Raw genomic sequence first — 138,998 nt, forward strand, 5'->3', positions numbered from 1 at the left:
TGTTGGGATAACAGACACAAGGAAGATTACAAGCATTTTACTTGAATAGAGGTGAGCAAACTCAATTCAACCTAATCTAATTTTGACAGGTTGAGTGAAATTATTGTAGATTGATTAGGTCAATTTTTTTAACCCAATTAATAATTGGGTTGGGTTGGGTTAAGTATTATAAACCCATCTAACTCAACCTAACCCACGTAAATAATAATATTTATTTGTTTCCAATTGAGCTGTCGCTATTAATTGACATGGTAGCATATAATTGCTTGATAAATTTATTATCTTATAAGTTTAATTTTGAAAGTAAGTTGGTTACAATTTCTCTTTATTTTTTTATAAGCACTTGATAGTACATAATTGTAAATTACTTTCATTTCATTACAAGACATGATGCTAATTAATTATCTAAGAAGTCTAAATTTAGAATTTGAATAAGAAATGCCGGAAGTTAAGAATAAAATCTAGAAGCTCATTGTCAAAATTTTCTTAATTTTAAGATAGTTGGGTTTTTAGCTTTCTTCTTCAAATACTAAACTGTGAATGAAATTTTTATGTTGTAATATGTGTACATCTAATTTTAATAAGTTTCATATCATTTTCTTTATTTTAATTTCAATTTTAATTTGACCTTCAAGTTTTCAACCTGATCAACCCCAATCTAACTTTCAACCCGATCAACCTAACCCAACCCAACCCGATGATTAAATGTTGGGTTGGATTGGGTTAAACATGTTTATTAGGTTGGCAAGTTAATTTTATCTCAACCCATTTAATAGTGGTTTGGATTTAATTTTCACAAACCCTACCTAACCCAACTCATGCCCACTCTTACTTGAAAATCGTACCTTACCGGTCCTTCTTTTTTAATGTTCAAGTTTTTTTTCTTTTTTCTTTTAAACTAATTTTATTACGCATCCACTTGTTTCAACATTTATCACCATGCACCTGTTCTATTGAATTCTTATGGTTAGTTTAATGATTCTAACAGTTAAAATCATAATTACCTATATATTTTTATAATTTTAAAGAGTGTGTTAAGTAATTTTTTTTCAAATGCTATTTTTTAAAAAAAGTAATATCGCCATCACATTTTTGATTGAGTATATACCAAAAATATTTAAGGAGTAATTATATTTTCTATCTTAAGATTTGACCAAAAAATATTAATACTTTCAAGGTGAGATACAAATTCATAAAATTCTCATTCACTGTATATAAAAAAGAACCATAAAATAGGAGAAAATTTGCTCTGAGAACACACATAGAGTTCTTTAACCCCGCAACGTCAAGAATGAGACAAGAATTGTCAACCACTTGAACAAGAATTTGTACAACATCCATTGTTACTTTAATGTTAATCTCAGCGCCAAGAAGATCTATGGTCATGTTCGGTTGCAAGAAAGGAGAAGAGAGGAGAGGAAGGGAAAAAAAGGGAGCAGAAAATGATGAGGAGTTATTGTTCAGTTTGGCATAGAATTAATAAAGGAAAGGAATTTAATTTTTTTATTTGGACAAATTTACCCTTCTATTAGATTTTTAATATTTATTATTAAATTAATTAAAAAATACTGATATGTTTAACTATTTAAAAACTAGCCTCAACGTTAATATTTCATTCTCAATGTCATAACAATATTTATAGTGCTTTATTTAAAAGTACTTTTACCTATCATTATCAAAAGTGCTTTTATCAAAACCACTTTTTTCTTTTTTCTTTTTTTTTCAATAAGAAACATTAATATTATTTCACTGTTAAAGAAAAGTCTAACAAAAAAAATAATAACAAAAAAGTAGTCAAATTCCAAATTCTCAAATGAATTAAATTTCATAAGCTAGACATTAATAAATTATAATATCTTAGTATGAGTTAAATTTTACCATTAAGGAAAAGTCTAACTAGGCATGGCAAAATAACTCAAACCCGGTCCGGACCTGCATAAATCCGGATATTCTGGTTCGGGTTTGACCCGTACCACATTTAAAATAATATGCAGATCCAATATCACTTTTTTGAACCCGCATATATTCGGGTCCGGTTCGGGTTCAACTGAACCTATAAGTCCAAAACCTGGACTCGGATAAATTTATTTTTAATATAAATATAAAAATAAAAAATCAAAACAAAGAAAAAGAAAAGGCACACAAACCCTAGTTTGCTTTTAGCTCATGGCCGCCACCATTTCCTTTCATTTTCATCTCCTAAATTCATCAATTCACAGCTGCCACCATTTCCTCTCCTTTTCATCTCCCAAATTCATCAATTTAAATCATCATCATCATCAATTCCTCACCAATTATCATCATCAATCATCATCAAAGGCTTGAATTCTTAGTAACTCCTAAACTCATTCACGGTCACAGCTTTGCCGCAGACAATCGCGCACACAAAGTGACGATTTGGCATTCATGGACGTAGACAACACAAATTCGCTAGGTTTTCAATCACGTCGTCTTCTGTGTTGTATTTTGCTATCATTTTAGCTTTTGTTTGATGATGAAAAGCAAACAATCACAAAATTTGGGTTTTGTTTTGCACTTTTGCTTCACTGTTTTGTTATATTCTTTAATTAATTTTTTCCCATTGATTTAAATATTACTCTTGTTTTGATATTGAAGCAATCGTTAATGGAAAAAAGTTGCAGAGTTGAACATTGACAGGGCCCTACCTCTGGTTTTCTACTCGGGGAACAAGCCTAAAAATGGTGCCCGTCCGAGTTCAAAACTCGGATTTCAGAAACCCAGATTTTTACGTATTGAACCCGGTCCGCACCCGGAGTTTAAAAATCCAGGTTTATTTTCGGATCCGAAATAGCAAATTTTCATTCAGGTCCGGAACCAAAATGGACAAACCCGGACTCGAATTTTGTCATTCCTAAGTCTAACCCATGTTTCTCTATCCTCGTCATAAAGACTATAAAAACAAAAATATAACAAAAAAGCGGATCATGCTACGGTGCCACGGTTGCATCTAGCCGTTGGATGCAGTTAGATTGGTGGAATCCATTGACATCCAACGGCTAGATGCAACTGTGGCACGGTGCCACAGTTGCACCTAAGGTTTCCCCCAAAAAAGCTTAGTCAAATTTTAAATGCTCAAATGAGTTAAATTTCGTAAGCTGAGAACAAACTGGAAAATAATCAAGAGAATCATATCATCATCTATCATAAATGCAATCTTGTCTGTTTACCCTCTTAATTTTACCAAGCATCAGACATTGGTGTCATTATCAAGTCCAATAATAACACATATATCCATAAATTAAGACTTGACGACGTAACGAGTTATTTCTGTTTCTTTAATGCATGTAACAATGAAGTTGATGGAGTTAGTCTTTTCTTTGCCAATGTACTAGTTCTGCTTTCGAAATCTTCATCTTCATCATTGTCACCATGTCCATCTCTTGTAGAGGGGGACTCCTCAGCATTTTTGGCAACATTTCTTTTTCTGACATTCAACCTAACCTGCAACTTTCTTTCAACAGGATCATTTGAGGGTCCAATTTTTTATTGGCATGAAACTTTTGCACCAAGTCCAAGCCTGACAACATGAGGAAAGTTATTCCCAACATCCTATGATGAAAAAAAAAAAAAAAATCTATGGTTAGGTTAAGATGAATATGGCACTTCGATAGAAAAGGCCAGTACTCGGTTAAAAGTGGATATCAGATTGCTTTAAATCTGAAATTTCCAGCCAGGCCGACAAGTTCAGCAGCTGAGCAGAACCAATGGAATACAATATGGCTGCTCACCTTACCAGAGAAAATCCGGATTTTTGCTTGGAGGGCTGCAAAAAATCTTCTTCCTTCGGCTGAAAATCTTTGGAAAAGGAAGGTGATTCAGGAGCCTGTGTGTCAAATGTGTAACAATAAGCTGGAAACAGTCTTTCATGCTTTAGTGGGCTGTAAGGTGGTGCAGAAAATCTGGAAAATTACCAGATTTGAGGAAGATCTGAAGGATTGTGTTGATCAAGACATTTTAAGCTTGTTGATTGGTCTGAAGTTGAGAAGGAGTAATGATGATATTGAGATGCTGGTTTCGATATTTTGGATGATATGGAATGCCCGAAACAAACGGATTTTTAAAAGAGTAAAAGAAAGCCCCCAAGTGACAGTCTCTAAGGCTGAAGCTGTGCTGGAAGCTTTCCGAAGAACCCAGATTCCAGCAGCTACTCATATAGGCAAACAAAGTTCTCCGATGCTAAAGGCCTGGAATCCTCCCCAAAAAGGATTCTATAAGGTTAATGTTGATGCTGCCACCAATTCGGAGAAGCAAATTGCAGGGTTAGGGGCTGTGATTCGTGATGAAGATGGGAATGTGATTGCAGCTGCAGTCAAAGTTTCCAAGTTCTATGGTGATGTGTGTTTAGCAGAAGCAGAAGCAGTCGAATGGGGGCTGCAGGTTGCAAGGAATGCTATGATAGAGTCTTTGATTGTGGAATCAGATGCTCAAGAGATTGTTAAGTTAGTTAACAACAATCGGGGCTGCAGATCCGAGATTTTTTGGACCATTTCAGACGTACAGAACATGTTGAAGAGCTTTAGCTCAGTTTGTGTCCAATATGCTAATAGATCTTGTAATGCGATAGCCCACTCTTTAGCTAAGCTAGCTCTAGAGATGCTCGAAACTATTGTTTGGATGGGTTCATACCCTCCCTACTTGTTGTACTTATTTTCTTCTTTAAGTTGAAATGAAGGTATTTTCCATTAAAAAAAAAAAAAAAAAGATGAATATACTGACCTAGAAGGCCGAGCCTCTGATGCATATATATAGACAACTGATACACATTTAAACTCAAATTAAATTACAGGTGGTAGAAAAACAAAATGAGCATTACATCAATTATCCAGAAACTGAAATGATAATCCTCATGTTTTGTAAAGAATTTTCATGTCATTTATTTACTTCTTGTCTATTACTACTAAAAAATTAACCATGCACCTAATAATACTCATGGATGCCACTGCTGCAATAAATAATCCATTATATTACTATTGAAACATCAAACATATTAGAAAGAGGGAAAATAAAACAAAACAAACAAAAATAGTTTTCCAAATACACTGAGCAAGCAGATATATAATTGTGTTCATATTATTAATCTTTGGTGAAGTTTATGAGATATTCAAGTCTTCAACATGTGCAGAACATGACTACAAAGCTCATAATTCACAAACCTGATAGTTTACGAAAACATATAAAACATATAAGTAGATAATAAAATTAGAAGACAAGGAAGAATCGAGGTCTTTTAATTGCACCCAATTTTTCATTTCATCAAACACCTTTAGAAGCCAATTGGTTTTTTAACCCAAATAAAAAAAAACAAATAAATAAACAAGCAGATAGAATTAGAAAAATATAATCAATAACAAGTATATATAGAGAAGATAATTTATCAGAACATTAAATTCATGTTATTTTGAAACTTCAAACAATTTGCTAAATCTTCTTCATTAACTTCAGCATATACAAAAAAAAAAAAAAAAACCTACAAAATATTTTTGTAGCAATTAATTAAATAAATAACAACAGTAGCAAAGTAATAGCTCATAAAGGAGCAAATGTACTTGATGAAAATCAAAATTAACAACTTGGAAAGCTCTATAAAAAAAATTTGAACACAAACAAAAGAATTTTGAGCAACACAGAGGAAAAGAGAAAGTTGACAATTATGATAACATAAACACATCATGGAATAAACAATCTATAGCACATCGATTTCAAAATCACCGTAACCTTTACAAAAATTAATTTCAAAGTTCAAAGTTATACATGGATGCATACGTCTGACTGACAGGGCATGTACATTTTTCAGCGAATGACTTGTTTCACTTAACAAGATTTTCTGACCATTAAAAAAATCTATAATATAGCTCATGATTCCATTAACAAATGATTCTATAGCAGTGAAGACCATCACACATACAAAAGTGAAAGGACAATCGATTTCTCCAAACCAAACACACAAACAAAAGCAAAAGCAAGATGACATAAACACATCATGGAACAAAAAGCCTATAGCACATTGATTTCAAAATCACTATTAACCTTTACAAAATCCAATGCTATGAATTATAAGTTCATAAACACAATCAAACCAAAATATCAACATTAAATGCTATTTACACATGACCTTGAAAATTGAATCATCAATGAGAGAGTTTACCTTGCAAATTGAAAGATAGGTAGACAGATTGAAGCTGCGACTGCTACTGAGGAATTGAAGCCGAAAGTGAGAGATCAAAAGCTGAGACTGAGACTGTAAGCAAGGTGATGAGATGTTGCTGACACTGAATGGTCTCTAACACTCAAAAGTTGCACTGGCGCTCTTTATCACCGGTGAAAGCCATCGGAAGTTCAGAGAATCAAATTTTGAGTGAGATTTGATTAACATTTGAAGAAAGTGAATTAGGGCACTTTTATTTCATTTAGATTTGTTTAGGGATAAAATTAGAAAATCGAAATTAAATGTGGTTAAAATAAGAAAACATATTTTTTGAATGGTGTGGAATCTGAATTTCCCTACTCTTCAACAAAGAGATCGAATTCCTCAAATAACAGAAATTGGATACTGAACGGAATTTAATTCACAATTCACTTTTGCTAACTGAACAAAGGAAATTATAGAAAAAAGGGAAAATCTCTCTTTTCCTCCCTTAATTTCCTGGAATCGAACATGGCCTATAGATGTTGAAAGTGCATGATGAGAGATATTATTTGAAAAGCATGGGCAAATAAAAATCTTTACAGCATAAATTAATTAATCGAAAATAGGTAATGCTCCTTTAATCCCTACAATTTAAGCCAATTATCAGCAGCAAAAACTTCAGCAACTACCAAAAGGGACCTGGCTACATGATTATCATGGATCCATGAGATGGTGTTTTCACTGTCGATGGGACTTTGTGGAAAACACACAGGAAAATAATTCATTCATTGATGAAGCACAACTTCGAGTCTGCTTTAAAAAAGACTATTCATCAAAAGCTGGGAAAAGGTCTAATCCCAGTTCTTAATCATGCCTCAGAACTTGGGATCATGGTGGAGTCAACTTCTACAATATCTGCCTGTTGATTCTAAGTCAAACTGCCTCTCTGTTGAATTTTGCGAAGTTGCTTATGCAAATGCATTTACTGAAGCGGAGCAAATTGTACTCTATCAGCACATTGTGCTAAAGAGTTGGTGGAAGCTGCAAAAATAGCTTCAAATTGGAAAAGAGAAAAAGCTTAGTAGTGCCTTCAGATACGAGTGCATTTCATCAAAGCGTAGAAAAGCTCATGTGGAGGAGGAGGAAGAATTTGATTTGTTAAAAACTTTTATGGTAGAAGAAGATGATGTGAAAGCAGTGGCGGACCCATAAATTTAAATTAGGGGCTCAGTTCAAAAAATTTTATTTAATTTAGGTTGTTTTTTTTAATGTTCACTTAAATACGTTTTAAGTTTTATAAACTCAAATCTTATTATTATTTTTTTATTTTTAATAATAATAGTAATAAATTATTTATTTAAATGCGTAAAAATATTATTTTTTGAAGTAGTTTCTACAAAATATTTTTTTCAAAAGGTAATGTGGTTATTGGGATTTAAACTAAGACTTTAAAATCATCAAATAATACTCTTACCATTTAACAATAAGTCTTTTGATATATGAAAAATGTGTGTAAATTTTTTTATTTAACTCTTTTAAAAAGAGATTGGAATACATTTAAAAGAAAAATTAATGACGCAGAAGGAGCTGAAGTCCCTCATGGGCCTTAATTGAGTCCGCCCATGTATGAAAGAGTGTAAACAAATAGGTGGTTTGAGAAAGACTCACAAAGTTCTAAGAGACGTAGCGCTCAATCTTTTGGCAGCGAGAAAAGATACTTTAAGCTTAGGTCTTGCTTGGTTTTTCTGGCTCGTTGCTACACACCTTCAGTTGAAACCAAAATTCTTGAAGAGAAAAAGGCTAAATTGATTTTGCACAAGGAAAAAGAAGATGAGGAAAGGAGATTGCTTTTTAGTGCAAAACAAGTAAGCAGATAGGTTTATCTGCATGCAGCCTTTTGTGAAACATTGAGATTGTACCCACCAGTGCCATACCGTTACAAATTTACAACAGACGCAGACACTCTCTCAAATGGTCACGGCATCAATAAGAATTAAATGATATTGATTTCTTATTATGTAATGGGGAGTATGGAAGTTGGAAGAGATATGGGGCAAAGATTGTTTAGAATTCAAGCCAGAGAGGTGGATTTCAGAGAAAGGGTGTATTGTTTGTGCACGCACCATCTTACAAGTTTACTGCATTTCATACTGGACCTGGAACTTGTTTAGGTAAGCACCCATCTTTCATTCAAGCGAAAGATGGTTGCAGCTGCAGTACTAAGGAATTATCACGTCAAAGAAGCGGAAGGTCACCATGTGTCACCATTTGATTCTATAGTACTTCGTATGAAGTATAGTTTAACGTTTCGGGTATCCAATCTCCTTTGAACGACACAGTACATTGAGTCCATTTAGGTTCACTCTTTCAGCTCTCTGAGGTTGGGTACTTAAGTCCTTAATGAAAGTTATTTGAATGAGTACTCTGCAAGACAAAGTACAAAAAATATGTCAAAATGTCCCTGCTTTGGTCGCAATTGTTTCAAAATCTCCCTGCTTTGGTCGCAATTGTTTCTTTGTATGTAAATTAACAATTATTCACAAACATATATTCATAACGTATTGCTGAAAAATCTCCTTACAATTACGTTCAAAACTCTCCCTGCCAGATCATTTTGAATTGCTTTAGTTTAAGATGTGATCTCAGGTAACAGCATTTGTTAGTAAGGTACCATTAAGACATTTTCAGAATAAAATTTTGACACTATAATCGAAATGCACGCTCTTTAGTCTTCTAATCCAAGTATCAGATGGTATTTTCTGTCGGGTAGCTTCAGTAGGCTTTGCATTGAGTCATCCCTCGAAAGAGCCCCTCAATCAAAATCATTAAACTGTCTCCGCATAATGAAATAGAACTTCAATAAGGAACATACCCGTCCTCTCGCATGGTCAACTCCAGTGTTTTAACCACTTGCACTTCGAATGGAGTCTATCATCAGTAATAAATCTATGGACCTCGCCCTTAACTTCAATAACACTTTGTCCAGAAGTCTTCTTCAATCCCTTTTCCTTTACTAAGTCCTTAACCTTTGCTACATTTCCCCATTTCTCGTCAACAGCATACAAATTTCATAACGAGGTGTAATACGCATCGTTTTTAGGATCTAAATGGAAAGGATCCTTTGCCACCAACTCTCCAATCTTGACATTATGATGAATCCTACATGCACCAAGCAAAGCCCCCCAAACATAAGGCTCAGCTGGAATTGGCATATCATCAATAACGTCTGTGGCTATATTTAACTCTCCCCTGTGGCAAGAAGATCCACCGTTATCCCATAGTGCTCTAGATTAAGATCCAGCTGGAAATCATGCACCATAATATCAAATACCTTTATCCCCTCCTCAATCAAACCTGAATAGCTACAAGCAAATAAGATTGAGAGAAAGGTCACATTGTTAGGTTTACCATCAGAACAATGGATCACCAGATAAAAGGCTTCTAGCGCTTCTCTTTCCTGCCCATGAATTGCATGACTAGCAATCATACCACTCCAGATAACAACATTTTTATCAATAATACCTCCAAATATCCGTTCAGCATCATCCATGCTCCCAAATTTGAGTAAAACTCTATGAGAGAAGCCCCAATACGATTATGGTAAACTAATTTTAGATCAGCTAACTGTAATTTAGCAGCTGCTTATTTATATAAGGCTAATTGTCATTTGTATAGTGAAACCGAAAGCTCAATAGAAAGGTCTTAATATATTGAACCCGAAAGCTCAATACAGTTAATGTAACTTAACATCTGCCTCTTTATAAATAAGGCCAACTTTCGTTTGTATAGTGAACCCGAAAGCTCACTATCTTGTAAATTCTCAACTATTTCCCTTCAACTTAAATTCCCTTAACTAAAATCCTTTCGACTTTAATCCTATAGCCCACTTGCTTCCCCTGCTCCAACAGGTTATGCTGAGACAATGATAGCATTCGTCTCCTTTCTTGTTGTTTTACTTTGGATTTGGAATAGAAACTCTCCCAGTCCCACGCCCGGGGGGGGGGGGGGGGGGGGGGGCTCGGGATGCTGCCACGGCTTCTTCAGAATGCATGCCTTCTCTATGAATTTCTCACACATGCATGACAGCTTGAAAAAAATTGGGTACATTTGAGTTCAAAAGGCCCTGGTTTGCCAGACTGGACTTCATCATCACCAGTGATCTTATGAATGTCCATTACATCATACTTCTCCACACTTCCCATCGACATTGAAAAAACTGTCTCCAATAGCTTCCATTGGGTAGTTGCTGAGCACAACAAGAAGTATGATCTGCTTTAGAAAGAAATACTCGATAAAAGATGGAAAAAGTATATTCCCAGCTTTTGATCATGCCTCTGAACTAGGGATGATGGTGGACTTACAAGATGTGCTTCAACGATTTACCTTCAACAACCCCTGCACGCTGGTTTTAGGACTCGATACAAACTACCTTTCTGTTGAATTTCCTGAAGTTGCAAATGCATATGCCAGTGAGCTGGGGGAACCTGCAAAAATGACTTCAGATTGGAGAAGAGAAGAAGCTTAGTAGAGCTTGGAAAACTCTTGATAATTTTTTTGCTAATGCGTTTCGCTGAAGAGAGGAAGCTTAAGTAGAAGAAATAACTCAGTTCATCATATGGTGGAGGAGGAGGGCGAAGAATTTGATTTATCAACAAGGTTTATAGTAGAAAATGAGAAAGAAAAAGAAGTAAAAGATGTCGGAGGGAAAATAAGTGCTTTGGTAAAATCTGACAAGCTTCTAGGATACATGGCATTCGGTCACTTGGAAGCTGGAAAAGATGGTATGAGCTTAGGCCTTGTATGGATTTTCTGGCTTGTTGCTACACATACATCAGTTGAAAATAAAATCCTCCAAGAGATAGAACTAGAAGCCACATGATGGAGCACAAAGAAGAATAAGAAGAAGAAGATGGGGAAAGGAGATTAACTTTCAACGCAGAACAGGCAAGTAGATTGGTTTACCTGCACACAGCCTTGTATGAAACGCTAAGACTCTATAACCCAGCAAGTAACATACAATCACAAAGCCGCATCACAAGCAGACATTCTACCAAGTGGTCATCACATCAATCAAAATGGAAGGATATTGATTTCTTATTATGCAATGGGGAGGATTGAAGATATATGGAGCAAAGATTGCTTGGAGTTCAAGCCAGAGAGGTGGATTTCAAAGAAAGTGCGTCTTGTGCATGTACCATTCTGCTAGTTTGCTGCAATTCATGCCGGACCTAGAAATTGTTCAGGCAAGGACTCAGCTTTCATTCAAATGAAGACGATCGCAGTTGCTGTACTTTGGAATTAGCAGGTAAAATTAGTGCAAGGCCATCCTGTATCACCATGTTATTCTATGATACTTCATATGATGTATTGTTTAAAGATTCAGATTTCCTCGAGGAATTACCTCTTGTGCACCAAGTGACACTAAACCCCCCATCATCATCATCGTCATAATAATAATAATAATAATAATAATTTTTGTGATCTTGGTTGAACTGTTGTAAATCTTCAATTATTAATTTTTAGAATTTCGGTTTATGGATGTTGGAAATATCTAAGCATCCAGAAAAAGTCTACGATAATATATAGAGCTAAGTGTTAAATATTGAGGTAGTTAAAAAGCAGTTATAGTAAAAAATCTAAGAGTTAGTTAAAATGTGTAGTAAAAAGTAAGTTAGCTTAATTGAGTGGTCCGTCCGTTAAAATATGTTAATTGCATGCTTTTGTAATATTGGTGGCATGCTATATAAATTGAAGCATTTGCTTAACTGTAAAAGAGTGAAAGTGGAAAGTATTATGGGTAAGAATATATGGCTAAGTTGAAAGAAAGTAATTGAGAACTGATAGAGAGATGACTTATTTTAATTTTAGTTTATTTCATTAAAGCTTTCGGGTAAACCGACATTATTTTAATCTCTCCCGTAAAGAAGGTTTTAAGTGCTTGAGATTTTCAGAGTATTCTGTCGATGAGTGCATAAATTGACTAATTACACCAACTTTAAAAGCAATATAATACCTACAGTTTCTATTCAGAAAGTCTAACACATACTTCATTTGAGAAGCAAGTAATCCTTATCTTGGATCTAATAAACTCCATTCCTAAAAAGCATATTTAAATGCTCCAACATATTTTGTCTCAAATTCGTTTGCATGAAAAAACATTCCAATGCTCCAAAATTCTTTACTTCATCTTCTGTCAATATTATGCATGTCATTACTTGAGTGTTCGTACAAAAGAGTGTGATCTTTAGCCTGACTTCCATTGATAGATTAATTTCTAGCACCTTACATAATTAAACACCTTCAAACCCAGATTTGGATTCACAAATACTTCTTCTCTAGCTCACCATTTAAATAGACGTACGTTCTTTAAATCTAATTACCATATAATTGCAATGGCCAATTAAAAAATTACATTAATTAATAACCAAAAAAATAAATAAATAAAAGAGTTGAGCTTTATTTTATTATTAAGATATCACATCATATGTTATCCTTCACAAAAGGCTTCTCTTGGATATCTGAACCTTTAAACCGTACTTCATATTAAGTATAATAGAATTACATGGTGAAACAGGATGACCTTTAGCTAATTTTACATGATAATTCCCGATCACCGTCCTTGCAACCATCTTCATTTGAATCAAAGCTTTGTCCTTACCTAAACAATTTCTGGGACCAGCATGAAAGGCAATGAAATTGTATGACGGCACATGCACAGTACCCCCTTAATTTCTCTGAAATCCACCTCTCTAGCCTGAACTCTAAACAATCATCGCCCCATATCTCTTCCATCCTCCCCATTGCATAATAAGAGATTCACACCATTTGATTCTTTTTTATGAGATGGCCACTTGGAAGAATGTCTGCTTGTGCTGCGATTTCGTGACTGCATGGTATTTGTTAAAATATGCGTGTGTGAGTGTAATATACTCGGCCTAATGAGATATATATATATATATATATATATATTTGTTAACATATAGGAAAGCTTTAATTTGTACGTTAAAAAGTCTATTTTGATAAAATATGAAAATAAGGACCTTTTTTATGGATAAAAAGCCCTCAACCTTCAATGGCCTCTACTACTACTACTATCAATTATAACCAAAACCCTACTCCCATCTTTGTTGGGAGAATTATAAATACCGAAATATTAAAACAAAGATCCTTTTTATCTTTGAAGGCCTTTGAGGGGAGAAATTTTAGAATACATCTGTTATACTATGTCAGTTATACAATAAGTAAATAATGTCATGAAATGTGTGCATTAATTTATTTTGTAAACCATCATGTAAGTGGGGGTTGTATTAAACTCAATTACACGTGTCATGCATGCATTAATTGATTGTAATACAACAGATAAATTATAGAATTTCTCCTTTAGGGGATATTGTAAGAGGGATTTGATGAGTCGGACGCTCCAAAAGCTTTGTCCGCACGGACACAGCCACACAGGCGAAGCAGAAAGAATATAATAAGAATAAAAAGAAGGACGCTAAGGCATTACTCTTCCTGCAGCAAGGATAACCAAGACTATTTTTCCAAGAATCCTAGCAGCAAAGAAGCCAATGCAGGGAAAATTCTAAAGGAAGATTCTCAAGTATCTGAGAAGATAATCTTCATTAAACCTCAGTCTTTATGGAGAGAATTCAATAATCTCTTTATGAAAGATAACGAATCTGTCCAAGTATTTTTTTTTTTTTTCAAAGTTTGTGGCATAATAAATCAAATACGAAGTTATGAAGGTACCATTAGAGATAAAAGAATTTTTCAATAAATAGTAAGAAGTATTCATTTAAATGTTGTTGCTGCTATCGAAGAGGCCAAAGATTTATCTCAATTGTCCTTGCATGCACTAATGAGTTCTCTGGAAGCACATGAGACAAGAGTAAGTAGGGTTTTCCGGGGCAGTCAACTGAACAAGCTTTTCAGTCAAAGCCGAACATCAAGAACGAAAAGTTGGAAAAGTTTACTGAAAGTGCACCCCGTGTTGGGTGCAGCAAGTGGCAGCATTAAGGTGCATTATCTGCGGCCACTAGCTAAACCCGATCGGAAGTCAGGTTCAGCTAATGTGCTTGTTTTTTTTTTTAACTTAATAATAATAATAACAATAATAACAACTACTACTACTTTTTAATTTAATATAATATTGTATAATATTGATTTTTTTATTTTTACATTATAATTATTAATATAAATTAATAAATTTATTATTTAATAATATTGTATTATATTTTAATTTTTATTATATTAAAAATGTAACTAAATAATGTATTATGTAATTATATTATAATAATTAGTATATAAAATTGTTTAATATTTAATAAGTTAATATAACTAATAATGAATACTTACTAATATATAAAAATATAATACAATATTACATCATTTAGTTATATTACAATAATTAATATATATAAATTAATTTTTTAAATAATTTAATATAACTAATAATAAATATTTAAATATAAAAATTTAAATAATATTAATTGAAATTTAATAATAGTATAACTAATGATATAAAATATGACAACACATACTACAGAACTCTTACTTAAATATTTTAGTACAATTTATTTTGTTAGTGAATATGTTACAACAATTGTATCCCTTTATTATTTTGTGATAATCTTGTTGTGTTGTATATATAAGCTTTTATTCTGTCATCCTAAGATGATTTTTGAACTAATCTAATAGGTTTTAACAATTTATTTATATTGTTATATTATTTAGATATTATTTGATTAAATTATTTTCTTCAATCTTTATTTCACGGGTCATATATATTAGAAAATACTAAAAAATAAATGTTATGCTACCAAAAATGTAGGACTATAAGCTTTGATCGTTATGAAAAATTGTGATACCTTTTAACATTTATATTAAAAAAAGTTAAATTTCTAAAGTTTAATATTTCTATATTTAGTATTTTTGTAAGCACTAATAAATAGTATTTTTTAAATATATAATTTAAATTAATCACAAAAAATTAATAGAATACAATGCAACATCAAACATAGTATAATAAAAAATTAATACGATATAGTGTAGCGCCAAAAATTGTACAGCATTATCATAATAAAGTGTTAATGCAATACAATATAATATAATATAGTATATTAAATATACCCTTATGCCCTCTACGGTGCATTTGGAATGATGGCTTTAATTAGGATAAGGGACTGGAAATTTTCTTGTGTCTTTTATGAATGAAATGTTGTCGTTGACTATTTGGTAAACTGGGGTCTTAGTTATTTCGGCCACAATCGGTGGATTGTGACAGCTCATATGATTAAGATTTTACTATTTAAGATGCTAAAGGCCTTCTCAATTCCACAAATCTTGCTGGTGAATTCTTTTACTTTTCTTGTTGTCTTTAAGGGCCTTTTTTTCATATTTAATCTACTTTTGAGAAGGCTCACTATCTTTGCCATAACTAAGGTCATGTGGGGTATAAAAGTTGGATATCTATAGTTTTTCAGCTACAACATTATAGTATTTTATAAACATTAATTGTCGTGGTTTGAAAGGTAAGTTAATTTGATCGTAACTTGTATAATAAAAAACCTATATTATATTTATTATATACTATTAACTTTTATTTTATAATTATAATTTTTTATTTTTACAATAACTGTAATTTAAAAATTACAATACTTTACTACCAAAAAGAATCTAGTGTTGTTGAATCATCACACCTGATGATTTTATAGAAATCATATATTTGCACGTGATCTGAACCATTATACCCGATCAGCCACAAGTTATTTAGTTCATTAAAGTTCAATAATGATCATTGATTAACTATTTTGTGTTAGAGATGTTGGTAAAAATCAAATTTTAGAAAAAAAATTATATTTTATAAAAATAGTGAAAGCCAGGAACTTTTCTTGATTATACATACATGCATAGGGTTAGAGAAATACCTTCATTCCCTGATGAAGATCTAAAGAAGACGACTGCAATCTTTACCACCATCATTGTTGAGATCTGCAAAACATGGTTGTACTCTTCTCTGTTACCCTCAATGGTCTCCATCACGTGAGTGGACGTGTAGAGAACCATAATTTTGTGTAGGAGATGAAAGCCCTAGAACTATATTTTTCTTATTTAAGAAAATCCATCTGTTAAAGTCTATTATTCTATTCTAATTTCGGCACTTATTAGAGTTAGGTTTGACTAGGAATTAAGCTAGCAGAGGGGCTGCAGACTCATGGACTTTCTAGCATCAACTTAATAGCCAAAGCCCAATCATTTCATGACTAATAGACTTTAACCTAGGGTATTGCACTAAAAGCCCAAAGTTGCACTCTAATAACCCATGTAATTAAATAAAAGCCAAATTAATTAAAACTTCTTTTAATTAATTTTAGCCTTGGTCTTAGACCAATAATAACCACTTAATTAACCCTCTATTTGATGCTCATAATTAAACCTAGGCCTTTGATGAATGACGTGCCTCTATTAGTTATGTATTTACACCTAAGTCACTATTTGTTCTAATGATTATTTTTAATATATCTATATTTTTAGAAAAATTTACAAATAAATATCATTATTTAATAAACAATTTATTGAATAAACTACAACCACAAATTTAAATGATCAAGTACCACAAAATAGCTTAGGTAAGCATCAATAGTATAGATTCCATCTTGTAAGGATATGTTTCTACAATCCATGAAATTACATCTCCAAGCTATTGAGTTTTTGACCATTTATATAGGTCTCACTCCTTGATAACTCAAAAGATATAATAGATGAATGCAAGTTCATTACTCACTCACGAATAAGGTCAATTGAGCTTATTAAAGCTTATGTGAATTATGATCGATGACATTTGTTAAACTATATCATAATTCACTATAATCCAGTTCAATATGCAAATCACATAAATGTACATATTAACTATTCTACTCGAAGTCTCCTCTTTAGTGATCAAGATAAAATCACTCACGATAGAAGTAGAAAAATTACAACCTTACATAATGAAATGCCCATTTCATTAATAGTTGTGCACAATCTTTTATTTATAAAAAAAACCGGTGATTTATATCTTCTAGTATTAACATCATACACCCAATACATAAATCACATACTTTATAAGGGCTAATAATATATGCTCAAATAATAAATAAATAAATTTAAAAATTGTTATTTATCGCATGCATTTAATTAGGGTACAAAATAACAATAAGTCTAACAGGAGATTCATAAACAATCTCACTCCAGAACAATCATAATTATTATCGACTTATTAGTCTTGCCTTTGGTTATGTGTCAATCGTTGCAGGTAAGTTGTGATGCATATATATTCTTGAAATCCATGTGCTTAATTTAAGAGTTACCTATATTCTTGAAACGACTTGTGACAAATGCCGAGAGTAGACTTAAAAATTTAAAACAAATCTCAATAGATTTGGTTTCTAGTAATATCTAGCCATTTTGATTTTTCAACAATCTTAATGATTGTTGGTGGTCGTTATTACGTTAAATCCAGACCTGTATAACAGATTTTTTAAAACAATATCCATTAATATTATACAGCTTACGACCAAAACGTAGAACAAAAAACGATAGACATATATATATATATATAAACAAGTTCTTGTTACTTCAAAAATTTTGAAACAAAAAAAAAAAGTAAACATATATTTAATCAAGATTTTTTCTTTATATAAACTTCTTCCGATTAAAATTCACGAGTCTGATAGCGATAGGTCATTGGTAGATGAAAGGTATAAAAATAGTTAAATTTAAATTAATTTGCCATCACGATTAATAGACACAAGACATAAAATCTTTAAAATCCAGGATCTTCGTCTCTATTTTGTACGTGTTATTCCAGTTACTGCCAACAATTTTCTAAATTAAAGTGCTTCGCATTGGTCCCTACAAGAAATACGAATTTAAAAGACCATTTCTCTGGAACATTTCCGAATTTAGTCATGAAAGTCACCCTGGATACCACAAATACACTTTATTTATTACAATCACCATCATGTTGGCAATTAATTTTAATAAATGTGCATGTCGATAAGTCATTAAGATACAGTTAAGGGGTACATGATTCGGGTGACATGGTGTAAATGGGGAGAATGGCTGTTTCTGTTTGTTTTAATATCCAAAATTGGGAAAAAAAAAGTAAATTAAGCTAAAGTATGAATAAGTCATGACGAACATATTTGAACAATTATTTATTTTTGTCTTTCTAATATCTGATTATAAATATTAAGTTGTTTATTTTTTAAAATAAAAAATTTAAAAATTAATATTTTTATATTGATGTCCCTTAAAGGATTGCACATATTACTAAATTTTACAGGTCTAATTGTTTAAAGAAAATCTAATAAATATGTTTGATATTTCTAAAAAGGTATGAATACCAACCTATTTAAAGTTACATATTCAGAAAGTAATAATTAAAATAGGTTTATACGTAGTAATTATACAAAATAGATTTCAATATACACAGGAAATAAATAAATTGTATGGGATATATATGCTTGAGTACTTAACCTTAAATGACTCATTAAGACTTCAAATTTAAGACTTAAGAAAGAAATCTTGACTTTTTTATATTTAGGTAAAATGTCTTTAAAAAAATACAAAATGTAAATATCAAAAAATAATTCTTCAATCTTAATAACTTAAGATGAATAACAAACAACTCCTTAGGGTTTTAGTGTTTCTCCTCTTTATCACAAGTCTCTAATTTATCTTTAATCACTAATCGCGATCTATGTGTTAAAAAAAAAGAGAAAAATATACTTCCTTATATATATATTCATATTCTACAGTACGGGCACCCTTATTTATTTATTTTTTTATGTGGATACACTTTTAAGTCATACGATTTAATAGAGACAGATTTTAATACTAAACAACGCGTCCGCACTAAAAAAAAAAATTGAGGGTGCCCACACTTGAGAATGATTATATAGACATATATGCGCAAGTGTGTATAATATACTCAGCCTAATGAAATATATTTGTTAAAAAATAGGAAAGCTTTAATTTATACATTCAAAAGTCATATTTTGAATGTTAATGGATGTGATTGGTTGAATAAAGAGACCTAAAAATTACAAAAATTAAGTACTTAAGAGGCATATAACTTGGTAATTAAAGCGTGCAAAAAAAATTTAGGCCTACTAGAAAAATCTATACATATGTGGCAGTATTAGAACTATTATAAAAATATAATAGCTAATTAATAAGAACATTTCCAACATATAAGTTGACGGATCAAGATTTTCTCCTGATCTAATCATGTCCTGAGCAAATACTCAATTATGGATTGGTTGTTAAAAAATAAAAGTAAAAGAAGTTAAATATTACACATACACTACTACTAAAAGACACTTGGCAAAAGATCCTTAAAAGCCCAGTAGTGCTCAAATCAGGAGAGGATCTTGTTCCATAAGTTGACAAGTATATACATTAATTAAGTTGACAAGTACATACATTAATGGATTTCGAGAAACACGTTCAATCGTTATCAATAAATCGAAATGGGGACCCCCTAGGCTTGATTTTGTGAAAGTGACTAAAATTTTTGTAGTAATGTACCGGTTTTCTTGTAATGTCTATAAATGCTAAACGTTTGGAGTTAATTCTGAACAACATATACATTTTAAAATATATAGCTTGTTCAATGGCCATTACAATTAGTTATGTAGAGATGATCGTAGCATTTCTCTTCATACTTATTGGTTGTCTTTGGAGTTTCAAGAGAAGCTTCGCACAAGAATGCTGTCAACGCTTGTCCTCAACGCACATCAACTCCATGAATTGCCACCTGGGTTTTACAAAAGAGTCGGGGCACATTAGAGTTCAAAGGGCCTTGGTTTGCAAAAATGGACTTCATCATCACCAGTGATCCTATGAATGTGCACTACATCAGCAGCAAAAACTTCAGCAACTACCCAAAGGGACCTGACTTGAGGATGATCTTGGAACCATTCGGAGATGGCGTTTTTGCTGCCGATGGGAATTTGTGGAAAATGCAGAGGAAAATGATTCATTCAGTGATGAAGCACAACAAGTTCGAGTCCGCTCTAGAAAAAACTATTTATCAGAAGCTTGAAAATGGTCTGATCCCAGTTCTTGATCATGCCTCAGAAGTAGGGATCAAGGTGGACTTACAAGATGTGTTTCAGCGGTTCACCTTTGACAATATCTGCATGTCAGTTTTAGGAATCGATCCAAATTATCTCTCCTTTGAGTTCCCTCAAGTTGCTTATGCAAATGCATTTAACGCAACCGAGCAAGCTGTGTTTTATCGCCACATTGTGCCAAAGAGTTGGTGGAAGCTGCAAAAATGGCTTCACATTGGGAAAGAGAAAAAACTTAGTAAAGCCATGAAAACTTTTGATAGGTTCTTATATGAGTGCATTTCTTTAAAGCGGGAAAGATTACTGATCAGCAGAAAAGCAAGCACGGAGGAGGAGGAGGAATTTGACGTATTAACAGCTTTTATGGTGGAAGGAGAAGAGGAAGAAGAGATGAACGAGGATCGAAAAATAGGTGCTTTGAGAATGAATGAAAAATTTCAGCGCGTGCGGGCTGTTTAGGCTTTTTGTGGAGTGAAGGAGGATTGAGATGGCGGTGGATATGTCAGGGATCTGACTTCAGGTGCAGTGAGCTAGTGAAAATCGTCTTAAACCTGCGAAACAACCAAAAAGGAGGTCAGAGGTGGAGCCGGGGGTGGCTGGCGACCACACTCCGACGCTCAAGTCAGAGTTGGGTTATCTCAGGTTAGAGAGCTTGCAAGCTCTCGATAATGGAGGTTTTAAGGTTTAAAAAACCTTAGTTTTTCGTGTTGTGTGTGTTTACTTGATAAAAAATAAACCTGAGTATTTATATGGTGTACCTCGTCGCCGTGCCACCTGGCGTTATTTTAGTGGCTTTCGCTGCTGTCATGTCAGGAATATTCTTATTTTCATGCGTATAGCGGCTTAGGCGTTTTAAAAATATGCGTGGAGAGTAAGTTTGAGGCGTATTCATGTGCTAGGCGTAGTGGTGTGGTCCCGTGTACCTTTGCAATTCCATCGTAATTTTGCAGGCGTGGCAGGAAAAGTTGGTGGTTCCAATTGTCATAATATCAAACTTTTGGCTAATTCGTTGGTGTGGCAGGCAGCTGTCTCCTCTTTTGTAGCACAAGATTTCCTCACTGATTCCTTATTTTTTGACACGTATTTTATGAGATTCGAGGCCCATCTATCCCTTGACATTTTTATGAATCTTTTTCCTGACCTTTTTGCCCGTACTCGGTGTATCCCAGGTATCGAGTTTTGTGCAGTCGGGTACCGAGTTTCGTAGAGTAGGTCGGGTACACTGAGTTTCCTGAGTACCAAATTTATGGTGTAAGTTAAGTATCTTGAGTAACAAGTTTATAGTGTAAGTCGGGTAACCGAGCTTATAGTGAATGTCGGGTACTGAGTTTATTGTGTAGGTTGTGTATCTTGCGTGTCGAGCTAATGGTGTAGGTCGGGTACCTCGGGTACCGAGTTTATAGTGTAGGATGGGTATCTTGGGTACCGAGCTAATGGTATAGATCGGGTAACCGAGCTTATAGTGAATGTCAGGTACTGAGTTTATTGTGTAGACTGGGTATCTTGGGTACCGAGCTAATGGTGTAAGGCGAGTATCTCGGGTACTGAGTTTATAGTGTAGGTCGGGTACCCCCAGAGAATAACTAATAATTGTATAACCTTTGTATCAACATGTGACGCTTCATTTTCAACACTCTATTTATCCTCAAACAATATTTTTTGTATTCTGTTGATGAGGGCATAAATTGACTAATTACACCAACTTTAAAAGCAATATAATATCTACACTTTCTATTCAGAAAGTCCAACACATACCTCATTTGAGAAGGAAACAATCCTTTTCTTGGATCTTATAAACTCCATTCCTAAGAAGCATATTTAAGTGCTCCAAGAGATTTTGTCTCAAATTCTTTTGCATGAAAAAACCTTCCAATACTCTACAACTCTTTACTTCATCTTCAGTTAATATTATGTATGTCATTGCTTGAGTGTTTGTAGAAAAGAGTGTGATCATTGGCCTGATTTCCTTTGATACCTTAATTTCGAGCACCTTACATAATTAAACACTTTCATACCCAAATGTGGATTCACAAACACTTCTTCTCTATCTCACCAATTTAAAAAGACGTACGTTTCTATAAATCTAATTATCATATAGTTGTAATGGCCAATTAAAAAATTACACTAATTAACAACCACAAAAAAGAAAAAAATAGTTGAACTTTATTTCATTATTGAGATATTACATCATAGATTATCCTCTAGAGTTCACAAGAGGCTTCTCATGGATAACTGAACCTTTAAACCATACTTCATATTAAGTATAATAGAATTACGTGGTAAAACAGGATGATCTTTCACTACTTTCACATGATAATTCCCGATCACCGCACTCGCAACCATCTTCATTTGAATCAAGGCTTTGTCCTTCCCTAAACAATTTCTAGGACCAGCATGAAACGCAGTGAACTTGTATGACGGCACATGCACAATACACCCTTTCTCTGAAATCCATCTCTCGGGCTTGAACTCTAAACAATCATTGCCCCATATCTCTTCCATCCTCCCCATTGCATAATAAGAAATCCACACCATTTGATTCTTCTTGATGTGATGACCGCTTGGGAGAATGTCTGCTAGTGCTGCAATTTTGTTATTGTACGGTACTGGTGGGTATAGTCTTAATGTTTCACACAAGGCTGCATGAAGATAAACTAAATTATTTACCTGTTTTGTGTTGAAGAAAAATCTCCTTTCCCCGTCTTCTTCTTTTTTGTGCATGACTATAGTGGCCTTGATCTCTTTCAGAATTTTGTTTTCAACTGATGGGTGTGTAGCAACAAGCCAGAAAAACCAAACGAGGCCTGAACTTATAGTATCATTTCCAGCTCCCAGAAAGTTGAATGCTGTGTCTCTTAGAAACTTGTCAGTTTTTCTCAAAGCAGATATTTGTTCATTCTCTTTCACTTCCTCTTCTTCTTCTTCTGCCATATAAGCTGTTAATAAGTCAAATTCCTCCTCCTTCTTCTCCATATTAGCTTTTCTACTAGAAATACGCTGGTAGAGGAATCTATCGAATGCTTTCCATGCTCTACTAAGCTTCTTCTCTTCTCCAATCTGAAGCCATTTTTGCAGTTTCCAACAAATTTTTGGCACAATATGTCGATAAAGCAAAGCTTGCTCCATTGTGTTAAATGCATTTGCATAAACAGTTTGTGGGAACTCAACAGAGAGATAATTTGGATCAATTCCTAAAACCAACAAACAAATATTGTCGAAGGCAAATCGCTTAAGCACGTCTTGTAAGTCCACCACGGTCCCTAGTTCTGAGGCATGATCAAGAACTGGGATAAGACCTGTTTCCATCTTTTGATGAGCAACTTTTTCTAAAGCAGACTCGAACTTGTTGTGCTTCATCACTGAATGGATTATTTTCCTCTGTATTTTCCACAGGTCTCCGTCGGCATTGAGAACACCATCTCCCAGAGGCTCCATGATCATCCTGAAGTCAGGTCCCTTTGGGTAGTTGCTGAAGTTCTTGCTGCTGATGTAGTGAACATTCATAGGATCACTGGTGATGATGAGGTCCATTTGGGCAAACCAGGGCCCTGTGAACTCAAATGTGCCCCGATTCTTTTTCAAAACATCATGTGCGAGAAATTCATGGAAATACCATGTGTTTGCAAGTAATCCTGGCAGCATCCCAAGGACGGGCCAGTTTCTCATGGGAGAGTTTCTATCGCTCCAACTCCAATGTAAAACAATTACAAGAAAGGAAATAAGAAATATTGCTATGATCATCTCTCCATAAGCAAATGTAATGGCCATTGAAGAAGTTATCTTTTCAAAAATTCATATACATTGTTCAAGTTACATACGTTATGCATTTATAGTACTTTCAATATTAATGAATCGAGTCTAGGGTGACTAAGACGTGAACGTGTGACGTCTCCTCTCCAAAATCCAAATATTATATAGTTTTGCAAATTTTATATGGGAAAGATTCTTTTCATTTTGCATGTATAAATTGACATAAAGAAAATGCATTAATATCTTTATCACTCAGGTCATTGATAACCCACCAACAACTCTGCTGATAGTCGAATACTTTCAACCAACCAGGGGCGGCTTAATCATATTTTAGGCCTTTGGCAAATTATTTTAATTAGGCATTTCAAAAAATTTGAGGTAAAATGTATGTAATTTTATTAAAATTTTATTGATTTAAAATAAATTTTTTTAGCTTATGAGATGCAAAATTATTAATCAAAATTTTAAATTCTAATTTTCCTAATATATCTTTCTCAATAGATAATACCTATTTAATCTTTCCTATGACATAGTTAATCTTAAATAAGTTTTTATCAATGGCTCCTTTTTTAGATTAAACTAATTTTTCTATTCTTCTCTTGTTTTTGAAGTTTTTTTTGTATCCTAATGCATATTTTTTTAGTAGACATTTTTTTTCTAGTGAAACAAGAGTATTAAGCAAACAATTGTGCTAGATAATTACAAGAAAACAACTTATGAACACACAAAAATATTTTAAAAAGAAACAAAAACAACTGAATAACATAATTAATTAATAAAAGAATGGAAAGATAGAACCTGGAAATTTGAAAACTTTAACTTTGATGGATTGAGGCTTTGAGTAGCAATGATCAATAGAAAGTAAAACAATTGATTTTTTTTTCTTAAGTAAAAAGTAGGGTAGAGAAAGTAGTTTTTCACCAAAGTAATGAAGGTTTCATTTATTTTTTTTAATTGGAAAAAGATATTAATGGATAATAATTTAAAAAAATATGTGGCATTTATAGAGTTTTAGATTAAATATATGGAGGAAGTAAATGGGATTAAAATTGTTAATTATAATGTTAAAAGGGGACTTTGTAAGGATTTAGTAGTTTGTTTATGGAAAATATAATTATAAATTAATAATAAATATAATTTAATGATTAATAACTATAATTGAGGAATAAAATTAGAGGCCTTCATCTATAGTGAGGCTCTAGGCAATCGCCTAAGTTGCCTAGGAGAAGAGCCTCCTATGCAACCAACATAGTTTTAGTTCACTCCAATCATTGAGGGGACAAAATATTTTTTTTCAACTATAATTTAGGTGAGGTAGATATCTCATTAATATGATCAATAAATATATCTCATTAATATGATCAATAAATATATCGCATTAATATCTCATTAATATGATCAATAAATATATCGCATTAATATCTCATTAATATGATCAATAAATATATATTAGAATACAGATATGCCTTTATGGGAAGTTTTCTAACTACTTTCTCATTAAAAAAAAACATGACATTTATTAGAGCTAATAAAATTTAACATGACCCAAATATCCAACACAAACATGATAAGAATGAATAGATATGAGTCATAAAATTTGACACGATTATTAAATGGGCTGGGTTTGGGTTGACACAATTTTTTTCATGTCGGGTTATAGTAAAAGTTCTTGTCCCATTTACCCACTCAATGAAACGAGCATATTTTCTATTATAAATTAATTTATAGCGTCATCAAAACTCAAATATTGGACATGATTCTCTCTTTTTATTTTTTTACAGAACGATGAACATATACATAATATTTTATTTATAAATTTTATATAGATCAAGAACCTCAATAGTGTAAATATGTAAAATATTAGTAGTATATATATTTTATAATATTTATCTATAATTCAAAACTTTAATAGTGTGAATGCGTAATATATATATATATATAAAATCGACATTCGGAGAATGGTCGACCGAAGAAATTTTGCACAAGGTGAATTGTAAGCGGGTTTTTGGGTAACCCGTTTATTTGGTTTGGGTTTTAATATTTTAACAAAATTATTAAATAAGTCATGTTTGGGCCAACTTAAATTTGATGTGACGCAAAATTGACATGACACAAACATGACCCAATGACCTATTTTGCTAGCTCTAATATTTACCCTTTAAATAGTGCCACAAAGAATTAATGTGTGCGCGTCTTGTGCATGCACCAATCTGCAAGTTTGCTGCAATTCATGCCGGAAAAATTGTTTAGGCAAGGACTCACCTTTAATTCAAATGAAGACGATCGCAGTTGCGGTACTTTGGAATTAGCAGGTAAAATTAGTGCAAAGCCATCCTGTATTACCGTGTTATTCTATGATTCTTCATATGATGTATTGTTTAAAGATTCAGATTTCCTCGAGGAATCACCTCTTGTGCACCAAGTGACACTAAACCCATCATCATCATCATCGTCATAATAATAATAATAATAATAATTTTTGTGATCTTGGTTGAACTGTTGTAAATCTTCAATTATTAATTGGTAGAATCTCGGTTTATGGATGTTGGAAATATCTAAGCATCCAGAAAAAGTCTACGATAATATATAGAGCTAAGTGTTAAATATTGAGGTTGTTAAAAATCAGTTATAGTAAAAAATCTAAGTGTTAGTTAAAATGTGTGGTAAAAAGTAAGTTAGCTTAATTGAGTGGTCCGTCAGATAAAATATGTGAATTGTATGCTTTTGTAATATTGGTGGCATGCTATATAAATTGAAGCAATTGCTTAACTGTAAAAGAGTGAAAGTGGAAAGTATTATGGGTAAGAATATATGGCTGAAGTTGAAAGAAAGTAATTGAGAATTGACAAGAGAGAGGACTTATTTTAATTTTTGCTTATTTTATTAAAGCTTTCGGGTAAACCGACATTATTTTAATCTCTCCCGTAAAGAAGGTTTTAAGTGCTTGAGATTTTCAGAGTATTCTGTCGATGAGTGCATAAATTGACTAATTACACCAACTTTAAAAGCAATATAATACCTACAGTTTCTATTCAGAAAGTCTAACACATACTTCATTTGAGAAGCAAGTAATCCTTATCTTGGATCTAATAAACTTCATTCCTAAAAAGCATATTTAAATGCTCCAACATATTTTGTCTCAAATTCGTTTGCATGAAAAAACATTCCAATGCTCCAAAATTCTTTACTTCATCTTCTGTCAATATTATGCATGTCATTACTTGAGTGTTCGTACAAAAGAGTGTGATCTTTAGCCTGACTTCCATTGATAGATTAATTTCTAGCACCTTACATAATTAAACACCTTCAAACCCAGATTTGGATTCACAAATACTTCTTCTCTAGCTCACCATTTAAATAGACGTACGTTCTTTAAATCTAATTACCATATAATTGCAATGGCCAATTAAAAAATTACATTAATTAATAACCAAAAAAATAAATAAATAAAAGAATTGAGCTTTATTTTATTATTAAGATATCACATCATATGTTATCCTTCACAAAAGGCTTCTCTTGGATATCTGAACCTTTAAACCGTACTTCATATTAAGTATAATAGAATTACATGGTGAAAGGGGATGACCTTTAGCTATTTTTACATGATAATTCCCGATCACCGTCCTTGCAACCATCTTCATTTGAATCAAAGCTTTGTCCTTACCTAAACAATTTCTGGGACCAGCATGAAAGGCAATGAAATTGTATGCGGAACATGCACAGTACCCCCTTTCTGTGAAATCCACCTCTCTAGCTTGAACTCTAAACATTCATCGCCCCATATCTCTTCCATCCTCCCCATTGCATAATAAGAGATTCGCACCATTTGATTCTTTTTTATGAGATGGCCACTTGGAAGAATGTCTGCTTGTGCTGCGATTTCGTGACTGCATGGTATTTGTTAAAATATGCGTATGTGAGTGTAATATACTCGGCCTAATGAGATATATATATATATATATATATATATATATATATTTGTTAAAATATAGGAAAGATTTAATTTATACGTTGTAAAGTCTATTTTGATAAAATGTGAAAATAAGGACCTTTTTTATGGATAAAAAGCCCACAACCTTCAATGGCCTCTACTATTACTACTATCAATTATAACCAAAATCCGACTCCCATCTTTGTTGGGAGAATTATAAATACTGAAAGATTAAAACAAAGATCCTTCTTATGTGGGGTTGTATTAAACTCAATTACACGTGTTATGCATGCATTAATTGGTTGTAATACAACAGATGAATTATAGAATTTCTCCTTTAGGGGATATTGTAAGAGGGATTTGATGAGTCGGACGCTCCAAAAGCTCTGTCCACATGGACACAGCCACACAGGCGAAGCAGAAAGAATATAATAAGAATAAAAAGAAGGACGCTAAGGCATTACTCTTCCTGCAGCAAGGATAACCAAGACTATTTTTCCAAGAATCCTAGCAGCAAAGAAGCCAATGCAGGGAAAATTCTAAAGGAAGATTCTCAAGTATCTGAGAAGATAATCTTCATTAAACCTCAGTCTTTATGGAGAGAATTCAATAATCTCTTTATGAAAGATAACGAATCTGTCCAAGTATTTTTTTTTTTCAAAGTTTGTGGCATAATAAATCAAATACGAAGTTATGATGGTACCATTAGAGATAAAAGAATTTTTCAATAAATAGTAAGAAGTATTCCTTCCTCTAAGGGTCCTCCTACTATGCACCCGATGTATGCGTGGTTCATTTTGACATGACATGCAGCCAATTAAAATGCCACATGTGTGCAATAATAACAACTAGGTAACCTGTTATTCCGGTTGAAGTCACAAGATACCTTTTAATTGCGTTAGTATTCCAAGTTGGCTGCTCTTCGTCACAAGTTTCCCAATTGGTCTCCAATTATCACAAATTTTTTCATTAACATTCCTAATAAGATAACCCATGTCGCAAGTACTGTAGTTAGGCTTTTGTTGATTTCACTACACCTAAAGCAATTAATGTCTCTCACCAAAAGACGAAAATATTCCGATTTTCGAAGGGGCTATTACCATTATCAGGAGCTATATACACCGAGCAAGTACTCATCTTTTTGAACAAGAATGGATTTGGCTCTTTTCTAAAATTTCAGTCTCTCACCAAAGGACCATAATATTTCAAAATTTTCGAAGGGCCTCTCATCAAGAACGTCGTTCATACTCCATCTATCAGGACATTAGAGTATTAAAAAATCCTAGAGAACCAAAATCTCTTCGTCGTATTGCGGGTAAGCAGTGGCATCCTTTCAATTTTGTATGTTTTGAAATTAATTTAAAAAATAATAGTATCTCATGTTCGAAAATATTACCATTATTGATGAATATTGAATTTTCATTTGTTATAGAAGAGTGAAGGATAATCTAATAAGGAGAAGCCACCTAGGAAAAAGGGGGAAAAAAATATGGCAGTGATAATGGCTGAATTTCCTACAGATGAGTTGAGAAGTAGGGCCTAGCCTGGAGTGATGATGGCTCGGGCTGAAGATGAGGGAGAAGTCCTTTATTAATGGCGTACCACTAGGTAGAATTATAAGCTATGCATTATGTTATCAGTTTTCAAGAGTAGTGTGTTTTTTTGTTGTCTTTGCTGGATTTATTGGATTTCGGTGATGCAAGAATGCCTTTGATATAAGATCTTCGTTTAAGAAGAAATTTGATTTGAGTCTAAGATGATTTATTTGATGTACTTTGAATTTATTGGAAATGGAATTCCCCCAAATTTATCTATCAGTATAATTTTTTTGGGTTTAACGTCAGCAAACTCTCAGTAGCAAAAGGTGTCTGGGCATCGTTAGGAGAGGAAAATATATGATTGACAAGCGAGCAAGAGAAATAAAGTTTGTTTCTCAAATAATTTGCTTAGATGTTTGTATGAATATATTTAATAAGTTTCTTGCTAGTTAGAAATTTGATTTTGCGTTTTTTTTTATGGTGGACATGCCTTTCGAGTTCATTAGTGTACCTCATTTTACTAATGTCAGTGAGTAACATTTCTATGTTTTGACTGTATAACAGTAGGTTGAATGAACTGGATTTTGTTATCAATAGTTTAAGTTTTGAAGTATAACTGACACGGGTTTATATCAATGTTTTCCGTTTTTAAAATTGAGACGTTGAAGGAGGTGAAGGCTGCTTTTCATTTACTCTCTCGACTTGCAATTCCACCTGTGGACGCAGTAGTAAGAACCTGTTTTCGTTATTGCCTTATCTTTTATAGAATTATGGTATTAGGTTATTAAATATTTTAGTACCTTTTTCTTATGTAATTTTCTTATATTTCCCTAATTGTTGGTCAAACGAGATAACAAGCTTGAAGAAATGAGATACTGGATGGTCAGTGTAGAAATATAGATTCGTGATTTGGCTTGTATTAAAAACGTTTGTTTGTTTGCAAAATACTACAGTCAATTTTTTTTAGTTTTTTCAGTTCTTACTTTGCTTTTGCCCCTGGTTGTGTATAATTTTGTCTGTAGAACGAGAAATGCTTTCATGAAAAACTAGGCCGGACTTCTAGCTGGAAGTCTTTATTGAGTTCCATCTTATATATATCTATATGATGTATGTGTTAAAGTAAGCATGCATGTGCTCATCATCTCCGACAGAACTACTGTAGGCTTGCAATTTACCAAAGAAATGTTTATTTGCAGAACAAGGGAATAAAAAAAAGTCTGTAAATTTTTTCTCATTGTTAATGAAATTGAAATGAGCGTAAAGCTAACTTGAAATCTAGTGTCATTCATAATTTGTTGGACTGGCAAAATGGTCGAGTTGAGTTAGGTTATTGAATTTTGAGTTGGTGTTGTGATGAAAAATTTTTTGTAGCAGGTAGTAGTCCACTAAAGGTGATATTTAGGCTTCCAGTGTAGCAAAGAATGTTACTTTGTAGCACAAGGGAATAAAAAAAAAGTCTGTAATTTCTTTTTCTTATTGTTTATGAAAATGAAACAAGGCTAATTGTAGATTGAAGTTTGAAAGCATTTTTCGGTTTTGTGCATTGTTGTATGGTTCTTTTTCCTTGTTTTTTCACCCCCCAAAATGGATGTTAGAGTTGTTTCTCATGCATTTATAGATATCCTGTAATCGTAATAGAATATTCAGACTAATTGTCATGAATATCAATCTCCTTCGGTTAGCAGCTGATGGTTTAAAAGCTAGAACTTCTTTGATTCCACAATCCATGGACAATACATAAAGATAACATATAAGGTTTGGATTAATTGCATATATGAGATAATTTTTGTTGTTTCTGAAAGAAACTTATAAGTCTAATTTAATTGTTCTTCAAAATAAAATTCCGGCAATATAACCACTCCATGTCTAGATAATGGTCAATTTCTGGTGAAACAGCACATCACATTAACTTTCATAAAATTTTCAGGTCATGAAGTTTGGATTCTACCAACCACACAAAGTACGGGTCATAGAATATTTTACTCCAGAGTGTTCAACATAGTGATTTTTCTGTAGATATCATTTAGCCCACAACAATTTCCAGAGACAAAAAAAAATTCTTTTAATGACTTTGGCATTAACAATTAATCCATTCTTTCCGCTTGGGTTGCAGAGTCAACAATTCTTTATGCCATATTAAATTTTTCTTCATTTAACAAATAGAAAACAGAAACTGTGTATTAAGAGAAAGGAAGATAATGCATAAGCAGACCAAGTTCTCTGATGAAAAAAGGAAACGACCCAAAAATGGCGTATGTACAGTTGTACTAAAGTGCAGAAACAATTCATGAAAATAAATAAGATTAACAATGCACAACTGCACACAAATATTACATGATGTGTGGCATAGAAGATACATAAGACAACAAACTTACGACTGAGATAGAAGTCAAAATACACAAGCATGGCTGTAGAATAGAAAATCAAAATTATAACCCAATCGAACTACAGAGCCATAATTTTTGATAGTTTTATGGAGCATGTGCTGCCATCCAAATATCAACCCCAATCTTCCTCCGAATTAGGCTTGAATCCTCAGAGGTGAAATTGAAGGGCATGGCAAATATTAAGTACTCAATTATCTTCAACACATAGGGTCCACAATCTCCGGATCCACAACGTTGTTGTGGGACACCAAATGGAATCCGCACCAATCTGTAAGGATCAAGGTTTATGTTCACATCTCTCATACTAACATAGAAGCCAAGGCAGTACATTAAAAATCGGGGCATTAGCATACACAGTGGATGCACGGAAGCTAGAATTTCATCATCAGTAAATGACATTAAAGCTGGATCATAAATAGTAATAGTTCTGTCAAGCACATTTATCCTCTCAGCCACCCAATGTACTTCACGTATGTTTATTGGCAAATATACCTGCATAGAGGAAATTGAAGCTAATTAATCAAGACAAATGATTATAATGTTCTTAAAATAAACTTAAAACACATGCCTCATCGATATTTGCCCATTCTATTTTGCCCTCTACAAATCTTTTTATGATGGCCTCATCAAAGCAACCTTCATATGACATGAGTGCCAGTCTGTGATTATGTGTCCAATTTTCTTCCATCAAAGCCTGAAAAAAATAGAGTTATTATGCAAATTAGTGTGGTAGTTTATGCAAGTCCACGACACATTGAACAATTATTTGCTGGATTGTTATTGCCCATACCCAAAACTCATGGTCAATTACACTGCATCTATTTCCAACATTTTTAAGGTACCTCAACATCCGAAGGTGAATGATATTGATGTACACTGACATATGCTGCATGTGATAACAATCCAAAAATATAGTTAGTTTCATGAAACAAATATAAAATTATTAACCACGTTAAATTATTTATGACAATTAAGCAAAAAATACTTACCTCTCCTTCAAACCATTCATTCCCCACCACTGTCCTTAACCAGTTAGGAGACACCGTAATTTCAATATTCCAGAAATTTTTAACTTTTATGTTGGTAGGGGAACATTCAATCCACCTCCACATTCATTCTCTAATCTTTGTGTTAATTAGACTGTTTATACTTATTTCATCATTTAAGTCCATATGGTTCAATAATGACTCAACTGGACGTAGTTCATCTGTGTCAACCCTTTTCTCCCCTACAGTTTCCTCACCTACTGACTCGGTATTTATATTTGCACAAAGCATCCAAACTCCCTTTAATATAACCCTTTTAAACCTTGCCAAAGCATGAACATTCCCATCATTTGGAAAACTATTTTCGGGCGTTTGAAAAACTTCTTCATTTATGTCAATTTGGCAAGCATCACCCTTGGAGTACCCAACAATCTGCACACATGTTTTACAAATATGTCAACATATTCCCGATATTTAAAGTACAATTTTATATTAAGAACACTGCACGATAAATGTTTACAAATTTTCTATGAAAAAACTATAAATTCCAGACTCGTTCAAAAATGCTATAAAGTTTTTCATTGACCTCCATTTTATTTGGCCCATCATCATCTCCTTTGATAGATTCCAACTTCACTTTCCTTGGCTTCCTTATCTCATCCATAGCTATCATATGGCGCAACTTCATCTCTTCTCTCATCTCGACCTTGATTTGATTATTAAAGTTTTTTAACTCATTTCTTACAGTTGTGACCACCGTTTCGAGAATATTGGCGTACAAGTTATTATCAAGGCCGACATTTGGCATAACCACATCATTGTTTCCCTATTATACAACAATGCGTCCATTATCAAATCGTGTATAACAACGTAGTGCAGAAACTATTGAGTGTTAGAAAATGTATATTTATAAAAGAGAAGATCGTCATTTTACATTTCAAGTCTTATTAGCAACCCTTACTTTTATGTATTTAAGCTTCTTGTAATTCAATTATATGTGTTTGATTTTAATTAAGTATTTTATGTATTTTAGAGGCATCATAGTTATTTCACAATAAACGAGAGATGAAACGGCAAAACGGACATCACTTTTGAACTCAGGACGGTCGAAAACCTTAGGAAGAGTATAAAAGGAAAAATGGTATTGTTCACATGTACGGTACTGTTCACATGTACGGTACTATTCACATATATAGTATTGTCTATGTTACTGTTCACGACACTATTCACATAGACGGATCGATGACGTGGCATTGACCGATGATGTGGCATTGACTGATGAAGTGTCATGATCCTGTTGGACTAAAATTCTTATGTACTGTTGATGGTGACGTGGCAGTATATTAGTGGACCAAAAAATGCGCGTACGGTACATGCAATACATGGGATTATTTTCAACCAAACCGCGTACTGTTCAAACCGCGTGGTCAAACCGTGTCACTGTTCAAACCGTGTGGTCAAACCGCGTACTGTTGAAGCGTATTGTTGACTGATGATGTGGCGCAATCCTGAGCGTCTAAACTGTTTTTAATCCGATGGCCATGATTTACTCAATGTATCTATAAAAAAAGGGATCTCTCCCTTCTAATTTGGCATCTCTGAATCCATTTTTAGACTCTGTTTTCTGTAATTCCTTCTTCATCTTGTATTTTCTACGTATTCTAATAAATTTCTATTTTGCCCCTAGTTCAATTATGAGTAGCTAATTTTCTTTCAAGCTTGGGTTGAAGGTGAATTTATTTTCTCTTCCCCTCTAGTTTTTGTGGATGTTTTGACTTCTCATCGACAAATAATAATATTCTTGTCTAGATAACGCCCTGGTTTCACCAGCTCCCTAGTACAAGGTTATTATTATTTGGCACGATAAGCCCTTAGCACCTGTGGATTCCCCCCTCATGATTTAATTGGCATTAATAATGATTATTTAGCACATGATGCATGTTGATACGGATCCAAATACCCAAGTACGTCATTTCAATAGATTTCTCTTCAATTTATTCTCGCCATTTCAATTCCAATTTTAGAATTTATTCTCGTCATTTCAATTCCAATTTTAGGATAATCTAAGTCACTTTCACCACAAAATCCAACCACCTCATACAAAATTAATTCTACATATAACTAAAATCCACCTCCGCGTGGGATCGACACTCGTCACCATTAGTCTATTCTACAATAGATTCGTGCGCTTGCAAGTTCAATAAAATTTGCACAAAAGAAACAACTCATACAAACATTTTAAACCTTTGTGCATAATCACTTCTATTACAAAGGACATAAAGCGAGTATGTAAAATGTTATACATAAACTAGTATGAATTTTCTCACCTTTTGGATGTTTGCTGTGGTATTATAATTGAAGTCCAAGTTTGAAATTCTTCCACCTGACTTTATGGGTGCAACCTCCACAAATTGATAGAAATTTTTGTGGTAGTGATATTTCAGCATGCTTCGCCAATGTGCAGTCTCAACCTCTCTGTCCTCAGGCATTAACAACATCAAAGACTCGTCGTTGAATAGCTGAGATTGGAACAAATCATTCACTTGTCTATCTAAAGGAGGCCCCCGTGTTCTCCATCTAAGTATACGTGGAATTTCTTTTTCATTCTGACGAACTCCATAAAGGTTGCCAGCCAATGGGATGCTCTCAAACATCCATACCTATAAAAGCAACATATACAATGAGCATTTAATGATAAATGGTATGTTGTGCACCTTAGAAAATATGGAATTTTAAAAACGAATATCGGCATATGTTCTTACCATAAGACCAAAACAATTTTTCTGTGGATCGAATTTTGCGCCCTCAAAGACATTGCCTTGATAATGGAGTTATATGTTTCAGTCCATACAACAGACCCCCAAGGGTACTCATCGTACTCATCAAGACTGTCCGCAAGCTTGAGTAGGGTCTCATCAATTACACGTGAATCTGACCTTCCAAGAATAGTTTGGGGGGAAATTTGTGCTAATACTATTATTTATTAGTATTCAATATGTAAAAAAATTTCAATCATATTTTATTTAACACATATTTTTATATGTACGGTATGTGAATTGTCTCCTCCCTCTTTAATTTTTGTTTAAAAATAATGATAGCGTTCAATTCAAGCACCCAATTTCATTATATAGATCTTTGTTCTTTTTCCTATAAGTCGACCTTATATTCGTTGAGGTAATAAACTTAATTGCTAATATAATTTTCATGATCATAGTATAATTAAGTAAAGAGATATATTAGCATCTCTTTAGTTTAAAGAGATGTATTATCATCCATCTTGTTTATCCTCATTAGCTAAATTATGGTACTTATCATCGTAACTTAATTAGACTAAATTATATTATTTAATTATACCCCACATTGTAAATGAACATTAATTTAACCCATTCCTCACGCCACTATGTTCACAACCTTAATCATAGCAGAATTCATCTTCTTATCTTCTAAATTCTCCTCATTTTGTCATCTTCTCTCTTCAAAGCTAGCATATGTATTACGCTATAAAATTCCCTAGTTCGGTATGCTAATTTGTATATTTTAATATAAATGCCATTTGACTTAGATTACTGCAGCATATCATTAATGGGAAAACAAAATGCAAATATGAATTCGATATTTGCTGTGAAACGAATAAAGTCTATAATGGTTAGTTTATTTATCTTGTTTTATTTAATTGATGCACTGCCTTGTATCTTAATTTTATATATCGAATTTCATTTTATCTAAGGTCTATATATATTCGTATGCAAGGAATTAAGAGCTCTCAACAAATTTCCATTAAGAGCTCTCCACAATTCATGTACATGTTGAAATTATTAATAAAAGGTTGTTAGAAAATATTTTAGTACAATTTTATTCTTTAATTTTACTACTCTTATTTATTGCAGAACAATTCAATTACAAATATTTTATATTTATGCTAATATGTAGTATTTTCAATTGCAAAATCATTTGGATCAACATGTTTTTCCAACTATAGTTAAGTCTTTTTCGGCTATGTTTGCCCTCAAAATTAATGTATTTCAATAGTCTTTTAATTGAAATTGCTATTACAAAAGCTACTGCTAGACACATAAGTTCCGACTGAAAATTGTATGTTCTACTATTTATTTAAAAAATACGTTGAACATGTTACTTGCGACGACCATAACTCGAATGACGTGGTTTGTACATGGCCTTTGTAGTTGTTGCTCCATCTCGATGACATGAAAATTCGCAGTACTTAGCCTCCTTGCTATGATAGTGTGACCGAGCTCGATCCAACACTAAATCTCGAAGAATATTACATCTCGTAGATAGTAGTTCAAGGGCCACTGTCTTCCTTGCATCGTCTGAGTTGTGCTACAAAATATTCACATACATTTAGTAAAATATATTATAATTTGATCATATCTGCACAAAGCAATCAGGCTTTGTTACTATTGGAATATAAAGAATTATATTTCCTTATATGAAGGGTCAAAATTTTGTAGAGAACCTTCCATGTACATTATAATATACAGTCCACAGTCAAAACCGTTTGGTTGCTTGGGAATGTCATTGCAATGACAAATTTCAAATCTTGAAAATTTCTTCAATTCATATTGTAAACTTTTCATGTCTTCATTCAGAATGAAGTCTAAAGCTGCTAGCTGCAATGAAATTTTTTTTAATTATTAACATATTCAATCTTACATTCAAAGTAATCAAAACTACTCTTAATTTCAAAGAATACGATGTCTAACAATATTGTCGACATGTTCTACATAGGATTGGTTGCTCTTTATGTTGTATAAAGGATCCCAAATCTCAGCTCGCATCTCTGTAATATTAACAATACCAGTGACATTTCCCATCATGTATCGGGATATATATCTGTCATAATCCAATCAAGTGACTATTTAAATTTTTTTTCCGTCAAATTATACCGGACCTTCAAAATAATGAATATTTTTCCTTGAACAAATTTCTTAGTCATACAGTATACATACCTTAGAACAACAAGAAAACTCCGGCATGAATTTTTTCTTAAAATTACTGCCTTCCATGAAACGACGCAAGTTACTACCTCTCATCTTACACATTGTCTAAGTCATATATGAATATACTATTATTAACAAATAATTCAAAATTATCAAATGAAAATTACTATGTGAAATACTCACCGAAAATTGCAAGGGCAAGAACCAGCTCACTTTTGAATTTGGCAACTTGCATCTCTCTTCGTGTTGTGCAAATTTTATTGAACTCGCAAATGCACGAATTTATTGTAGTATAGATTAATGGTGACAAGTGTCGATCCCACGAGGAGGTGGATTTAATTGGGTGTAGAATTAATTTTATATGAAGGTGGTTGGATTTTTGGTGAAAGTGATTTAGATTATCCTAAAATTGAAATTGAAATGACAAGAATAAATTGAAGAGAATTCTATTAAAATGCAGCACTTGGGTATCTGGATCCGTATCAACATGCACTATGGGCTAAATATTCATTACTAATGCCAATTAAATCATGAGGGGGGAATCCACACCTCATGAACCAGACTCTAATCAATATAGTGCTAAGAGCTTATTGTGCTAAATAATAATAACCTTGTACTAGGGAGCCGGTGAAACCAGGGCGGTATCTAGACAATATTATTATTATTTGTCGACGAGAAGTCAAAATATCCACAAAAACTAGAGGGGAAAAGAAAATAAATTTACCAAATAAAGCCCATGACACATGTTGAGACTTCACCTTCAACCCAAGCTTAAAAGAAAATTAGCTACTCATAATTGAATTAGGGGCAAAATAGAAATTTATTAAAATACGTAGAAAATACAATATAGAGAAGGAATTACAGAAAATAGAGTCCAAAAATGGATTAAGAGATGCCAAATTAGGGGGGAGAGGTCCCTTTTTTATAGATACATTGAGTAAATCATGGCCATCAGATTAAAAACAGTTTGGACGCTCATGATTGCGTCACGTCATCAGTCAACAGTACATGGTTTGATCATGCGGTTTGAACAGTAACACGGTTTGAACAGTAACGCAGTTTTGTTGAAAATAATCCCATGTATTGCATGTACCGGACGCGCGTTTTTTGGTCCACTAATATGCTGCCACGTCACCATCAACAGTACATAAGAATTTTAGTCCAACATGATCTTGCCACATCATCAGTCAATGCCACATCATCGGTCAATGCCACGTCATTGATCCGTCTATGTGAACAGTGTCGTGAACAGTAACGTAGACAGTACCGTACATGTGAACAGTGTCATTTTTCCTTTTATGCTCTTCCTAAGGTTTTCAACTATCCTGAGTTTAAAAGTGATGTCCGTTTTACCGATTGATCTCTCATTTATTGTAAAATAACTATGATGCCCCTAAAATACATAAAATACTTAATTAAAATAAAATACACATAATTAAATTACAAGAAGCTTAAATACATAAATGTAAGGGTTGTTAGTAAGACTTAAAATGTAAAATGATGATTTTCTCCTTTATAAATATACATTTTCTAACACTCAACACTTTGCACGTTAACATTTCAGTAATAGTTGTAATAATCTGCAAAACCAAATTCGTAAATTATACTTAGGATACCATATGCAGAGTGAAAGGATAACAGATGCAACGCACCTCACTGTGAATCCACCTCATTGGGTTTAAAGATAACATTCCAACTCGATAAATAAAATTCATCTCTAATTCAACGAGCCTCTCCCTACATAGACAAAATGGACCACATTATTGACTCATCTTCTTAATAATAAAAGATATAAGACAAATATTTTTAGGTTTTCAACCCTTTGTCCAGATTGTCATCCAATGCATATGATAAAATACGCAAGTCGTCATCCGATATTGGCGTTGTCACCACAAATGGTCCAGCTCTATAAAGTGTAGACAGTGGAAAATTCACTTCAGAACTTCTACCAATTCTGTTTTTCGGTGAGTCTAGCAAATTAATGATGTGCGGAATATTATCTTCAACCTAATGATAAATTATAAAACAAACATTAACTTGCATATCTTAAATACAATAAATTAATGGTGACATAACAACAAAAGAGACACTAGCCTTTTTTTTTTACCTTACTTAAGTCTCGTTTCTTCTCTTCTGTGGGTGGATCATCGTGTAACTTCATACTCTGCTTTGAGACCACAAATGGACTTGTTCTAGAGCATGAGCTGTACTTTCTTTTACTTAGAAGTGATATTTTATCAGTCTCCCCAATGCTATACATGGACGAGTTCAACAGAGGAACTCATTTTGAAACATTATCTTTAACTTGAAAAAAACTTTTTAATCACATATAAAATTGACAGTTATATGTCACCATGTAACCAAAATTGATTAAATGCCACCTTAACGAACACGTCGTGCTTGAGATCCATATTTTTATATTTTAATTCACTTATTTTCTTCTCAATTCCAATCACCTCGCAATTCAAATCAACTGCCTGATATTTTTCTTCAGTCTTCTCTAAAGTTTGTCTGTTTCGTTGGCTCACCATACATTTCTCGTCTTTTTTCACAAATGTGTCCCAATCACAACGAGATTTGGACGGAACCCATGCCTTAATCATTGACATCATGTTATATAAAAACTTATTTTGAGATTCCACACAAGCGGTTAGTTCGATAATATTTGAAGACAACCCTTTAATATCCTCTGCCTGTGCATCAAGTTTCTTAATCACTAAATGTGGAGTTGACAAAATATGATTAACGTTATTGTCTCGATCACTCTGGACTTTCACTGCATTGGTGCAACTTATATCTCGGACTACTACCTGCAGATATCACTAAGTTTTAGATTGTCTTAAGCCTCTTAATAAACTCAAGCATGATGTTCTTTCGGCATAATTATTATATTTATATTCAATGATGCATTACTTTATAGAGAACATACCTCTTTGTTGTCGAAACCACCATGTTTATCCAACTACTTAATGAACCGTCTTATTTCTTTCTTGTTCCATAAGACAACAGGAACCTTCAAAACATCTCCTCCAATATTACCATAAACAACAGAGTTCAAATACAACACCTACATTTACAGTTGATCAAAATTAACATATTTTTATGGCACCTTTGAAATACAAGATAAAACTAAATATAAGGCATGTGTATCTACTTAAAAGAATAGAGGCAAACTAAGGGAAACTAACCTGCATAAATAGTAGACAACCATTAATATATGTAAGATGCTCCTCCTTATATTTAGTTATAGCTTGCACCAACTTGTAAAAACTGAAAGAAGCCCACTTTCTGCTTCCTATGTTTTTTACATCGACTATGGAAAACAAATAGGAAACACTAATATATGAACCACTTGGGGGACAAAGTAGAGTTGCAATAGTAAAAAGTGTGAACGCAACCTTGAAATATTTGTCGCAAACTTTCTGATTTAATAAAATTTCTTCTACCCTTTTTATGTGAATACCCCTATTTGGTGCATGAAATATTTCACATAACCCTTGTATGTCTAACCTCTCGCCTTCTAGCACTAGATTGAAATCCCCATCTTTTAACCCCATAATGCAACTAAGAACTTGAGGATTTCTATAGTATTTTTTTTCACATTGAAACTGTCAACCAATCTACCATAAAGTGTTCGTTTTAACCGCCCACATCTTATTTTTACAATGTTTGCAAATCCTATTTCCAAATCGTTCTGGGGTACATCGTGTATCGAATTTCATAATATCACTTGCTTCGGTCATTGCCTTTTCTATGTAATATATATCATTTTTGACATGGCGAGATTTCTTTGCTGATGTTCCAATTTCCTTCTTTCACCAAATCATTAATCATAACACAATACAATTAAATTTAGCATATAGTTTTTTTTTATATGTCAACCAAAAGAAAAATTCCACTCTCTCATGCCAATTTCCATAAAAATTAAATATTTACCTCTTTACCAGAGAATCTTTTGTCATCTCTTCGTTTATGTTCCCCTGCACGCTCGTTTCTATATCACCATTTGTATTGAAATTATAACATGACAAAAATTTTAACTACATTCGATCATTTAATTTATATATAAAAAAAATACATATTTTTTGGATCCCGCAACATCTCTGTCATTTTCGGTTCATCATTGCTGAATTCCGTCCACTTCCACATTGTATCCTACACATTCAACATATTCATATATGACAAATAATTCATCTCCCAATATCTATGTATCTCCTTTAGTAAATAAATAAACTTGAAAAGAACAATGAAAGAACTCTTACCATTTTTTAGCTAAATCACAGTCGAATTTTTTGATTCTTTCATTTCACTTCTGAACTAAAATATTTAAAAAAATTATGTCACACCCTTCGTTCTATGATAATTTCTGTTCATTTCATTTCCACACTTTCTCTTTGCTGCAATTTAGAATGTCGATGGGTTACATTTGCTACAATGTACATAACTATTGTATGCAAGAACAACGAAGTTCATGGCTTGTGTTTTTTTTCCTTTTTTCCGATTTCACATGTACTTTTTTTCATGTTTTCCCCGATTTCACTTAAGACATCACAAGTGAAATCTGACATGCATTTTCTTCTTTGTTCAATAAACATCAAATGGGCGACCACCTCCTCTTTCTCCCAGTTTCCCTTAATCTTCATACTCACTCGCAGCCGTTGGATGTACCACCCTTCAATATCCTACGGTTCTTAATTTTTTTGTATATTTAATTCCAAATGACCTATTAATGGAACTGATGCATAGTAGTGGCAGCCTTCCTGGGAATGTTGTTGCTGCTATGGAAGAGGCCAAAGATTTATCTCAATTGTCCTTGCATGCACTAATGAGTTCTCTGGAAGCACATGAGACAAGAGTAAGTAGGTTTTTACGGGGCAGTCAACTGAACAAGCTTTTCAGTCAAAGCCGAACATCAAGAACGAAAAGTTGGAAAGTTGGAAAAGTTTACTGAAAGTGCACCCCGTGTTGGGTGCAGCAAGTGGCTGCATTAAGGTGCATTATATGCGGCCACTAGCTAAACCCGATCGGAAGTCAGGTTCAGCTAATGCGCTTGTTTTTTTTTAACTTAATAATAATAATAACAATAATAACAACTACTACTACTTTTTAATTTAATATATTATTGTATAATATTATTTTTTTATTTTTACATTATATTTATTAATATAAATTAATAAATTTATTATTTAATAATATTGTATTATATTTTAATTTTTATTATATTAAAAATGTAATTAAATAATGTATTATGTAATTATCTTATAATAACTAGTATATAAAATTGTTTAATATTTAATAAGTTAATATAACTAATAATAAATACTTACTAATATATAAAAATATAATACAATATTACATCATTTAGTTATATTACAATAATTAATATATATAAATTAATTGTTTTTAAATAATTTAATATAACTAATAATAAATATTTAAATATAAAAAATTTGAATAGTATTAATTGAAATTTAATAATAGTATAACTAATGATATAAAATATTACAACACATACTACAGAACTCTTACTTAAATTTTTTAGTACAATTTATTTTGTTAGTGAATATGTTACAACAATTGTATCACTTTATTATTTTGAGATCATCCTGTTGTGTTGTCTATATAAGCTTTTATTCTGTCATCCTAAGATGACTTTTGAACTAATCTCATAGGTTTTAACAATTTATTTATATTGTTATATTATTTAGAGATTATTTGATTAAATTATTTTCTTCTATCTTTATTTCACGGGTCATATATATTAGAAAATACTAAAAAATAAATGTTATGCTACCAAAAATGTAGGACTATGAGCTTTGATCGTTATGAAAAATTGTGAATACCTTTTAACATTTATATTAAAAAAAGTTAAATTTCTAAAGTTTAATACTTCTATATTTAGTATTTTTGTAAGTACTAATAAATATTATTTTTTAAATATATAATTTAAATTAATCACAAAAAATTAATAGAATACAATGCAACATCAAACATAGTATAATTAAAAATTAATACGATATAGTGTAGCGTCAAACATTGTACAGCATTGTCATAATAAAGTGTTAATACAATACAATATAATATAATATAGTATGTTAAATGCACCCTTATGCCCTCTACGGTGCATTTGGAATCGTGGCTTTAATTAGGATAATGGACTAGAAATTTTCTTGTGTCTTTTATGAATGAAATGTTGTTGTTGACTATTTGGTAAACTGGGGTCTTAGTTATTTCAGCCGCAATCAATGGATTGTGACAGCTCATATGATTAAGATTTTACTATTCAAGATGCTAAAGGCCTTCTCAATTCCACAAATCTTGTTGGTGAATTCTTTTACTTTTCTTGTTGTCTTTAAGGGCATTTTTTTCATATTTAATCTACTTTTGAGAAGGCTCACTATATTTGCCATAACTAAGGTCATGTGGGGTATAAAAGTTGGATATCTATAGTTTTTCAGCTACAACATTATAGTACTTTATAAACATTAATTGTCGTGGTTTGAAAGGTAAGTTGATTTGATCGTAACTTGTATAATAAAAAACATATGTCATACTTATTACACACTATTAACTTTTATTTTATAATTATAATTTTTTATTTTTACAACAACTGTAATTTAAAAATTACAATACTTTAATACCAAAAAGGATATAGTGTTGTTGAATCATCACACCTGATGATTTTATAGAAATCATATATTTGCACGTGATCTGAACCATTGTACCCGATCAGCCACAAGTTATTTAGTTCATTAAAGTTCAATAATGATCATTGATTAACTATTTTGTGTTAGCGTTGTTAGTAAAAATCAGATTTTAGAAAAAAAAATATTTTTTTATAAAAATAGTGAAAGTCAGGAACTTTTCTTGATTATATATACATGCATAGGGTTAGAGAAATACCTTCATTCCCTGATGAAGATCTAAAGATGACTGCAATCTTTACCACCATCATTGTTGAGATCTACAAAACATGGTTGTACTCTTCTCTGTTACCCTCAATGGTCTCCATCACGTGAGTGAACGTGTAGAGAACCATAATTTTGTGTAGGAGATGGAAGCCCTAGAACTATATTTTTCTTATTTAAGAAAATCCATATGTTAAAGTCTATTATTCTATTCTAATTTCATCTCTTTTATATAGGCACTTATTAGAGTCAAGTTTGACTAGGAATTAAGCTAGTAGAGGGGCTGCAGACTCATGGACTTTCTAGCATCAACTTAATAGCCAAAGCCCAATCATTTCATGACTAATAGACTTTAGAGTGGGACTATTGGCACCCCTCTAAATACCTCTTAACACCCCCTCTAATTATTTTACAATTTTAACCTTTATTAAAATTACATAATAAGACAATTTCTAATTAAACCACCACTCAAAATCAAATAATTTTTTCCCCTTAAAAATTCCTTATTGCTATTGGATTTGTTAATAGAATCATTGCTATTATCATTGACATAAAATTATTCATTCCTCTTAAATTTGTTCCATTATCACGCTCTTCACGTGATAATGTAAGTGCTAATGTAAAATCGTTGCTAATGTAAGTGCTTTTAAGGATTTGGTGTTTGAAGTTACCACAAAAGAAACAATTGATCTAGCTAGTCGACCGCGGAGAAGACGGAAAACGAGAGAAAAAATGATGCTTGGTGCATTCGTCCCGTTTCGGACGTGTGTCATCGCAGCATTGGCCTTTGTATTCATCATCGTCTTCTCCAAGTCCGCCAGTGCCATCAACGATTCTCAAGTCAAATGCAGCATAACTTGTGTTGCAGAGAACTGTAATTCTGTTGGGATTCGGTACGGGAAGTATTGTGGAGTAGGGTGGTCCAGCTGTCTTGGGGAGAAACCATGTGACGATCTGGATGCTTGCTGCAAGATCCACGATGAATGCGTTGATAAGAAAGGGTTGACAAATATTAAATGCCACGAGAAGTTTAAGAGATGCATTAAGAAAGTACAGAAATCTGGGAACGTTGGATTTTCTCGGAAATGTCTCTATGACACAGTGGTGCCCACTATGGTACAAGGTATGGACATGGCAATCTTACTGAGCCAATTAGGCGACTCAAAGTTTGAACTATAACTTGTAGTTTTGGAAAGATTATTATAACTGGGAAAGAGGAATTCCCCTATTCTTCAGACACACGCATTCATTGTATGGAAATTGATTTTAGAAGACTTTATAGAGAAAAACAAATTGATCTAGCTAGTCAATACAATATTAGACAATTTTATATTAATAAATTAAACAAGGGATCAAAAATTAAATTTTATCCACAATCAATTCAAGGGATCAAAAATTAAACAATGGGGTTTATACTAATAAATTTAAATTAAGGGTATTTTTGTCATTAAATGGGTGTTAAAAGAATTTTATAATATTTTAATGGGGTTAATAAAAAAAAGAGGTGTTGAGAGATATTTAGAGGGGTGCCAATAGTCCCACTCTAGACTTTAACCTAGGGTATTGCACTAAAAGCCCAAAGTTGCACTCTAATAACCCATGTAATTAAATAAAAGCCAAATTAATTAAAACTTCTTTTAATTAATTTTAGCCTTGGTCTTAGAGTAATAATAACCACTTAATTAACCCTCTATCTGATGCTCATAATCAAACCTCGATGAATGTCGTGCCTCTATTAGTTACGTATTTACACCTAAGTCACTATTTGTTCTAATGATTATTTTTAATATATCTATATTTTTAGAAAAAATTACAAATAAATATCATTATTTAATAACACAATTTATTGAATAAACTACAACCACAAATTTAAATGATCAAGTACCAAAAAATAGCTTAGGTAAGCATCAATAGTATAGATTCCATCCTGTAAGGATATGTTTGTACGATCCATGAAATTACATCCCCAAGTTTTTGAGCTTTTGACCATTTATATAGGTCTCACTCGTTGATAACTCAAAAGATCTAATAGATGAATGCAAGTTCATTACTCACTCACGAATAAGGTCAATTGAGCTTATTAAAGCTTATGTGAATTATGATCAATGACATTTGTTAAACTATATCATAATTCACTATAATTCAGTTCAATATGCAAATCACATAAATGTACATATTAACTATTCTACTCGAAGTCTCCTCTTTAGTGATCAAGATAAAATCACTCACGATAGAAGTAGAAAAATTACAACCTTACATAATGAAATGCCCATTTCATTAATAGTTGTGCACAATCTTTTATTTATAAAAGAACCTGTGATTTATATTTTCTAGTATTAACATCATACACCCAATACATAAACCACATACTTTATAAGGGCTAATAATATATGCTCAAATAATAAATAAATAAATTTAAAAATTTAAAAATTATTATTTATCGCATGCTTTTAGGGTACAAAATAACAATAAGTCTAACAGGAGATTCATAAACAATCTCACTCCAGAACAATCATAATTATTATCGACTTATTAGGCTTGCCTTTGGTTATGTGTAATCGTTGCAGGTAAGTTGTGATGCATATATATTCTTGAAATCCATGTGCTTAATTTAAGAGTTACCTATATTCTTGAAACGACTTGCGACAAATGCCGAGAGTAGACTTAAAAATTTAAAACAAATCTCAATAGATTTGGTTTCTAGTAATATCTAGCCATTTTGATTTTTCAACAATCTTAATGATTGTTGGTGGTCGTTATTACGTTAAATCCAGACCTGTATAACAGATTTTTTAAAACAATATCCATTAATATTATACAGCTTACGACCAAAACGTAGAACAAAAAACGATAGACATATATATATATATATAAACAAGTTCTTGTTACTTCAAAAATTTTGAAACAAAAAAAAAAAGTAAACATATATTTAATCAAGATTTTTTCTTTATATAAACTTCTTCCGATTAAAATTCACGAGTCTGATAGCGATAGGTCATTGGTAGATGAAAGGTATAAAAATAGTTAAATTTAAATTAATTTGCCATCACGATTAATAGACACAAGACATAAAATCTTTAAAATCCAGGATCTTCGTCTCTATTTTGTACGTGTTATTCCAGTTACTGCCAACAATTTTCTAAATTAAAGTGCTTCGCATTGGTCCCTACAAGAAATACGAATTTAAAAGACCATTTCTCTGGAACATTTCCGAATTTAGTCATGAAAGTCACCCTGGATACCACAAATACACTTTATTTATTACAATCACCATCATGTTGGCAATTAATTTTAATAAATGTGCATGTCGATAAGTCATTAAGATACAGTTAAGGGGTACATGATTCGGGTGACATGGTGTAAATGGGGAGAATGGCTGTTTCTGTTTGTTTTAATATCCAAAATTGGGAAAAAAAAAGTAAATTAAGCTAAAGTATGAATAAGTCATGACGAACATATTTGAACAATTATTTATTTTTGTCTTTCTAATATCTGATTATAAATATTAAGTTGTTTATTTTTTAAAATAAAAAATTTAAAAATTAATATTTTTATATTGATGTCCCTTAAAGGATTGCACATATTACTAAATTTTACAGGTCTAATTGTTTAAAGAAAATCTAATAAATATGTTTGATATTTCTAAAAAGGTATGAATACCAACCTATTTAAAGTTACATATTCAGAAAGTAATAATTAAAATAGGTTTATACGTAGTAATTATACAAAATAGATTTCAATATACACAGGAAATAAATAAATTGTATGGGATATATATGCTTGAGTACTTAACCTTAAATGACTCATTAAGACTTCAAATTTAAGACTTAAGAAAGAAATCTTGACTTTTTTATATTTAGGTAAAATGTCTTAAAAAAACTACAAAATGTAAATATCAAAAAATAAGTCTTCAATCTCAATAACTTAAGATGAATAACAAACAACTCCTTAGGCTTTTAGTGTTTCTCATCTTTATCACAAGTCTCTAATTTATCTTTAATCACTAATCGCGATTTATGTGTTAAAAAAAACAGAGAAAATATACTTCCTTATATATATATATATATATATTCATATTCTCTAGTACGGGCGCTCTCATTTTTTTTTTAATGTGGACACACTTTTAAGTCATACGATTTAATAGAGATAAATTTTAATACTAAACAACGTGTGCGCACTAAAAAAAAATTGAGGGTGCCCACACTTGAGAATGATTATATAGACATATATATGCGCAAGTGTGTATAATAAACTCAGCCTAATGAAATATATTTGTTAAAAAATAGGAAAGCTTTAATTTATTCATTCAAAAGTCAAATTTTGAATGTTAATGGATGTGATTGGTTGAATAAAGAGACCTAAAAATTACAAAAATTAAGTACTTAAGAGGCATATAACTTGGTAATTAAAGCGTGCAAAAAAAGTTAGGCTTACCAGAAAAATCTATACATATGTGGTAGTATTAGAACTATTATAAAAATATAATAGCTAATTAATAAGAACCTTTCCAACATATAAGTTGACGGATCAGGATTTTCTCCCGATCTAATCATGTCTTGAGTAAATATTCAATTATGGATTGGCTGTTAAAAAATAAAAGTAAAAGAAGTTAAATATTACACATACACTACCACTAAAAGACACTGGATAAAAAAATTTTAAAAGTTCAATAGTGATCAAATCTGGATAGCATCTGTTCCATAAGTTGATAAGTATATACATATTAATGGATTTCGAGAAACACGTTCACATCGTTGTCAATAAATCGAAGTGGGGACCCCCTAGGCTTGATTTTGTGAAAGTGACTAAAATTTTTGTAGTAATGTACCAGTTTTCTTGTAATGTCTATAAATGCTAAACGTTTGGAGTTAATTCTGAACAACATATACATTTTAAAATATATAGCTTGTTCAATGGCCATTACAATTAGTTATGTAGAGATGATCGTAGCATTTCTCTTCATATTTATTGGTTGTCTTTGGAGTTTCAAGAGAAGCTCTCGCACAAGAATGCTGTCAACGCTTGTCCTCAACGCACATCAACTCCATGAATTTGCCACCCGGGTTTTGCAAAAGAGCCGGGGCACATTAGAGTTCAAAGGGCCTTGGTTTGCAAAAATGGACTTCATCATCACCAGTGATCCTATGAATGTGCAATACATCAGCAGCAAAAACTTCAGCAACTACCCAAAGGGACCTGACTTGAGGATGATCTTGGAACCATTCGGAGATGGCGTTTTTGCTGCCGATGGGAATTTGTGGAAAATGCAGAGGAAAATGATTCATTCAGTGATGAAGCACAACAAGTTCGAGTCCGCTCTAGAAAAAACTATTTATCAGAAGCTTGAAAATGGTCTGATCCCAGTTCTTGATCATGCCTCAGAAGTAGGGATCAAGGTGGACTTACAAGATGTGTTTCAGCGGTTCACCTTTGACAATATCTGCATGTCAGTTTTAGGAATCGATCCAAATTATCTCTCCTTTGAGTTCCCTCAAGTTGCTTATGCAAATGCATTTAACGCAACCGAGCAAGCTGTGTTTATCGCCACATTGTGCCAAAGAGTTGGTGGAAGCTGCAAAAATGGGTTCACATTGGGAAAGAGAAAGAACTTAGTAAAGCCATGAAAACTTTTGATAGATTCTTATATGAGTGCATTTCTTTGAAGCGGGAAAGATTACTGATCAGCAGAAAAGCAAGTACGGAGGAGGAATTTGACGTATTAACAGCTTTTATGGTGGAAGGAGAAGAGGAAGAAGAGATGAACGAGGATCGAGAAATAGGTGCTTTGAGAAGGAATGACACATTTCTGAGAGACACAGCATTCAATCTCTTGGCAGCGGGAAAAGAGACTGTAAGCTCAGGCCTCGTTTGGTTTTTCTGGCTCGTTGCTACACACCCTTCAGTCGAAAACAAAATTCTTGAAGAGATGAAGGCCAATATGGTTATGCAAAAGGAAGAAGAAGAAGAACATAGGGATAAGAGATTGCTTTTCGATGCAAAAGAGGTCAATAGGATGGTTTATCTGCATGCAGCCTTGTGTGAAACGTTGAGACTGTACCCACCAGTGCCGTACAATCACAAAATTGCAGCACAAGCAGACGTTCTCCCAAGTGGGCACCGCATCAATAAGAATCATTCAATATTGATATCTTATTATGCAATGGGGAGGATGGAAGAGATATGGGGCAAAGATTGTTTAGAATTTAAGCCACAGAGGTGGATTTCAGAGAGAGGTAGTATTGTGCACGTACCATCTTACAAGTTCACAGCATTTCATGCTGGACCGAGAAATTGTTTGGGAAAGGACACAGCTTTCATTCAAATGAAGATGGTTGCAGCTCTGATTCTCGGGAATTATCAGGTAAAAATAGTGCAAGGCCATCCTGTATCACCTTGCAATTCTATGGTACTTCATATGAAGTATGGTTTAAAGGTTCAGCTGTCCAAGAGAACCATCTGGTGAACTACTAGATACCAGGATATGTAATGCTGTAGGGCAATATCATGCATGCATGCATGCATATAATTCTTTACAGCGAGTCAAGGTTGTTACATTCTAAGCTTTGTTCCAGATACTATATATCAGATAATAATTAGCTCAGCTAGCCAGATGTAAATCTGAAGCAATCGACTGAGCCTTGGATAAATAGCAGCTTGTACTCAATATTTATTAAGTAATAAGACAAATCTTAGGAGTATGGAACTGTGGGTAGTTGATATGAACACAAAGGCAAGAGAGATAAAATTCTCCGACATTTTTATCCATGTTATTTTTCACAATAATTTACAATCACATAGATTAATACAACCGATCGATTCTAACCATGGCAGAAGCATTTATTACAGACAATAATCCCTGTACCACATCATTTCAATTAGCAAGATTATCAATTTCTTTCTTACTAAACTGAATATATACCACTTATTCTTTATTGTTCTCGTAGCACTCAATAATTCTTAGTACAATCATTTTACAATATTACTTTTATTTTCAAAAATATTTTTATTTATATTTATTAGAAAATAAATAAATCATATAAATTAGAATTAGAATAAAAAATTAAATACTAAAAATTAGAAATATTAATTTTCATTTAAATAAAAAATTGATTGTTAAGTCCATTATTTGTAGTGTTGGCATCTTATGGCAAGTCTAGTTAAATTGGAATATTATTTATTGCATATCTTGTAACATACATTAATTTATTAATTCTCTAATTTAGTGAGATTCCAATTTATTAGGAATATTTATTTTCTAATTTAATTAGATGTCTAATTTAGCAAGTCAATTAATGATGAGATTCTATAATTGGCGCATGAGATCTATTTAGAGCAAGAAGTTTGTTCAAATAGGAAGTTTATTGAATGTTCTAAATATTTTTTGGGAGACAAGTAAAGCAAGAAAATCGTATTTATTCCTCTTCAGATTCACATGAAGTATAAGAGGAAAAAAAGTCTTATTTGGAAAGAATCCAAGTCTTTTAAGACTTACCATTTTTGTGAAATTTTAGTGCTTATATAAAGGGAAGTGTTTTACAATTAAAAGGACGCAACATAGAGCATAAAGTAGAGAAGTAAAATTCGACCTCCTCCTTGGAGAATCTAGATTTGACATATAATGTTGTGTTGATTTGTTTTCTTCTTATCTTCTTTTTCATCTCTGTGGAGAGTTTTGTGGATCTTGGATCACTAGACATTGATGAATTGAAGAATTGTTATTGATCGATTTGCGAAGTACCTTGAGAATCGTGGATCAAGAGGGGTAGCAATTATTCAAGAGAAGCAGATTCAGTCTAAGGTTGAGTAAACTATATGGTGATAAACTATAAATGAAAATCTTAAGTTTGATAAATCCATAGGTTGTAATATCTCAACTTAGTGAATTGTTTTTCATCTAGACGTTGCCTCGTGGATGTAGGATTAATTAATCTAAACCACGTAAAAATCTTCGTGTCATTTAATTTCTGCAATTTATTGTTTTTTGAAAAATTAATATTTTTTATGCTAATGAACAGTAACCATAAACAGTGCCGGTGAACAGTATTTCTAAAAATTAATTAAATTGTTAATTTTACATTTTTAATTGCCTACATATATTTGTAATAGATCTAAATTCCTTTCATTAATGATAAGATGTTTTTCTTATACTTTTTATTATTGTTAATTTTTCCTAAAATAAGTATTTATTTTATATTCTTAAAATTAATATTTTTTATGCTAATGAACAGTAACCATAAACAGTGCCGGTGAACAGTATTTCTAAAAATTAATTAAATTGTTAATTTTACATTTTTAATTGCCTACATATATTTGTAATAGATCTAAATTCCTTTCATTAATGATAAGATGTTTTTCTTATACTTTTTATTATTGTTAATTTTTCCTAAAACAAGTATTTATTTTATATTTTTAAAATTAAATATCAAGCAAATGATTCATTTACACCTCTTTTCTTTTAAATTTTTAGAGTTAAAAAGATTCTTAAATATTACAAAAACAATAAAGATAAGTGATATATATATATATATATATATTAATTTCAGTAAAAAGAAAAACTGGTATTCTCCATCTTGATTTCACATCCTTGATTAAAAGATAACTTTATGGGTGGACTACTTCATAATATAGCATCGTCAACCCTATCTTATCCGAACTTTATAAAAGACATGGATCGATGGCAGCACAAAGGTTTCTTCTTAAAGCATCTTCAACTTTATATGTTCGTTTTTTATTCTCTAGCTAGGGCCACTGCGGTTTTTTTATTTATTTATTATTATTTAGTTATTAATTAATATCTTAATATTGCATTCCAACTGTCAGTAAACATATTTGCAGATTATATTTGTATCTATATGATACCCCTTTCTGTGGGGAGCTAACCATGATTTTAGATCCTTAATTTAATTGGTTGCATTATCAATTTTGAAGGATTTTTATATAATTTTATAAGTATTTCAATCATCAAATTTAGCTTTTGTATCAGATTCAAGTGACATTAATGGCTTATGGTCATGCAGGGCAAATTTAATTTATTTATAAGAATTTTATTTTTGTCAAGTATTTTTTAAATAATTTCAGATTTAATATATTCTTTAAATTGATTTTGAAGATACAATTATAATTTTGAGTTTACTTTATATATATATATATATATATATATATATATTTTTCAAAGTCAATGAGCACAAATCACAAATTACAAATTTAACTAGAGACAATTAAAAAATTTTACTTGAAATTTAAAATAGATTTTCTCAAAATTTTAGGAACAAGCTTCCCCACTTGTCCTCATGTGGTAGACGGTTGGATTTAGTTAAGTTTCATTCTAAATCTAAAATAACTTAGGAAGTATTTGTTTTTTTTATATATATAAAATTTAAATGAGTTTCAACTTTACTGAAGTTTAAATGGGTCTAAATACATATGTTAGGATAATATTTTTTTAAAATTTTTTTTCTTGTCTGAGTGTAAGTGATAAGTTGTTTGTTTTTATAAAATCAAATCATTTTAAATCTAATATGGTTTATACTTATGACATTGAAAGTGTTATATATACTTAAAGTTTAAATAGGTCTACATTTACAGTGTTTTCTAGTACAACAGTTTTTATATGTTATAAATAATTTATAAGATAAGCATTTGACATGTGATTTTATGAAAAGTAATTGTGATAACACAATTCAACATAATATTTCATACATAAAAAAGTTGTTATCTAATAATAAAAGAATTTTTTTTTAAAATTCAAATTAAATGTATGTTAAGTACTTAATACCAAGTAAAATCTGAGATCAAGAAAAAAAATTATAATATGACATCTAATAATTAGGTAAGAAATAAGTACATTTAATGAGGATATTTGTAAAAAAAAAAAAAAGATTTTTCAATCAGATATTTTATCACTCAAATAAAAGTCAATAGAATTTATTCTTTTCAATTCAGATAAAAATATCTTACAAAAAGATTTCAAATACAAAAAATAAACAAACTAAAATATCAAAACATCTTAAAATATGTCAAATTGAGATTTCAGATAAAAATAAAAACAAATAAACCTTTAATCTAATTGATAAATTTAAATTGTATATAATATAAAACCGAACCGAACTGAACTGAATGAAACTACCTGTCCAAAGGTCTTTGTCACCGCCCATTGTCTTATCACAGGAAGCACTAGCCTATAATCCTGGTTGTTAAGTCATTCTCCATTGCCATGATAAGATAGTAGAAACAAATTAACGAAGATATGCATGATGCATGGACAAAGTTCCCTCATTTTAATTTCTTTTTTTATTTTTTAATTTCGTACGTCTACCAAAAGTTAGCTCTACCAAGCCTCTCTTAACAATTTACATATGATTCTCATATTTTAGGTTTTAGCTACTCTACAATATCTGCCTCACTGATTATTATTATTTTTTTTTCAATTTCAGTGGTTAAATACATCATCAACTAGGAGAATAATATGGAAATTCATTGGTAATATTTACTTATAAATATATAATCATTTTTATGTTATATGTTATAATTTTATAAGTATAATATGCTATGTTAGAGAAACTATAAGAACCAAAAGTAAGAACGTCGAGAATATTTATTTTAAAAAAAAAATTGCAAAAATTATCATTAAATGTGGACCGTTGATTAAAAGTGTTCCTTAAAAAAACAAATTAATTTTTGTACAATACTTATATTCGTTCAACTACAGCGGATATAATCACATGTATAAGCTACCCCATAATAATCCAGTACACAGGCACTCTATTTCTTTGCCACATGGAGGAGCCCACTAGATCAACGGTCTTGATCTCGATAAAACCAACACGACAGTGCTCTCGGAAGCTATGGCCCAGTGGAAAAAACCTGGGAACAAACACAGAGTAACAGAATAACTGAAAGTGACTCAAAAAGCAGAGAGCATCCAATGACGAACAAGTATAATATTAGTTGGTGGCTTTCGTTAGATAGATATCCCATCCTTCGTATTCTTATTATTACACGAACTCTGCTAAATCTATAGATATATAGATGTATATATAATCCGTGTAATGTGATTTTACTGTAAGTAACATCATATCATGGACTTTTCAAGACCTTGAGAGAGAGTTGGTGGGTGGGTTGTTCTTCAAACTCGAAGCCGATTAGGGGAATTAATAAAAATTATTGATATTTATTATAGTAATATTATTATCAAGAGCCAAACGTAAGCTAACCCATCTATTTGTTGTCTTTCATTTGGTTATATATAGATATAGGATTTTTTTTTTCCTTTTATTTTGTTGTTTCATCGTTTGTTTTCTTTTCCTTATTGGGCAATCAAGTCTCTTTTGGGGGTATGATTTTTGTATGTGATTTTTGGTGTTTTAATAACTTCATATGTTCTGTTGTGGGTTTGTTAAAGTTGTTGTGGTTTTGTGTGGTGGTGTGCAGCTGGAGTGGAGAAAAGGGAAAGTGAACCCATTTGTGAGCAGAATAAGGGCAAGGTTAGGGCCAACAGCTATGCCATTGAATATAGTTCATGATAAAGATGGATTGCCCAGAATTATTTTGACTGAGCCAACTGGGTCATCTGCTGAGGTCTGTTTCACCATTATAATTATTTATTCATTTTTTTTAAATATTATTATGGATTTGTTCTTATTTGTTTTGTAGTTGATTTTATGATTTGGATTCGAGGGGTTATATGAATTTTATGATTGGAAGTATTTAGTTGTCTTTGATTTGGTTTTTACTTGTAGATGGTGCTGTTTGAATTTTGAGAAGAAAGAAAAAAGAGAAAGGGTTTGTGATTGGATTGTTGAAATGGTTTTAATGGATTCTGGTACATCCAGCATAAAAAAAGATTAAAGAGGTGTTTAAACTAAAAGGATGTGTGGTAGTTGGTGAAGAGAAGCCCCTTTAATTTATAAGGAAGAAAATAAAGTCATCTTGTTATGATTAAATTTGAGAATTTGAAGACGACTAATGCTCAGAGCCTCAGATGCTTAGATAAAAGAACAGGGGTGTCGAAGATAATAAAATAAGCTTTTTTAAAAGTAACTTTTTGTGTCCCTATTTTGGCTTGATACTGATTATTGATTTTGAGCTGTAAGTCTTGCTGTCTGATCTTCCTAATACAAAATCCATGGAATATTAAAGGTTAAGTTGAATCCAATTTCTGCGTTATTGAGTTGTTAATACGATAGTAAATTGACTGAAGATTCAGTGGTTTATTAATTAGGGTTTGACATAAGTGTTTCAATTTTCAACATGATACGTTGTCCCCTTGTGGTTTAAGTGGCTATATGCATCGAAATGATGAAAGCAGAAACCTTGCCTGTTTACCAACCAACTACATGACCTAAAATTGTCAGGTGCTTCTCTATGGTGGGCAAGTTGTTTCCTGGAAGAATGAACGAAGAGAAGAACTGCTTTTTATGAGCAGCAAGGTAAAATATTCCTTGTGTATGTTTTAGGGGTTCAGAACATGTCTACTAATTAAATTTGAAAACCACAGTGCTGTTTAAGGATTGTACAATTCTTCTTCTGATAAAAATTAAGGATTGTTCTCTCTGTACCTTTCTTAATGGATGACCCAACATCTATGGAACTATTGATTTTAATTAGTGCGGCCAGTGATGAAGCAAACATGCATTCTCAGAGCAAAAATTTATATTGTTGGGAATATAAATGTGTTCACTTTCAGACCATGAAAGTATAAGAGGAAACAAAAGCGAAAGTCTAATAACTTTGTCAGATGTATATTTATCACAATGCATGACATTAAGGAAGAGTGAATATGACTTAGAAGCTGACTTACTGCAATTTATTTTGTTCTCATATTTCCTGTTTCCCGCATTTTATAACATTTTTTATTTAAGACTCCTCTCTCCTGCTGCATTGGCTATTCAAGCTTTTCTTGATCATGACATGCTAGCATACTTCTATTTCAATGAGCACATTTATTTTCCTCCTCCAGTGGACCACACCTAAGCAGCTTGTTTGTGTAGTTTATGACTGCTAAACGATAGTTTCAAACAGAATTTCCTTGTATTTTTCCATCATACTTATTGGCTTTCTTTGTTCTGCAGTCTTTCTGGAAGCCACCTAAAGCCATCAGGGGAGGTATACCTGTCTGCTTCCCACAGGTTGTATATTAGTGAACCTAACTAAACTGGTGATAGCTATTCCTTGCTGAGACTATGGTTTCTAATAAATTACTGCCTGCAGTTTGGAAATCTTGGTTTACTGGAGCAACATGGATTCGCAAGGAACAGATTTTGGTCATTGGATGAAGATGCTTCTCCTCTGCCCCCAGCTAACAACCAGTCAACAGTGGATCTGATATTGAAGTCCACAGAAGAGGATATAAAGGCCTGGCCACGAGGGTATGTTCATCCATTTATGATCTGTGTCAGAAAAACGAATATGGAAGGATATTATCACTTGTTCACCAATGACTCTTTTGTGCAGCTTTGAGTTGCGTCTCCGTATTTCTATCAGTCCTGGCAAGCTGACTTTGATCCCTCGTGTGAGGAATGTGGATAACAAGGCTTTCTCTTTTATGTTCGCGCTGCGTAATTACTTATCTGTATCAGATATCAGGTTTTCTCAATGAATTGACTAAATGTTTGCTACCATTGTCTTTTGACTTTTGTGACGCCACAGTTCTGCGTATTCCTTAGTATAGTTGAATCTAGAGAATAAACCATTCTTGTCCTTTTCCGATGGGTTGGATGATGCTGCTTAATTTACAGTGAAGTGCGTGTCGAAGGCTTGGAGACTCTTGATTACTTTGATTATCTGATGAATAAAGAAAGGTTCACAGAGCAGGCGGATGCAATTACCTTTGATGGCGAGGTACTACATATTTATTCTTGTGCATTCAATCTGAATATCAGTTTGTTAGCAGGAAATAGAAGCAATTCATCATCTTTATGCTTCTAGTTAACTATTCGATGTGGTTTCATGCTTCATTTTTCATTTTTTTTCCATATTGGTTAGAGCAGTTTTTTATCAGTTTATCTGCATATACAAACCTCTGCATTGATATTCATTAATCTGATTTTTCATTTTGTATCGAGGTCAAATATGTCACCATGATGTTAGTCTTATACATAGTTCGTATGAGCACATCTGCCAAACCCATCATAGGGTTTTGGAGTTTCGAACTCTTGAATTTCTCAAGACCTGTCTTTGTTTCCCTTTAGATTGACAGAGTGTATTTGAGCACCCCAACAAAGATTGCCATTATTGACCATGAGAAGAAGAGAACCTTTGAACTGCGGAAAGATGGCATGCCAGATTCAGGTTTTTGAAATTCCTCTGCAGTGTTATATCTTATTAGTCCTTCAACATATTCAAGTTCATTTTTTTATCATTTACATGATTACCCGGAGGTTTTGTCCCTTATAATTTTGAAAACCTCTCACTATGCAGTTGTGTGGAACCCTTGGGACAAAAAGGCCAAAGCTCTGCCAGATATGGGGGTTGACGGTTACAAAACCATGTTATGTGTGGATTCTGCTGCAATTGAAAATCCTATTGTCTTGAAACCCTTTGAAGAGTGGAGGGGCCGTCAAGAGCTTTCTACTGTGTCGTCAAGCTATTGCAGTGGGCAATTGGATCCTAGGAGAGTTCTCCATGGCTTTCATTGATTTCATCCACGGACTCAACAAAAGTTTTCTAGTATTTTGTTTTATTTCTCTTATTTAATGTACAATATCCATGCACTTGCTTGTCTGTGTATCATCTTTTATTTTAACCAGCTGTATGTAGTAGCTAACAACAACATACAAAATGTCACAGAATTGAGCAACATAAATATTTATCAATGTTGCCTCTTTGTGATTGATGGTAAGGAATGTCTCATTGTTTTGTATCAAAAAACTGTTGAATGAATGAGTAAGCATTAAGCATAAAGAATCCCTTTTTTTCCTGAATCATACAATTTATTTCTTTGGATGCATGGCACTCGCACACAAAACAGAAACTGGGATTGATGGTACTTGATTGTAGAACAGAAAGCAGTAACATGCTCATTGATATCTTCTTAATGAGCTATTGCTCAGTAAGAGAAAGCAGTAACTCGGAAGTACTTAAAAGTCTTATTCTTTTAAATCCTAGGAACTGTTTCAGTATGCAAGCAATTAGAAGAGAGAAAGCAGGGACATCCCAAGTTTTTCTTTTGCATCTTTATCGAAGGCATCATCTCCCAGATACATATGGATATAGGCCTTGCAGAGAAGTTCACTCTCAACATTGCTCACCACCTGGTCCATGACTGTACACATCAACCAAAATCTCTTTAATTTCTGTATTGAGTTCATGCATAACATTTAAAATCATAGCTTAATTTTGTCCTGTTATCTCACCTCTGGCTTGAAGGGTATATCCTGGAAGCCGGGAAATCTCAATTACAGAACCAGATGTTAGCTTGATGTCTTCTGATGCATGTCCCATGACCCTAATAAGCAACTTAATAGTGTCAAAGTGAGGTAAAGTCTCGCTTATAGCTAAGTATAAATATGCATTTGTAGTGGCTCTGAAAACAACACAAATGTTACTTGTTTGCGAGTTCATCATTCTTCTTTCCACCAGTGAGTTTTTTAATGGATGCTCCAAGGCCCTCATCAAAATTCTTTTTGACCATGCTCATCGTGAGGTTAGAGAATACAATTACTATCCGCACTGTCATGCCCGCATCACTGTCAATTACCGTCTGATACATTTCCTTTGTAGCTTTTGCCAGAGCTTTCCCAATCTTTGACCTTAGAAGTTCTTTCAGCTTCTCATTATCTGCATATATCCCTGCAAAATGAATGATAAGGCTAGTTAATTTGCCAATGAAGATGTATTCAAACTCTGGCATGTCTTAGGTGGATTTAGTCTTCAAGTTATGAGCACCTGGTACTCATGATTGTGGTTTTAAATAAGATAGCTAAATGCATAATCTTGTTCCTTTATGCTTTCATGTTTGCTGCTGATATTATATCATTTCAAGTGATCTGTTTCTTTCATTGTTCTTGTTACACCATCAATCTCTTAGTTTTCACGTAGCACTGATCATATTATTATGAACATAATTGCATGCAAGCTGATATTATCATGCATTTAATGTATGCACGACCATAAAATCAAACAGTGCAGAGGGCTGAATATTGAACCAAAATAACTGAAATCTTGACATATGGAACATTACCAAAGCCGTAAATCTTGATGCCCAAGCCAAGCATCGATTTCTTCCTCAAACCGACACAATTCAGTTGCTTCCCATCATTCAGCTTAACAGGAAAGGACACCCCAGTTTTGGGTTCAACCTCGACTGCTATATCCTCCTTTGCCTCCTCCTTTCGCACCTCATTCCCGGTCTTTTCCTTATCTTCTTGAACGCTCTCATCGCTTAGCTCTTCAGCTTCAGCAACCTTGGTTCTGTTCTCGCAGTTCATCTTTTCTTTTGCCAACTCTGCAATAGCATTTTGGTCTTCAGCAACTTTAGTTCCATTCTCACAGCCCACATTCTCTTTGGCCACCTCCCCAATAGCAGTAGCCTTTTGAAGCACAAGTGCCTCAGCCTTGGCAGTCACATTCTCAACAGCAGTGGTTGCCATTCTTCTTCAACTAACAGAGAGTTCAAACAAAGAGAATGAAGATGTTGAGTGCTTGTGCTGGTTGATTGGCAAATGTAAGGACATTGCATGTCTTTATATAGGTCAAAAATGGTAATGAAAGATGAAAGGAGCATTAAATTGGCATGTTATTGGGTGTGTAATTGGCCGACCTTGGTATCAGTATTAGATAAGAGAATTTAATGGTGATATAATCTGTAATATTTGACTTACTAAATGTTCACATACGTGAATTGATTTTTGATGCCCTGCCTTGTCAATCTTCTACCGTGCACGCAAATCACACATATCAAGAGCTCATCCTTTTGATTGCTCTATAGTGTTCAATGCAATCCTTGAATTGCTCAATCTTTCACCATGGAGTAAACAGAAAGTTGGAGTGTTAGTAGATGTGATAAGCCTCCTAAAGTGCAAGGCAAGACAACTTGGTAAATTTGGGTTTTGATACCATGTTGACACTTGACACGACAGTTTAAATTTACGAAACAATTTTTAGAACATCAATTGTGTAACATCCTCATTTAATAAAAGTATAAAACTTTATCATATATAGCCAATGACAAAGAAAACGTTAAAAAAAATCTTAATCTTCTCTTTTTCCCCCTGTATTTTCCTATTTGTTTTATTTGTGGGCAACTCCTTTGGGCTTAAATGAAGTCCAAACTCATGGGCCAACGATCCATAACTTGTGGGCCGTCTGTTGGTCCTGATGTGGGCCTACTGGAGTTTCCAAATCTTTTTTTTTAAGTAAAAAATATAGGTAAGGTGGGGTTTTGGGTTATCGTAAGCGAAGCAGAAGTGAAGAAGAAAGCAAAGCTATGAAAGAGGGAGAAAGCAGAAAACGCAAAAGAAGAAGAAGACACAATAGCAACAGTAAACCTCAGGATCAAGAATCTTATCAATCTAAGAGCACAGCTAAAACAACAGCAAAGAAGCATAAACAGGACACAGTTAAAAACAATGAACATCATCAAACTTCTGCTGCTGCTTCTGCAAAGCGACCAAAGCCCTCCAGCTTCCTCGACAAGGTCTCTCTCTCTCACTCTCAGTCCATCTAATATGAATTTTTTTTCATACTTTTGGCTAATTGTTCTGTTAATGGGCAGATGCGAGCCAGGTTATCTGGGGGTCACTTCAGGATGCTCAATGAAAAGCTATACACTTGCACGTAATTTTTTTTTATTAATTTTTTGTTATTACTCTCTCTATCATAATACATTTTATTATTGGGTTTTGTTCATTGGAGGTTTTTGTTATCTGGGTGTGAACTGTTATAACTTTATTAGCTCTTAATAAAGTTTAATTTTTATTCTTATCTAATTTTTCTCAATGTTATAAAAACATTGTCTAATGATTGAGATACATATTTAAGTGTATTGTATGTTCTTTTAGCTGCGATTATTCCCATGCTCGCTGGTCAAGATGATATGATTTCTTTGTCTTACTGGTCATGATTTATTTATTTTTGGCGTAGGTGAGTGTGGAATTTGACATAGTACTCATTTTGAAGCAAATCTGATTCTTTTTGCTTCTATTTGTCAGTGGAAAAGAAGCATTGGATTATTTCAATGAAAACCCGGCTTTGTTTGATATGGTAACTTTTTCATATTCCTGTTCCTTTTTTTTGGGTTTTTTTTTTTTTTTGTGTGTATGGGTGTGTGTCTCTGTCTGCAAGAATATACACCCAATGTCATCTTTTCTATGTGTAAAACGTAACTTGGAAAATGGTATGGCAAGAACCTTTAGGTTAGATGGTAGTTCTTATGTTAACAGACAATACTTAGAAATAGCATATGCATTGTTCATCGTAGGCCAGACAACCTTGATCCTGATATCTAGAAGTTATACGTAGTACTTATTTATCTTCTTGGTTAGCAGCATCTCGCATCTTGAACCTTAACATCAAAGCTTATTAGACAATCCATGGAGTATACATAGTACTCATTTACATTCCATAAAATATGATTTCAGTGTCATATAGATACAATGGTATGAAAAGCACATCATATATTTACAATGAAACTAAGTATCTGGTGCATCCCAATGATCAAAAACTGTATGAAAGGATGGGATTGTTTACCATGGTATTGTATCTTGATTCTTGATTCCAAAGTCTATCAAGGTTTTAAGTTCCCAGTGCTAGATAATTGAGACATGTTGAAGTCTTTGGATTTGGGCCTGTAGTATTGGCTGCTGTGCGTGCTTTGGGGATATTTGAGTCTACACCTGGAATATTGCCTACTTAGGACATTTATTTAATCTAATGTTTCATCCAATTTCTTAAAATTCCTGCTATGTCTACAGCATGACTTCTACTGCATTCTGTTTTTTCACATCAATATACTCACAGCTTAATTATGAATTCTGTCATACGTAATTGCCTCAATTCTTCTGTCTTTTTGGTTCATTTTTTTCTTTTTTGGTCTACCAAAGAAATGGCTTCAAGCAGTGTTTTATGGTATTATTATATGTTATCTGTTGTATTTGGAGCAATGTCCGAACTTAATTTACACGTACCTGCCAGTATCATTCAGGATATCAGGAGCAAATGTCGCATTGGCCTGAGCTGCCTGTTAATATCATTGTCAAATGGCTGAAGGATCACAGCCCTTCTTTGGTAATTGCTGATTTTGGCTGCGGTAATGTTCTTCTAGACTCCATAAAATGTTGCTAATTGCAATTGTTAATTACCACTATTTTCTGATTAGACTTCTAATACTGTTTATGCTCGTGTAGTTGATCTGTCTATGTAATCCTGTTATATTGTTTTACAGGGGACGCACGCCTAGCAAAAAGTGTGAAGAATAAAGTTTTTTCTTTCGATCTTGTCTCAAATGATCCTTCAGTAATTGCTTGTGATATGTCCAATGTATGTCTTTCTATTTTTACGCTTTTTAAAGCTTTAATGATATGACTAAATTATTTGCAAGACTGTAAACCAGCAATTTCAGTACATAAAATCTTCACTCCTTAGGGCTAAAGTAGTTGAGGATAGCGCCTTCTTTTATTGTTGGCAGAACATCTGTTGCTAATGGATATAGTGTCGAATTTTCTTTTTGTTTTATATAGTAACCAAAATGCGGATAGTCTTGTTTTGCCCTGCATGTCTAGCAACTGGCCTTTGGGCTAAGGCTATATTTACAAGGGACAGATGCTATGGATTATGACACCTATACATGCACAAATCATAAACTAGATTCATCTATAGATTTCATTGCAAATTTATGAACTAAGAGAATTTATATAGAATTCTACTGTGGATATGAACCACTTCTCCTACATATTTTCTGAAAAGTAATGTTTTTGCCAAATCGTCTATGTTCTATTATTATTATAATATACCTCATGATTCGGTTTTGAGGAGATATGTGGAAAAACAGATATGCATCTGCACATGCTAAATTGCATTACGAAATCCGTGGCTTTTCATTGTGTTATTTGGAATGTTGTTGTTGACTCTTGATGGTCAAAAAATATGCTTTGGAACTTTTTTTCTCCTTGGGAAGTATTTAGATTAGAGCTTGGTAATAAAATAGCCTCACTGGTAGTTCATTGTTTGTGCTCATTGGCAGACACCCCTTAACTCTTCGTCTGTAGATGTTGCTGTCTTCTGCCTTTCATTGATGGGGATTAACTTCCCCAATTACCTTCAGGAAGCACAACGGGTTCTTAAGCCAAGGTTTGCTGCTCAGCGTATTTTTTGAAATTTTTACACCACCCAGCTGGGATCAGTTTTTTTTTTTTTTGTAATTCCGCTGTTTATGTTCCGTCATAGTGGCTGGCTTTTGATAGCAGAGGTGAAGAGCAGATTTGATCCAAATACTGGAGGAGCGGACCCAAACAAGTTCTCAAAGGCAGTTTGTGATCTAGGATTTGCGCCTGTGTCCAAGGTTAATTTGGCTTCCTCTCATTTGCCAGAGTCATTGATTATTTACTCATGCTAACTGATAGATATTACATGCAGGACTTTTCGAATAAGATGTTTATTATGTTTTACTTCAAGAAAAAGGTTAGTAGCGCATCGTCAGATATCCATTTTATCTGGATGCAGAAGCACCAAATAATCTGATACTCGCCAATTTGCAACTTTGCCTTTGCAGGAGAAGCAGAACTCAAAGAGCAAGGAAATTGAATGGCCTGAGTTGAAACCTTGTTTGTACAAACGTCGCTGAAACTGAAGTCAAAATGTCCCCATCTTTTTTTCTTCTCATGACAAAGTGAGTCTCGGGCATGGTTCTCTGTATATGTAGTTTTAGGCAATGTTTTGAGTAAGTCATCAAATTTTGTTTCTCCAAAGGAAAATTAGAAAATATCAAATTTTGTTTCTTTATTTGTACTCTCTTTTGTTCTATAAACAAGCTTCTAGTATACACTGGACATTAAATTTGTAACAAAATTTTATCTATTAGTATGGAAATTTTGAGATTAGTATTAATATCCGGGCAATTTGCTGTGAATGTCTGAATGAGTTTGCTAGATGCAAACATCAACATGCTAGCGTTCTTGTTGGCTCATTTCTCTGCCAGCATGTTCTGTGGAAGCTAAGATGTTACAGTTGAATTACAAAGCACGTTAGCACCCGGGAAAGGAAAAAAAAAAGGTTTGTTGAACAACTATTGGTGAAACTTTCAAGAAAGTAAATTTTCAAGAAACCAACATGAGAATTAGAAAATGTAAATACAAGTAGCTGCAAGAAGACACATGATGTATTGCAAAAGCTTAATCTTGGTAGATGTTGCGAATTGCAGCGTTAATGCTTTTACAATCCAGGTCCATTGTCTTCATCCAGTTCTCAAAGTCTCCAATTTCCTATTACCAAAACAAAACCATAATTGCTATGTGTGTGTATTATATGCTATGGTTTAATATTTGAACAGTAAGCTCTCAGAAACGAGTGTTACTCTCTTTGTGAAAATAAAGGGTCTCTATCATCATTTCGTCAAACTGGGTATAGAAAAAATTAGGGAAGAAGAAAGAAGAGGAACCTTGACGGCAGTGTTGATAGCATGAGAGGTGGCAAGCCACTGATCGGTTTGCTTCATGAATTTGGCAATCGTGGCCGCTAGCGTTCGAATTTCGAGCTCGATTCTTTTCTCGATAACGTAAGACTCCTGCACCCCTCCGTTCAATGCATCCGTCAATAAATCCGACACCCTCTCGGCGTGCCGAACGGAATCTCTCTTGGCTCTCTCTGTCTGCTCGCAGAGTTTGAGAGACGAATGCTGGTGATTCTGGATCAGTTGCAGAAGCGAAGCTTCTAGACCTCCTGCTGCTGCTGTTGTATCGGCCTGGGCTTTCTCCGTCTCCGCCGTGGCTTGCACGCGCGTACTCGCCGGGGGAAACTGCGGTGGGGACGACATGGTTTTTCTTTCTGGAATTTTGAGAATGCCTTTGCTTTTGCCAGTTTTCCTTCCTTTCTCCTCCTGGGATTTGGGTTTTAGTCCTCTGTAATTTTCAGTTAGACCCCCTAATCTTTGGATTAAATACAATTCTTCTGTAAAATAATAATAATAATAATAAGGCAGTTATTTTGTCGGAGATACTCCAACGCAGAGTAGTCTTTAGAACCGTTGAATGTATATAGTTGAATCTGAAATAATTGTAACAAATACATTTAATGGTTCTGAAAATTGTTATGTCAGAAATGCTCCAACGCAATCTCCAGAATGGTTGGATGCATATAGCTGAATATGAAACAATTGTAATAAAGTATATCTAATGGCTCTAGAAACTGTTCTGCCATGGAAATGCTCCGTAAACCCAATAACTAATAATGATGATGATGATGATGATAATTTTCGGTCAAGTCCTTACAGTGGCTTCACTATTACATGTAAAATTGTAAATGTCCCTATAAATTTTTTTTTTTCCAAAAAGAAAAAGAAAAATCGGTGGATACTTTTCCTTACACGTAAATTGATGATATTGATTAAAGTATTTTGTTTAACGATGACAAACATAATTAGCACATATTATAAGTTCATGATTCAAAATTTAAAAATCTTTTAAAAGATTCTTCTGAATTGATGACATCCGAGGGGAAAAGATCTCACCAATGAAAAAGAGGAGCACTCAAATTTTGTGGGTAAAATAGATGTTAACTATTCGACTAACAATCGCGAAGCAATTTCGGGGGAAAATTAAATTATAATAAAACAGTAGATGAACTCCAACCAGATTTGTCGTGCATTTAAGTATTGAAAAAGCTATTTCAAAAGGAAGAACAAGAGCTAACAATTCGGCATTAATACTAATTTCGAATCGAAGAGGCGTTGCAAATGGGGCACCAATTACCTTACCCCTGCGATAAGGTTCCCCGTTCTTTTGTCCTCATTCGGAACAACTTTTTAGATTCCAACTTTCATAATCCAAAGGTTACAATTTTAATCGCCGAACATGCAGTAGGAAATGTGCTGCCGTCTGAATCGATTCGTTCGATAAATACTGTAGAAAATACTACAAGGTATCATTCCTATTTCATTTTACTTTGAATAATCTTGCATCTCATGACTGAAAGTTGCCTGAAAGTTAAAAAGCACCTTCAAAGACGAAGATGAATTCATCAAGAGAGTCAAAAAATTAAAAAGTGAGAAATTAATTATCCATTGTTATTTGTTAACCACCCAAAAAGTCAAAGATTAATTGGAATTAGCAAAAGTGACTCCCAAAAAAGTCTGATGTGATTGCTAGAATTGAAAGTACAGATAAAAATCGAATGTGCCCAAACCAGTTAAAACCTAGCCAATGCCAAATGAGACTAACAAGTAACGACTAACAAAACAAAATTTTGGAGACAATTAGTTTAAGCCTATGGGTATCCATTATTATGAGTGTTCGAGAGTGTATCGGCTGAAAAACTGATACAGGGTAAGCCCTTTTTTTTTTTCACTTTTTCCCGGAGATTTGAAAGCTTTGGGTAGAGTTAGTAAATCGATTTGTCGGGTTGTATTCATATCGTGTTAGATTTGTATCTTATTAAATTTAGGTCAATTTAAATATAACTCATTTAATAATCATATTAAAAAATTGAAATCCTAACCTGACACGAAAAATAAATAAGTTACCTAATAATATGTTTAATATTTATATATTTAATAAATTTTACATATATACATACATACAGAAATAAAGTTATATAAAATTTTATAAATAAAATATTATGTATATGTTCATTCTTTCAAAAATAAAATAAAATAAAAAGAGATTTTTTTATGACAATAACTTATAGATTAATTTAGAATAGAAAATATAATGGTCATTGATCGGGTAAATGGTTAAGAACTTTAATCTTAACCCGACACGGAAAAAAAAATCGTGTTGACCCATACGCAACTCAATTAATTATAATCGTGTTAATTTTAACGACTCATACATATTTATTTGTGTCGGATAATTGAATCGTGCCAAATTTTTTCACCTCTACCATTAGGTGATGGATCGGGGCTTTTAAAAAATATTTTGTTAAAATTTGGCTGTCTTCCCGTCCATCTCACCTCACTTCCATTAACGTGCTAAACAATCTGAACTATAGCTATTAATTTGGCTGTTTTGTTTTTCTTCTTCATACATCAGCAAGCCAACTTGCCAAACTAATTTATATACATTAGTAATCATTATATTAATTATCAATCCAAGCGCTCGTGACACAAAGTAGGCATACTTGGTTGAGTCTCAACATCAGTGGGTAGCTTTATTTTTTAAATTTATTTTTTAAAAAATATTACAGACAATAGTTTTTCAGGCTATATAACATTTGTTCTCATACTGCACTTAAAATGTTTTTCACGAGTATTATCACGAACCACAAACTTGGTCGGGAATATTTGTAATAGACCACAAATAATAGACCACAAGGTGAACTATTGATTAGCAATTAATAAACAAAAAATAATAATAGAGAAGTTAAATTTTACCCATATATTTCTACTAAAAGATATATGATATGAGATCTTTAAGAGTCAGTAAAACTCATATCAGGAGAGGATCCTATTATGACAAATTAAGGGGAATGTTATCCCCCAGAGGCCAAGATAATATAGACATGACCTGCAAAAGGATTTAAAGTTTTTAATTAATTGATTAAAAAAATATGAATAATTAATCATCAGCTTTTAATATTTGGGTTAAATTTTTGTTTGTCTTAAATATAATTAAAAACATTAAATTGAAATCCTTTAGTTTATTACTTTATTTTAAAAGTTAAAATAATAAAGATTTCAGTTTAAATGTCAAACTTGATATTTAGGAATTAAAATTTTACGACCAAAACAATTGAAAAAATACACATCAAGAATCACGTGAGAGGATCAAATAGAAGAAGAAGAAGAAATTGGATATCTTCTTGATCTCTCTCAAGAATCATAATTAAGACGTGAATTGGACTTGTTCAAATTCAATTCAACCCATATTAAACCTACGCAATAAAAAAAAAATACTTAACCCACCAAAAAGTCAAAATTCAAATGGAGTTGAACTTTATTACATATAAGGCAATAACATAGTAAACGTATGATTTGTTATGGGTGACAACTCAATTGCTTCATATACTATTTTTTTTAAAAAATTTTTTTTTATTTTAAGCCAAAAATTAATCGTTCATATATGTTATATAAAATGTAACATAGAATGGCCCAATCAAATGACCAAAAAAAAACCAAAAAATTGCTCATTTTCGAGAAGGATTGCTTTGATTTCTGGTAAATAGATCAATAATAGTAGTGAAAATTGGAGCCAAAAGATTTCGTTGACAAAATGTCAACAAAACTGGAAGCCAATATATACATACACACATATATTATCCTTTTGGTAAATGATCCTTTGAGTTAAGCATCTGGAATTAGAGAGATGTTTAGTATCATCTAACAATTATTAATTTATCGATTATTATATTTATAAAAAAAAAATGCCGTCGGCCGAGACATATTAGATCAATTCTTTTTTTTTTAATTATTGGCCTAAAAAATATTTAGTCCCAAAATATGAGCCGTGTGTGGTTTCAAATATTTGTAATGAATATATTTCTCTCCTATGTATGGCCAATGATTCAGAAGTCATGACTCGTGCTCTACCAAAGCCGGAGAATAAATGAGGAATAGGAAATTTTTGAGGTCGAAAAGGACACCAACGGCAAAATCACACTGTTGGGCCGACATTGACACCGAAAGGCGAAAGCTAGGGGGTCGTACTTGATATTTGATTCGGTGGTTTATCAATTTTGGAGCCCCGCTAGCCGCTCAGGTTTCTCTTGCTCTTCACCACCTCATCTTTTTTCTTTTCTTTTTTTTTCAAAATTTACTGAATTTTAAGACTCTCTCTCTCTTCACCACATCATATTTTATTATTATTATTTTTTTCGGGAAAAGCAAGAATCAATTAAATATTACGGGGGCATGTCCGAACGTCAATGAATTGGTGATGGTCAAACCTTGTCGGTGCGTCTAAAGTCAAAAGTCAACCTTTCCATATACGCCTCACCGTCACGGGCTTTAAAAGTCAACGGTAAACCGGTTGACTGATTAACGAAGGTTTAGTTTTACCTGTTTTTTATTTTTATTTTTGTAAAACTAGTAAGCTTTGCTTAATTATTAAAATTCAAACCCACAGAAGGAGGTTATTTTACAGTGAAAATTATTTAAAAAAAAAGAAAGAAAGAATATAAACATTTTATCTCATACCCCTCCAACAAAATCCAAATAGAAAGAACAATGCAATTTGGGATTGCAGGACTGCTGCCTGGTGGGGTTTAAAAATATATTTCTACTTTTATTAAGAAATAATTAACTACGCAAATATAGTAACCAAATATTTGTGGGTGTTAATTGTGTTATGAATTTTAAAAGTAAAATATATGCATTTATTAAATTTTGTAATTAAAGTGTATGACATAGAATAGCATAGTATAGCTACCATAAATAAAATAGATAAAACATTAAATAGTTATGCACTTTTTTCAACACCTAAATTTACACAAATTAAAAAAAAAAAAAAGATATCACTTAATTAAAGTTCAATGAATTCCATATCCCAAATAAAATAGGATAATGATAGTGATGATTTATTAGGGTTTCGATTGACAAAATAAGATTTATGGTAAAAAAAAAGGATACAATTATAATTTTTTTTTTTTTTTTTGGTCATAACATTTTAAAACAGTTTGCTTTTAACATATGGAACCGCAATTGTAAACATGGCTTGAATTATAAGTAAAAGAAGAAACTAAGGGATAAATGTGTCGACCCAGGAAAGGATTTTTTATGCGACCATTTTTTTTTTAAATTAAAGGGGCATGTGTATCTATTAAATGGAGCAAACCTTTGGGGATTTCGTATCTTTTTTTTTTTTATTGGTTTTAATACTTGTATCTTTTAATATTATTTTTGAAGGTAAGGAGTTGGATGAAGTGCAAAACAATTATTTAGCCTCTGTCTCCTTAATAATTCGAAAGCAAAAACAACTAAAATATTTCTATATTATATAAGAATCAAAATGTTGGATGAAGTGCAAAACAATTATTTTTTAGATGTTTAAAAGTGATTTTGAAAAGTTAAAAGTTAATTTTAGTATTTGGTAAATTTTATAAAATCATTTTGATAAAATTAATCTATCCTCCAACGAATTTTAAAAAGCAAGACTATTCTGAAAATTAGTTTTATACTTAATGCAATTCCATAGATATCTTTATATATATTTAAAAAATCAAAATTATCCTCATTCAATTATAAAATAAAATCATTAAATTTAAAAAGTTATTTTTATTACCAATTATATTGAGATAACAAAATAAAAATATGTATTTTAATTATCAATTATTATATATACACAATAAAACATATTATTATACATGTTTATAAATATGTATATAAATTTTATTAAACGTTATATCTATCTCAGTCATTTGCATTCTTACAATAGTTTAACAAAAAGGTTTACCAAATGATATGACTATTTCTAAAACTCTAGTACTTTTTGAAAATAAATTTTACTAAGAGTTAGTTTGATAATGTTGTATCTTTTAAAAGAATTGGTGTTAGTTGTGCTGTTAAATAATTAGTTGTAGGGAGAATCAATTAAACGTTTAGTAAATTTTATTTTAAAAAGTATTGTGAATTTTAAAAGCAATGTATGTATTTGGTAAATCTTATTATTAAATTGTTGTATGAAAATAAATGATTGAATTGGACATAATGTTGAATAAATTTGATTTAAATTTATAGATATGTATATAAAAAATTTATTTTATAGTGTATATATAAAATTATTAACTAAATAAATATTTTTTATTATTAAGTTTATTTTTATTTTTTATTTCAATATAATTGATAATAATAATAAACTCTTTAAAGTTAATGATTTTATCTCCTAATTCATAAGAATAATTTTAGATTTTTTTTAATATACAAGAGGATATATATGAAATTGTATTTAGTATAAAAGTAATTATCAAAATCATATTTTGAAAAGTTACTCATTCCATAATTTTCGGAATCTACTGTAAGATAGTGTGATTTTATCAAAAATGATTCATAACAAAATTTATCAAACACCAAAATCAGCTTTTTACTTTTTTAAAATTATAAGGGATTCTAAATATTTAACTAATTCTATTCAAAACCAATTATTCTTAGGGTAAAACTGACATAAATTATTTTAAGGTGGATCCAAATTTGATTACATAATAAATGCCTAAAGAAAAAAAAATACAATTTTAAATTTTTTAATTTATGTATTATTTTACCTAACGGTCTTTTATTTTCAACATAGGAGATTGCACTACAATTTTGATATTATAATTTAAAATCTCCCTGAAAAAAACAGAAAGATACAAAATCAAGCTGATTTGATTTCATAATAATGTCATCATCTGAAATCTCTATGAAAATAAAGACACAAATCAATGTATTTCAATATTTCATAATAAATTTGTCCACAAAATATACAAAATTCTATATTTGTTATTTTATCATTTAAAAAAAATGAAGCTGGAAATTTCTATCATTATTTAATTATCTCATCTGAAATCTCTTTCATTACCAGTACAGTAAAAGTGTAAAATGCACACTTCTCTCTGTTTCTGTCTGAATATTTTAATTTGTTAAAATCTTATTCAAACCAAACGACACTGTTATCTGACAGGGACTCGCTTCCTGCTCGGTCTTTCTATAAATGCACAGATCAAGGGGAAATAAAATAAGGGAAAAAAGAAAAACCAACAGTTGTCTGCAAGCTGCAACAATAAACGCGTTGCCTTTAATTTAATTCATCCATTCAAATCTCCTACAAATCCACCATCACTCTGTTTCTTGACTATCTTGCTGAGTTTTAATTTCCCAGTTGGTTAAATTCTTTAAAAACGTCGTTTGTTAATTACTTTGGATCTGTTACTGAATGTGGGGTGGCCTTTTTCAGTCATGTATTTTTCGTTTTTGTTTAGATGAGTGAGATGATTTGGTGAATTTTGTTTCTTGTATTTTGATGAGTTGAAAATAAAATAAATATGGGATCTGCAAATGGGTTCTTTTCAGCCGGAGAGTTTAGTTTAGACTCCAAGTGGCTTGTTGATCCAAAGCTTCTTTTTGTTGGTCCAAAGATTGGAGAAGGAGCTCATGCTAAAGTTTATGAGGGAAAGTAAGTTTTAATTGAGCCTCAGCTAATCAGTTTTTTTGTCACTTGTTATTAGCTTCTTTGATTGCTAGAGTAAATTTCAATTTCGATTTTTGAAGTACAATTGTTGCAGCTGATTTAAAATTTGAGGCTTTAAGATTTCTAATTGCAGCACTTTTCATAATGTTGAGGCTTTGATTGCTAGAGTACATTTATTAATTATTGCTACAGTTAACTATCTGATGCTGTGATTTATGAATTCTTTTTGGTGTTTTCAGATATAAGAATCAAAATGTTGCTATTAAAATTGTCAATAGAGGGGAAACCCCTGAAGAAATTGCAAAGAGAGAAGCACGGTTTGCAAGAGAGGTTGCTATGATGTCCAGAGTACGGCATAGAAATTTAGTGAAGGTTGTTTCATTAGCATCCAAATGCAGTTGCTTCTTAGCTGAAATTCATTGCATACTTTGTTTGTAATTGATATTTGGCTTCAATGTTGTTAGTGACTAAATTTCACATGAAAAATAATTCAAGTATTTGAGTAACATCTAACTAGGGAGTCATTTTTTGTTTCCAGTTTATTGGTGCCTGCAAGGAGCCCGTCATGGTTATTGTGACGGAGCTCTTATTGGGTGGTACGTTGCGAAAATATTTGCTGAATATGCGGCCTAGGTGCTTGGACATACATGTGGCAATTGGTTTTGCCCTTGATATTGCTCGTGCAATGGAGTGCTTACATTCTCATGGAATCATTCACCGTGACTTAAAACCTGGTATGATTTTTGTTAATGGCTAGGCTAAGCTTATCAAGCTTTAATAATTAGTGTTTCCAAGGGGGTTGCTTGACGGTGCAACCTCAGTTTGATGGACTGCTACTAAGTTTGTGAATTTTGTAGTTTTTATTGTTTATAATATGGTCTCTTATACAAGAAATAAAAAACTTCAAAAAAAAATTTTTTTTTAAAGAAAATAGAAATTGTAATATTTGATCATCTGTAGCTTGTCTACATCTCTGTTCTGTCAGTTGTGCATATCTTTATTTCAAGTGTTTGTATGAATCTAATAAATGATGCGTTATAGTGTTATCTACATCTTTTTCTTTTCTTTTCATTTTTTTTTTTCAAATTTTCTGTGCTGTGCATATGATTGTTAGAGGTTCTACAAGTTTGTGTTTTGAAGGACTACAACTTGCTAATTCCCACTTTTCTCCAATATAGTACGTTATTGCTTGTGTTTCCCACTGTCATTGCTGTCTTAATGTTACATACCCCTTGAGAAGCATTCAACTTGAACTCCAAGTCTGAAATTATTGTAATATTGCTCTAAAGCTGATGATCTGAAGTTACATGGTCAAAATCAGTGGGTTGAATGGATTACTTTGCCTATTTACTCAATAATTTCTAAAACTTCCATATTCTCGATGTGGTTGCTCCTGTATTTCTTTTCTGCTGCTCCTAAGAAACAATTAACATGATATTGTGTAGCACATACTTCAAATCAAAATTTACCATAAGAAGTAGTTATGCTGGTTCTTTAGGTAGCTGGCTGATCTGTTTGTGACATTCCTATGATATATGAAAGTGTAAATATCTATGTAGCTTCAGAAATTAGCCTGTAATTATCGTCTTAAGCATCACGATAGATTTCAGTAGTTGCCAGGTAGGTTTGATTTTTAAATCATCATAGTAATACTTTGATGTTCCTAGATTTACCTTCCTGGGATGGTTCTAAACCTCATCTCTTGAATACTCTAATCTCTAGTAGGTGCTTAATAAACAGTTTGATAATGAATTTGACCTTAGTGGAAAAGTTTCTGCCATGTAGTGGATGGCGATTCATTTAAAATGATTTCTGATAATCTTTTAACTCTTGGACTTCCAGAGAACTTGATCTTGACCGCAGACCACAAAACAGTAAAACTTGCGGATTTTGGTTTAGCTAGAGAAGAGTCATTGACGGAGATGATGACTGCTGAGACGGGCACATATCGTTGGATGGCTCCCGAGGTATTTTGCTGTATTATATTTCAATTTATTTTAATTTTAATTTTTTTGAGGTAGATGTTCCATATGATATTAAAATACCGGTTATTCACCTTTGATGACAGCTTTATAGCACAGTCACGTTAAGGCGTGGGGAGAAAAAGCATTACACTCATAAAGTGGATGCTTACAGCTTTGGAATTGTGTTGTGGGAGCTTATCCATAATAGGTTGCCATTTGAAGGCATGTCAAATTTACAAGCAGCATATGCAGCTGCTTTTAAGGTGATTATATGTTCCCTTTATAATATGTTTACTGCTAAATTCTTCTCACGGGCGTTTTCCTCTGCATGCCATGAGAAAGGCACTCTTTTTTACATGTTCCAAATGCATGCTTAATTTAAGAACACCTGCAAACAACCCTGTCCTTGGCTCCTTGCTACTAATGGAGAGGGCAACACCTCACACACAAACAGTAAGATAGACTTCGGAGACACTACATGTTGAACAGGCAGAACTTGTCCAAACAGACTCATGTAATGGGAACATTATGAAAAAAATATTGAGCCATAAGGTGACTACCTGGTAGAGCCTGACCTTCTCTTAACAGAACCCCACATGTTGAGAGGGGTAACTACGTCAAGAGAGACTTGTGGCCCTGAGGAAGGGCTTCAAATCTAGCTACTCAAAGATGATGAAATAAATGAAAGTTATCACTGAAGATTTTCCATGAGAGTTGTATTTCATTTTCCTTGCACATGGAAGCATTGTAACATAGGAAATCCATCTAAGTAGGCCCATGTTTGTACTTGGCTTTTCCTATCTTTATTTCTTTTCTGATAGTCAGTTGGTTTGATGATAAGGACATTTCGTATGGGTCTCCCATCCTGTAATTCAATATGGCATTATACGACTGATAATTTCTTGGTCTTCAGTATTAAAATTAAATCCTGGTGATACTTCCAGCATATTTTTGGAATTATGTTGTGGATTTTATGTGAATTTTACTTTGTTGTTTCAGAATATGAGACCCAGTGCCGAGAATCTGCCAGAAGATTTGGCTTTGATTGTGACATCATGTTGGAAAGAGGACCCAAATCAGCGGCCTAACTTCAGCCAAATTATCCAGATGCTATTGCACTACATCTCTACGATTTCTGCGCCAGAGCCCGTCATCCTTCCTCGGATGTTTTCTTCTGAGAATGCAGTACTACCGCCGGAGTCTCCTGGAACAAGCTCTTTAATGCCTCCAAGAGATGACTCGGAAAGAAACCCAAACACCAGAATGGAAGACCAGCCGGGAGGCTTCTTCTTCTGCTTTAAGCAATGTTACTAGGAAGGTCAATAAACTATAGCCTTAAATGTTACAGATAACATGTTGATTACCCAAAAACCAAGAAGAAAAAGAAAAAAAAAAGGTCAATTTATTTAAATCTGTTAGTTCTGGTACAGTAGGAAGCTGTGTAGATTCTCATGTCTACGTTATCCTTGCATTCTCTTTTGCCCAAAAAGGAAAAAAAAAATGATGTGCCTTCAGGACCTTCGGAGTTGGGGTTGCTGTGATGTGTTATCATTGTAAAATAAGGTCATCCAAAGGCTTCTCCTCCTGTTTACACGAAACTTTTCTCGTTATTATTCCGAATTTGATTATACCAAATGACTTGAGTTGCAAAATACGAGCAATTTCACCAGTGCAAAGCAGCGGTACCAAGTCATCTGACAAATGGGCAAACGGCTAGGAGGGGTTTACATAGATTGACTATATGACATGGCAGTTGACTAGGAGCTGACTAAGATTATTGGAGGTAACTATCAGAAGGCGACACCTGTCCTATAAAACAATCCAGAGAGGATTCGAATCTGCATGACTGCATCTCTTCTTACTCTTCTTGATCACTTCCAGTTTCTTCTCCAGATGGCATAATTCAATCAACGTTATTGTAACATAAACACTTGCATACAGAAAGGTAAGATAATCAGCCAGCCCCTAGTAGGGTCGAGTGAGGGGACTCCCTGTTGTGCCTGGGTCTAAAATTAACCAATTTGTGGGAAAGTAAATGGTGGCGTGTGTGATTTCAAAAAATAAGAAAAAAAAAGATAATGGTGACATGGGTCTAATCAATAAATCCCAAATACAAAGCAAAGGGAGGGAATCTTCTCCGACAAGGATTCCAAAACAAAGGAAACATGAAGATAATGAAATATGATCATATATAGCAAGAGTAGAAATTTGGGCTATTAGGGTAGTCTAAATAGAGTGCAAATATCAATATTTTAAGATAGTTCTAAAAAAAAATTTAATTGTAATATTCATATCAGTGCTGCAGATTAATTGCAAGGGGTTCTTTTATTTATTTATTTATATATTTATTTTAAAACACAAATATGGCTTCTGTTACATGTACTGATATCTTTATTCTATTGACTCAGAGCTGTGATCTTACCATTCCTGTTTAACATTTTTCGTTTCAAAGCGGAAAAAGTGGGCTTGCAAAGTTGCAATGATTATGTTGATCCGGTTGGGTCAAATCAATTTGACAAAGTCCCACTTGCCCACAAATGAACATTAATTTCAATGTCAAATTTACTTGAACAGAGACAATAAAAGAGTCGTTTGCTTCTGTTTCCACAAAGAGCTTGGAGAGCAAGAAAGCAGCAGTCCCTACATCTCCATCCCAATACCCCGCCTTTTTACGATAATGCCACTGACTCGGTTTTCGAAGTTGCCAAGTGTTTGGCATTCTCGCGACAAGAACTAGCCTCGTGTCCGAACGAAAGCCTCGGGTTTAGGTTCAGTCAACTCTCGGGACCCACATTAAACCGAGTTCTAAACATCGTTCGTCTGAAATGCTTGACCCGAGCCTCAGGTTCGGAGGGCGAGCCTATCATAACGGATCCAAAGCTAAGTTTTCCCGCTCTCTCGCTCACACTCTATTAATTTCCTCGACACATCACTTGACTTAATAGGGTGGAGAAAAGAGAAAGCTTTAAGTAGCTTGTTAATAAACTCTAAAGCTGTAGGACTGTAGCTCTTCCTCTACCCGTAAAGTTCTGCTCATTGAAATGTCGAGGTCAAGGTTTTAACTGTTAATAAACTTGTTATTAGATTTATTTTTTCTTATTTTTTTTTAAATTTCAATTATGGGTTTGATTGAAAGATTGCATTTTTGTAACTTATATTGCATATGGAAATGTAAATGCTAGATGTTGGATGGTTAGCGGAATGGTTTGGATTTTATTTCTGGTGTTTACTTGATAAACCCATGCCAACTTTTATTTTTCTTTAAAAAAAAATTCTGGGTTTTTAAATTTAAAAGAAAAAGAAAGAATTGGTGTCTTTATTTGTTTGAAAATGTGGAGGGCTCTTGGAGAAAAGGCTGTTTGGAGTCTGATTTTTGCTCAGAATGTCTTATTGAGGATTTCCCGGATGTACTGTTCAATTTTATGAGAACAAAAATGGAGCTTCCCAGTATGAACAGTCAGAGCTATTAGGGCTTGTGTTGGATATTAAAGGATCAGAAGTTGAACTCTGCATCACCTATAGAGAACGATTAATGCAAATATTTAGTCCCATGCTTATTTTATTGAACACTTTTTTCCAATTTTGGGGAAGAAAGAAATTAAGTCCTCTATCATTTGAGTTCACTGATTGGGATTCTCTTGAATGATTGAATTTCCTGAACATTGGATAATCTAATAAAGTACGCAAGTTTCAACCTTTGGCTGGTTATTATTATTTTTTATGTAGCCCTAATTGATGTTGCACGCTCTGGAACCGGAAACATGCCATTTATAATTGCATCCATATCAACACTAATGATTATTTGTGCAATAGGTTTCTAATGATTTACGTATGTAGTGTGTCCTTCTCTACTTGCTCTTTCACACTAGTTTTTACTCATTGATTACATTTGCAACTTTTTTTTCCTGCTTCATTTCCTTAAACATGATGTATAATTGAACCTTGAGTTTATCGACGTGTCATATTTGCAGAAGTTGGCTTGTTAATAGTAGGGCTATTGCAAAGAAAGTGAGAAATGCGGCTCGATCTTCTGCTCAACTAATCAAAGACTATGGGGCAAATCGGGAGTGCCCAAATTGCCATTATTTCATTGATAACAGTGATGTATGTTGGAACCTTACATTTTGCATAAATGGGCGTGCTATGATCTTCCTTTGATTTGCATGTGTTGGCTGTTTATGCCGACTGTGATTATAGAATTTCTTTTTTCACATGTTACCTCTATTAGTATTATATCTACTGCTGCTTCTTCGATACAGGTATCTCCTGAATGGCCTGGCTTGCCTATTGGTGTTAAGTTTGATCCATCTGATGTAGAGCTCTTAGAACATTTGGCAGCGAAATGTGGTGTCGGAAACTCAAAACCTCACATGTTTATTGACGAGTTTATTCCCACAATTGAAGGGGACCAAGGAATTTGCTATACCCATCCAGAAAATCTTCCTGGTGAGGGAGCTTTCAATCTTATATTTGTCTTTTGGTTTTGCTGCAAGATGCTGTTTCTTTTCTATTGACTACTCTTTCTGCACAATTATGTAAATTATTAAATTGAAAGATATGAAGACTGCTTATTCACACATGCTCATGAGGCTCTGTCTTGCTGGAATGCTGGTTGCTTTTGGCTATTCTTCACTCTTTATTGCCTGTTTTTTCTAGATTGAACTTACAAATTAATTTCCCTGTTTTATTTGGGTTGATTGGATTTATGTTTCTTTTACTCTTGCTACCGCAAAAAATGTACTGAACTTTTTTTGGCTTTGACAAAATTGGACTAAGAGGATGCATGCTTATGAAATTGCAAGTTAATCAAACTATTGTTTTAATCTCTATACCTGAATTTGTTGCAGGTGCAAAGAAAGATGGAAGCAGTGTCCATTTCTTTCACAGAACAACTAATGCCTATGCTACTGGACAGAGGAAGCGTCGCAAGATCCAGAGTGAACATAGTTTAAATGAAGAGCATGTTCGCTGGCACAAAACTGGTAAGACCAAACCTGTGATAGAAAATGGAATTCAGAAGGGCTGTAGGAAAATTATGGTTCTTTATAAAAGCACAAAGAAGGGTACCAAGCCAGATAAGTCCAATTGGGTGATGCATCAGTATCATCTGGGAACTGATGAAGATGAAAAAGATGACGAATATGTTGTATCTAAAGTTTTCTATCAACAGACAAAGCAGCCTGAAAAGAATGTTGATAGTCCAATCATTGAAGTTCCTGATAATTTGATCCCTGATTCAAGTCCAAGGACCCCCTTAACAAATCCTCCCAATCCTCCCCGGCCAGGGAAGTCCATGGTGTGCGATGATGTTGCTGATGATAATACACTCAAGTCATCTGCCCAGGTAGGTAGTTATTTTTTCTATACATGAATTTTTGGCACATTTTGATTATAGGCTGCCATTTTGTATTCAGATATGTTTGTTGCATGTAAAATTGTAGTAAAGATTACATGGGTGGTGAGGATATCAGTTAAAACTAGTCTTTTAAAAAATAAACCAATAATTATAACAATAAGATTTGTTTGCTATTGCTGATGGTGGAAATTTTGTAAAATAATTTGAACACTTAAATCATTTTTATTCACAAAGCAATGATAGTTTTTGGACGGATAGTTTTATAAAATTTTTAATGAGGTAACATGATATTTGCATAACAAATTGTCACAATTTTTATTTCAATTATTAGCTAATTGTTAAGTTCCCATATAATTGGACCTGAGATTTGAATTTTAATTTCCTGTTGGTACTTATTGAAGTTTAATTTTGTGGATTAGGAACCATTGCATGTTGCAGAAGCATCTCATGTCCCTCAACCAGCTGTGAAGCTTGAGGATGATCAGGGGTACATAACTTGTTTGGCAGGCGAATCCGAGCCTCAGGACATTGGAGACCCTGGTTTGGATGGCATATATGATTCTTTACTATTATGCAAGGAAGATATCAGCTCTAAAGTTTTCTCAGGAGTCAATAATGTCTCATATGCTGACATTTTCCACAATGCACATCACATGAAAGGGAATGACAGTGCACCCTGTGGAATTGCTGACCTGGAGAACCTAGAATTCGATACCCCACCAGATTCTCATCTTGCTGTAAGCTAAGCTTCTTTCATCAATGGATCTTCCTTACAGGCTTGCAGTCATGGAAATATAATTTAATATAAAATTTCTTCTCTCTGTATCTTGCAGGATTTGCAGTTTTCCGATGAAAGCATTTTGGGTTGGTTAGATCGCATCTAAGGAACTATGTCATGAACCAAAAGCATTGCATAGACAATAAACTCCCTAATTTTGTTCTGTCCCAGGATTTTGGCTGAAGTTTGTCTTGTTTCTAAGTATTTTCTTCAGCAGCAATGAGTTTAACTTGATTGCTGCAAGGGAAGCAGGGACTTTGTTCTTTCCGGTTCATTAAGTTTCAAGGCATCTGAGGCGGCCTCTCTTTCTGGTGTCAGAGATCGTTAACAGTACTTGATCAAGTAGAAATGTCACCAGTGGTTTTGTGTTGTAGCCTCAATTGCAGCATATTTGTTGCATGTTTGTTTACCATTAAGGTGCTTTAATTCTGTGGTTGATTTCTGTACTTACGTTGCTTCATCAGTAAACCATGAATACTTACGTTGCTTCATCAGTAAACCATGAATTAATGTTTATTGATTTCCAAGCTTGTTTGTACTATCTCAATACTTGTAAAAACTAATTTTATCTTGGCTTAGGTGGAGATTTGCAACATGTACAAAGTTACTTACGTATAACATTTTGTTTTTTCCTAATTTAGATCTTCAACTTCGATCATTGAGCAAGTTTATTTGATATCTAAACACTCCAGTCAATGAGTTGAAAGCTTGAAAATATGTCAATGCCACGACTATGAGATTATTAGATGTGGGTATTACAGTGTCGTAAGTATTGCCCCCTTCAATTCTATTACAATTTAGTAGGAGTAAGCGACTAAATATTGAAATGGTTCGGTAATTACACATGATAAATCAACTTTTATAATTATTTATTGGAAGATTGTTAATTTCTCTCCTACTATAATTAATATATAGCATTTGCCCTTTGACTACTTTTATAATAGCTAATAATCTCTTTGACAGCTTAAGTTTATAATATTACTATTATTTTCCAGTACACTCTTATTCATATTTATTATAGAAAAAATAAATCATATGAATGAAAAAAAAAAAAAGAAATATATGTTATGATGTGAAAAAAATTAATAATAAAATAATTTTCTTGTACTTTTTTATTTTATAAACATTTTCTTATAAAAATATATAAGAAACTTATTATAAAATGATAAAAAAATTATTATTAGCAAACTTGAATTATAAATAAAAATTATTATAAAATAAATAATGAAAATTTTTTCTTGTACTTTTTACATTTAATTTTAAAATATTATAAAATATTTATTAGAAGAAAGTGTTTACAAAATAAAAAAGTAAGAGAAAAAATTTTATTATTAATTTTTTTATTCACATCAAAATATATATTTCTTATTTTTAATACTTATTTTTATTTTTATTTATGTGATTTATTTAATCTGAAATGAATATAAATAAGAGTGTATTTAAAATAAGGATAATATTATAAACTTAAGGTATAAAGGAGGTTATTGAATATTATAAAAATAATTAGGGGTAAATAGTATATATTAATTATTATATTTATTTCTTTTCAAGCCTTTATTGTATTTGATTTTTAAAAAAAGTAGGGAATGGGCATGGTTTAGTCAATTTTTTAGATTGTACTTTTGCTGAAAGAGCTATTGAGTGTCTAATTAAATAAAATTATTTGAAAATGTATCACACTTTTGTTTGCACCATTACCAAGGGCTAAATTTCAAAAACATGCAAATCATGAGGGTAATATGGTAATTACAAAAAAATCTAAAGCCATACTGGTAAATTCAACCGTCACCATCTCTAAAGACCCAAAACCCTGAAAATTGAAAAACCCTTGTAACTCATGTGACTCGAATGATAAAATTTTTTCGATAAATTTTTTTTTTAAAAAAAAAAGAACCATGAAATGAATGCAAAACAGAAACAGTAACAGCGATTTGAGACAAGAAGATCAAATGTTTGGTACAAGGAATATGCAGAAGCAATGCTTCAAGACTCTCTCTTGTCTCCTCCAATCCAATTCCTGCTCTATTATTAAGTACGTTTCATACTCTTTTCTCTAAACCCACAAGCAAAATTATCATTAAATAAAAAATCAACTTCTGGGTTTTGATTCTTTCTTTCAAATTCCTTTGCTAAAGCTTTGGTTGTTTGTTTGCCTCAATCTGCTGTCAAAATGTCAGCTTTGTTTATGTTCGTGGTCATATATTAGCTTTGATTCAATGCTCGGATAAATGCATCCTTCTTAACTTGTTACATTTGACCCCTTTTGTTTTATATTTTGTTCAAATGCATTAAATTCATATCAGAAAATGAGAAAATGAGAGCGAGTCTTTGAAAATTTTCCATTTTTAATTTGTCGGGTTTGGTGTGCTTGTGTTGACTGAATTACAGGAACGTAACATTATTGAAGGACGTGTGGCCGAAAGTAGTGTCATCCAATATGATTCGACCAACTGCTCATTTTTGTGATGATAATCGTTTCTTATTCGCACCATTGAAGTATCCCTTCAATCGGTGGTCTCGCGCCATGTCGACTTCTAAAAGAGGGAGGAGCATGCGGAGCAAGGTAGAGAGGAGAATGCAAAAAGAGTCCGGTAAGACCATGAGAGAGATTCGAAGAGCAAAAAAGATAAAGAAGAAGCTTATGACTGATGAGGAGAGGCTTATTTACAACCTCAAAAGGGTATCTTCATACCATTATACATAGTTATGATGTATGCTTATGGCATACTATAGGTTATCAATTTTGAATTTTGATAGTCGCAGTTGTTCTTTGCTTACATTGTTTTACTTGGGAATGCTGTAGTATACAAATTGGTCTGTTTAGCCTAAGTAAACTAGGAATGAAGGCTGCTCATGTCTTCGGTCAGTTATTCACTTATGTTACTGCTGTTCTAGATTAATTACATGAATGGATTCAACAGAAAAGTATCTGACTGTGTTGGATAATTCAAATATCTTTTCTTAGAAATTAATAATAATCAGTTATATGAAGCAGATAGGCTATCGAAGTGAATCATACATCAAAAGCTGGGCCTTCTGATGTCTGTTTTTGGAAGATCTTACAAAGTACTTTCTGAAGATACTTCTGTATCTAACTAAATATTGTTGGCTTACTTATGTTACCATCAGTCAAAACGAATGAACACTGTCCACCATCATAGATTCCCCAATCCAGCATTAGCTGCTCTCAGTTACTTTGAATATGGATCACCGAGTGATGCCCTTAATTCCCATAGCTTCTGATGGAAAAAATTCTCATATTCTTGAGTTGTATCAGAGTAGTTAATTGGACCATCATCCGAGGTAGAGCTTCAACATCCAAGATGAATGTCAGAGTCTATTAGTCACATGAGAGACTATAAGCATAATGGCACTAAATCCTGTAGTCCAAGTTTCCTTTTGTACATCATCAGAGATATAGATCATTTCACAAAATGCTTTTTTTTCAGACCTTAGAGATTGAATGTTCAAGAGAATGTATCAGATTTAGGAAAAATTATGTTTAGAAGAAAAAGAAGAAAATATAGAAGAGCAAAAGAGACTCTCATATGATGTATATTTTTATTTTACTCCATTTGCATCCATAAGTCTGTGACTTCTTCATATGATCATCTATTGTGATAAGTTCTGGTTATCTTTAATGGATTTGGAGAAGCTGTAAGTCTCACTGTTTCCACTTTTATCGATATTTTTTTCCTTGAGCCAAGGTTTCTGTAGTTACACTGCATTTTTTCAATCTTTTGGTTCTCTCCTCTGTTTGTATCATCGAATTAAGTTAGTGGCCTTTAATATTTTTAAAATGTTAATATTCATGTGCTTTTGCCTTTGCAGTGATCAATCACGTTTTATTCTTCCGGTTAAATGTACTGCAATATTCAAGTTTTGATCCCTATTTTCTCTGTTTGTAACATCTTATTGATTACATACACTCCTCTAAGCAACTACGTTATTGTATATAACTGTTGCAGGCTAAAAAGAAAGTTGCTTTGCTGCTACAAAAGCTTAAGAAATATGAGCTACCGGAGTTACCTCCGTCTGTGCATGATCCAGAGCTATTTACACCTGAGCAGCTTCAAGCATATAAGAAGATTGGCTTCAGAAATAAAAATTATGTTCCTGTTGGTGTTCGTGGAGTCTTTGGAGGAGTTGTACAGAATATGCATCTCCATTGGAAGTTTCATGAAACCGTGCAAGTTTGTTGTGATAACTTCCCAAAAGAGAAGATTAAGGAAATGGCAACCATGATTGCAAGACTGAGTGGTGGCATTGTGATTAACATACATAATGTGAAAACGATTATCATGTTTCGTGGCAGAAACTATCGCCAGCCCAAGAATTTGATACCTTTCAACACCCTTACAAAAAGGAAGGTCAGTAAATACCAATGTTTCTCTGTCGCACTCAACCGCATCTTTATTCTCTCTATTTCCCTTTTGCTTTTTTTGTTAATCTGAACATATTGTACTTCATGATATTTTACAGTACTATGTCCTTGTGATCCAAGATATTGAACTGAACTCTATGAAGAAATTCCACCCTGTATTTGCTATGTGTTCGTGAACCCAGCCCCAGCCCCAGCCACAATCCTGTCTTTACTCTCAATCTGTGGCAAACACCAAAATAGGCCAAAAGCAATTAAAAGATGACAAACCTAAGGGCCTAGTTCTTCATCTGGTGAACAAATGTGCACTTCTATTCTGTTGATTCTAATTATCTGCTCTGTAGCCAATTGGATGCTATAACTATTCATGACGATAAATCATGCGTTGGATGGAGAAATGGACATATAAAAATATGGTGCAGGCAGGGTTACACCAGTTTGTAAAATGGAGAAACATACATCTTAATTAGACAATGTATTATGATGTCAGCTTATGGTTCTCACTCTGCAAATCAAGGTTTAACAATTCATTTTCTATTTTCTCATCTTTACCTGCAGGCATTGTTCAAAGCGAGATTTGAACAAGCTCTTGAATCTCAGAAGTTAAACATAAAGAAGATAGAGCAGCAGCTCCGAAGAATGGGCACCAACCCCGAGGATCCAGTTGCCATGGCAAGCATCCAGAGAGTTGCTTCAACATTCTTCAATGCAATTGACCAGAAGGAAGGAAGCCCTTATGTCTTCCGAGGAGAGAGAGAAGTGTCAGTGGTGGAACCCGGTAAACGTATAGAAGAGTCAGAACCTCCTGTTGATAGTGACCAGGAGGAATTGGACAAATTCATTGCTGAAATAGAGGATGCAGCAGATAAAGAATGGGCTGAAGAGGAAGAAGCAGAGAAAGAAGAGCTTACTAGAATTAGGTATTGGGATAGAGAGGAAATTGGAGGAAGGTTCAGAAGATCTGAAAACTTTAGAAACAGTGACATGGATGACATCAGTAGAAGAACAGTAGGTTGGAAGGATAATCGTGCTAAGAAAAGAATAATTGATAGCGATGACGAGCATGATTCTAGTGATGTTCGCAATGGGAGTGATCTCCAAAGTGATGCTTATGATTCAGATGAAGCTCATGATGAATTCAACAGATCTAGAGTAGAAAGAAGGAAGCAAGACAAGTTTGGAAGAGCTCGAGAGTATGAAGGTCGGAAGAGAAATGTGGAAGCTGATTTTAGTCGAAAAATGACAAATGAAGATTCTGAGTCAGAAAACATGTTTAGTGATGTTGAAAATGCAATGTGGAAATCTGAATCCGAGGATGAACATGATTCAAGAGCATCAAGGGCAGAGGCAAATCATAATTACATGAGCAGCAGCGATGATGAGGATGAATTTTATGCCACAGTGGGGAATAAGAAGAATGGGATGAATGAATTTGAGAGTGAAGCTGATAGTTCTGAAGCGCACAATAAAGTGAATAATAGATTGAACAAGACACAGAAAGAGGCAGATGAGGCTTGGGACAGTGATTAGCTCAATGATTGCGGACTATTGTTCCTTTTACGATTGTATCATGCAGGCTGATGAAGGAATATCAAATTTTTATTTTTTTTTAAAATGATCTAAAGTGACCTTTAACGAAGGTGTTATTCATTCAGCTAGTTGAATTGTACCCTTTCCTCTTTCAGCATTGTGTGTAAAATGAGGATGCTTTTGAAGGTTCAAACTCGAATGCAAACGAAAAAGCTCCTTAATGAAGAACATCAAGATTTCAGTATTCCTTCTGCAGAGCATTTTAAATATGATTCTTCATTGCATTTCAACTGACCATATTTTGTTGATTGGATGGGATTTTATTTTTCTCACAGGATTTTGAAATTCAGTTAGCTTAGACAGCTTTCAAGTGCAGGTAACACGAGAGCAGTTGAGATAGAAATTTTCAGCATCGTGACTTTTAAACAATATATATGGGAAAAAAAAAATAGTAAAATAGTAAAGGTAATACGTGTTTTTCATCAAACAACTACAGATAAAATCATTTAACTTTTAAATTATAGTGATTAGCAAATAATTTATGAGTTGTAGCTTAAAAATCACTAACTGTGTAGCATTCCATCTTGCATTCCTGTCGAATGGGGGAACTCTCTAGGTAAACCCCTGTGATTTGGGTTAGATACACTACTAGATGGCAATATTGAACTAAGCCTTAGTTTAGAAAATCCAAAATTTGTTGGTTACAACTTTTTTTTATTTTTTATTTTTTTATCATTTAGGATTTTTAATGGCGACTTGAGGGATGTTTGACGAAAAATTTAGAAATGTATCAAAAAGTTGAAGGTTTTTAACAGAGAATTTAGGCTACAAGTCTACAACCTCAATGGTGGTTTTATGTCCACTTGAGTCCCCATGGAGCTCGTGATAAAATCCCCTTCTCTTTCATTGTAGATAAGCTATATATCTAGAGTCGGTAAAAAAGCTTGGGCCGTTCCAGCCCAGGCCCATCCGCGGATTTAAAGCCCAGTCTGCATTAATTAGGCTTGAATATGAGTGAAAAAATACAAAACCCGTATAAACTCGACCTGCATAAGGGCTTAATATTTTTTTATATTAATATTTTCTATTTATTATATTGTCTTACTAATATTTTATATATTATTCTATTATGAACTATTATTCTATTATACACTGGATAATTATCTTTAGTTTAATTTTTTTTACTTAAAAATTTATTTCAAAATAAATGAAAAGCCCTTTTAAATTTGTATGGATTTTTAAAAGACTTAAGCATATTCTCGATCACTTAGTCCCGGGCTTGAAAAAATTCGACCCATGCCTTAATTTGCCAAACCCTATATGTATCTCTCTCTATATGTCAAGGTAAAGAATGCTGCTATTTACTTTAAATTCTGGCTTTGAAAGTCAAAACACACTGTTTGATTTAATTTCATTTGATTTTCATTTTTTCTTACCAAACTAAACGGTGCGTTTTAACTTCTGGGGAATAAATTTAGGACCAGAATTCGGGGTAAATAACTTTTCCCCAAGGTAAAAGCCTCATCTTTAATTCACGTAAATTTTTAAATTATACTGTGCAGACCTCTATAAATTTAACTGTACACGCGGCTTAACTATTTGTGTCCTTTGGTTTCTAAAATTGTCTATCGAATTCTTTCTGAAAAGAATGAAAATAATAATAATAATAATCGTCCTGTCATTATTATTTTTTGTTTTAAGAAAAAGGTCCACGCGTCGTAGAAGAGAAGAAGATGTTTCGAGAAATATTTAATTTGTCAATTTAGTACATAGTGTGTATTAAGAGGATAATAAGAAGACATGGGACTCAAAAAACCAAGTCAATTTGTCAATCTTTAGACGGTGACCACGCACGAACTTGTCAACCATATAACCGCCTATCAGCCCCGCCCAGCCATGTACTTTTGCCAATTAATAACTTGCAAATTTAATCGCTGGGAAGGCTGATAACTAAACATTCAACGAATCGTATTACATATGGCTTCGCATGGTTTTAAAATTTTTTTTTAATCTGTTTTAAAGGCCAGGAGACTAGTGTAGCATACAATCATGTTGATTGGTTCAAAATAAGCACTTTTACAGGAGACTCTCTCATCAGAATTTTGCCTTTATGGTCAGGTTGTTGAAGCTGAAAGGAAGTGAAAAGAAAAAGAGAAACAAAAAAAAAAAAAAAAAAACAAGTACCGAGTCCAAGCGAATAGGAATAAATTGCACCGATTTTGCTATTGATTAGCATTATCTAGTCTCACTTTTTTGGTAATTTTGCCGGTAAAAAGGTTCCAGTAAATATAAAGTAGCTGTGTAGGTTGCGAAGAATATTAATTAGAATACAAAGGTTCTGTAAGTTCAACTAACATAAAGCCAACTTAGAAAGATTAATAGGTTTGTGTATTTGGCCATTCATGTTGTGACAAAACATATTAAAAAAGTCGGTTGTTCGGAGGGTTTATTTAAAAAGTTTAGCTTTTGGGTCGAGTTGATTCTTTTTAAAACAATACAATTATACTTACTTATGTCAGTGTTTGATTAATATACTAAATTATGTTGTGTAACTTAAAGAAATGTTAAAGAATCATGTCACTAGGTAAGTGGCAACCCATTAAAATATTCACGAAATTTGTTTCTAAGTTTTAATAGAGGTAGATATCTTTTCGTATATGTGTAAGAGTAAGATATCTTTTTGTGTATATATATATATATATATATATATATTGATGCATAAAAAAGTATATAATGTCAATATCAGGTCTCTTTTAAGCAAAAACCAACAACTTACATTTACATTTACCTTATGTTTGGGTAGAAATGAAGTTGAATACTTTGTTGTATACTAAGGTAAATTTTGTCATCTAGGCAGAAAGAAAGTCTAAAATGCTCCTGGTGTATATATATCTGCTTATTAGATTTTTACCACCACATACTCTTTCAGTGATTGGGAGGTAAAATCTTTTGGAAGGGCTTATTGAGAAATTTGGGTGAAGCTGGCCCTCCGAAGAGAGAAATTCTGGACAAAGAATCAAGAAGCATATGAAGTTAGGGTTTCAGCCAGCTAAATTGAGTTGGCATTTCTAGACACTGCTTTAGATTCTGGAATCACAATGTCAAATCGTTCAACTACTTACTTGTCAATCTGAGTAGGCTTGCCTTGAGGGTTACATTTGAACTTGATTCATTCTATAATGCCACTTCTTTTAGTGTCAAAAACTGCTGCCAAAAAATTTATAAAAAAAATGCTTCCATTGGTTCCACGGGCACCTCAGAAAATTGAACAGTAACATGAAAATAAAAATATTGGAAGAGCTGTGGCATATACAACATGACTCGGATTCCATTTTGCTCATTTAGACAGCAGGACCACTAAATTTGACAAATACAAGGCCAAGATTTGCAGCAATAAAAGGCCAAGCAGCACGTGTCGACAGCTTCTCTGATGATAAATTTCATACGAAAGATGGTGACAGCAAAAAATTGACTCCCACTGAAGCAGCTGCAGCACCAGGCAACACAACGCAACAATGGACAGTTTAAAAGAAGATAAGAACAAATTCAATCGTTTTGATACTTTAAACTTATTAGGTGGATGGTGGGCAAATGTTATAAATCCTCAACATCAAAGTTGGATACAACAAAAGGAAATTGTGTGATCCACTCTGAGGAGAATCCATGAATCTGTTAATTTGATTTTTTTTACAAAAAAAAAAATTGCACCATCCTTGTTCTGAGAATAGAAGTAAACAAATATTCACTCAATCATTAAGGATTTAGACAGAAAGAAGACAGGGAGAGAGACCTAAAAAACTCGATTTTAAAAAGTTGAATAATGCTAATTACAGTATCTGCAATCGGGTGGAGAAAGAATAAATCAACACTATTGAGTAAGAAAGAATAAATCAACACTATTGATTAAGACTCGGAAGAATGTACAAATGGATGACAAGTTTAGGCAACACAAATTGTAAGAAGACTAGATGATTAAAATTAGTCTAAGCATGCAAAATTCCCGTCGTACAAAAGGCCGCTGGGAATGTCGTTCTGCACTTTATCATTTGGGGATGGATTATGCCATATTGACAAGATGTTGTATATGTAAAAGCTTGCCAAAATCATGAAAGCTGCTTTCATCATCACAACAAGCTCTCTCTCCACTTGCAAGATCTGATATACCTCCCTAAAAGAAAATAAAAATATACACAGAATTCCCGCTCAAAATCCAAGTTTCCATCAACGCTCTGTAAAGAATGACATAGATTTTGTTGGCTATAAGGTATACCTGTATCAAAACCACAACCATCACCATCAATTATCCGATAAAGCCCATTCAGGTGTAGAACACAATCAGCATCTACAACATTTACAATCACAGCACCTATCCTCATAACGTCAGCCACCTTCTCTCTTGCAGTTGCCAGGCAAGAGATACTTGTACTTCTCGGAGTTGTTCAACAAATATGCAGGAAGATGAACTGCTGAATAAGAATGAGGTACAGGACCCATCTTTCCAATGATCTCCTTAAATGTGTATTCCTCAGGCAGCATGTCAAATAGGTCAGCTCCTTTGCATATTACATCCTGAATTCTTTTGGGGTTCAAGTAATGAGAGAACCTCACCCGGTCATAGTGGCTGTAAGCCTTCATCTTGAATATGAAATCCCTTATATGGCGGAAGCAAAAGCTACAATGCCATCCCGCATCCGAGAAAAGAAGATCAGTTTGACGATAGTGAGCATATCTAGTCTTACCCCTCTTATACTGGTGAACTGAAGCTCTCCAACTGTTATTATCAACAAAATACTCAAACGAGTACAAGTAGTTCCTCAGCTGAAGATGGAGGATAGACGGAATGTCATCACACCACCTCAACAGATTAATTGTGTGGGCACTAGGTATCTCATCAACATCAGACATTATCAACAAGTCATCATCTTCTATACCCGCTATTCTAAGAAGCTGATCCAGTGCAACTCTCTGATATGCCTCCTCAACAAATGGATTTTCACCTTTCTTAAATCTTCCCCCAATCATCCCATAAGTCAGACGAGGCTCCACAAATTTAAATTTATGCCGATTGCTGGCAAAGAACAATGGCTTGGGTAAGCCAGTAAATGTCGAGTTCGACTCAAGAAGTACAAACTGTGTTATGAAAGGATACAACTCCTTCCATCGAATTGTGAGAATGTCTTCTTCAGTACTGAACAACACAGCATCAAAGACTCGTCTGGGGGACTCCCGAATTCCCCACCCGTGAAGCTTGCAAAGTCTTTCCATTGTCACATTCTCATGGTAATAATGAGGGATCTTGATGAAGGGCTTTGGAGGAGATTCCCATAACGGTCTGAGGAAATAGCTAATCTTCTGACCATGCAAATAGATTCCAAAGATGAATACTGGGATAAACACAAACACGAAAAACAAGGTCTTCAAATCAAACCCACGCAACATACACCGAAGCCTCGACATTGTCAGCCCCACACGAGATGCCTGCTGCAAAAAATCACAAACTTCATAACATACCCGATTACACACATGTAAACTCATGCCAAAAACGCGCACACACATGCACAACTTCCAATAAAGCTATTAAAATGTTAAAAGAAAACAATGATATAACAACAATCATGCATAATCAACAAAGTTTAAGGTCAAAAAGTCTAATGCAAGTTGAATTTCACAAAATCAATTCCACCAGCCAAAATGATACACATGCTCAATATATATGCTAATTATTGCATTTACATCAAAACTGAGAATACTACATTCCCTTTCTTAAAATTAGCCACAAAAAGAAAAACTGAAAAAAGGGGGGGACAACTTTTCTATGGTCAAATTAATTCCTAATGCAATATCAATTGAACCTAGAAACTTAAATTATCAACAATTGGGTATGCAGAACCTACAACTCCAAATTCAAAATCTCAAAAACCTTGACTTTTCAATCAAATAGAAACCAAACACAGAACACAAATTTTTATTTCCTCTCCAATTCTGTTCGTTCATTCACACAATTTCATACAAAAATTTAGCAGAGAACCACACCAAAAAAAAATAAAAATTAAATTAGATTAAATCAATTTTTTCCATAATCTACAAAACAATAAATCAAAACCAAAAGGACCCCACAAGGAAAACTTTCAAAAAAAATAAATAAATAGATAAAAAAATAAAAAGTACCTGACCACAAACATCTTCACAAATATCATCAGTCTTCTTAGAACTATAGTACCCATCAGTCATGATTAGAAAAACAAAAAAAAAGTTAATTAATTAATCCAAATCAATAATTAATCTCCGAGATCGTTTCGTTCATCGCCCAGATCAGCATCAGCCCGCGCCAAAAGCTTAATGACCAAATTTTCTCTCTCAAAAATCTGGCAAAGAAACCCTTCCCTCGCTCGCACCAACGATCTTAAAATGCACTCTCTCTCTCTCTCTCTCTCCCCCCTTCCAACGCTGCTCCTAATTATAGCCGTTTGGTAGTTTTTTTTTTTTTTTTTCCCCGAACTTATTTTTCTTCTTTTTCTTTTTTTTAATCTCTTCAAAAGTTTCAATTCTTATTAAACTTTTCCCCTCTCTCTCTGTTACACGGCTTGAGTTTTTTTGTTTTAGATTGTCACGCACTTTATTATTTTTTTATCTCCGCCTTTGATTTTGTCGTGCTAGATCCGACGGCCGAAATCGGTAACACGTGGACCTAGGGAATTTTTGCGGAGACAAATCGTATACAAATGGGAGCCGTCTCGCGTGTGGATTTTTGGATTTTTTTTTTTCACTAGAATTGCGTTAAAATTTTTAAACATGGTAAATATCCTTTCAGAATCTATCTGGATATTACCAGAAGGGGGTTGACATGTTGACCCTTTGAGGGGAGATTCAAAAGGGTGTTTTGGACTTTGCTTGTGTCATCGAATTAGCGTACATGGTTTTTTCCGGAGTTAATTGTTTCGTATCTCCCCATGTTTGACCTGGTCAACCCTTTCACTGTTTTTATTAGCTCAGTAAAACAATAAAACCTAATTAATTAAATTAATTAATTGAAAAGGAATATATATATGTATAGGATATATATATTCTCAAACTTTACCTTAATGTATATGCAGATTCCAATACATAAAAGAATAAGCAAATTGATTTTAATTTAAACTGTCACGGTTAACATTTTGTGTGGGACTCTTTTGATATTCTTTTCTGCAAAATAGATTTCACAATCTCATAAATTTCGAAAAATTGAGTTAGAAGTATGTTCAATATTTCTGAACAAACTAAAAATACTAACAAAGGTATTTTTATGTCCATTTTTAAAATATTAATTGTTTTTTGTGTTTGTGAAGCAAAAAGCAATTAGCTTAACAATAAAGCCCTTTTTGTTAAGACGGTTTTAAATTGGTAAGAATTTGGGAATACTTTTGTTGGAAAGTTTCCGCGTATAAAAGGAGATAATCTTTTTATTGAAGGGTATGATATAGAGACAATTAAAAGAGAGAATAAAGATAATATAAATTAGAACACATTACATTAGGAAAAAGACAATGTTACAAATTCAATTTCCACCGAAGGAATTACATATCTCTCTACCTAAGTTAGGTTATACCAATCCAAAATCAATAGTTTAGTATATGTCACATTTGCTGCTTGTTAAACAACTAGAAAGTCATAGAAAACTACTTTTAAATTAATTGTAAGTTATATGTAATATAGTATAATAGTTTCAAAACCAGTTGATTTTACTTTATCTATACTCTGTCTTTGAAGCACATCAACAGGCCTTACAGTTAGAGAAACAATTTAATCGGCGTACTAGTTACTCAAACTTTTTAGGATCTCGAAATGTTGTTTGTAATAATTCAAACCCGACTTGCTAATTCTACAATTTCACTCCTCCAAATGAAGCTAGTAAAACTAGTGAAAGTGGTCAAAGCAGCAAGAGCCAGTCCCCGAGTTCGGGATTATGCTATTTTAGTTGCAGGGAAAATGAACACTAGATGCCAAAGCGTGAAAAAGTAGGAAAGTATGGTAAAAGCTTATTCGTAGGCACAAAAGAAAGTGAAGAGCACCATGAGGAAGAAACCGACGACTCTACTAGTGCCAGTGCACAATCAATCCATTAAAGATTTTTGTGATAGCGGCCTAATGTTGATAGTAAATTGAATATTCTTCATTTCTAGACAAGTAATCGCGTTAAAATAATTTTCAGGTTACTTATACAATTAGGGAAAAAATATGACGGTGGTTGGAAATCATGAAATGATAACTTTGCAAGTGTCTTATCTTAAGCCTTCCTCATTAAATGCTAATCATTTGGAATATGATAACTTTGCAGATGCCTTATCTTTAAACATTCCTCGTTAGATGCTAATAATTTGAAATATCACTCATAATGCTCTTAGTTTTCTTTGTTCTTCTATTGATTTCAAACATGTAATATTGTAATCCAGTTGAAGTGTAGTGTTTGGTCAAAATTAAGCGATGTGATAATAACATGTTTATTGATCGTGTCAATACCGTGTAACAAACCTAGACCCATTTATAATTTGTCACTCGCTTAACACATGTTAATAATTTTAAAAAATAAGTATTTGACATATTCTTACTATATGTTCTCTAACATTATCTGCAATACCTTAATTGATTTTAGACCCAACGTAATGATTTTTATTTTTTTTGAAGTGTGGAAAATTTACCATAATTTTAATTGTGTAAAAAATGAGTTCGTGAATCAGCGTTCAAAATCGAACGAAATACAAATTACAAATTAATGGGCGATACAGATGTAAATCGTTCAATAATTATATCCTTTTAGCCCCATTCAGCATCAATCATGTCTAATTGGCAGGTCATTTCAAAAATTGGTATCCGTAAGTCCAATTTATTCTTATTATTTTATTTGTTATTTGGTTAATTTGGATTTACGCCAGTCTTCTTCATAGAGATAATCGCGTCTTTCAATTGTAATATAATTCTTGTAGCTATATTAATCCCAATTATTAGCTCATTTTATTGGCTCATCGCACGTGGATAAAACACCAAAATGTTTTAGCCTCATAAGAATGAAAGTCTTTGTTATTCACATTTCAACACTTTGATAAATTTTACATTCATTGAATAATTGTGTCGTCACTTTCAATAGACAATTAGTGCCTTCGGTAAGGTTACTTTACACAAAAAAAAAGGGGGGGCATAGAGATAATAATAAAAAAAATTATTTGTAGCGATTTCTAATTTTTAAATAAAACAGACAGCATTTTTATAAGAAATATATAAGCATTTTCAAAATACACACACGTTCTATACAAATTGAATGCACAAAAACCGAGTGATTGTCTCATAAATGATATAAATTATAAATCATAAGTGGTAAGTGATGAACAACATTTAAATTTTTGAATCAAGGTATTATTATATATCTCTCAAATAATTAATGTCACGCAGCATGCGTTGAGTCCATTTCAGTATCGAATATAATTATTCTTTTTTCTTTCTTTTACGTGATCTTATTAGACAACAAATAAAAATAAGATTAATGGGATTGGTTACTAGTTTATTTTATCATCTTAATATGATGCGGTGATTATATGATGATAGCCACGTGTATAAAAAAAAAAAAAACCCAATATTTGTTGACTTTGTTGTGAAAAGAAAGACACGGCTTCAATTTATTGTAAAAATAAAGTGATGGGTAAGATGAAGGGATTTTTTCTAAGACTCAAAATTGGAGATGCCTAAGAAAAGTCAGAAATGTTCTCTTGTAAAACCAGCACATAACCAGGCCACGTGTCTCATAAATAAACACTCTCCATTGGTTTAGAGAGAGTGATTGTTGACTCTCATTCGGAACACGAGTCGTGTCTCTGTCTCTCTGTCTTTTCGTCTTTCTTTTTTCTTTTAATGCTCCGAAAGTCTCGCCACTTTCTCCATATTTTGTTTGTACCACTTAACGCCACCCTATACTTGATGTAGATTCTTTAGTTCTTTGTAGTTATCTAAACCCATTTGATATATTTTTAGATGTAGATCTTCTTAGTTTGTAACGCATTCTCTATTATAGTGTTTGTGTTTTTCTAGTGAATTGAAAATTTATTTGTGTATTGATGAAATCTTTATGTATAGGTGCATTTATTATGCTCTAAAAATAAGAAAAGAAGAGGGTGTTAACTCGTACCATCATATCATGTCTTATTTATGTTGTGTCAAATTTGAACAAACACGGATACTACTCATTTATTAATGGCGTCAAAGCATAAAAAATATAAGTGCGTCTCATTCGTTAATCGTGTTGACTCGTTTAACATATTTAACACAAAAAATAAAAATTAATTTAAAAATAATAAAGTGTTAATATGATTCTTAAAAATAGGTCATGTGTAAGTTAATTCGACATAAATATGACATTAATACGTTCATAACGCAATCTGAATATGACACGAATAATTAATTTAGTGTTTAGTATATATACATTAGTTAAATATTTTAATAATATTACCACGCGTTAATTGATATTCATCTCATAAGCATGTAATCATGTTGAGGTAGGTCGACACGGATACAATACAGTTATTTATCGTGTCATATCATGTCAATTCATTTATTAATTGTGTCAACATTTGTCAACAAGAATATGAAAAAATTATGTCGTATCTGCATCATGTAATCGTGTCATATCACATTTTATTTATCAGCTACGAAAAGATATCATATTTATTGGCTACAGTTTTTTTGTTTGTATAGCATACAGAGTAATGAAACTTCTATTCATGCCATAAAATGAGTTATCATATGGGAAACACTAAATCTAAATCCGATATGAATAGTAAAATAGATTACATAAACCCAACCTATTTTATAATTATGCATATCAATACCGATTCAAATCTCTTAGATTGTACCACCTAGGTATAGTGGTAACCGCTTAAGATTAATTTAGCATAGTCACATACTTAAAAAAGTATAATGGAATCTCAACGGATTATCAAACAATAATTAATGATAGAAATTTCAAAAAATAAAATTTTGAAAACGGAAAAAAAAAAAAAGATTTTAAAAGCACAAGCACGAGGTACGGGAATATAGAATTAAACTAGAATAGGATAGGATACGACGGTTGGATACATATAATTGTCGCAGTAAAGAATAACGCAACACTATCTATGGATTATCGATAGGCACCAAACAAAAAAAATGCATTAAAAAAAATGCAAAAAAAAAAAAAAAAAAAAACAGAAGCAATTTCCTAGAAGTTTCAATTAATTAACTAATGATGGTGAGAAACTTCCTTGTTTTATCTTTTTCTTTGTTTTTATCATTGCCGGAAATGGAATTCACTGAAAAGCATATTCTTTTTTTTTTTTTTTTTAGGGTAAGATAAATGCTGCATTACATGTGTGTTGTTTATTTTGCCAACCCCACCTTTCTACTTTTTCATTTTATAGAAGATTTTTTCCTACCTTTTTTTTTTTATTAAGTACTTCGAATTTTTTTTTTAAAAAAATTATTGATTGTGCATAGATGATGATCTGGTTAACCATTTTAATATTATGATACAACGTAATTGTGCTTTTTTCTTGTAAGTTTGATGCTTTTTTTCTTGTTACATACCTACATTATCTGCCATGTTTAGCCAACTATGTAAGCCTAGCATGGCCGGATAAAGAATACACAAATCTTACAAAATTTAAAATTATATATATAGATATTTTAAATTTTATTAAAAAAATCATCGATTTATAACATTTTATTTTATAGACGGAGCTTTATTCTAAAATCCAAAAAAAAAAAAAGTAAAAATTTTTAAAAAAATTATTTTAATTACTTCCTAAAAGGCATCTTTATTTTTGTAAGGGTACATACGTTGCTCGTAATTTAGCCGCGCCCATCTTTTAAAAGAATGTATGCACAATGACTTACATGTCAAATTGTATGGACCTTTTCAATTAGTTTACCTAAAATCTGGCAAAATTGGAAGTTAGGGTCCAAAGGTTCTCTGTCCTCAATCCTATAAAATTTTTATTATTTACACGCACCTCTATTAATTGTTTGCCACTCATGGGTAGGCATAGCAAATAAGCACTAGTCCAATTATTGACTTCGGTTAGGCAGTCCAATGGGCAATGGGACTTTAATTGCCCATTAAATTAGTAATGATTAACATGTTTGATAAAGTCACAAACGAATTAGTTTGTTTTGTCGACATGTTTTTTTTTTTGTAGTTAGATTGATACTTTCACCTAAGTTTTAAGTTCCAAAATTGAAAAAATTTCTCATGGACCACAATTGCATTAATGGCGTGTTTGTGTTAATTGGAGTTGATTAGAATCGAAATAAAGAACGGGACTTTGAAAAATTGTTTACTTTAGTTGTAAGAATCATAATCGAATGAGTTGTATTGCAATTAACATGTTTGCTTTGTTTTGAAATCGATATAAATTGTTACAAGTTGTTAAAACGACCTTAATTGATCATTATCTTTATTTATTATAATAATTGTGATAATTATTGTTATTATTATTATTTACAATAATAATAACAATAATCTTTATTTATTTTTAATTTTCACCGAGGGTGTAATTGTCAATTCCCTTCTCAATTCTCATTCCCACCTCCCTGGGATCTCTCTTCCTCTTTTCAAAATTGGTAGGTTGGTTCCCATTCTCTTTCCTTATTTTAGAAGTAAATAATTTAGTGAATCTCGTACCCTCATTTTCATTCGCATTTCTAATTAATAAACAGAGTATAATGTATTCAAACATGATGTCCACAAATCAATTACCTCCCTCACGTACGTGCTCAGTTTGAAGACCACAAATTAATTAGAAATAATCTTGTAAGTAGGTGTGAGAGAATGATTCTTAAAATATCTCCCAAAAAACCTAATTAGTAGTTACTGGTGGGTTGACCTTGACCTTTTGAAATAACAAAAATAATGAATCTTAAACGTTGTCATTACATATAAAAGCACATAATTATCCTATTAATTTAAAGACCTAGCTTTAGATGACACAATCACTGGTTGTTTGTTTATTATTATTATTGTGCATCTTTATTCGTGAGGGGTATATTTTTCAAAGAGATTGGACCACACTACATGCATTTTTCCAAACTACAAATTGGCTTTTGTTTCAATTTCTTTTAAAGAATGCTTTATATCTATTAATACAATAAAAAGGAGATAATGGCCAATCAACAAATCACAAGTTCTCAAAGGTTATTGGTAAGAGCTTTAGATGGGAAGTGACCTGCCCTAGACTAGTAAGTGGCTTTTTGGGTGGATTTGGGCCCATTCACAACCCGAAGTGTTAAAGATGGTCATCACCAATGAGGATATTAGACCTTAAAAGAGGGTAGATTGTGATACCCCATGACGCTTGTGAAGGACGTTGGCTATTAGCTTATAAGGAGTGACTAATAAAAGACCTTTTGGGTGGATTGGACCTCTATCAAGAACAAAAATGCAATAGAGAATGACACATGCGTGAGGATCAAAGCAAACAAAATCTTGCTAGCGAGAAGTCGTTCTAGGCGACAAATGGGTCAGTCAATGAAGGTTAGATTGATAGTGTCCATCATCGTTACTCGCTATCATCAATAAGAAACAATGATAATATGAGATGATATTGTAAATAAGACAATAATTGATCGTGCTCTTGAAAATTTTATTGATAATGCGTGGTGAGAGATGAACTATTGTGTTTCCACGAGGATGATAGAGATGAGAGGGGAAAAAATTATTTCTTTTTTTTTTTATTTATCAATTTAAGGGTATTTTTGTCTTCTTGTTGATATTAACGTGTTACGGTGATTTATATGTTGTGGATGTAAACAAAAAATTGTTTCCATAATTTTATAAAATAGTAAATAAGAAAGAGTGTAAGACGATAAATTGAATTTTACGATGCATGTGAGCAGCAAATGCATGTATTATGAATATCTTGCACATAATAAAAAGCACGAGACTCTCAGTGAAACCTAACAATCGCAATAGACAAAAGCAAGGGTAGGGAAATGTAATTTTAGTGTTAATAATAATAATACTTTTATCTTTGTTGTCACGTTGAATGGGCCAATGGGGGAATATACAATTTGCATAATAAGGTTGTAATGTGTAGAATATATGTGAGAGTGTCATAATGTTGAAGCTAGTGAAGTGTCATACTGATACACATGTACTCAATGTTGAAGCTAGTGAAGTTTAGTCAAATATTGATATTATTTCAAGTTTGAAAATTGGATTGAAAATGGAAACGTTGCAATCAATAACCACGATTTTTATTGTCCATTAGTTATGACGCTTGGATTTACATTGATGTTTAGGATTTTATGTTTTTATATTGGGTTGGGCCGGTTGCCCCAAATTTTGTGAGATAATTGTGAGTGCACGTGCGATTGGCACCCCTCAATCTTCACTCTTTAAAACTCTTTACTTCTGTTTCACAGTTTAAACCTTAACGAAATTATACATTAAAAGATTTGTATGATTCTAATTCTAATTAAACTTTTTAAGACACATGAAGTATACAACACTCCAAAAGGAAAAAAAAATGTAGTTTGTGTGTGTATTTTTTAAAACAATGGGTTCATATATAAATATAATTTTGGGCATACTTTTATATATTTTTATTCGAATCCAAAGAGAAAAATATAATTTTGATTGAAATTAAGATACGATTTTATGGAAATAATATAGTTAGTGGAGGCAAACCACCCATACTACTTTCCATGTAGCTCCCTCCATCGTAATAAGTGCTTGACAGAAAAGTGTTTTTGGGTTTTTGATATACTAAATTTCAAAATAATTTATTAATTTACTTATAGTCATTTTATTTATTTTTTTTTTTAAGAAAAAAATTAAATTAGAGTCTTTAATGGGCCGAGTAAAAAAGCCCATGAGATTTGGACTTTAAAAACGTTCACCCAGCCCAAAATGCCAGCTCCGTTCCGTTGAGTGACGTAAGCCAGACCAAAAAGTTACGTGTATTCTTCACACATCTCGCCGCTGACAGCAAACGGAACCCTTGAGCTCTATTTCTACTCTGTCAAAGTGCGCGTAACACTAATAAGAATTTTTTTTTTCCCTTGAATATATATTAAAAAAATAGATAATTATCGTGATATCGATATTTCCGTCGAGCTTGGATTCAATTTCAGATCGGTATGTGATCAACTTCTCTTTCGTTTCGTTCTGTTTTAGGTTTTATATTAGTTTTCTTGCTCTTAAAGCTTTGATTTTTAAGCATTATAGTTGTTTTTAACTGTTCGTAAGATTGTCAATTTGTTGGTTCAGGTTTCGGTATGAAGAAGATGGATTTGGTTTCTGGTTACAAGGTCAGTATATTATTTTGGTCAATGTAATTGAATTAATTTTTTCTTGTAGGAGTTGAACGTGATATTAGGAATTGATATAATTTTTTTTTTTTTTTTACTTCAAGAATATATTATCACCCTTTCAGTAACTGAATAGCGGCTAGTAAGTGTCTTTACTGGCTTCTCTGCTTTGTGATTATGTAACGATTTCCTGTGCAGGGGGTTGTTGGGCTTGTTTTTGGCAATGAAAATTCTGCTTCAAGTGAAGATAGGTAAACTATTGTTTTATGTTTGTTACCAATCTCTTTATGCATAAAAGTTTTGTCTTTGGATTATGTAATGGACATAATGATGCAATGCAGTTCTAGTTTTACAGATATTTGGGTGCATTTTGTTTTGAGTTATAGGAAACAGTGATTACTAGTTCCGTGTGGCTACTACATAGTTTTTCTTGCATTCTTTTGTTTAGTAAAGCATACATTTGTCTTTATCTGAAACTTGGTTAAAAAGATTAATGTACTCAATGTGTGCTGGTTGATAATAGGTATTTAAGTTTTCAAATTTATCAGGCTTCTATTTACCATTTTTATTATGTAGAAAATACCTTAGTTATTCATTCTGATAATTTGCTTGATCAACAAATGTGATCTCATATCCACTTTTGTCTATACCATGCAATTAATTTCTCTCCTCGGTTATGAATTGTGTTATCTAACTAACATATGCTACGGTATCAATAGCTACGTTGAGCGCTTGCTCGAACGTATCAGCAATGGTGTCCTAGCCGAGGACAGGAGAAGTGCTATGACTGAGCTTCAGGCTGTTGTCGCAGAAAGTAAAGGTGCCCAGCTAGCATTTGGAGCAATGGGTCAGTGTTTTGTTCTTCTTTAATGAAATTAGATTAGTTTCCATTTTTCTTTGTGACGCATAATGTGATTCTCTTACTTTCATTTCAGGCTTCCCTGTAATAATGGTTGTCTTAAAGGAAGAACGAGATGATGTTGAAATGGTGGGGAATTTCCTCTTCCCTGCTATTTTCTTTCTAATTTTTTATTTTATTTTTTACTCTGGTCCATAGAAATTGTTAGTAGAAATCTTTTTTTTTTTTTTTTTGGAAGGAAACAAAGCAAGGACTGAATGGGAATTCCAGGCCTTGAGGGTCGTTTCTTCTTGTCTAAATTTGGATGTTATGAATCATTCCTTTTCAATGATTATTATATATTTTAATCTCAGAATCTGATTATCTATTCTATCATGTAACAAAGATGGATCTGACATCAAAATCATCTAATCCTCATGTGCAGGTTCGAGGGGCATTAGAAACACTTGTTAGTGCTTTGACTCCTCTTGATCATGTTAAAGGGCCTAAGAATGAGGTGCAGCCAGCTTTAATGAACACCGATTTACTTTCCCGAGAAGCCGAAAGCATTTCTCTTCTTCTAAGTTTGTTGGTGAGTTCTATTTATGTTGATTTTAACAGCTTTAGTATGTTGCTGGTTGTGCACTTTTGTTCTGTAGCTGGCGGACTTATTTATTTTCTTTACCTTTTCTTCTGTTTTTGCAGTCAGAGGAGGATTTCTACATAAGATATTACACTCTTCAAGTTTTGACAGTTCTTCTCACAAATTCTCTCAATAGGTATGATTTATGTAGTAAATGCCATTCATCTGTTTATATTTTGGACTTTTCACGTTATGCTGGAAATGCTGGAAATGCTGGAAAGACTTGTTCTGAGTTCTTCTTCAGGTTACAGGAAGCCATTCTGACCATTCCGCGTGGTATCACTCGGCTGATGGATATGCTCATGGATCGTGAGGTATAAAGCTTTTAATACAGGTTTTCTTCTGACAATATAATCCTCAAGGGTCTTTTATCCTATTCTCTAATTGCAAACTGCATGTTTGCCTTTCTTATCATATTTACATTATTGCCTAGCTTTAACCTACAATATATTTGGTGGGTGGGACTTCCTAAGGGTAACATCAAAATGTTTTGATTGTTTATGCAGTTTGTTGTTTGTTGTGCTCACTCTTCTGTCTTTTATGTATGATTGTGGTTTACCCTGTAGGTCATACGAAATGAGGCATTACTTCTTCTTACATACTTGACTCGTGAAGCTGAGGTGAGTTTTTTCTTCCTGTAATAATAATAATAATTTCTTTTCATATTTTTCTAAAAACTTGTGACTATGATTGTTGTTCACCTTTTATGATCCTGATTTACAGAGTGCTCTTAGGGCATCTCCAATGTAGCACTAAACCTAACACCAAATCACCTTTTACATCATTTTTGGTGTAAAATGCTTCTCCAATGTAACACCAAAATGGTGTTATGAATAGTATTGCACCAAATATGGTGCAACACTATTCATTTGGTGCTAGGAAAAAAAAGTCCCAAATATCGTTATTACTTTTTCTTATTTACATATATGTCCTATTTTAAATAATATTTTAAGTTATTATTATTATTTTTGTTATTATTTTAATTTCATTTTTAATTTTTGAATATTATACTAATATTTTAAATAAAAAATATTCAACACAAAAATTAATAATAAAAGTAAAATGCCAATAAATTAATTACTAGATTACATATTACAAAATAAAAAATACAAAATTAAATTAACACAAATTAAAAAAGCTACTACTACTAGCATAAATTAGAACAATTATGTAGTAATCTGGGAGATCATTATCAGATCCTCTAATTTAGTACTAATTTTCATAATGTACTAATTTAGTTAATTAAATGCAAATTTAATAATTTTCTATATTTTTTTGTTAATCGATATAAAATTACTTATTACTTAATTATCTATATTAATAGTAATATTTACTGTGTTAATTGAATTAATTCTTGAGAATTAAAAGAATAAAAAGAAGAATATTATTTTTGGTGTAAAATTAGGTGTAAATGGGTTGGAGATGAAATAGTAATTTAGTGTGAAAAAGGTACATTTTTTGTGTTGGTGTTACACCAAAATGGTGTTAAGCATTGGAGATGGCCCTAGTTTCTATCTAACACATAAAGTTTCATGGCCACAGGAAATTCAAAAAATTGTTGTCTTTGAAGGTGCCTTCGAGAAAATTTTTAGCATAATTAAAGAGGAAGGAGGTTCAGATGGAGGTGTTGTTGTGCAGGTATACCTTGCAAGTTTTCACTTTCTATCTAGTGCAGTGAACCCTGCTCTAATGTCTTTCTAACACAATATCACTGCTCAGGACTGTCTTGAATTATTGAATAATCTTCTACGCAACAATGAATCTAATCAGGTATGTGGCCTCTGCTGTTAACGTTTTATGCAGTTTTTTTTTCCTGCTATTAAATTCGAGGTTCATGTGATTTAGATACTACTGAGGGAGACTATGGGCTTTGACCCCTTGATATCAATTTTGAAGCTACGAGGAAGTGCATACAGTTTTACCCAGCAGAAGGTTAGATACTCAGATGTTTGTAGCTGTATGTGGTTGTTGCTATCTTAGTTGCTGCATATTTTTTGGACTTGCTGTCACAATCCTTACCAGTGATTTCTTGTTGTTTTTTGAACAAACACTATGCCAGTAGACAATTAATCTTCTCAGTGCATTGGAAACCATCAATTTGCTGATAGTGCGAGGTTCAGAGGCTGATCCTGGGAAAGATGCACACAAGCTAACCAATAAGACGGTTCTAGTTCAGGTTCTTACAAACTCATTTATGCTGAAATTAATGTCTAAAATGTCGATTAATTTGTGATCTATTATGCTTTACATATGCCTTTTTTGGTCAATGATCGTAGAAAAAAGCATTGGACAATCTGCTAATGTTGGCCGTTGAGAGTCAGTGGGCTCCTGTAGCTGTCCGTTGTGCGGTACGAGAGCTGTTTTGGATCTTTGTATTTTTTGTATTCTTCTTTCTTCTGTGAAGCACATTTGTAGAAGTCATTCTTCCTTTTTGATCCCTTGTTTCTCTAAGTATATCTGCAAACAAAAAATTGAGGAACTCATGAAGATGCCTAGTTCTATCTCTATTAATCTTTCTTTCGTTACAGTCAATAACTGGAATGAAGAACAGAGAGGAAATCATGAGGCCTTGACATGCCTTAAGACTTCTGATAACCTAAAACCTCATCCTCACATAATTTAGTTTGTTGATATATCAAGTTCTATCTGTATTAATCTTTCTTTCTTTACAATCAATTACTGGAATGAAGAATAGAAAGGAAATCATAAGGCTTTGATTTAAGAGGAAAGCTTTAAGACTCCATTAAAGCCTTCAACCTTGTTGATTGCATGGTTTCATTAGAAGCTGAGAACAGAATGTTGCTTATCATTTGGATTTTATGCAAATGGGTAATCTTGCAATTAATTTGTGTAGTTAATAATCCTGATCTTATTGGATTAGACCCATCCTGAAATTTATACATATGTCTTGCTTTTAGCTTCCCCCCACTATCCTTGTGCAGTGGCAGCTTCAGCACTGATATGTGCTAATGAGTGGTTATTTATTCACTTTGTCAGGCATTGCGGTGCATTAGTGATATAATTGCTGCACATCCCAAAAACCGTGATGTCCTTGCAAGCAAAGTTCTTGGTGAGGAACCACAAGTTGAAGCTGCTCTGAATTCTATTCTGCGAATCATTTTGAGGACATCTAGTATGCAAGAGTTTCTTGCAGCCGACCGTATCTTTAACAGCTTTTGTGAGGTTGCTACTCTTTAGTAATTTTGTAAATTTCATTGTTCTATGTTGTTTATTCATATTTACAAGTTAAAATTTTTTGCTTACATACATATATATTATTCTTATTCTAATTTTTTGAATTGTTTCTCAGAAAAATCCAGATGGCCAAGCAATGTTAACTTCCACTTTAATTCCTCAACCACAATCAATGAGTCATGCTCCCCTCGAGGAGGATGTGAACATGTCATTTGGAAGGTCTGTTTGTTTCATATATGACAATTGCTTTTCTTTTTCTGGTCTGTCTAATACTTTATCTTGAATTTGAACTTGAACTTGGATGATGTGAATCGTCTAATGAGATCTACTTGCATGGCAGCATGCTGATACGTGGTCTTACTTTGGGTGAAAGTGATGGTGATCTTGAGGTAAGATGATTCCTTTAGTATCTTTGATCACAACTTCTGGAGAAGAATGAGGCATTTTTCTCCCCACTAGAATGCGCAATGATTAAGAGATACTGATCCGTGCTGCAGAGAGCATAAGATAAATTTCTTGGTGCTTTCTACATGAGATCAATCTAGCTAATACTGTGAAGTGCAGGTTTGTTGCAGAGCTGCTAGCGTACTCTCTCACATACTGATGGACAATTTGCAATGCAAAGAACGGGTATGTGATGCCAATTTATTCAGTTTACTCTTAATCTGCATCTATTACTTCAATTAAGATATATTTGAATTGTTTCTTTCAAAAGTTATCAAAAGTTTTCTTGCTAACTTATGTTTCAGACTCTAAAGTGTCAAAAGCTTCTGTCCCTTTGTTGATGAATTTCATATCCTCTTATTTTATTTTATTTTTTTATAAAGAAGATTGGAAAGTACCCATCTGTTTTTATAATCTTGGTGAAATAGCGGTATATTCTAATTGGTTCATGTTTGTTTTTAGCTATTTATTACCGTATGCCAACTCATTTGCATCATTAAATTATAATTTAAAATTATTTTCTCAGCTGAGGGCTGCAGCTTGCGTACAAACAACCGACAATTTATATCAGAGAATGGGTTGCGTTTGGCAGTCTAATTATGCAATAATTGGAAAATAATTTTGTGGCGTGCACGAAATAATTCTAATTGTGGTGTAATATAATGGATTATACGGCAGAAATAATCATTTGCTCGTGTAATGATATCAGAGTACTCTGATGTAATCCTTAACTTGTCATAATTTACAGATGGTACGGCAGTGTTAATAATTTAAATCTACTTTCAGAGTACATAATATCAGAGTAATCTAACATAAGTTTTGCAAGTTAAGGATTATACAGCAGTGTAATTACAATTAGAATTATTTCTGAGCACTCTGATGTAAGTTGTCATAATTTAAACAATTGCAGTAACTTGTCAAGTTACAAGTTACATCAGGGTGGTTACCGAGAAAATAATTCTAATTGTAATTACACTGTCGTATAATCCTTATCGCCATTTTTTTGCTTGCAGATGGGTTTCGTTTGGCAGTATTTTGTTTTATCTAAAAAATGTTTTGAAGGACGAAAAAACACAACACTTTTCTAATATTTTTGACTGGTACATAATTTAGGACAATTAATTGGAAAATAATTTTTGCATTCAGAAACTAGGACTTATGATTTTCATTCCCGTAACTGCACTTTCATTTTCAATACAAGAATTCAAGTGTGTTTTGTTAACAGGTTTATGAAAACATTGATCAATGCAACTAGCTAAACAAATTTGTAGTCAAAAGATTGCAGATATATATATATTTTTTTTGTGTTTTGGGGAAACAGGATTTCAACCTTTCTCTCAACTCCCTTTGGTTTATACTGATTGTGTTCTTGCTTCTCTTTTCTCCATTATTATCTGATTCAGAGAGAATTTGCAGGTTCTACGAATTGAGCTTGAGGCACCTATGCCATCTTTGGGAGCTGCAGAGCCACTGATGCACCGTATGGTGAGATACTTGGCTCTTGCTTCGTCGATGAAAACTAAAGATGGCACAGGTAAAGCAGGGTACATTCAACTGATAATATTGAAACTGCTGGTGACCTGGCTAGCCGATTGTCCTAATGCTGTGCACTGCTTCTTGGATTCACGTCCACACCTAACCTATCTGCTTGAGCTGGTGTCAAATCCATCTGCGACTGTGTGCACAAGGGGGCTAGCAGCGGTTCTGTTGGGGGAGTGTGTAATTTATAACAAGTCCAGTGATACTGGAAGGGATGCTTTTTCTATAGTTGATTCAATAAGCCAGAAAGTTGGGCTTACGTCATATTTTCTGAAGTTTGATGAGATGCAGAAAAGCTTCCTTTTCTCTTCTGCAAAGCCAACCCAAGCCCTCAAACCATTGACAAGATCAACTGCTGCCAGTATGGCAGAGATTGAAGATATTGATGACAGTGATTTGTCTGATAAGAAAAATGAGGACCATCCACTTCTCTCATCAATGTTTGATGAACATTTTGTTGACATCATTAAGAGCCTGGAGTCAAGTATCCGAGAAAATATTGTAGATGTCTACAGTCGTCCAAAGAGTGAGGTGGCAGTTGTGCCTGCTGAACTGGAACAGAGGAATGGAGAAAGTGATAAGGACTATGTCAAGCGGCTAAAAGCATTTGTGGAGAAGCAGTGCTCTGAGATACAGGTATTTTAGTTTTTCCTAGCTTTGTGCATGTAATCACATTTGATTTGGAAATGACTGGTTTTGGTGAGGGGAGCCTTAATGGACCCTAAGAAGGCTTCTTAGGTTTTGAAATATTGTTAAGTTGGATACAAAACAATCAGTCCTTTAAGACTTCTTTGGATGAATGAAGATTCTCAACCTGTTCAATTTCAACCATTCTTTTGACTAGCAACAGCTGTAAGGTGCTCTGTAAAATAAAAAGACAAAAAGTATCAATGCCCTGGAGCCACTTAAACTCGCCCTCAAAAGTAAAAAAGGAAAAATGGGCCGACTTGAAAGTGGGACTGTATGTAAATCGACTGAACAAGGTCATCTGATTCTATAGATGTGTGACTTCGATGCTACTACGCACGTCCTCAGTCGGTCTGCTAACTTGCTACTTCTGATGTAACTTGTCATTATATCAGAGTCCTTTGTTCCGGTCATAATTATTCTTTGTTCCAGAAATCATGATTGTGTTTTTCATCATTTTTAGATTTCTGTTTAGATAGGGCAGGCTTATCGTTAATCATTTTTTGGTCATGTAAGGTTTTATATATTTTAATGTGGAATAAAGTGGTAACATTTTTCCCCCCTTATTTTATAGAAACTTCTTGGTCGGAATGCAACTTTGGCTGAGGAGCTGGCAAAGATAGGTGGGGGTGGTGCTTCCCAATCTGAGCAAAGGGCAAGTGGAGCCTTGGATAGAGTCCAGGTCGAGACACTCCGTAAAGACCTTCATGAAGCATCACAACGGTTAGAGATCCTGAAGGAGGAGAAGGCCCAGATTGAATCCGACTCATCAATGTATCGAAATTTAGCTGCTAAGATGGAATCTGATTTAAAGAGTCTATCTGATGCTTATAATTCCCTTGAACAGACCAACTTCCATCTAGAAAAGGAGGTGAAAGCTTTGAAGAGTGGAGGGAGTTCAGTCTCTTCTCCTGATGTTGAGGCCATAAAAGCTGAAGCTCGTGAAGAAGCCCAGAAGGAGAGTGAGGCAGAACTGAATGATTTGCTCGTGTGTCTCGGACAGGAGCAAAGTAAGGTGGAAAAGTTGAGTGCAAGACTGTTGGAGTTAGGGGAGGATGTTGAAAAACTGCTGGAAGGTATTGGAGATGATATGGGACTGCCCGAAGACGATGAAGAAGAGGAAGACTGATGTTGCTCGTATTGCTTGCTGCTGCATCTTCTTACCCCCCATCCCCAGGTATGGTCGGTTGTGCTGACTCTCACCTTGTACATTTCGTAACGAACTGTACAGTTCTTCTGTTGTCTATGATATTAACACTTTGGATCAAACTGATCTTTCTTCAGCTGGATTTAAATTATTGTTCCTATAAACCTTGCTGACTGTCTAATATTGCCATTGATCTAAGTGGTAAGTCATTTGTATCAAATTGACCATTTTCATAATGAATGAGAGTCGGGGAAATTTATTTATTTATTTTTTAAATAGAGGTATATTGTAACAAAGGTCTCTATTATATTTGCAGTTATATATATATATATATATATATATATTATTTAATCATCATTAATAAAATGGGAGCAGGTTTCGTAGCTTTATAGCCAAGTTTGTTCCCAGATTCAATTTTAATTTTGCTGTACGGATGGGTGGATTATGGAAATGTTTCTTTCGTGATTGAGAAAGGATAAGGGAAACTTTTTGGCTGAACTGTGTATTTGCTCTAGAAGGTTGCTTGTTAATTATTATCAATTATTTATTTATTTATTGGAGTATTAATAAAACTAATTTTTAATGTACTTTTGGGTTCAGAAGTCTTAACAAATCCCTGGTTGACAATTGTAAAATAGTATTATATATGTTGTGGCCAATTATTTTAAATAGTAAAAAAATTGTACTAAAAAGTTAATCTATAAATATTTTATTATTGATATTGTATTTGTATTTATTATATAATTGTAAGGATAATTATTATTTTTTTTTTTGGCATTGCTTCCATCAAAGAAGGTTATAATTGTTTAGCTGTATATTTGAGCTGAACTTTTATTTTATAATTATTTTAATTTATTTTTAAAAGATATGAGCCCCCAAAGCTGAAATTAATTAAAATATATCTAAACATGGCATAATTAATGTTGTATTCTTAATGAATCATAAATAAGGCTCTATGAAATAATAATAATAATAATAAATGATACAATGAAATATTCTGTATATATGGGATAAACTCTAAATTCGAAAGAATAAGAAATAAAATAAACACGCGCTACAAAACAAAAATGTCAAAATCGCCCCGCCAAATTTAATAAAGAAAGGGAGCAAACGTTTGAATTTACAAAAGAGGACGATGATGAGTCGATGACACGACAGGAACGGAAAGCCAGATAAGAAGAACTATTTGGCATTTTGATATGGGTGCCAGTTTTATAGCTTCGGATATACGTAGAGTTGCTGACTCGTATCCACCTCCCTGAGACAATGCCGCACCAGCCGTCTACTTGGGCCCCACGTCCTCGGCCCGTGCAGTGCGTCTCAATTAGCAATTATAAAAAGAAAACAAAAAACAAGAAAGAACAATACGCAATGCAATTCCCGTTTGGCCTTCTCTTTTCTCAGAGCTTCGAGGCAAACGAGGTTGGGGAAGAAAAAATGGATCAACTGAATTCTGGTGGTGTTCGGGTGGGGGTCATAGAGCACAAAGCGTACGCGAGAGTTGGACTGTTGGGTAATCCCAGTGACGTGTACTACGGCCGTACGATCTCATTCAGTCTCGCCAACTTCTGGGCCTCCGTCAAATTGGAGCCGTCTGATGATCTCGTCATCAAGCCTCACCCTGTTCATGATCTTGTCCAGTTTCAGTCCCTCCACCACTTGGTACCCTTTTTTCCCCCCCAAAATATCTTGATCTTTTATTAGATAATACATTAATGTTGCCGCTGTTGTTGTTGTTGATGTTGTGATGATGATTACAGATGAATAGATTGCAAAATGAAGGATATTATGGAGGCGTGCGATTGGTTATGGCTATTTGTAAAGTGTTCTTTAAGTATTGTAAAGATAACAAGATTGATCTTCATAAGGGAAACTTCACTCTGTCATACGACACCAACATTCCTCGCCAGGTACAATCTTTTTTTTTTTTAAAGAAAAAAAAGAAAAAGATATTGGTGTTCTTCTTGCATTGTATCCGAAATTTGTTTCTAATAATTGATCGCATTTCCCCAAAAAGGGTTGTACGTTGGATTTTCTTATTATAAAAATGACTTATTGGAGGCGGAATCAGTAGATTGATAAATTATTCCCACAATAGTCATTCGATTGGACTTTCTTGTCAGTGCCTGACAGCTGATAATGCTTTTCTTTAATATCCAATACAAGATTACTAGTTCATTTTTGGATTAACATAGTCTTTCCATTAGAAGACAAGAAACCCGTGTGAGATAATTTTTGTATTATATACTTTTCATGGCAATGCATGGCTCAAGTTATAATTTTGACATTTCAGACAGGACTTTCAGGTTCTAGTGCTATCGTTTGTGCCGCCCTGGACTGTCTTCTTGACTTTTACAAAGTCAGGCATTTAGTCAAAGTAGAAATCAGGCCAAATCTTATTCTTAATGCGGAGAAAGAACTTGGTATTGTTGCTGGTCTTCAAGATCGTGTGGCACAAGTCTATGGAGGCCTTGTTCACATGGTATGTGATGTTGTTGATGTAGGTATCTTCAGAAGGTCATATTTGTAGTTGCTGATCATAACAATTTGTTTATCTGTAGGATTTTCGTAAGGAACACATGGATGAGTTAGGTCACGGTATTTATAAACCAATGGATATTGACCTCCTTCCTCCTCTCTATCTCATCTATGCAGAGAATCCCAGTGATTCGGGAAAGGTACCAATAGCTCCCATCTTATCTTTCTTGTTTATGCCTGTTTCACATTTTGTTGACAGCAGATAGTATCTGTGTCTGGGGAAACTTTCTGTAATATGTGGGGTTCCATTTTCTGAAAGTACTGAAGTTATTAGTTTTTGTTTGTTGATATGTTTATCACCTTCTTTTTCCCAACTTCCTTTTCCAGGATTTTTGAAACTTTCTTGTTAAGGCCTGTTAATTGAGGTTTTGCTAGATATCTACTTACTGCCTAAATTGAGGGCTTGTGAGGACTGTCTTTCAAGATGTGAACTCCTATAAATGGTAATCATACAAACAAATGACATGCTAGTCTCACACAGGTACATAGTACAGTTCGTCAAAGGTGGCTTGATGGTGATGAGTTTATCATATCATCAATGAAGGAAGTTGCACAAATGGCTGCAGAAGGACAGGCAGCAATACTTGAAAAGAACTATTCAAAACTTGCAGAACTCATGAATCACAATTTTGACCTTAGAAGGTAAGGTGTTTGCCCCTAACAAATTTAGATCATATATATGCCAGAAATGAGAGATTAAAGTTACTCCCTACCGTAGATTTTATTTAGTAAAGCTAAGTTGCAGTGCTAACTAGAAATTAGTTATGTGTATGAAAGGTGCTGTAATGTGAAAATTTTATAGTTTTATGTATATCTCACCGGAAATGGTGAATCTAGAATTGATGGATTGCTGATACCCTTTGTGACAAAACTGCCATTTACTTCTTAAACTGAATTTTGGTATGTCAGCAAGCCGTATTCATCCATGTTAGGTTTATTGCTTTTGACTGAAGTTTGGCATGTGATTTATTATAGGCGCATGTTTGGAGATGATGTATTGGGTGCTTTAAACATAGAAATGGTGGAGGTTGCACGTAGGGTTGGCGCTGCTTCAAAATTTACAGGCAGTGGCGGCGCGGTGATTGCATTCTGTCCCAATGGGCCTTCACAAGTAGAGCTTCTGGAAGATGCATGTCGGAAAGCTGGATTTAGTATCGAACCAGTGAAAATTGGCCCCTCTCGTTTAACCGACATTGATGCCAAGACTATGTCACGTTAAGAAATTAAGCAAGCGCTGTGGTTTCTCAAGGGGTAAAAACTAAAAGGGTAAAAATCTGAAGCACATAACTCACAAATCTCAGTATCTAACGCATTGAATTGGTGTAGTAGATAAAACCAAATTCTCTTTATGTTTTAAATGCCTCTGCTTGTAAGATGATTTTTAATGTCGGTAAAGTTGAACTTTTCATTACATTACAAATATGATCCATATGGAGTTTTGACATTTGAGTCTTCAGAGTGCCAAAATGGTGGTTAAAGTACCAGTTCACACAATGATGGAGGATATTTATAAACACTTTAAAGGGGAACATCATAATTTTATTTAAATGGCAATCCAATTGCAAAGATATTTGAGTAATTACTGGTGATGGCTACTACTCAGGTTTAAATTTTTTGACTGTGATTACTGCTAGCAAAGTATAAAAGTTGAACAGTTCATAAAATGGCAAATCAAGAAACCAAAAGATTTTTTTTTAATTTAATTTATTTATATTTTAATAAGAAAAGACCAGAATAGTGCAAGAGCAAGAAACTAGTCTGAAAGTAATCCTAGTCATCGCAGCTGTGTTAACATACTTTTGAACAATTAAAGCTGCTAAGTTCAGCTGAAAGTTTCCAATCACATTGCAAACACACATCTACCAGTTGCATAATCATGAAAAAAAAAAAAACATCGAATTAAACATTACAATATGATGATATGGGAAATCGACAAACATGTATACATTCACTCAGGTTCCATAACACAATTTTCATACTCTCCTTGTGTCTCCCTCAGAACCTTCTCAAATTACAGCATCATCCAAAAAAATAAACTACAGATATCTACGCTACCATTCTGATACTTAACCATTACACGCATAACATTACAGTAACACATTAATAAAATAACAGTAAAGAAGCAACCTACTCATCACAAAGTGAAGCCATAAGCTCGCGTGGTGAAGACCAAACAGGAAGATCAATAAACGATTGCTTTAACTGTTCCTCTTGTGCACTGCACATTGCCTCTGCCACATCACACAAACTTGAAATATCGTGAATTATCGCTTCCTGTGCTTCAGCCTGCATTGCAATCCAGAACTAACAAGAATTACAACACTACTCAACATTAATGAGTAACTGAACATCCCTTCCCTTTTCATAAGGTACGGGTTTTGGCAATTCAAATTTACCAATTTAAATTATGTGAAATTAGGTTTCAAGAATTCTTCATCAGCAAAGTAAGCCCTAAAAATCAAGCTCATTAGCTAACAAAAATTCAAACTTTAAATGTTTTACGACAACCTAGTCTCTCAACAGACCCAGAATTCATACTTTAAGCAAGCAAAATTTCAAATTAAGCACATACAATTAAACATTAAAATAAGAAAAAGACTCAATTACCTGCAAAAGGAGCTGATCGACTAGCGACCCGCAACCAATTTCATCCTCCTGCACCATCTTCGAAGCCGAACCGAGTAACGCCGCCGTTTCCTCCAAGTCTAGCGGTCGCTGTTGCTGTCGTTGCTGTTGTTGGTGAGACTTCTCTTGCATTGCGCGTAAGGTGTTCGACAAAAATTCCCACTGGTCGATCTCTTTCTGGTACCGTTCTTTGAGCTTCAGTAAAACCTTTCTCCTGCGGTCTCTTCGCTGCCGCTCCTCAGCCTCGGGAACCGGGCCTTGAACTGGTGGCGGGTCGTCCAGCCTCCGCTTCTTCCGCTTGTGGATGAAACCGTCATCGTTGCAGAGCTCCCACTCGTCCGCTGTTGAGGGGTCCATGCGTCGTGTGCCCACTTCAGCGACACCCGAATATTTTTTATTTTTAACCGGGGAGGAGATGCCAAAATGACGGATTCAATAGAAGGAGCGGGAGAGCAAGTGCGCAGCGCGTGTGGTTCACTTGTAATGTGCGTAGCGCGTTGACCATTAGACCGGATAGCCTAATATATGTAAGTTTGGGCTAGTTACAATAATTATTAAATAAATGGATTATTTTTAAGGAGAGGAGTGGACAACCCACATTACACGTGCGCTGCCCTTTTGTTTATTTATTTATTTATTTTCTCTTTTCTTTCACCCCTTCAATAATCACTGCACAGATGTAAGCAAATATCTTTCTGTAAGTGAGCGACCCATAAGCCGAGTCAATTAGGAGAATGGCGGGAACCAAGAATTAAGATAGAAAAAACCTCATTACCGTCACCGGCTTCATGATAATCCTATGATCATCCTAATATTTACATTAGGATTATGAATATTCATCATCCATTTCATCACTTGTATCATCATCATTATCTAAACTACGTCATCATCATCATCTGAACTACATGAGAAACTACATATTTTATTTTCTTATGAACTCATAAACTGATTTGAGTATTACAGGGTTAACACCGGAAAAAATTTCAAGACCTCTTAATGTCCCTTGTGATTTCAGATGTTCATAAGTTATCTATTAGTGGTCTCAGGGAATCCTTGACAATTGGCGAGCCACTTCTTTACCAAACAAATTTGATGCTGACCCAGGGCCTAATATCAAGCCGCTAACCAACTTGACTAAATTTCGGCGTCAACACTATTTAATGGTTTGCTTTATGTCAAATCTCGATTATTTTCAATTAGATTGAATTTTAATTTTGTTTAGTTCTTTGTATTTTATTAATCTTTTAATTATTTTCAAAAACAAATCCAGCTAGAAGTTTTTCAAATCTGTCATTTGGTATGAAATATGTCCCTGTTGTATTCCTCATTGAATTTCAATGTGATTTTTTTTCCCAAAAAAGATATTAAAATTATGTTAAATGGGTGATGTCTAGTTAGGGTAAAATCTCGTTTATTCTTTATATTTTGAGTTTAGTATATGTTCAGTCCCTATATTTTTAAAAATACCTTAAAACATCATCGACATTAAATTATTAGCACATTTCCTCTTACTTTTTGTTGCTTTTGGCTTAATTTTTACAATATTACCCTCTCACAATATGTTTTTTGGACATTAGTAAAAAGAAAAAAATAATTATCAATTTAATCTCAAAAAACAAAATAGAAACAAATTTAATATATGTTACTTTTTTGTAACACACGAATTAATATATTAATTTTTTTATTACTAATATCCAAAAAAAGGCAATTTAATTATTTTTACAATAAAATTTTTTTGGACACATGTAAGCTTTCACAAAAATTAATATATATTATTTTTGTTTTTATTTTATTTTTGGGGTTAAATTGATAATTTAATTTTTTTTGATTAATTTTATAAAAAGAATCATTATTGTAAGAGGGTAATATTGCAAAAGCAAGTTAAAAGAAACAAAAAGTAACAGTAGGGATGCCAATAATTTAATAATTTAAGGGTAGGGATGTTTTGAAGCATTTTTAAAAATATACGAACTAAATGGGCACTAATATTTAAATATAGAGATGAAACGAGTTTTTACCCGTCTAGTTAATATTTGAGATTTTTGAAGTAATTAATAAATGGAACGAATTCGAATTAGCTCAAATTTGAAAGAACTTACATAAATTCACAATATACCAACTCAAATTACCACTTATAGATTTCTCATTTAAGATTACAGCTTGTGCTCTGGTGGCATTCTTAAATTTCACACTACACACATAATTTGCTTCAGCTGAACTTCTAGTATATCCTATAGGAAAGTTCATGGCGGCTATTCTACCAAAATGAAGTCATCAAAATTCGAAAAAATAAACTGGGCATTCTCATTCAATTCAGAGCCCTTCGACCGGGGTTAAAAAAAAATAAAAAAATCAAAGAAAGCACAAATAGTGTTTATGCAGTAGACATTACAACAACCATACTGAAGGCGATAAAAATATGGGAAGAGAAATCATGCTCTTGCTTCGTTGTTGCTAACACGTACACTACACAGATGATATCTTTTATCTAACTTTGACGTAAAGACCTTTAAAAAATCATGGATGTTATAGTATGCTAGCTAGTACTTGAAATGCCTTTTCCCCATTTTAGTTGTTTCGAGTCAATAGAGTTGAATCATAGAACGTTGAAACTTGGAAAAAGGAATGGTGCAGGATTTTCTTAACTTATATTTATAACAACTTGTAATTAGGGTTTTCGGTGTGGAAATAAGTAATAAAACTGTAGGGTCAGGTGGACTTATATTTTTGCCTACCTGTAAGATACATTAAATGTGATTTAAAGTCTATTAACTCAAAGAAGTTTTACGTCTGGACGTGTATGGGGCTCCACTGCTTATACTTCCACGAAAGTATCGTTGACGTTGACTCGTGTGCAAGCTCATTTTTGTGCTTATAAGACCCCATCACATGAACTTGAAAAGATTATCATCAATTATATTCCACACATACAGCGTTATTACTCTTATGCTAAAAATGCTTAATTCCATTTCCTTGAGCTGCCAGCTTGCCACTCTCGTATGGTGCTTCAGCTTGTTGCTTCAATCTCATCATAGCTTTTCTGTCCCTTCAAACGAGACAGATCGTCTCGCATTGCTTGCGATCGGGTCACAACTTGAGGATGATCCACTTGGCGTTACAAGTTCGTGGAACAATTCTACCAACTTGTGCCAATGGACAGGCGTGACTTGTGGTCACCGGCATCAAAGAGTAACCAAGTTAGATCTGAGTAACCGAACAATAGGGGGCACCTTGTCTCCGTATGTTGGGAATCTCAGCTTCCTCAGGTACCTTAACCTCGCAGACAATAACTTCCACGGTGAAATTCCCCATCAAATTGGTCGTTTAGTCAGGCTTCAAGCTCTAGTGCTGGCCAACAATTCATTTTCAGGTAAAATTCCAACCAATCTGTCGCGTTGCTCCAACCTCATCAGCTTCAACGCCCGTAGAAACAACCTGGTCGGAGAAATTCCGGCGGAACTCGGCTACAACTGGTTGAAGCTTGAGAACTTGACGATTGCTGACAATCATCTGACCGGACACTTCCCAGCGTCCATTGGGAATCTTTCGACCCTCGAGAGAATCAATGTTCTCGGGAATGGATTGTGGGGAAGAATCCCAAACAATCTTGGCAACCTGAGAAACTTGATTCTTCTCAACCTCGGTGAAAATCGATTCTCCGGTATAGTTCCTCCTTCAATTTTTAACATCTCTTCTCTTGAAAATGTTTTTCTACCGACAAATAGGTTCAATGGAAGTTTACCACTTGACATAGGAGTAAGCCTTCCAAAGCTTCTAGGGTTTATTGTTGCTGAAAACAATTTTGCAGGGTCCATACCAGAGTCCTTGTCAAATGCTTCAAATCTTGTGGAGCTTACCCTTTTCGATAATCAATTCAGAGGCAAAGTGTCGATTTATTTTCGCAGCCTTAAGAATTTAGAGTGGCTAAATTTAGGGGCAAATAATCTAGGTACCGGTGAGGCCAATGATCTTGATTTTCTAACCCTTTTAACTAACTGTACCGAACTGACAGCCATTGGTCTTGATGACAATAGATTTGGAGGAGTGCTGCCACATTCTATAGCCAACCTGTCGTCAACCATGACCGACATCGTCATCGCAGGAAACCAAATATCTGGAATCATACCTACAGGGATAAGAAATCTGGTCAATCTAGTTGAACTTTGTATGGACGATAACAAATTAACTGGCACTATTCCTCATGCAATTGGTGAGCTTAAAAACTTGCAATTACTGTACCTGGATTCTAACTTTCTAGCGGGAGGCATTCCCACATCTCTAGGTAATTTAACATTGTTGACCAATCTTGCTCTCAGCTCCAATAACTTGCAAGGCAGTATACCCCCTTCCCTAGGAAATTGCAAGAATTTGATAGAATTGCACATGGCAGATATTGAGCTCACCGGTGCTTTGCCTCCGCAAATTCTCAGCATATCAACTCTTTCACTTTCCTTAGACCTGTCGTATAATCTTCTCAGCGGTACTCTTCCTCTAGAAGTTGGCAATTTGAAGAATCTTGTTTATTTTAATATATCTGTAAATCGATTTTCCGGTGAGATTCCTGTTACTCTAAGTGCCTGCACAAGCTTGCAACAACTTTATCTACAGGGCAATTCTTTTAGTGGAAGCATCCCCTCCTCTCTTAGTTCTTTGAAAAGCATTAAAGAGTTAGATATGTCAAGCAATAATTTGTCCGGTCAAATTCCAGAATATCTTGAGAATCTATCATTCTTAGAGTACTTGAATTTGTCTTACAATCACTTTGAGGGCGAGGTACCAACAAAAGGAGTTTTCAGCAATAAAACAAGAATTTCACTCTCTGGAAATGGGAAGCTTTGTGGGGGTCTAGATGAATTGAATTTACCACCATGTCCCTCCAGAGAATTGAAAAAACGAACAGATTTTCTTCTCAAAGTGGTGGTTCCAGTAACAGTCTCAGGCGTGATCTTATCAGTGTGCCTGGTACTTTTCTTGGCTCGAAGGAGGAGGTCTGCCCATAAATTTTCTGTTTCACAGCTCATGGATCAGCAATTCCCAATGATTTCCTATGCAGAGTTGAGTAAGGCGACAAATGATTTTTCATCATCAAATATGATTGGTCAAGGAAGTTTTGGCTTTGTGTATAAAGGAATTTTGGGTGAAAATAGAATGATGGTTGCGGTGAAGGTGATTAATCTGAAGCAAAAAGGGGCTTCCAACGGTTTTGTTGCTGAATGTCAGGCATTAAGAAATATTCGCCATCGAAATCTGATCAAAATCATCACTATTTGCTCTAGCATAGATTTTAAAGGGGTTGATTTCCAGGCTATTGTTTATGAATACATGCAAAATGGAAGTTTAGAGGATTGGCTGCACCAGAGCGAAGATCAACAAGAAGCGCGCAGTTTAACTCTCATTCAAAGAATAAACATAATCATTGATGTGGCTTCTGCAATCGAATATATTCACCACCACTGTCAACCACCCGTTGTTCATGGAGATCTAAAACCAAGCAATGTTCTGCTTGATCAAGACTTAGTAGCCCATTTGGGTGACTTTGGGTTGGCAAAATTTCTCTCTTCTAGCCCGCTTGATACTGCTGTGGAAACTCCATCATCCTCAAAGGGGATAAAAGGAACTGTTGGCTACATTGCTCCGGGTAATATTTACATACTTTAAATGCTTACTGATTCATCTACTAGATAGATTTTAACACACATATGACAACTAACACAGTGAAATGACATGTTTAGAGTATGGCATGGGCGGCGAAGCATCGATGACAGGAGATGTTTACAGTTTTGGAATTTTGTTGCTGGAGATGTTTACAAGAAGGCGACCAACCGATGGCATGTTTAACCAAGGCCTGACTCTCCATGAATTCGCAAGAACGGCTTTGCCCGACAAAGTGATGGAGATTGTTGACTCTTTGCTACTGTTGGAGGTACAAGCGAGCAACTCCAGGAGTTGCGGAGACGAAAGATTAAGAACTGAAGAGTGTTTGGTTGCTGTAGTTGAAACCGGAGTTGTCTGCTCCATGGAATCTCCAATTGAACGAATGGAGATGAGAGATGTTGTGGCAAAGTTATGTCGTGCAAGAGACACTTTTCTGGGCCGGATGAGGATTTGAGTTCAGATTGAAAAGAAAAAGAAATTTTCTCTGAGAGTTAGTTAAGGAGAATGCTTTGAATTTCATATGTTACTTAGGTTAGTTAAATAAAGTGATCAGTTATGTACATATATTACTAGCTAAACACATGCATAAGTTAAGAACAGAGACTTAATTTTTTTTTTTAATTTTATAAAAAAACATATCTCATGAAATCATAAAAGCACTATCTACACATGCTGCATATGTAATAGAAATTAAAAACTGGGAACTTGTATAAATATAAATTTAAACCTTTGTTCCATCTCCAACGCCAATGAATTATCCTCCTCTGTGATATCTCCATCTTAGCCTTTGGCATACACAAAATTGGTATTTGATAAAGAAAAAAAAATTATTTACTTTGTCACCATTTTTGTAGGTATGGATTTTTTTTTATCCATTAATTTCCTTTTTGGTAAATCCCACATTCTTTATGGCTAACAAATTATGCAGTGGCAGTACTAGTTCATCATTGTCGTTCATGAGTTTTCAGCTGTTTCGGCCTCTTCCTTACTGCAACTAGATAATAGAGGTGGTTTGAGATTCTAAATAATTTTAAAAAATTAAAATATCGCGGATATAAAGACATGACAACATTGATTGAATAGCTCTATTCTTATGAAAAATTATTTGTGTTGTGAATAATTATTAGGAGGTAGTAAGAGATATAAAAAGGTTCATATGTCAGCACTCTTAAATAAATTGCGGAAATATTACAACAGCTCCAATTGTATTTATCTTAATTAGAAATGGGCCTGGCCCATTTTGATAATCTAAAATGGATCAGTTTTTAAGTAAGAGTGGGACTATTGGCAACCCTCTAAACACTTTTTAAAATTCCTTTAATTATTTTACAATTGTAACCTCTATTAAAATTATATAAAAGGATAATTTCTAATTAAACCTAACTCAAAAGTTAAATTATTATTTTTTTATTTTATAAATAAAAAATATTATATTTTTTTCTAATTTTTGGATGATGAATTTATTATCGATGACTATAATAGAGAGAATGAAAACTAATTATTTTTTTTTTTAAATGGAAGAGATCTTATTGTTGAAATAAATTTTAATAATGAAAAATAAAAAAATAGAGTTTATATAATAAATTTTACTTAAGGATATTTTTATTTTTGATGGAGGTGTTAAAAGAATTTTTTTTATAAATATTTTAATGAAATTACCTAAGAAAAAGGATGTTAACGAGAAATTTAGAGGGTGCCACTAGTCCCACTCTTTTAGGTAAAATTCATCGAGGGCCGGGTCAGCGCGAATCGACTTACACGACGTATCAAATATATCAAGCTAAAACAGATAACGGAAGAACCACAGGCGAGGCGCCGAAAACACAACTCCGAGTTTTAACTGTTCTTCTTCCGTTAACTTAAAAACAGAACTCGAATCATGTTAAAACCAAAACCCCAAACAATAACAACATAATCAAATACATAGATCACTCAATCTAAGCAAAATGTCTCTGCTTTTGTTGCGTCCAAAACTCATCACATCTTCAAGAACACTCTCTCTGTTGCTACCTCCACCATTGAAGGACAATTTTATTAAAAAAAATGTATATTTGTTGTCAACCAAAGCCTTCTCCTCCTCCATAACTTCAACTCCGTACCCACTTCAATATGACATGATCATTAACCACCCAACTCAGCCCCAGCAATCCCAAACCCGTCGACGACCCGCCCGAGTCAACTCGACCAACTTGGATGAAAACCAAAACCCAGATGGAGAATTGGGTTTTGACAGCTGGGTCGATAAGAAACTTGAGAAAGAAGCAAAAACGAGGCAGCCCGGTTCGGATAATGCCGAGATGACCAAGTCCATGAGGAAATATTATAACAAGAGAAGGAAGAGAATGTATGGAACGGATTCTGAGGATGAGTATGGGAAAAATGATGACGGTTTTGTTGAGTTGAAGCCTGAAGTTGTGGAGTTTAATCGGTTACATAAGAGGGAAGAGGAGTTGTATTTTTACGATACTTTTGCTTATCCTTGGGAGAAAGATAAGCATTACAAGATGGTGTATCAGTTAGAGAAGAAGTATTTTCCTGACCAGTGTCTTGATAAGGCGTTTTTGGACCCGAGTGCAGATCAAAATGTCAAGAAAATGAGGAAGAAGGCGGGTGGCAAGAGTGAGGAGAAGAAATATAATAAAGAGGATGATAAAAGGTTGGTGTTTTTCGATGATCAGGAGAAGAAGAGTGAGAAAGATTCAATTTTGGGGGAAGATGTGAACGTGAAGAGGGAAGTTAGTGCGAAGAAAGTGGAGGAGTTCTTTAAGTGTTTGAAGAAAGTTCCCAATAAGGAAAATGAAGTTGGTAGCGGGGAGCCCTATATTGTGTCCAGAAGTACCGAGCTTCCTCCAACATGGGATGGTCCTTTTGGAGCAATGGTTTTGGTGAACAAGCCAAAAGGTGAGTCAATATCCAGGTTGGGGATTCTTGCTTACAATTGACATTGCATGCATTGATGCATTTTAGTTGATATTTGCTTTTACATGATTTAACGCAATTGCACAGTTAGGTTTGATAACTAGATGTCAGAAACTGTAATGCAGTTAGTATTTGTCTTTTTAGTGAGTTGAATGAAGAGATTATGGATTTCGAAGATGATTATAGCATCCTTAGTATCTTGAATGGAAAAATCTTTCAAGAGACAAATTGAGTAGTTGGTTATTGTATGTCAAACTATGATCTTGAGTTTATATGTTTGTACAGATTAGATCTTGCAGCATATACTTATGCATGTATTTTGGTTATTTTAGTTACAACAGTCTGGGTTCTACCTCAGTGTTCATGGGCAAAAGCTTGGAAATACAGCTTTGTAAATTGGAATTTATACTATGCTGGGAAGAAGGTATTTGTGTAGGTAATCATCAAACAGACAGAAGTTGATGCTTTTGTAATAGCATTCTTGTCTTAAAGAACGATAATTGAATATGATAGACTGTGATTTTAGTGAGGACAGAATTAAATCCAAAGTCATGAGACTGAGAGCATAGATTCTCTAGCTGTGTGTTAAAGAATATTAGTTTATTTGATATTCTCTAAATTGTTTAATTATTTAATTTTTACAATTGATTGGAAACATTAGTTACGACTACTCCACATGGAGGTTTGTTAGCAACGCATGCTGCTTTCACACTTACAAAGACAATTTTCTTCTTTTGCATTTTTATGCATTTACAAATGATTGGAGTTAGAGAAATTAGTGATTACTAAAGTGATTCCACATTCAGGCATTCTGGTTATTGCAATACTACTTGAAATTTGTATGTTTCATGGTAAGCAGAAAACTTGGATCCACATGGGCCAAAAAGGATAACTTCATAGGTAGCATAGGGCTTGTTACTTGGTTATGGACATTATGAGCATTATTTTATCTAATTTCTAAGGCTGGTTCTTATCACCGATATTGACAGCTTGTTCAATGTTAAATTTAAAATTTTGAATTTTCATTTTACATTTATTGGAAGATAACACTGTCATTTTATGAGTCAGGATGGACTTCATTTACAGTTTGTGGTAAGCTGCGACGTCTGGTCAAAGTGAAAAAGGTGTGTTTTTGTTATCACATCTGCATTGAAGGTTCAACTTCCCATGTAATTCTCTATTATTATTATTATTATTATTATTATCTCTCCACTTGATGATAGGTAGGACATGCTGGAACCCTTGATCCCATGGCTACCGGTTTATTAATTGTATGTGTTGGTAAAGCAACCAAGTTGGTAGATAGGTAAGTTTGAATGTGATCCATCTTATTACAATTATATGGCTACTTATCCGCCTGTGAAATTTGTAACATACTCTCCACTTTTCTTTCTAACAATCATGGCCGAGACCCTTAAAAATGTCTTTCCTGGGCCTAGCTGCTTAAGTATAAAGTCATTCTTTCTTAAAAATGCATCAGGATTCAAAATAAGTTTTGTGGGTTTAGCTCAAGGCAAAGTTAGTACCAAAAAAGCGATTGAGAGAAAGTAACTGATGATTTCTGTCTGCTTCTTGGGTGTGATATGTCGAAAAAGTGAAGAGACCTCTGGTAACCTTTTCCTTCAACCTTGAACATGTCGGCTAGAGTCAAAGAAGCCAAGATTTATGGGCCATCCTAGGTTCTTGTGCTACCTACGTTCAGGGAATATTTTTGCCCTTGGTAATAGGAAGAAAACCAAAATACTTTGGGATGTGCAATTTCAGCACTTTTATGGTGAAATGGCCAGATATAAACAACTACATTTTGGGCGAGAATGAGGAGAAACAATCTGTAGTCTGTAACATATAGTTTGCCTTTTCGCATAAGCTTTACTTTTTGCTATTTCTCAATTGGAAAGGTTGATGTCTGTACATGTGAATTATTTTTATTATAGATTTGTCACCCCTGCACTAGTGTATTTTTTTTTTTTTTTCATTTTCTTTTTGGCAGACACCTCTTCTATAGCTGCATATCCTTCCATCTTCTTTATTTATATAATTTTCTTAATTTCTAAGTTTGGGGAAAAAAAAAATACATCGGACCTTTTCTGAGAGCTTTATATTCTATTGTAGATATCAAGGTATGATTAAGGGCTACAGTGGAGTTTTCCGTTTAGGGGAGGCTACTTCAACTTGGGATGCTGACTCACCGGTATGTACAATCAATTACAGACATTTAACCATGGACATATTTTGAAGTTTTATACACTGCATCGTATTTGTCCTTCTACTGTCATTCAATTTTGTGTTAATGGATGAGAAGCATTGAAGAGATGGCTGACTGTTCTTGAATGTAACGGAATCAAGATAATTATCTCACCAAAGGTCTACCACCTAATAAATGGGCATCATAAAATCAGAGAGGGTGAAGCATAAATGAAATGAGTACTAAATTGTGAGTTCGTGACCATAAGATGGATTTCATTTCCTGAAAAATGCCCAATGCGGAACAAATGCTGAAATTGGAGTTTCTGTGGTGTATATTTCAAATTCTAATGACTGAATTCTATGTGCATGCTTGGAGAAAGATGTCATGCTAAAACAAGATAATATAAGAATGTTGTCCAGTTATGAAGGTGGTAATTTTCCATTGCTTTCTGTGTATAATCATATTCGAGATTTAATCTTCTCAGCATCATCCCATGGGATGAGCTTCTCATATTCAATTTAGAATATTAGACATGCTATTTTTTAATTTTCATCACACATACAGATGTATACCTTTTTTTATAGGTTATTCAACGTGAGCCTTGGGAGCACATCAAAGATGAGGATATAAGAAAAGCTGCTGCATCCTTCCGTGGGGAGATATGGCAAGTTCCTCCAATGTTTTCTGCCATCAAAGTAAGAGTCTGTTTCATTTTTCATGATTATTTTATCAAAGAGCTCGTATAGCTATAGATTTGAAGATAAATTCTTTGATTAGGATATGTAAACATACATTTTTAGGTATTTTTCCCAAAACTTGAAATTTTGAATCTATCATGGTGCTAAATGTGTGGTTGAAAGGTAAGTGTAGTATGACAAATATAAATTTGAGTTGAAGAGATGGAAGAATTGTTCTATAAATCTTCTTCTCCAATGGATGATGTGCATTATTTTGTACTCAGGGATTCGACAATCTCGATGTTCTCCCCCCCCCCCCCCCACAATCCCACCTTTTTACATTTGTCATTTACTTCTAACTTCATTATTTCATATGTGTTATTTGTCTAGGGTATACCAAAAACATCTGAAGATTAATAATATTAGTATGCGTAACTTATAGAGATGGAAAGAAATATTCCAGCTTGACAACAATGTCAAACAGTAGGCCATGAGGGTCCTTCCAGCTTAAATTTCCATGCACACTTTATCTTGTTGTCTAGTCCTTGCCTTAATTGTAATAAGATTTGAGTTCCTATTTCTCTTTTAGTGCTGGATACTATGAAATTCATCAATTTGTTTGACGACTTCATCTTAAGATGGCGCTTTCAAACAGCTTCTGTTAACTGCTAATGAATTTCCCTGAACTGTGATAGGTTGGAGGTGAAAAGATGTATGACAAAGCAAGAAGAGGAGAGAGCATCGAGCTTTCACCTAGACAAATTTCAATTTTCCAGTTTGACATTGAGCGTAGCTTAGAAGACAGGTTTTTCTTTTTCGTTTTCCCTCTGCCCCTAAAATTATTGGATGTAATACACCTAAGCACATGAACTTTTGCTCACATACTCCATCTGTTTTATCATTATGGATTTTGTTTAGTTTCTTTGTACAAGGTGTATGTGACACATAAAAATGTAATATGATTATCTGTCTCCCAGTAGTGCATCTGTTTGACTGTAAATTAACTAAGACACTGTACGTTTTGTGTGCTGCACCTCAAAGTGTGGAAATGCTTCCTAGTATTGATCTTGGACATCTTCTGTGACCGGAAAATGGAAAAAGCGGCACTCATTTGAGTTTACCCAACTTCATGATAAATTTAGAACAAGTTATTTAGTCTAAATAACTTGAAAACTTGAAGTAACTTCTTGGCATTTTTCTCCTTTTTTTTTGTTGTTGTTGTGGGGGGGGGGGGGGGGTGTTATGGAAAAGCTGATCTTCTTGTGCTTTAAGAAAGAAAGTTAATGGTAGGCATAAGCATTGTACAATGATGAAAGCTGTATTTCTTTTTATATGATGTCAGGGAGATATTGGTTTCACTTGTTACTAAGTTTCTGCTGTGTTTGCAGACAAAACTTAATTTTCAGGGTGACTTGCTCTAAAGGAACGTATATTCGGTCACTATGTGCAGATTTTGGAAAGGCTCTTGGGAGGTAATCACTATTGATAAACTCATTGATCCTTTGTGCCTTTCTTGTGCCTCGGAATAGTGCTGATCGTCCTTATTTTATCCTTTGACCAGTAGTTTTTGGGTTCTGGAATTGTTGATGAGTTGCTGCCTTTTTTCAGAAAGATTTTAGTCGAAGCTATGAGAATATGTGTAGAGTAAAAACTTGATTGCAACAAATAAAACAGTAACCTGCACCTGAAATTTGTATTCCTAGCTAATGCATAAATTATTTGAATTTGTAATGGAGGTGTTCGTTTCTCCCTCTTCCGACTGAACCTGAATTTTTTTTATGTAACAAGGAAAGGGAGAATATAAAAGAAAAATCTTATGAACATTTAAAATAATCAGAAACATACCAGCATGAAACTACTGTCAGTTTGCTTATGCATTGTTTTCATTGGAATATTCTAACTTCCTCTTTTGAATTACAGTTGTGCTCATTTAACTGCTCTTCGAAGAGATTCAATTGGTAAGGGCCCTTCTTCTTCATTCTGGAATGTTTAAAGCAAAATTTTCTTTATTTATTTCTGCCCTTTCTGCTATGTTGGCTTAAAAAACCTGTAAATAGTAGATAGCCCCTCTTGGCAACCCTAGGAGAACACCCACAGGGTAAAAAGGCAATTAATTTTAAGTGTTCGCTTATCCCCTCTCCTGCCTTTCAGGGTAAAAAGGCAAATAATTTTAAGCTTTCACTTATTCCTTCTCCTGCCTTTCAGGGCAATATTCAGCGGATGATGCATGGGAGTTCAAAGAGCTGGAAGAGGCAATTACTAAAAACTACTTCTAATTTATGCTCCTTACAAAGGTAGTTTAGGTTATATTCACTTTGTCAGGAAAACGAGTTGCAGCAGTTTCTTGTATAAGAAATCTACAATATTCATTCTTTAGTAAACTGTTTTAAGAAATTTATGTGTATAGAGAAAAATTTAAGCTCATTCTTGGGTCTTATCCTTGAAATGGTAATTCCACAAATAATATACTTGGAATTTACTAGAAATTGAACTCATATCTCATGTGCAAAACTAAACATCAAAGAGCTGGAAGAGGCAATTACTAAAAACTGCTTCTAATTTATGCTCCTTACAAAGGTAGTTTCGGTTATATTCACTTTGTCAGGAAAACGAGTTGCAGCAGTTTCTTGTATAAGAAATCTACAATATTCATTCTTTAGTAAACTGTTTTAAGAAATTTATGTGTATAGAGAAAAATTTAAGCTCATTCTTGGGTCTTATCCTTGAAACGGTAATTCCACAAATAATATACTTGGAATTTACTAGAAATTGAACTCATATCTCATGTGCAAAACTAAACATCATTGATTTTGGGTGCAAGAACTATTTGCTACAAAATCCCTTTTTTTTTTTACTAAAAATATAAAAAGTTCAATTCTTAACTAGTAAACAAAATAAAAAGCTAAGACTAATGAGTATAATATTATGGGGAGGATGAATAAATTAAATAAAGTCGGATGTGAAACTGCAAAGTAGGAATTTGGAGACTTTGATCAGTCCATAACTTTGCTTTGGTTTTCATCCTTTTTGAGAGTGGTTGAATCAACCCCCAACGCCTCGAGGTATGCTTTCTCTGCACTTGTCATTCGATCTTTAAACATTTCCCATTCGTTTTTACATCTCTCCCTCACCTGCAGAGGTATCACAACTTTCATATTCACATTCACAGTTCAATTCTTTTCTCATATTTTCAAGTGTCAATGCGAATTCAATAACATATATTCACTACATACCGCTTCCCATGGCGCCCTCCCATCATGAGGCTGGCCCTGCATGTGAAAAAGATGAAACCATCATCGACTAAAACGTCTTTACAAAGATTTGTTAAAAGACAAAAGAATATCTCATACTCTAATTCGAATGTTTGCACTAGATAAGGAACTGGTTACCTGGTTCCCAAGCGAGGGAACGCCTTGGTGAACAATCCATTGAGCATCTACAACTCCTATTTTCTCATGAGCAGGCTGTTGTTTCAGACCAAATTACATATTATAATCAGAAACAGGAGGAATTAATAAGTTGATTAAGACACAAGAAAGAATTTAAACTCACCTCAACACATTTTCTTAGAGCAAAATCTAGACCCCATCCATGAACCAAGTCATTCTGCATAAATGTTTCCAATTAGTGGTAGATCACAGATCATGATTACAACACAGATTATGTACTGATACACACCTGAATCATATACCAAACGCAACGCCATGCTTCCCTAGAAAACACAGTGGCCATAATCTCAACAAACCTGCAGGGAACAACGAAGAAGACAACGAATCATAAATCGTGTAGATAATTAGATACCATAAATTATTAGACATGACAACAAGTTCACTTACGCAGCACAAGGAGGCTCATGTGTTTCAGCACACCATCCCTCCCTCTCTTCAGTCTGTCTGCAGGTAAATAATTAAAAATAAGTATGTTGAAGCAGCGAGTGAGTAAAATTAATTAAGGGTTTTTCCGTTCTTCCTTACGTGTGAACTTCAGTGTCGTTTCTTCTCTTTGTCATCTGCCATGTTAACCATCCATTTGGTTCTAAACCAGGCTGCGATATCTCTAAACCATGTTTCCTCACCAATTTAATATATCTGTGATGAAAAAGAGAATGAACTGAGTTAATTGAAATAATTGCTTGAGCCTCAAGCTAACTCAACTCACTCAAAGCAGGATGCTGAATTTTGCAACGCTACTTACTCCTCTCCATTGAAATTCTCCACCCCAAGATCCTCATCCCAGATGAAAATATAGTCGTATGATGCCACAATGTCAGGATGCAGAAACCGTTTAGCGTACCACCTTGGTTACATTTTACAAACAAGCTCATTGTGAATATTACAGCTTTTACATATAGATAATTTACAGAGGGAATAAGCTTCCGAATACAATTACCATTTAGTTTGCTTGCGGGCACTGACATGGATAGCTCGCTTTGACCACTCAAACTCTTCCCAATCACTTGTCCGGCCATCGTAATGAAACAACATAATGGTGAAGTTCTCTGAAAACTGTACATGTTGAAATAGTATGTAGGAAAAAAAATATATATTTAAATTAATACAGCAACAATCAAATTCAAGAGTCATCAGACACAGACAGAGTGAGGTATGTAAGTGACCTTTTTAACTGCTGCATCTATATTATGTTTCAGGTCAAAACCAACAGTAAAAGTTACAAGATACTTTGGTCTGATGGGTAAGTCCTGCAAATGCAGAACAAACCTCCATTATAAAAAATATATAATGGAAGTTGGTAAAATTACTCAATGAAGATGATGATGATGATGATCGAGCTTACCTTATCAGGGGAACCCCATAAACGGCGAGGATACAAATCTGACTGGGATTCAATGATACCAGGGGCAAGTCTTTCAGCGCCTCGAGGATTTGTTGGAATCCAAATCTGCATTTTGCATTGCATTATAATGAAATTGATACCCAATTTTCTCAAACGAAGAACAAATAACCACATAAGATCGATACACACAAGTATACCTTCGTATTGTTCTGAGAATAAAAGCCTCGGTTAGTCTGCAACGTAGACCAAGCATTCAACAGAGCTTGTGTTGAAATGCCAGTGTACTTGTCCTCCACATAATTGAGATCAGAGGTAGGAAAAAGGCTAGATGGAAGATTCATCTAACAAAAATTTGAACACAGTATATTGACAAGCTTATTTTGCTACCCCATAAGTCTAAAAATGTAACTTATTCATGATAAACTAAGCTAATAGAGCTAGTTAGGGGGCACCTTCGAAATTGAGATTGCGGGGAAGCAAATGCCTAGAAAGAACCCAACGGCAACTCCAACGAAAGTTGTTATCATAAGCTTCATTGTCTCTGCAGGTTTTATGGTTGCACTGCACTTTAAGATGACAATGTGCCGCCACTCTTAATTTGCATTAGTAAAAAGATAAAACAAATAAAATAAGAGATTAACTTTGTCTTCGAAAAGACCATACCTTCGCAATGGTGCTGCCATTGTTGATTACGACGACGACGACGATGATGATGATCAAATTCAAATCTACTAACTGTATAATCTGAACTGATGATCACAGAGGTGCAAGTTGAACTCCAAGAAGAAGTACATAGATATCGAAATGAACAACTTTATTATGGCAACACAATCTGCCCTGAAATGTCATTAATTCATCGTATCTATAAGAATATTAAAAAGGCACAAACAGGGTATATATAGCAATTACAACAGGATCCACATAAAAATCTATCACCAATAAAATTATAACATTTCCATATAACATTTCTTCATCATCAAGGCAAGAACAATATCATATAACATTTCCATTAAGCGCAATATTATCAACTCAATCAAATAAAAAAAAAAACAAAAAATGAATCATGAATCTGAATAGAAACACAATGCTTATTCCATGCAAATGATGAGAACAAACAATGTTTCACATCAAACGCGACGTACCCTTTTTTTCGGCACAAAAGAGGAAACAATCCCGACTAAATAATTAACGAGATCACGTACGTAAATAAATAAAAATAATAATAAATAATTTATTTGGACAAGAAGATGGCGTTTTAGCTTCTCATATGTTTATGTTTCAGCTTCGGCTTCTCCGAGGAATCTGTTTTCTAACTGAAACTAAAGAACAGAAGAAGAAGTGATCGAATGAAACTGATTTCTTTTTCTTGTATTTTTCCATTTTTTTGGTCGTAAAATTTAGAAAGTAAATGAAAACGCCAAAATTAATAAAAAAAATATAAAAAAATGAATGCAACGGTTTCCATGTAAAACTCTTTACCTTAATAGTTGGAACGGATCGCTATGACGTCATCAATATGTGTGCCACGTAATGTTTTTCAATTAATTTTGTTGATTTAATCATTGTTATTGCTATTATTATTATTTGAACTTTTTTGGTTCAACAAGTCTGCACGTTATGTCTTCTCAGAACCATTAAAAAATAAAAAAAATAAAAAAAAAAGGTCTGCACGTTAAGTATTTGGAAGCTTGCCGAAGAAAACTGCATGCAGAAGAACACTACGTGCAGCGTGTTCGCGAAAACTTACAGTGTCCTATATATACATAATTTATTTATATTATTATTCTTTTTAATTAAGGTTTTTATTAATTTTGCAGATATTTATTTCCTATTAAGAGTATATAAAATCAAATTATATTATATATATATATAGAAAGGACAACTAATATGATTTTCTTGTTTAGTTATTGTATTTAATTGGAAAGATAATTAAAACTATATTATGCATTTACGAAGCAACTTTAGTCAACCAATTTTAAATGGGTCAGTTTTCTACGCAATTACGAATTTCAAACTCATCATGAGGTAACTCAAACGTTATTCAATCAATCAAGTAAATATATGAAGCAAAAGCAAGATGATGAATATAATCAATTGTAATAATCTCGATTAAATTCTCAAATATATAGATACTGCGTCTTCGGAAGTGTGTTTTGAACACAACACAATTCTAATTTATATTATTTTTTTATGATTTAATATAAGATTATTGCTGCAAATTGATTATTCTTAGAGCTAGCATATATATATATATATATATAGTAAGATGTGGGTAAAGTTAAACTCGAGTGGCTAGTCAAATAAAAAAATTAAAAATCAGTTGGTCATATTATTATTTATATTTTTTTTTCTGAATGAATGAAGATTATTAAAGTTAAAATTGTATAAAAGTACGAAAAACGTATAAATGATTGATAGGTGATTAGTTTAGCCGAATTAATATTTTTAAAACTTTTTGAATGAAACTTTAATTTAGGTTAAGGTTATTGATATAGCTTATTATTTGGCACAAAGTGCGGCCACCTCAATGGAACTCATATAACCCAGGTGGGTACATGCCATGTATGAAACTAAATATTTGATCCAAAACTTCCACCAAAGTTTAATTTTGCATAATAATATTGATAAACCTCTTTACAATTCAACCTGTCTTCCAGCTTTTAGTTGCAAAGGCGAGTGAGCGAGCATATAAAATTTGATTAAGAGACCGTCTTAAGCGAAAAAAGAAAAGAAAAAAAAAAACACATTTATATACTGAAAAAATAAATATTTAGAGGGTGAAGCCATTTGCACTTGGAATACTTTAATTTGCACTTGGAATACTTTTTAACTCTGCAAACATATTTAATAAAATTTAAGAATTATTTACGATTTCTTCTAGTCTAGGCAGACAATTAGTTGAATAACATTGGGTAAATATTTATTTAGTCTTTTTTATTTTGGATTGAATGTTGGTAAAGACTATATAATTTAAAAAATATTTTAAGACACTCATACTATTAAAAATGTTACAATCAGTAAATCAGAATGAAGAAGATCAACGAATTGGTAATTTAAATGATGTTTTTTAGATTTTTTTATTTTATTATTATTATTATTTTAAGAAATGTTGTATGAGAATGAGGTTTCTAATCCAATAGACATCAACTCTCGGAGACTCGGACCCCTATTATTTACTTAAACACGACACATGGCTGACTGCAGGCATTAAAGTATATTTCCATCCAAGGACATCTTTTAAGTTTAAAACCTGAAAAAAAAAAACGAAAAAAACAATAGTTAATAAACATAAAAACCGAGCCAGCATTGTATACCTTCAATGCAAAATTCTATGCAATCCTAGTTAATTGATCATCACTGATTAATCAAATGTACAGAATAATTTGTATGATGAAACATTTATAATTAATATCTTTCTTGTTTTTGTCAAGGTTTTTGTTGGGGGACTTAACATAAGATTTCTAGGTATCCAACTCAAAAGATTAGCCTTTTAGGTGGAGTGACCTACCACCTTATAAACCTAAGCATCTCCCCTTTACTAGCCAATGTGGGACACAACTCAACAATCCCCCCCTCGGACGAAACCACCGCCGGACTCTGGTTCTTTCGTCCGACACACCTGAGTTGTTCCACCACCACATTCCGGCTACTAGGGTCTAGCTCTGATACTACTTGTTGGGGGAACTTAACATAAGATTTTTAGGTATCCAACCCAAAAGACTAGCCTTTTAAGTGGAGTGACCTACCACCTTATAAACCCAAGCATCTCCCCTTTACTAGCTAATGTGGGACACAACTCAACAATCCCCCCCTCGGACGAAACCACCGCCGGACTCCGGTTCTTTTGTCCGACACACCTGGGTTGTTCCACCACCACATTTCGGCTACTAAGGTCTAGCTCTGATACTACTTGTTGGGGGGACTTAACATAAAATTTCTAGGTATCCAACCCAAAAGACTAGCCTTTTAAGTGGAGTGACCTACCACCTTATAAACCCAAGCATCTCCCCTTTACTAGCTAATGTGGGACACAACTCAACAATCCCCCCCTCGGACGAAACCACCGCCGGACTCCGGTTCTTTTGTCCGACACACCTGAGTTGTTCCACCACCACATTCCGGCTACTAAGGTCTAGCTCTGATACTGCTTGTTGGGGGGACTTAACATAAGATTTCTAGGTATCCAACCCAAAAGACTAGCCTTTTAAATGGAGTGACCTACCGCCTTATAAACCCAAGCATCTCCCCTTTACTAGCCAATGTGGGACACAACTCAACAGTTTTAATTGGAAAATCATATTTAACACACACACCATCAACTTTTATCGCTATATATATATTGCAATAAATATAATTTTTAAGTCAATCCAGAGATCATTTCGATTCCATTAGTAATGAGGATTCGGAATATCACACATTGATCAATCAAAGAGAGATTCAACAACTAAAAGAAAGATCGATTCTTTGGGATCCTTCTTTTCTTCAAGCGGAACGAAGAGAGATAGAATCAGACCGATTCCCTAAATGTCTTTCTGGATATTCCTCAATGTCCCGGCTATTCACGGAACGTGAAAGGCAGATGAATAAGCATCTGCTTCCGGAAGAAATCGAAGAATTTCTTGGGAATCCTACAAGATCCATTGGTTCTTTTTTCTCTGACAGATGGTCAGAACTTTATATGGGTTCGAATCCTACTAAGAGGTCCACTAGAGATCAGAAATTATTAAAGAAAGAAGAGGATGTTTCTTTTGTCCCTTCCAGGCCATCATAAAATAAAGAAATAGTTAATATATTCAAGATAATTATGTATTTACAAAATACCTTCTCAATTCAGTACTCAATATTAAGCTAAAATTTTCAAGTTAAATAACCTTTTTAATTAAGATAAAATTTCAAAGATAACAAGATAAGTTTTGTGGAAATTATTCCACTGTTGCAACAAAATCACCACAGAAGAAAGCGAAATTTACCAAAGCATCTGCAGCTGCTTGACTTGACTATTTTGATAAAAATAATTGTTAAATAATTCAAATAGCTCCATACAAATAATACTTGTCCATCATAACACTCACTGAATAATACGAAATGGATCCAATTCAACAATTGACAGCATCAACATGATCGGAATAAGCACTAATATCAACAACCAATCCGGCGTGATTTCGCGCCGCCAGAACAGCCAAAACCACAAACCCCAGTTGAATAACTTAAAATGTAACTAAAAGTCAAGATTTGACCTTACGGTCTGGTAATATTATGTCAGGGAGGCCCACGTTTAAAATGCGAGAGTTCGGCCTCCTTACACCAAGCAAGAGAAGCAAGAGGTGTCGGGTGTCACACGTGGCAGCGGAAGCAGCAGTTGGAAAAAGCGATCACTGGTCAGTCATCATCCACGTGGCAGAATCAGACACAATCCCAAAAAAAAAAAACCCGCAAATTTTGAAACTTCTAATAAATCCAAACGAGGGATTAGCGGACAAATAACCAAGTTTAATGATCTTATCAGCCAATCAATATAACTCAAATCCTTTACTTATGCTAAACCCAAAACTGCTAATCATTCCCAAAAGGTTACCATAAACGGCATCACTTTCACTCGCCTTTAAATCCGATTTTCTTTTTCTTTTCTCTTTCCTTTTTTTATTTTTTTAATTTTGTAAAAATACAGCCTTTTTTATTATTTATTCTTCGCTCGTTGATTTTTCTCACCTGAAAAACTAAAAATATTATAAAAATGAAAAATAACTTCTAGGAAATTAATCATTTCGATTCTACTACAGAATGCAAAATATTGTCCGTACGAGATGATCGAACTTGAA

General features: G+C 33.4%; 19 protein-coding genes and 1 long non-coding RNA gene across 32 annotated transcripts in view; 14 read left to right on the forward strand and 6 right to left on the reverse strand.

Annotated features, from left to right (window-relative positions):
• The first annotated feature begins 20,007 nt into the window (after window positions 1-20,007).
• On the forward strand, window positions 20,008-20,724 carry LOC127900255 (alkane hydroxylase MAH1-like). Its single transcript, XM_052434858.1, has one exon. The coding sequence runs from the start codon at window positions 20,008-20,010 to the stop codon at window positions 20,722-20,724; it is 717 nt and encodes a 238-aa protein (XP_052290818.1).
• Window positions 20,725-22,435: 1,711 nt separating this feature from the next.
• LOC102610449 (alkane hydroxylase MAH1-like) lies at window positions 22,436-24,045 on the reverse strand. The gene is made up of 2 exons (XM_052435248.1): window positions 22,933-24,045; window positions 22,436-22,838 (listed from the first exon to the last, which is right to left on the reverse strand). Exons 1-2 carry the CDS (start codon window positions 24,031-24,033, stop codon window positions 22,737-22,739), a joined length of 1,203 nt encoding a protein of 400 aa, XP_052291208.1. The 5' UTR covers window positions 24,034-24,045; the 3' UTR covers window positions 22,436-22,736.
• Window positions 24,046-28,884: 4,839 nt separating this feature from the next.
• On the forward strand, window positions 28,885-30,459 carry LOC102621628 (uncharacterized). Of its 2 annotated transcripts, none has more exons than XR_003064040.2 (3): window positions 28,885-29,261; window positions 29,379-29,554; window positions 30,144-30,459. It is a non-coding gene; the product is annotated as an uncharacterized LOC102621628 (long non-coding RNA). The 2 variants fall into 2 exon arrangements; XR_003064039.2 differs by having other exon boundaries at window positions 28,886-29,261; window positions 30,153-30,459.
• Window positions 30,460-45,446: 14,987 nt separating this feature from the next.
• On the forward strand, window positions 45,447-45,958 carry LOC112497561 (probable phospholipase A2 homolog 1). The gene has a single exon (XM_025096136.2). The coding sequence runs from the start codon at window positions 45,459-45,461 to the stop codon at window positions 45,903-45,905; it is 447 nt and encodes a 148-aa protein (XP_024951904.2). The 5' UTR covers window positions 45,447-45,458; the 3' UTR covers window positions 45,906-45,958.
• A 4,388-nt stretch (window positions 45,959-50,346) lies between these two features.
• On the forward strand, window positions 50,347-51,189 carry LOC102609826 (alkane hydroxylase MAH1). The gene has a single exon (XM_006470410.3). The coding sequence runs from the start codon at window positions 50,347-50,349 to the stop codon at window positions 51,187-51,189; it is 843 nt and encodes a 280-aa protein (XP_006470473.3).
• A 4,502-nt stretch (window positions 51,190-55,691) lies between these two features.
• On the forward strand, window positions 55,692-59,630 carry LOC102615193 (putative glucose-6-phosphate 1-epimerase). 3 transcript variants are annotated; one of them, XM_006470167.4, is made up of 9 exons: window positions 55,695-56,059; window positions 56,157-56,303; window positions 57,080-57,154; window positions 57,797-57,853; window positions 57,936-58,093; window positions 58,179-58,310; window positions 58,463-58,565; window positions 58,916-59,015; window positions 59,145-59,630. In XM_006470167.4, the coding sequence occupies exons 2-9, from the start codon at window positions 56,226-56,228 to the stop codon at window positions 59,360-59,362; spliced, it is 921 nt and encodes a 306-aa protein (XP_006470230.2). In that variant the 5' UTR covers window positions 55,695-56,059; window positions 56,157-56,225; the 3' UTR covers window positions 59,363-59,630. The 3 variants fall into 3 exon arrangements, with proteins under 3 accessions (XP_024950586.2, XP_006470230.2, XP_006470231.2); XM_006470168.4 differs by having other exon boundaries at window positions 55,695-55,929; XM_025094818.2 differs by lacking the exon at window positions 57,080-57,154 and having other exon boundaries at window positions 55,692-56,059.
• Window positions 59,440-61,479, reverse strand: LOC102609542 (chalcone isomerase-like protein 1). 2 transcript variants are annotated; one of them, XM_052435298.1, is made up of 4 exons: window positions 60,907-61,479; window positions 60,272-60,515; window positions 60,080-60,171; window positions 59,440-59,988 (listed from the first exon to the last, which is right to left on the reverse strand). In XM_052435298.1, exons 1-4 carry the CDS (start codon window positions 61,313-61,315, stop codon window positions 59,855-59,857), a joined length of 879 nt encoding a protein of 292 aa, XP_052291258.1. In that variant the 5' UTR covers window positions 61,316-61,479; the 3' UTR covers window positions 59,440-59,854. The 2 variants fall into 2 exon arrangements, with proteins under 2 accessions (XP_052291258.1, XP_015383188.2); XM_015527702.3 differs by having other exon boundaries at window positions 60,272-60,503; window positions 60,907-61,431.
• A 626-nt stretch (window positions 61,480-62,105) lies between these two features.
• Window positions 62,106-65,768, forward strand: LOC102614600 (ribosomal RNA-processing protein 8). Its single transcript, XM_006470165.4, has 9 exons — window positions 62,106-62,361; window positions 62,440-62,501; window positions 62,876-62,927; window positions 63,858-63,972; window positions 64,108-64,202; window positions 64,906-65,012; window positions 65,109-65,223; window positions 65,298-65,342; window positions 65,434-65,768. Exons 1-9 carry the CDS (start codon window positions 62,152-62,154, stop codon window positions 65,503-65,505), a joined length of 873 nt encoding a protein of 290 aa, XP_006470228.2. The 5' UTR covers window positions 62,106-62,151; the 3' UTR covers window positions 65,506-65,768.
• A 152-nt stretch (window positions 65,769-65,920) lies between these two features.
• LOC102614895 (biogenesis of lysosome-related organelles complex 1 subunit 1) lies at window positions 65,921-66,784 on the reverse strand. The gene is made up of 2 exons (XM_052434658.1): window positions 66,319-66,784; window positions 65,921-66,142 (listed from the first exon to the last, which is right to left on the reverse strand). Exons 1-2 carry the CDS (start codon window positions 66,691-66,693, stop codon window positions 66,053-66,055), a joined length of 465 nt encoding a protein of 154 aa, XP_052290618.1. The 5' UTR covers window positions 66,694-66,784; the 3' UTR covers window positions 65,921-66,052.
• A 6,657-nt stretch (window positions 66,785-73,441) lies between these two features.
• On the forward strand, window positions 73,442-77,571 carry LOC102614316 (serine/threonine-protein kinase STY13-like). Its single transcript, XM_006470164.4, has 6 exons — window positions 73,442-73,957; window positions 74,212-74,344; window positions 74,511-74,706; window positions 75,815-75,939; window positions 76,041-76,199; window positions 76,936-77,571. The coding sequence occupies exons 1-6, from the start codon at window positions 73,827-73,829 to the stop codon at window positions 77,248-77,250; spliced, it is 1,059 nt and encodes a 352-aa protein (XP_006470227.2). The 5' UTR covers window positions 73,442-73,826; the 3' UTR covers window positions 77,251-77,571.
• A 141-nt stretch (window positions 77,572-77,712) lies between these two features.
• LOC102614019 (SUPPRESSOR OF GAMMA RESPONSE 1) lies at window positions 77,713-82,597 on the forward strand. 2 transcript variants are annotated; one of them, XM_025095214.2, is made up of 7 exons: window positions 77,713-77,881; window positions 78,511-78,991; window positions 79,908-80,040; window positions 80,196-80,382; window positions 80,784-81,280; window positions 81,712-82,029; window positions 82,126-82,597. In XM_025095214.2, exons 2-7 carry the CDS (start codon window positions 78,978-78,980, stop codon window positions 82,174-82,176), a joined length of 1,200 nt encoding a protein of 399 aa, XP_024950982.2. In that variant the 5' UTR covers window positions 77,713-77,881; window positions 78,511-78,977; the 3' UTR covers window positions 82,177-82,597. The 2 variants fall into 2 exon arrangements, with proteins under 2 accessions (XP_024950982.2, XP_024950983.2); XM_025095215.2 differs by lacking the exon at window positions 77,713-77,881 and having other exon boundaries at window positions 78,382-78,985.
• Window positions 82,598-83,866: 1,269 nt separating this feature from the next.
• On the forward strand, window positions 83,867-88,228 carry LOC102613713 (CRM-domain containing factor CFM9, mitochondrial). The gene is made up of 4 exons (XM_006470162.4): window positions 83,867-84,102; window positions 84,459-84,750; window positions 86,039-86,440; window positions 87,010-88,228. The coding sequence occupies exons 1-4, from the start codon at window positions 83,975-83,977 to the stop codon at window positions 87,979-87,981; spliced, it is 1,794 nt and encodes a 597-aa protein (XP_006470225.2). The 5' UTR covers window positions 83,867-83,974; the 3' UTR covers window positions 87,982-88,228.
• A 3,629-nt stretch (window positions 88,229-91,857) lies between these two features.
• On the reverse strand, window positions 91,858-94,560 carry LOC102613133 (uncharacterized). Of its 4 annotated transcripts, none has more exons than XR_369722.4 (3): window positions 94,150-94,559; window positions 92,252-93,462; window positions 91,858-92,149 (listed from the first exon to the last, which is right to left on the reverse strand). XR_369722.4 is itself a non-coding variant. In XM_006470160.4 (3 exons), exons 1-2 carry the CDS (start codon window positions 94,210-94,212, stop codon window positions 92,362-92,364), a joined length of 1,164 nt encoding a protein of 387 aa, XP_006470223.2. In that variant the 5' UTR covers window positions 94,213-94,560; the 3' UTR covers window positions 91,858-92,251; window positions 92,348-92,361. The 4 variants fall into 4 exon arrangements, 3 of the variants coding, with proteins under 3 accessions (XP_006470223.2, XP_052291179.1, XP_006470224.2); XM_006470160.4 differs by having other exon boundaries at window positions 91,858-92,251; window positions 92,348-93,462; window positions 94,150-94,560; XM_052435219.1 differs by having other exon boundaries at window positions 91,858-93,462.
• Window positions 94,561-102,950: 8,390 nt separating this feature from the next.
• Window positions 102,951-112,046, forward strand: LOC102612836 (golgin candidate 6). Of its 2 annotated transcripts, XM_006470159.4 has the most exons (20): window positions 102,951-103,117; window positions 103,250-103,290; window positions 103,489-103,541; window positions 104,010-104,137; window positions 104,226-104,278; window positions 104,574-104,720; window positions 104,834-104,907; window positions 105,016-105,085; window positions 105,338-105,391; window positions 106,314-106,409; window positions 106,491-106,541; window positions 106,617-106,703; window positions 106,834-106,947; window positions 107,048-107,119; window positions 107,769-107,954; window positions 108,082-108,185; window positions 108,307-108,355; window positions 108,531-108,596; window positions 109,827-110,585; window positions 111,211-112,046. In XM_006470159.4, exons 2-20 carry the CDS (start codon window positions 103,258-103,260, stop codon window positions 111,763-111,765), a joined length of 2,751 nt encoding a protein of 916 aa, XP_006470222.2. In that variant the 5' UTR covers window positions 102,951-103,117; window positions 103,250-103,257; the 3' UTR covers window positions 111,766-112,046. The 2 variants fall into 2 exon arrangements, with proteins under 2 accessions (XP_006470222.2, XP_052291015.1); XM_052435055.1 differs by lacking the exons at window positions 102,951-103,117; window positions 103,250-103,290; window positions 103,489-103,541; window positions 104,010-104,137; window positions 104,226-104,278 and adding an exon at window positions 104,404-104,428.
• A 1,085-nt stretch (window positions 112,047-113,131) lies between these two features.
• Window positions 113,132-115,732, forward strand: LOC102612535 (glucuronokinase 1). The gene is made up of 6 exons (XM_006470158.4): window positions 113,132-113,445; window positions 113,544-113,693; window positions 114,077-114,265; window positions 114,345-114,461; window positions 114,803-114,963; window positions 115,297-115,732. The coding sequence occupies exons 1-6, from the start codon at window positions 113,155-113,157 to the stop codon at window positions 115,538-115,540; spliced, it is 1,152 nt and encodes a 383-aa protein (XP_006470221.2). The 5' UTR covers window positions 113,132-113,154; the 3' UTR covers window positions 115,541-115,732.
• Window positions 115,733-116,215: 483 nt separating this feature from the next.
• Window positions 116,216-117,442, reverse strand: LOC102612237 (uncharacterized). The gene is made up of 2 exons (XM_006470157.4): window positions 116,929-117,442; window positions 116,216-116,607 (listed from the first exon to the last, which is right to left on the reverse strand). The coding sequence occupies exons 1-2, from the start codon at window positions 117,301-117,303 to the stop codon at window positions 116,449-116,451; spliced, it is 534 nt and encodes a 177-aa protein (XP_006470220.2). The 5' UTR covers window positions 117,304-117,442; the 3' UTR covers window positions 116,216-116,448.
• A 2,400-nt stretch (window positions 117,443-119,842) lies between these two features.
• LOC102611740 (probable LRR receptor-like serine/threonine-protein kinase At3g47570) lies at window positions 119,843-123,218 on the forward strand. The gene is made up of 3 exons (XM_006470156.4): window positions 119,843-120,607; window positions 120,755-122,584; window positions 122,679-123,218. The coding sequence occupies exons 1-3, from the start codon at window positions 119,893-119,895 to the stop codon at window positions 123,053-123,055; spliced, it is 2,922 nt and encodes a 973-aa protein (XP_006470219.2). The 5' UTR covers window positions 119,843-119,892; the 3' UTR covers window positions 123,056-123,218.
• A 1,127-nt stretch (window positions 123,219-124,345) lies between these two features.
• Window positions 124,346-130,876, forward strand: LOC102611441 (uncharacterized). Of its 3 annotated transcripts, none has more exons than XM_015527809.3 (10): window positions 124,346-125,518; window positions 125,853-125,956; window positions 126,589-126,644; window positions 126,744-126,826; window positions 127,633-127,711; window positions 128,293-128,403; window positions 129,081-129,190; window positions 129,774-129,857; window positions 130,306-130,343; window positions 130,591-130,876. In XM_015527809.3, the coding sequence occupies exons 1-10, from the start codon at window positions 124,548-124,550 to the stop codon at window positions 130,659-130,661; spliced, it is 1,707 nt and encodes a 568-aa protein (XP_015383295.2). In that variant the 5' UTR covers window positions 124,346-124,547; the 3' UTR covers window positions 130,662-130,876. The 3 variants fall into 3 exon arrangements, with proteins under 3 accessions (XP_015383295.2, XP_015383296.2, XP_006470217.2); XM_015527810.3 differs by having other exon boundaries at window positions 125,853-125,944; XM_006470154.4 differs by lacking the exon at window positions 125,853-125,956 and having other exon boundaries at window positions 124,349-125,502.
• Window positions 130,877-130,980: 104 nt separating this feature from the next.
• Window positions 130,981-134,589, reverse strand: LOC102609262 (uncharacterized). Its single transcript, XM_025095398.2, has 13 exons — window positions 133,632-134,589; window positions 133,377-133,520; window positions 133,180-133,284; window positions 133,001-133,084; window positions 132,775-132,890; window positions 132,580-132,681; window positions 132,360-132,473; window positions 132,222-132,278; window positions 132,064-132,130; window positions 131,938-131,991; window positions 131,775-131,849; window positions 131,619-131,654; window positions 130,981-131,516 (listed from the first exon to the last, which is right to left on the reverse strand). The coding sequence occupies exons 1-13, from the start codon at window positions 133,713-133,715 to the stop codon at window positions 131,379-131,381; spliced, it is 1,176 nt and encodes a 391-aa protein (XP_024951166.2). The 5' UTR covers window positions 133,716-134,589; the 3' UTR covers window positions 130,981-131,378.
• A 4,239-nt stretch (window positions 134,590-138,828) lies between these two features.
• LOC102610957 (SAGA-associated factor 29 homolog A) overlaps window positions 138,829-138,998 on the forward strand; it is a 5,091-nt gene continuing 4,921 nt past the window's right edge. Inside the window, exon 1 of one of the 2 annotated variants that reach the window (XM_006470153.4) lies at window positions 138,829-138,998. This exon is cut by the window's right edge and continues 222 nt beyond it. The gene's annotated coding sequence lies outside the window, so the exon portion shown is untranslated. The other variant, XM_006470152.4, reaches the window with a different exon arrangement.

The sequence above is a fragment of the Citrus sinensis genome, chromosome 2 (genome assembly GCF_022201045.2).
Source record: "Citrus sinensis cultivar Valencia sweet orange chromosome 2, DVS_A1.0, whole genome shotgun sequence".
NCBI lineage: Eukaryota > Viridiplantae > Streptophyta > Magnoliopsida > Sapindales > Rutaceae > Citrus > Citrus sinensis.

What these genes read in the sequence shown, in the direction of transcription:
- LOC127900255 (XM_052434858.1), top strand. Translation starts at nt 20,008, where the DNA reads ATGGACTTCATCATCACCAGTGATCCTATGAATGTGCACTACATCAGC.
- LOC102610449 (XM_052435248.1), bottom strand. Translation starts at nt 24,033, where the DNA reads ATGGCCATTACATTTGCTTATGGAGAGATGATCATAGCAATATTTCTT. An exon ending in TTTTCTTCAACACAAAACAG is followed by an intron (nt 22,839 to 22,932) that starts GTAAATAATTTA and finishes CAGCACTAGCAG; the next exon opens with ACATTCTCCCAAGCGGTCAT.
- LOC112497561 (XM_025096136.2), top strand. Translation starts at nt 45,459, where the DNA reads ATGATGCTTGGTGCATTCGTCCCGTTTCGGACGTGTGTCATCGCAGCA.
- LOC102609826 (XM_006470410.3), top strand. Translation starts at nt 50,347, where the DNA reads ATGAAAACTTTTGATAGATTCTTATATGAGTGCATTTCTTTGAAGCGG.
- LOC102615193 (XM_006470167.4), top strand. Translation starts at nt 56,226, where the DNA reads ATGCCATTGAATATAGTTCATGATAAAGATGGATTGCCCAGAATTATT. An exon ending in CAACTGGGTCATCTGCTGAG is followed by an intron (nt 56,304 to 57,079) that starts GTCTGTTTCACC and finishes TAAAATTGTCAG; the next exon opens with GTGCTTCTCTATGGTGGGCA. An exon ending in AGATGGCATGCCAGATTCAG is followed by an intron (nt 59,016 to 59,144) that starts GTTTTTGAAATT and finishes CTCACTATGCAG; the next exon opens with TTGTGTGGAACCCTTGGGAC.
- LOC102609542 (XM_052435298.1), bottom strand. Translation starts at nt 61,315, where the DNA reads ATGGCAACCACTGCTGTTGAGAATGTGACTGCCAAGGCTGAGGCACTT. An exon ending in CATCAAGATTTACGGCTTTG is followed by an intron (nt 60,516 to 60,906) that starts GTAATGTTCCAT and finishes TTCATTTTGCAG; the next exon opens with GGATATATGCAGATAATGAG. An exon ending in AATGATGAACTCGCAAACAA is followed by an intron (nt 60,172 to 60,271) that starts GTAACATTTGTG and finishes GTTGCTTATTAG; the next exon opens with GGTCATGGGACATGCATCAG.
- LOC102614600 (XM_006470165.4), top strand. Translation starts at nt 62,152, where the DNA reads ATGAAAGAGGGAGAAAGCAGAAAACGCAAAAGAAGAAGAAGACACAAT. An exon ending in CCTCCAGCTTCCTCGACAAG is followed by an intron (nt 62,362 to 62,439) that starts GTCTCTCTCTCT and finishes GTTAATGGGCAG; the next exon opens with ATGCGAGCCAGGTTATCTGG. An exon ending in GAAAAGCTATACACTTGCAC is followed by an intron (nt 62,502 to 62,875) that starts GTAATTTTTTTT and finishes TCTATTTGTCAG; the next exon opens with TGGAAAAGAAGCATTGGATT.
- LOC102614895 (XM_052434658.1), bottom strand. Translation starts at nt 66,693, where the DNA reads ATGTCGTCCCCACCGCAGTTTCCCCCGGCGAGTACGCGCGTGCAAGCC. An exon ending in CTATCAACACTGCCGTCAAG is followed by an intron (nt 66,143 to 66,318) that starts GTTCCTCTTCTT and finishes TTTTGGTAATAG; the next exon opens with GAAATTGGAGACTTTGAGAA.
- LOC102614316 (XM_006470164.4), top strand. Translation starts at nt 73,827, where the DNA reads ATGGGATCTGCAAATGGGTTCTTTTCAGCCGGAGAGTTTAGTTTAGAC. An exon ending in ATCGTTGGATGGCTCCCGAG is followed by an intron (nt 75,940 to 76,040) that starts GTATTTTGCTGT and finishes CTTTGATGACAG; the next exon opens with CTTTATAGCACAGTCACGTT. An exon ending in CATATGCAGCTGCTTTTAAG is followed by an intron (nt 76,200 to 76,935) that starts GTGATTATATGT and finishes TTGTTGTTTCAG; the next exon opens with AATATGAGACCCAGTGCCGA.
- LOC102614019 (XM_025095214.2), top strand. An exon ending in CACTCAAGTCATCTGCCCAG is followed by an intron (nt 81,281 to 81,711) that starts GTAGGTAGTTAT and finishes TTTGTGGATTAG; the next exon opens with GAACCATTGCATGTTGCAGA. An exon ending in CACCAGATTCTCATCTTGCT is followed by an intron (nt 82,030 to 82,125) that starts GTAAGCTAAGCT and finishes TGTATCTTGCAG; the next exon opens with GATTTGCAGTTTTCCGATGA.
- LOC102613713 (XM_006470162.4), top strand. Translation starts at nt 83,975, where the DNA reads ATGCAAAACAGAAACAGTAACAGCGATTTGAGACAAGAAGATCAAATG. An exon ending in AATTCCTGCTCTATTATTAA is followed by an intron (nt 84,103 to 84,458) that starts GTACGTTTCATA and finishes ACTGAATTACAG; the next exon opens with GAACGTAACATTATTGAAGG. An exon ending in ACACCCTTACAAAAAGGAAG is followed by an intron (nt 86,441 to 87,009) that starts GTCAGTAAATAC and finishes CTTTACCTGCAG; the next exon opens with GCATTGTTCAAAGCGAGATT.
- LOC102613133 (XM_006470160.4), bottom strand. Translation starts at nt 94,212, where the DNA reads ATGACTGATGGGTACTATAGTTCTAAGAAGACTGATGATATTTGTGAA. An exon ending in GTGAAGATGTTTGTGGTCAG is followed by an intron (nt 93,463 to 94,149) that starts GTACTTTTTATT and finishes GATTTTTTGCAG; the next exon opens with CAGGCATCTCGTGTGGGGCT.
- LOC102612836 (XM_006470159.4), top strand. Translation starts at nt 103,258, where the DNA reads ATGAAGAAGATGGATTTGGTTTCTGGTTACAAG. An exon ending in ATGGAGGTGTTGTTGTGCAG is followed by an intron (nt 106,410 to 106,490) that starts GTATACCTTGCA and finishes ATCACTGCTCAG; the next exon opens with GACTGTCTTGAATTATTGAA. An exon ending in ACAGTTTTACCCAGCAGAAG is followed by an intron (nt 106,704 to 106,833) that starts GTTAGATACTCA and finishes CTATGCCAGTAG; the next exon opens with ACAATTAATCTTCTCAGTGC.
- LOC102612535 (XM_006470158.4), top strand. Translation starts at nt 113,155, where the DNA reads ATGCAATTCCCGTTTGGCCTTCTCTTTTCTCAGAGCTTCGAGGCAAAC. An exon ending in TTCAGTCCCTCCACCACTTG is followed by an intron (nt 113,446 to 113,543) that starts GTACCCTTTTTT and finishes TGATGATTACAG; the next exon opens with ATGAATAGATTGCAAAATGA. An exon ending in CACAATTTTGACCTTAGAAG is followed by an intron (nt 114,964 to 115,296) that starts GTAAGGTGTTTG and finishes GATTTATTATAG; the next exon opens with GCGCATGTTTGGAGATGATG.
- LOC102612237 (XM_006470157.4), bottom strand. Translation starts at nt 117,303, where the DNA reads ATGGACCCCTCAACAGCGGACGAGTGGGAGCTCTGCAACGATGACGGT. An exon ending in TCGATCAGCTCCTTTTGCAG is followed by an intron (nt 116,608 to 116,928) that starts GTAATTGAGTCT and finishes ATTGCAATGCAG; the next exon opens with GCTGAAGCACAGGAAGCGAT.
- LOC102611740 (XM_006470156.4), top strand. Translation starts at nt 119,893, where the DNA reads ATGCTAAAAATGCTTAATTCCATTTCCTTGAGCTGCCAGCTTGCCACT. An exon ending in CGGTGAAAATCGATTCTCCG is followed by an intron (nt 120,608 to 120,754) that starts GTATAGTTCCTC and finishes ACAATTTTGCAG; the next exon opens with GGTCCATACCAGAGTCCTTG. An exon ending in TGTTGGCTACATTGCTCCGG is followed by an intron (nt 122,585 to 122,678) that starts GTAATATTTACA and finishes TGACATGTTTAG; the next exon opens with AGTATGGCATGGGCGGCGAA.
- LOC102611441 (XM_015527809.3), top strand. Translation starts at nt 124,548, where the DNA reads ATGTCTCTGCTTTTGTTGCGTCCAAAACTCATCACATCTTCAAGAACA. An exon ending in GTCTGGTCAAAGTGAAAAAG is followed by an intron (nt 126,645 to 126,743) that starts GTGTGTTTTTGT and finishes ACTTGATGATAG; the next exon opens with GTAGGACATGCTGGAACCCT. An exon ending in GCAACCAAGTTGGTAGATAG is followed by an intron (nt 126,827 to 127,632) that starts GTAAGTTTGAAT and finishes ATTCTATTGTAG; the next exon opens with ATATCAAGGTATGATTAAGG.
- LOC102609262 (XM_025095398.2), bottom strand. Translation starts at nt 133,715, where the DNA reads ATGAAGCTTATGATAACAACTTTCGTTGGAGTTGCCGTTGGGTTCTTT. An exon ending in GCCCGCAAGCAAACTAAATG is followed by an intron (nt 132,682 to 132,774) that starts GTAATTGTATTC and finishes AATGTAACCAAG; the next exon opens with GTGGTACGCTAAACGGTTTC. An exon ending in CTCTAAGAAAATGTGTTGAG is followed by an intron (nt 131,850 to 131,937) that starts GTGAGTTTAAAT and finishes CTGAAACAACAG; the next exon opens with CCTGCTCATGAGAAAATAGG.